This window comes from Electrona antarctica (genome assembly GCF_951216825.1).
Source record: "Electrona antarctica genome assembly, chromosome: 14".
Lineage (NCBI taxonomy): Eukaryota > Metazoa > Chordata > Actinopteri > Myctophiformes > Myctophidae > Electrona > Electrona antarctica.
The window spans coordinates 25,527,396-25,671,574 of NC_136795.1; the positions used below are offsets into that span (position 1 = coordinate 25,527,396).

Genomic DNA, 144,179 nt, shown 5'->3' on the forward strand with positions numbered 1-144,179 from the left:
CCCTGCCCTGCCCTGCCCGGACCACTCACACACTGCACAGTCCTCTGGACCTCCCTGCCCTGCCCTGCCCGGACCACTCACACACTGCACAGTCCTCTGGACCTCCCTGCCCTGCCTTGCCCGGACCACTCACACACTGCACAGTGACTACAACAGACATACAACCTGAAAGCCTTTTTTATTTGTTTATTTAGCATATAAATTGGCTCATTATTCTGAGCATGTCAGGTGAATAATTCAACTTAAAAATGCTCAAAACGCATTCACGATGGGTGGTGAGCTTGCTATTTTCACTACTTTTTCTGCACGGCGTAGGTATATTGAGCAGATGTAGATGCTGTAATACTCCAGCAGCTACCAATGCATGGACACTTGCCTGAAGTGGACCCTGGGAACCATCTTTTCAGGCATGACTGTAATAATAAGGTAATCCTATACTCCTGTGAGACATTGAGCAGGGAGGGTGGAGTTCTGTAACACTAGGCAAAGCACAGCAATCCATGGCACCTTGGAGATACTGTCTACTCACAAAGAGGTCAGTATAAGGAAATAATGTCATGACATCACAGAAAACACAGGATGTGTGCAAACACTATGGGCCCCAGCAAAACAACATGTTGCACAAGATTTCTCTACTGCACTTACCAAAAACAGTGTCGGAATCATAATTTTGTGACAACTTTGTTGTGACAACTATAGCACAGAGTCAGTGTCACATGATGTTGCATATAGGGTGGGACGGATCACTTATACCTCCCGAATCGATATGATCTCGATACCTAGGGTGCCGATTTGATTTATATTGCTTAATTATATTGTGATATGCCATTCGGCGATTGTTGCGATCCGATATTACAATTAATTGCGATTTTTATATACCATGAAAAGTTAAATCATACACTTCAATGCAGCCAGATAACGTCAGTCAGTCTTATATCATGAATCTTTTTTTTTGTTCCGAAGGTGGGCAGTGAGTGAGTCCAAATCACAACGAACAGATTATGTTGCTACCAGAACTGGTCTCCTGTTGAGCAGGGGGGGAAAGGCAATACAGGGTAGAGATAAGGGTAAAACTAACACTACTACTGTAGTGTGGTGTGGGGCACTGCAGTGCAGGCGGGGGAGAACTGATTTGGGGGAGAACAGATGTACCTCCAAACCTGTGAACAGCTAGCAGAGACAAATGGCAGAACCACCACTTTAAGCTGTGGAGAGAGATCAGACACCCTGACCTCCAGATACCATTGTTTATACTGTTTTTGTTCAGGGATGTGTGCAGGAAGCAACCCATGTCTCAGCAGCCACCCCACACCCACCCCATCCCCAGAGTGTTGAGTGATTTTCACAACACCTTTGACATTTAACCACATAAGAGTAAGACCCTATAAGTTATAACCCTATATTCCCAATTGTAAAAGGCCTAGAAAAGTCCTCAAAGCTTAGGCTAAAACATTTACTGCTCATTTACTGTTGATTATGTCTTAGTCTATAGCCAATAATAGTTTATTTGTGTGGTTGGCCACAGGGCAACCAGACAATTGTTATTGTCAGTTTATATGTTTGATTGATTGATTGAAGAATTTATTAACAGTTTGCAGAATTACAGTACATTTCAATACAAAGGCTGTTAACTGTGAGTGGACGACCCAATTAAGCATTACACTTGTTTCCAATAGGGTCCACCATGTTCAAATCATCAAAAACATTTAGAGACGTACAAATAGACACTTCTATATAGACAGAACAGTAGAGTAACTTCTGACGTCATGTGGGTCTATGGGGTTTTCCATTATTATGTCATCATGCTGATGCCACGTGTGATGTCATGAGTCCATGGGTCTATGGGTCTATTATGACATATAACATTAGCATCTTTGCTTATACCAGTAAGACGCCTGCAGGTCGCGTGCACACATCCGCCTTGGTGACAGTAGACTGCTGGACGAGTGCTGGCGCTTTGACATGGGGGGTCAGATCAACATGAATTAATTCTGTACTGGCCATATATGGAGCGTGTCTTGAGTGTACAGGGTTTGATGAGGTCAGATCAACATATGGAATGTCACAACAGGTCAGCTCCATATATGGAGATATATGGGTGGCAGTGGGGGCAGTGTCTTGAGTGTACAGGGTTTGATGAGGGCCCAGGCATGCACGTGCGCGTGACCTGTGCATGCGACCTGTGCATGCGTATGTATGAGAAAAACAAAAGCCACTGTTTTCTCTCTCCAGAAATAGTGTTTGGTGAATCAGCTGTAAGTTGGAAAAGAGAAATGTTCAAAATAACTTATCTGAGCTGTGAGCAACGTTACAGACTTATCCTGTCATGAACAGTGGCCACATCTCCACAAAACGGAAAATGAGCATATTTCCTGCTCCTTTGATGTGAACAACAACATATATAAGAGAATCATGTCATCTGGAACATGCATTCTGATTATAGCAAACCCATGACTTTGTTGCACATGATCTGAGGAGCACAGCACTGCTAAAAATACATGAGCTATCTAACACTGGTCCAGCTCCGAAAGCACTGCAAAATCCTAAGTGTTCATTCTAACTCATAAGGGTCATTCATTACACTCTCATAGTTCAATTAACACTCTGGGTTTTACAGTGAAGAGTAGGGTCTCTACTCTCTACCATGCCTCTTGCTGTCATGGATGGTCATGGACTCTCTGATTTAAAGAGGGAAGTGAAGTGATGAGCTTGTGGTTTCCCCTTCATCTCCCATTTTGTCTGAATAGGGGTGTTTTATTACAAATCCAAACTATTTGATATCCTTTTGAATAGACAACGTAGGCTACTTCTCCTCTCCTGGGAGATTTGCATAAAAACGTTGCCATTTGTGTCACGAACGACTGTTATGAGAAACATCCTGCACAGTAAAATCATCAGTGGTAATTGAACTCTTGCAGAGTGTAAAAGGGGGCCTTTACAGGTCCCTTACGGGCCTATTAGAGTTCTTAACACTGATTATTCTCCTGCGCAAGGAGCACATATCCTGTTGTGTTGTGCTCCATCCATTGTTCATGCAAGCTATATGAACTGGGTTAAAGGATCATCCAAAAGGGATGGAAAGTACCCGTCTACCATAATATGGAGCCTGAGAACAGCTAGAGTTCACTGTTAATGAGCTCCCCAGTGTGTAAGCCGGCATCTAAAAGTAGAAGCAGAGGAAATTCAGACGGGCTGCCTTCAAAGACAATTTGCCTATTTCGGTTCTTAAGCTTTAGTGCAAAGATGAGTAAGGCTCTTCAGATAACTGTGTGTTATCAGGTGTTATCAGGTCTTTACTTTCTGTTGCTGTACATATTTTCCGGCACTGAGCCCAATTCAGTTTCTCTGTCTGACTCTGTGAGAGGTTATGTCTAGTACCTGCTTACCGTATCATTTTCACAAGGGGGTAGAGCGAGGTCAGGTAACCACAGAGCGCCTGAAGAATGTGTGTTTGTATACAAAGTACTGAAGCAAAATCTCTTTGATCTACTTCTTCTTTGTGTAAAAGTTCTAATCTTCCAAATCCGTGCGGTCGGCCTTCCATGGCGAAAACCAATCGCCATGCACAGAAGCAGAACTGTGAAATAAACGCGGATACAATTCCATCAGATGTTATCAGGCCAGACAACAACTTGTGAAACAACAGCAATATCCAGGGTTCGATTTGCCTCTGCTCTTGCCTCTGCTCTGCCCTCCCTCTGGTCATCCATTTTTTATCACCGGTACTGGTGATACTGTATGTAAACCTGCTTCTGGTCAGAATAAATTAAATCCATGCATTTTTGGGAAATTTATGTCTGGTATGTTTAGGCTATGTTTGTTTAGGCTATGTTTGTGAATGTAATGCACAATCTCTGTAAAGCGCCTTGGATAAAGGCGCTATATAAATGCACCATTTACCATTTACCATTTTGATACTATCACAATTTAACAATTTAATAAAAAATGTATGTTAAGGGGCACGGTGGCACAGTTGGTAGTGCTGTCGCCTCACAGCTAGAAGGTCCTGGGTTCGATTCCCACTCGGGACGCTGCGGGTGCTGGCGGCGTGTTTCCTCCTCCGCGTCATCAGTGCCCATACCCGAGGCGGGGTTGGTGAAAGGGCCTTTCTGTGTGGAGTTTGCATGTTCTCCCCATGTCCCCTAGGGTAGGTCTCTAAACTGCCTCCCCCTGGCCAGCCGGGGCGCCTGATGGAGGGGAAAGGAACTGGTTGGAATAACGTGTTCCTTCCACGCGCTACGTCCAACCAGGGAAACTCCCCCCTGTCAGGTGCAAAGGAGCAACTTGGACACTCAGGCATGAAGGAAGCATGAGTTCAAGTCCGTTGCTCTCCCCATGTCCCCCATATATGGGGACTAGGTTGGCGGAGGGTGTGTAGAGCCCAGGATCACATTAGATAATTGACACAGGATTAAAAAAAAAAAGTATGTTAACTAGCCTACATTAAACACTCGCCTCATTATTTCAGGAAAATTTGACAAAATTTGACAAAACTGTCACTTTTTATTCAACAAAAGATACATGTGCATATCTACAAGCTCACAACGCAAGCTGCTATTTTCACTACAAAGGGGGTCTATGGAACGTCCGGTGCATCACAGGAACAAGGACACATGTTGCAGAAGGAGGAGAGGACATTTTAAGCCTTTTTATTAGGTGCTAGTATACAAAACGACTAACGTTTCGACCTATACGGTCTTCATCAGAGTCATGACTCTGACTCTTGCTCCAGTGTCCTCTCCTCCTTCTGCTGCTATTTTCACTATTTGTTGTATGAAGAAGTATATAGAGGTTTAAGTGCTTAAGAACATGTCCACCCCCACCCACGACCACCAATATCATGGCAATATCTACAGTGTTAATCTGAAGAGGTGTCACGGTGTGCACATTCACCATGCAGCCACACACCCTGGTCTTCCTGGGGGGAGGGATAAGAGAGAGGCAGCTAATAACAGCTGCCAGATGTGGGAGTCCCCTGAGCCTATGTGCATTCTCACAGACAATGGAATGCTTATGAGGAGCCCCTGCAGGAAGTGAGGTCAGGGCTCTTGACCCCTCCCCTAAACTAAGTGGGAGACACAGTGATGGGGTTCCTAAGTGGAGCGTTGCTGCTGCTGCAGACCCCTAAACACATCTCATCATAAACCCGCTGACAATGAGCAGTCGGTCCATAAAGCCTGTCTGCCTGACATCCAGATGACACACAGCATCCATTCGACACCCCCGACTGTCAAGTGATCAATGGCACACATAAGGCGGAGGAAATATAAAGGCCTGCAATGTGCATAAAAGAGAAAGAAAATACGTTTTCTCTGAGTACAAATAAAACACACACACACACACACACACACACACACACACACACGCACGCACACACACACACACACACACACACACACACACACACACGCACGCACGCACGCACACACACACACACACACACACACACACACACACAAGATTAAAATAAAATTGGTCGTGAAAACGAAACACTGCAAAGTTTTATGAGGATTTCACAATTGCTTCCTTTTTCCGAGTGAACACGTCACACATGCTTGCAGCAGATGGTATAGATAGGAGAAGGGCAGAGATGAGTACCATGGGAGGAGATTACCCAATCACTACTCCCCCAACACTGACTGGACTCCATTTACGTAGACGTGACAGAAGTCATGGTAATAGATGAGCTCTTTTGAAGAGGCTAGGTGCACCTTTGAAATGGTGTGTCAGTTTAACGGGAAGACATAACAGACGTTGTCAGATTGCATCATTGTTGTATTTGAGATTGTTCAATTGCCGCAATGCACTGACTATAAAGGTGCTGCGTCACGTGTGCTCAGGTGCTGGTACCCTGATTTTTAAAATAATATTCATGATAAAGTAAAAACGTAGCCTATACTACACATCATGTATACTTAAAGAGCAATACATGTTTATTTTGAGCTCTGGTGAGCTTATAATTCCCTAATGACTGTAAAAAGTCAAAACAACAACAACAACCTCTTGCATCACCACACTCCGTTTTCAATGCTAGTCATTCGATGACTTTCGTAGTTTACTACGAAAGTCAAACCCTGAAGTGATAGATTTAAGAATGTTTTGCCTGCTGTCATCAAAAATAAATAAATCTGCACCCCCCCATTCACAGCAAGGATAGACCCACAAAAAATCATAGCCTTATACTTAAGCCTTAGCTGACCTGCATTTTCTTTTCTTATAATAGCCATTGTATAATATTCTGTGCAAGGGATGAAAACAACCCACTTTGTCAGAAGCGATGATGTTGTTGAATGTAATTACATGTCGTCACGACAAAAAGTAACTGATATTTATCACAGTCATATTAGATCATAGCTTCGTGACTTCAAGTTTCCATGTGGTGTGGTGGCTGTCGAGTTGTTCACAACACAACCTGTCCTTTTGTAGTCTCTCAAGACAGACTGTTGCCTCGCTGTTTTCCCGAATATTTGACGATGGGATTCTCAGATTGGTCCTTTTGTATGTATATGGGTCTGTTGACAAAAATGGCATCTTGACCACCATCCAAATAATGTGAAAAGTATAGACTATAGTGTCTCTGTGTGGAGTTTGCATGTTCTCCCCGTGTCCCCTAGGGTAGGTACCCTCACAAAAAACATGCTGTAATCCTGGTCTCTAAACTACCTCCCCCTGGCCATCGCCTGATGGAGGGGAAAGGAACTGGTCGGAATAACGTGTTCCTTCCACACGCTATACGTCCGGCCGGGGAAACTCCCCCCTGTCAGGTGAAAAGAAGCAGCTTGGACTCCTCATGCATAGAAAGAAGCATGAGGTCAGTCCGCTGCCCCCCCAGGTTGGCAGAAGAAGTGTAGCGCCCAGGATTATATTAGATAATTGACACTGGGTGAAAAAAATGGGTTGCAAAATCGTGGGATAAAAATTAAAGGAAAAAAAAAAGTATATATAGACTAGAATCAATAATCACCAGAAGAAAGAAAGAAAGAAAGAAAGAAAGAAAGAAAGAAAGAAAGAAAGAAAGAAAGAAAGAAAGCTTGCATACAGTCTTGCAATATATAATAGATTTAACAGTGGTTTGAAAATCTATATAGCTGTAGAATAAAACACATGGATATTAGTTTGAGATAATTAATCTCTTAAAGAAACTGGGGAGTTTGGAATAACATATAAGGACCATCCTGGGATCTACTTAGAGTGAGAGGAAGTGAGGAGGTGGAACAGAGAGGATGAAAACATCTGGACTTAATTTCTATCCTTGAGAGCGGAAAATAGACCAGAAATATAGATATATTTTCAAATTAGACCTATCCACAAATCTAAAGAGCTGGATGAGTCCGACCATTTCGACACTTCTGACACGTCTGTGGACGGCCAAATAAACCTGGGCTCACAGCAGCGATTTCCAGTGTGGAAATGTGTTTGTGTGTGAGCGTCTCTCTCCTGTGTGTGTGTGTGTGTGTGTGTGTGTGTGTGCGTGCGTGTGTGTGTGTGTGTGTGTGTGTGTGTGTGTGCGCGCGCGCGCGTGTGTGCGTGCGTGTGAGAAAGAGAGAGAGAGGCTGTGAGCGTGCGCGTATGTGCGTGTGTGCGTGTGTGTGTGTGTGTGTGTGTGTGTGTGTGTGTGACCGCGTAATGTGCGCGCGCCCCTGACTCCCCGGACCCGTAGCCCGTGGAGCTGTTGTTCTCAGAATAGCAGCGGACAATCACAGACGGGGACGCTTGGAATAAGAAGAGAGACAAAAGAGAAAGTTCTTTAAAAGTCTCAAGTCATTGTCTTTAATGCTCTTAACGCTTCGGGAATTATCAGGTCTTTCTTTGCAAGAAGAGTCGCATTTGCTAATTCGGTGACTCCAGTACAGTATGGATTTACCAGTGACTAGGCAAGGAACATTACCCAGTCCTCTTGGAAAGTTTTGACTGTCATCATCATTGCTTATTATTGTCTTTCACTGAAGGAACGGGTATACAAGAGCCACGGTGGAACCGGTGACCACATGGTAGAACATTTAAGGACAAACCTCACACAGACGGTCTTTTCTACGATCACTCACATGGGGTAAGTTAGCCTAAAATGATAATAAACACTCGGAATGTTGCGATCATGTAAATGTTTCGGCCGCAGGTCCGAGTGACTGCAGCGAAGAAAACAAGAATGGTGATTAATGGTGTATGTCGCATAATTAAAACATATTTTTTATACAGTACAATCATTAATGCACAATTTATGCTAGCCTACGTGTAGGCTATATCTACACTTTTTGCGTCAAGGAGAGAGATAGAAGTGCATCCGGAGAGAAGTGTTCCTCAATCAAAGATCAGTTTCTCAACTCGTTGATCAATACATTCCAAGTAGATCTATTGTAGCCTAATGCCATGTAATCTAAAAAATAAATACGGACATTGTTGCTAAACACGATACTCCCCGAGTGTCATTTGGTGACACATTGTGTGAGTATCGCTGTGTGACCCGGCAGCCAACCTCAACCTGGGTTTTTGGACTCGCAGTCGCTGACTGTGACAGCTGTGTTTGTGGAACTCTGTGTCGTGTATTAATGAATTACGCTGTGTTTAAATATTAACACGCGTCCGTGTCATTTGGCCGAGGGCTCCACGGGAGCACACGGCATCATGGGAAAGTGTACTGTAATATATTAGCTCCATGGAGGGTATGCGCGTCCTCTATAGGGGGGTCTACCGCTTCTGGTGGCCCGTCGCAGTGCCTGCTGTGTCGCCCCCCTCCGATGTTTTTGGGGCTTGTTCATCCGTCACTCCAACCGAGGCATTGTGCTGAAAGGATGTATTAATAAGACAAAAGCTCCCATTATCCCATCTACTGGAGTTAATCTCTTGGTTTGGAGTTACCCTCCCCAGAGCCAGGCCGCAGACATTTAAAATTGCAAGCAATTTTAGAAAGAGAGAGAGAGAGTAAATAATTGTACTGCAACTTTGAATATTCTTTGATTGCAAAAAATCCTGTGCGATTTAGAAGGTGAAGTAATGACAAGCCCACTAATAGACCGCCTATATAATCATGCTGTAAAAACGTCCGGTTAAATCTATCAAGTATTTAGAAAACATCAGTAAAAGTAGGCATGTATGGTACATTATCCCGATTTCTTCCTAGATGAACGAGGGTGTTAGTTAGTGCACCTCGTATAATGCTTATTCCATGCTGACACAACAGCACATGGTGTCTTGTGGTCGGTTGTACATATAATTATGCAAAAAAAGAAAGAAAAACACTACCAGGAGGGATAATTGAGGTGTCAGTTAGTAAGTCCAGCCACACAGCGCCTCATTTGAAGAGTATACTGAAATCACAGTGAGATATAAGATGATAAGGTTGAGGAACCAAATGTTTATTACCCAGATAAAAAAAAACCTCAATCCATCATCCTCTCTTCTGCGGTGGGTACACGGTCGGTGTGGTGCTCATTAATGGCTTCTCTTAAAATGAGAAAAGCTCATGATGATGACATAACTCTTTTGCATTGCTGCTGCCTGGTGGTGATTGTGGAAACAGATTCCTCAAAGGCATTGACTTGAAAGCCGCGACATCCACTAGATAAACACTAGTAAAGATGTCTTTGTGATAACATCGTTGACGGTGTTTTGTGAGGAGGAAGTGTGGTCCGCAACCGTATAGGTGATGTTGTTGTGTCATCACCGTGTCATACACCGTGTGTATCTAGTGTTGAAAGAGGCCAGGAGGTTTTAATGGTGGGGATGTTGAGAGAGCATGAGGGTTGCAACTTGTTTGGGGACGTGTGGGTGCCTGGCTACAGGTTCAGGTGCTGCGTGTGTGTGTGCGTGTGTGTGTGTGTGTGTGTGTGTGTGTGTGTGTGTGTGTGTGTGTGCGCGCGCACACGCACGCTCGCGCGTGTATGTATGTATGTGCTGACCGGCTGCTGTGTGCTGGCTGCACACATAACGTGATATGGCCGGCCTGCAGGCCTGCCGTCTGCACTGGGGCCATGTGACCTCATGGCTGATTAGACCAGAACAAAAGCCCACCGCGCCACCGCCGCTGACCGCTGCCAGGCTTCTTCTCACAGTGTTTGCAGCACACTCCATCCTTGGCTCAGTGGAGAGCGACCTGGAGTGTTGCTGTTAACAGTGTCAATGGTGGCACGTCAACTTAGACGCTCCACAGGCTCTGGGGAGAATCAGGGCCTCACAGGTCTCTGGCACACACATGCTCTTGGACTTACCAGACCATATAGAGGGACTTTAAAATCCATTATGTCAGAGTGCAGGAAGAAGGACCCAGGCCAGCAGACCGTGATGACATCACACTCATAGGAGTTGCCCGCACAGCTCTCCGGTGCCCACCCAGCCAGCCAGTGCACTCAGCGTTCAGTAGCCCACCCCCTCCTCCATAGCACCCAGATGTGGCCCAGCAGCAACTGCTGTAACCCGACACTTCTTCTCTGCATCCCTCCTCGTGCGCAGAGGGGCGCACAAGGGACCAAGACAAATAGATGGGATGGATAAATAAATAGATGTATAAGTGAACTGGATGGAAAAATAAATGCGTGATAATTCAGTGGTGGGAACTGGAAGTGAGGGATTTTTTTTCTTTTCGGGACCAGGTCACGTGGGGGTAGGGGGGAGGGATGTGTCGGTGGGGTGGGGTGGGGTGTGGTGATCCCTGAAGGATGCTCGGGTTTCAGTGTAGGCCTGGGAGAGGCCCTAATAGGAAGCAGTGAGAGGTTTTCTTCCTCGGGGACAGCAACATCTCTTTTGTTGTCTACACACAGCCACTTTAGTTTAGCCATATCAGAGGGCTAAGAAACAAGGAGAGATCAGAGAAAAGGTTCCCTGCCCAAGGCGGCACGACTTTCACCTGGTTAAATGAAACCAGTCAGAATTAATAGGTCAATACATATAGGATTCGGGAAAGAATAGCTGTAAAACCCCCGGCAGATCACAGAGATCAATGTAGGACATGTGTTTAGAAAGTGCTGCTGGGCCTTTGCTCTGTGATATTAATAGTGCTTTGTGGTGCCACGGCCATGTGGGCTTCACAAGCTTGTGAGTTCTAACTGGTGTTTCCCCCTTTGCCTGAACAAAAAAAAAAAACACTTTCTTGGGTGTGGCAGCTGGAGCAAAATAAACGCCTTCTGTTCGCAAGCTGCTAGAAGTCAGAAGTGCAAGTCGCAACATACAGCATGCAGCTTCTCAGAATCACGGCCAAGAACTGGCAGTGACTCTGATGGGAGAAATAAATATGGACTACTCCTCTGTCTTCCCCCCATCCCCTGTCCGTATCCGTAAACACTTCTAGACTGTTGTAAGTCTTCACTTCTCTTAGCAGGTATATGGAAATACACCGACGCACAGGCACCACAGACGTACTGTAGTGAGAATGAAAGGAGGAGAGGGAGAAGTAGAGAGAGAATGTTGAGCTTGTACTCTCTGGATACACTATGTATGTTAATCTCTAGCGTGCAAGGCAAGGCTGTCATCGCTCTTCAGATTACTTTGCAACCGTGTGCATAAATTGATATTTGGCGAAATGTCCAATTTATGTATAAAAGGTTCTATCCATCTATTTAACGCTGAGAGTGTAAGAACAGAGTTAAATCCACACTCTGGATTTTACTGTTTGAAATATTTCCATCTATCACGAAGAGAAGGGGGAAAAAAATCCATCCGCTTTAAAAGCTCCTGTTACATGCCTTCCAAACTATTAAGACCCCCCATGGCCAGAAACGAATGCGTGTAGCAGCATGCCAGGATTTCCTGATGCTTTGTGCAGAGAGAAGGGGGTGTGTGTTCGCATGGTCTTGTGCTGATAAACGCCACTCTGCTGCTTATTATATTTTGAACATGGACCAATAATTCTAACTATATGCTGTGAGTTTAGTCCTACTGAATGAGGCTTTTGGACCTCAAAGTGGCATTTTTCATCACGTATCCATGCCCACAGACATGCACGTTACAGATCTTTCAGAAACAATGACATGGGAATTTAACATGAGGTTTTTATGGGTTTGTGCTGTGGCTTTTGGGACGGGCGCAGCAAAGCAACACTTTTCTCACTCTGCATAGGTTGCTGCTCAGCGTGATTTATGGATGGGAGCGGAACAAGCTCCCTGCTGTCTGCTACAGCGGCGCTCTTAATCAGTGCGGTCGTGTCGTGGTTTCCTGATGTCTGGTCAATCCTGAGTACTCTCCCTGCCCTGATCTTGGAACAGGTACACATGTGGAGATGCTGTGGCCTCCTTATTCTCTGTCCTGGCAGCCATTGTTATGCTCTTTGGCTTTGTTTGTGCAGCTGGAAAGCTCACCACCAGCATTACTTCAACACCCCCCTCCCCTCCTCCTTCACAGCAGAATCAGGGAGAAGAGAAGCCAGATGCAGCGGTCTTCTTGGATTTTGTCTTGCCCCATCCAGTCAGTGGGGCTTAGATCGTGTCTGAGGGGCGTGTCGAAGCAGCTTATATAGCTTGGAATTTAAGACTCGAGAGTCTGCCTGTCCTCTCAGCAAACCATTTGAGATTATCTAATGGCAGACAGGCTTGAAAAGATAGATGGATCCGTCATACATCTAAATCCTACATCTGACAGTATACGTTTGAACCCATACGGGTTACTTTATACTGTCAGACTTTAACGAACACTCTGGATTTGATTGTGTATCCTGTTTTGTCAGAAATAGCTGGTTGATCTGTTGACCTCCATTTGAGTTGTCTAAAAACATGATGGAATATCCAGCTTAAACAACGCTGGGTTCACAGTGCAGTTCAGAGTCAGACAATTTTGCTGAAACAGACAAGATAAAATGCATGTGGATGCTGTTTGCGTAAAGTAAATGTGACAACTGCTCAAACATGTCCTTTTAGAGACCGGCTCTGCCTTGGTCAATGTCAAGTAGCAGTTGCCTCGTAGTAAGATGGAGTATTTTAAGATCTGTCTGGTTGTTGGATCAGAAAATATCCCTTGACAGAGGAACCTAGCGTTGAATTAGCGTTGAACTGTCGTCAAAAGAAACTGAGCTCAGTGCTGTTGTAAGAAGTAAAACAGACACGCAATCCTGTAACTCTACAACCTCCTGAGGTACCACAGTCTTTATATGTGGCGCCTTTACAGAGTGCAGATTATTTTATTGTGGATACTTTACACTCTGGTGGTAAACCTTCTATGTATCAGAGAGGTCTGTGGATGGTGAAATCACAGTTCTTTTTCACACAATACATTTGGTTGGAAGAAAATGCAGCCGAAATGTGTCCAAAGCTCAAAGGAACAACTGTTGCGAATGTGGACACAACAATGTTTCTTCTCTAGGCAACCATGCTTTTCTCCAACAACAGATTTCCGTTAGATGGGCCTGTGTTTTCTCGAGAAGTCTGGCCTTTTCTTTTTTTTATAATTGTACAACAGCGGCAGATGGAGGAACCTCTATCAATTTATCTTCAGCATCTTATCAGTACTAGAGGCAATCAGGTTGGCATTGCACTCCTGTGTGTGTTCTATTGTTAGTTAGAGTTTTTGTTGTGCATTACGCCTAGACTACCTCTTGACCTTTTGCGGTGCGTCTGTCTGTTGGTCTACATTCTCATTCATTAAAGATTTTAGTAAACATGATATGAACCAGCTGTGTGTGTACTGTGATGATTATCTATTGTCACACAAGCGTCCTGCAACAAACACGCAGGCACGCACGCACGCACACACACACACACACACATGCTGCACACACATGCTGCACACACACGCATGACATGCTGCATATGCTGTGATGTCTTACATTCACTCAGTGACACTATGGTGCAACAAGCACCACTCACTCACTCATATGTACACTGCTCTCTCACGACACCCTCACGATATCTTTAACAAGGCAACAGAACATGAGAAGGGGTGGAGTTCAAGTTCTGGAGACAGAGCAGAATGGGAGCAGGGAGCCGGGGACAAAAGAGAAGTGAATAAGGATTGAAAGGCTTTCATTAGGGGGATACCTCATTGTATCGTATGTATAGGACATGGGAAGGTGTGAAGCGAGCACTGCAGGTCAGCCGAAACCTGAAACGGACACTCCTCAGGCCTCTCACTCAGCATGAGAATGGTCCACTCCTCCCTAGAAGTTCTAGTCTGGGTGGTTGAGGTCCAGCCCAGTGTTTGCCATGTCTGCTTATTATAGGCGACTTTGGGCTTCTTTTTCTGTAAAATTGCGTGTAAATAATTGTAGTTGCGGGTTGCGGTTTTCCGGGGCTTATTCCTAAAGTGTAGTCGCTTATTTGGGCTTGTTTCCTAATGTTGTTTAAACCAGTGATTCTCACACATTTTCATGTCAAGGACCTCCAGATGAATGTATTTGTCCAACTAAGGACCCTACATCTAGAAATATTTTGTGCCAGGGACCCCCATACAAGATTTGTGGTTGTTGTTAAAATGTTTCAAAGAATATTCCACAATTTGTCACATTTTATTTACATGATTGTTTTGAAAATAGCCTAGTCAGGCTTTTGGGCTGGTTTTCATAGTACTGGTTGCTTATTTATTGTCCAGCCCTACCAGCTGTAATCCAGCAAAGCAGAGGAGTGTCACTTTGCTGGTGCACAGGAGCCAACACCCAGTCTTGGCTCACGTGAAACAACATCAAATTTTAGTAGGTAAAACGAATGTACCTGAACACAAGCAGACCTGAAAATAGTTATACTAAGCCAGAGGCTATACTGTATAGTAAACCCAGCACATATTAGCATCCAAGTTTAGTCCTTTAAGATTGTACTCTGGACCTCTATTATTATACTTTCCCCCCATTTTCCTCTTTTTGATTTTTACAGAAACCATAGAAACCATGCCCTATACCACCAGAGAAAGTTTACACTGTCCCTATAACCATGCTTAGAGACAGTTCCTCTATCCTGTTCCCCTGTGCTGCTTTAGTGTTGTAACCATAGTAAACGGATACGAGGAAATGGGCCTAACCATAGCGTGTACTGTTTCTGCAGATATTCTATAATCCAGAATAGATCTTTTCCTACAGAATATGCCATAATGAGGTCTTTAATAGGGCATTTATAAGAGCACGACTGCCTCAGATGTGTTCTAAATAAATCCTACCCGATGTGTTTTTAATCACCTCTTTTGTGGCCATGTCTTTTGATCTCAGTAGTGATGTTTAAAATACTGCATGGGGAGGAGGGGTTGTTTGAGTAAGGAAGATGTGACTCGAGAAGCAGCATGAGAACGTACCTACGGTATTATGCAGAATAGAGGAAAATGAGAATATGAACATTTGGATTTCCCCAACAACCGTCATTGACAGGAACAGTTTGAGGTTACTTGAATATATTACATGAATTAACGCCACCATCTGAGGACAGTCCCAGCCCCCACCCTCAACCCCCCCGTGGGGAAGATTGTGGTGGTGGGGTGGGCTAATGCCTGCTGGTCATGGGTTACTTCTCCTGAGGCTCAATGGTTTCCGCCTTTTATACGGTCTTTTGTCACAGCTCCTCTCACTTTCCCTCTAACAGCTTCGCAGCACATAAACAGCTGCCGTAAATAAAGCGCAGCAAAGTCACGCAGACGGACTGGCTGGAGGTCGGAGAGCGTTGATGATCACCGACCGAAGAAGAGGGACAGACATGAAGAGCGAGAACAAGACAATGACAATGAAAAAGCTTTGCCTTTCTGACTGAACTGTGTCGACAGGCCCCCAGAAGACGCTGTGCTCAAACTGTCAGCGTCTGACGAGTGAAAGGGTAATCCCTAATTATATGATTATTAAACCCTGCGTATTGGGGACACCCACTCCCCTAAATATCCAGCGGCTTACACAAGCTTTTAATGACGCTCCGAGCATCATGGTGAAATTACCATAAAAACGGACAAAGAGCAAGGAAGATGCTGCGGCTAAAGATATGGTTACTCATTCACTAACCATATTTACACTAGTACTGTAAATACACTAAATGGTATAGGAAGCCACAAGCTGAAGAGTAAAGTGACTGCATGCTTAATAAGGAACTTCTTCTCCATCTTCCCCTATTTTTATTCTGTGAGACTATTAAGGAACACATCAGTGAAAATGCAACAGGAGAACTTCTCTTATTTTATTTTCATTTCTAAAAAGCAAAAAAAGTACGTCTCAGTATGTCTGGGACATTACTTGGCAAGTTTACACAGAGCAGGAAAGACATTTTTCAGCCGAGTTTTTTTTAATTTCATTTTCCTGTCTCTGACTCTTTCTCTCTTTCTTTTAAATGTGCCCAGTGGAATTCTCCTAAAAGCTCCACAATGTGAGATATCGCAGGCCTCCATCTCATATCTCCAGCCTGCACTGCCTCTCGAGTCTCGACGGTACGAGTCACAGAGCGACACAGAAACAACCACCCTTCACGCTCTCCGTCTCTCTCCTCTCTCTGCACTTCCCCTTGATCCCCTAAAAGAGTAAAATGGTGTGTAAAACATTGACCCAAGTGGACCCGTAGAGTGGGTCCACAATCCACACACACTCAAATTAGGGCTAAATCAGCGCTGAGGATTTCACTGTGTGTTAGCTTTTTTTTCTTCTTGTGTTTTCAACATAACAGAGCTTCCACTGTACTTTCCTCCTCCCTTGCATTTCAACTCCTCCATCCTCAGCCCACGCACACTGCTCCCCTGAGCACAGTGAGCGCCGTGCAACAGTATGTCAAGAGTGAAATCACTGCCAGCATGCGTCAGCCGCCCTCTCTTTCACTTCACTACTGGCCATTTCCCTTGTTTAGAAAAGCACTGCTAAAGAGCTGTGAAGTGAACATCCAGTCAATTGGAGAGTGCAGAGATGAGATAAGGGACTGTCTGGGAGTGATTATGTTTGTATTATTCTCTCTGCTTGGTAAATACTTGTTTACTGACGTACTCGGTAAAGAAGTATGATAATTTAAGTACAGATTGATTGTGGTTGCAGACAAAGCTGCTGTGTTTGCCATGGGAATAGCAAATCTACAAATAGTAGATCTCTAATAGCTTGTAGATCGGCTATTTTTGGAAAAGAGACACCGGCAAGCAGCAAAGTATAAATCAGGTTTTCTTTGTTTGGGTGGCGAGGGCTATCAGTTTGTCGGCACTGAGGCACATAACAGAGATAACGGTGCAGAAGGGCAGTGAAGGGCTGCCCTCTCTTCTCATTGCCTTTTCCTCTTCTCCCAGATAGAGCACCAGCGATGAGCGATCTCATGACCGAGGACAACATTTACCACCACACCCCCGTGAATGAGGCCGTTCATATGAGTCATTCCATGGTTCTCAGAAATAACGATTCGGCATTTGATTTACATACAATGTGTACACATTCTCATCGGCTTTCTGAACATGGATTTTCTGCCTCTGGGAAGTGACTGTGGGTAACAATCAATGGTGTTCCCATGCTGGTGTTAAAACAGATGGATGGAGCCCTGGATCCTAAGGCAGAAAAACACGCAGCCACATGCACATTAATGACATACAACAGCAACACGGCCTCAGCAGACAGCCTGTGTGCCACAGATTTTCATACTTTTTCGCTGTGCGTGCATGCAGTTTGGCTGCAGGGTTCGGGGCTATAGCGTAAAATGCCTTCTTCGACTATCTGATGCACAGGATGACTCACTCGTGTCATAGAAATGAAGAATATGATGAATCAAGTCGGGAGCGTACAGTACACAGACAAGGCGTGCAGTTTGTCACTTGCGAGAAATAACAATGCGGAGAATGTTTGTGGTTGTGTTGTATCTAGGCTAGACGTCTTTGTTCTTGATCTGGTAACGAGTGGCAGTGTGAAAGAACCTGTGGTAGTGAACCCTGCGTGACTCTATGGCTCTCATGTGTCCCAACACAGTTACAGCCCGACAGACAGACAATGCTTAGTACTGCCCGTCATTTATGTATAAACTACAAACAGTTGTGTAAAGTAAGTCTTTTTTTTTAGTTGTCAGTACTTTTACTTCTACTTCACTACATCTCAGAGACAGACATTTTACTTTTTACTCCACTACAATTATTTTAAAACATTAGTTACTAGTCACTTTGTAGATTATAAAACATGCATTAACCACTTCAACCCTGTATATACATTTCGGCCATTTGAAAATAGTCTATCTACAGGCTAACAATGTGTCGCCCTGCAGATAGAGAGAGACAGCTCTCTGTCCGGGGATCGCCACAGTTGAGTGGGCAGAGAGGCCGTCTGGGAATTGGATGGTTTGAACCCTCGGCATCGCCCATTCTAGGTGTCGAAATGCGTCCCTGAGCAAGACCCTTAAGCCCTAACTGCTTCCTTGGCACTGTATTAATACCCTTCCCTGATGATCTCAGGTCTACCATGACACACTTTGACATTTTGCCATGAGATGTGATTGATGCTGTTGTCGGACCATTTGGAGTAAGGGGCTTGCTAGTGTCCTCCTATCTCAGCTTCACCTCATTGCTCCTCTCTTCCTGCCTCAGTTCTGCTCTTGCCATCTCACACCACGCGTGTCAGCAGCACCTGGGGTGTCCTATAGTCTCCTCGCATAGCCAGACATTTCATAGCCTTGCCCGCTCCGCCTACTACGTTTTCTGAGTTCTCTGAAAGTCTGGCTTGTTTACCTCAGGGTAGGGCTGGGCAATATGAACTAAATCAAATAGCACGAGTCAAAGTTTTGACCAAATACGGCAATATATAATCATCAGTAATGCCTATGTAATATCCAAGTGAGAACAGCTAGCCTAGAACTAGTCACAAAATGTTATTTTAGAACATTATTGAAAGTATAAAATAAGTACAATAGAGGGTATGCGCGTGACATCATCATCATACCCGGAAGTTATGCGGGAACGCCTACTGAATGGCAAAAAACTACTTTTCTGGCCTTGATAGCCCATACATCCAAATAGAAAAGTCCTGTCTGATTGCATTAAACGACATTGAACTCACTTTGCCAAGTCACTTTGCCACTCGATTTCCCATTCACTTTATGCATGCGCAATTGTGCATATATACCCTCTAGTCTGATATAGGCTATCACACGGTATCAACATAATATTCATTTATTACCCAGCCCAACCATCAGGGGAGGGGTCAGGGTTATGCTGAATAGGGTGCAGAGCGGAGGGACTCGAGGGAGTGGCAGTACGGGATAATTAAAATGAGAGGCATAGCAGAGCACTTTCAGAGCGCAATTACACACCCACTCAGACTGCCATTAGGGGGACAAAACTGAAGAGAACAGGACAAATCACACAGTATATCCATGCTTTAGACACAGTGAAGGGTCCACTCCAGAGAAAACAAAAGTGTCCGCAACCATGAATCTAGTAGGCCCTTGATTTGGGCCTATGAGTTTTCCTCTAATTAATGGTGTTGAGTGATGATTCAGTTGAGGGGCGAGCTCAGAGAACAAGATGACACCAGGCAGTATCGCATGACATGTTCTGAAGTTGATTAAGTATATAAAGAATTGTATGGTTCACATTGAGTGACCAGAAGATAATGAGCTGAAATAGAATGGAAAGGAATAGAAATGATAAGAACAGGTACACAATAAAACATGATGGTCTACAAATGTAGATTAGTTGTCCTTCAACAGTAACATCTCTTATCATTGGGCATACAGTCTGCACTAACCATGGATCACACAAGTAGGCCTACATCTATGCTTACGTAGATGAGAGTGAATCAGTAAACAGATAAGAGCTAAGTAAGCAAGTCAAGACTAGAATATATCAGGTAGCGGACCCAGCTGGCCATGAAAGGTTGAAGACTGAACTGATGATTTGAAGTTGCTTTATTCAGAGATCAATGTAGAACTGCAAGAAACTAGGCATAAAATGCATATCAATAAACATATCCAACATCTCAATATCAGCATAACAAACAGTTCCATTAAACCATAATTACATAACCAATAAAATACAGTGCATACGCATACCTCAAAACAACAATATCAAAATACAATAAACCATAATTCCGGTAATATCCAACACAATAATAACATCAGAACCTAATCATTGCAAGTTGTTTGACAAACATTAAAGGAAATTCACCGTGTCCCCTTTCCAGCTGGGTGCTAAAGTGGCTTGAGCTTGGCATCCATTTGTTCCATGATTAGTTTGGCATTTGACCGTCCATCTGTTCCTTCAGCCTTCCTTTCCTTAAGCCTTGACCAAACCTTCCGTATCAAACACACATTTTGTGTGTAATGGTCTCATAGTGATACCACACTACCACAGTGGCTGTTTTATAGTTTGTAATGCTGTCTTCTGCAGCACCATGATGGGCGGCAGCACCACGGGTGAACTTGATTTCCTTCTAATTACTGATTTGTTCCTGTGGGTAGGAAATTCCCTTCAAATAAAAGCATTGATACCTGACTTTGGGCAGGACGCCCTTCAAAATAAAGCTTTCAGCTACAACACATTAGTGAACGTGAAAAACCTCCCTGGGGGTCCGTTACATAACATAGCAACTACAAAGATTACTTTTCAGCGTTTCTGATCAAATAGCCTGAGATCGCGCACGCACGCACGCACGCACGCACGCACGCACGCACGCACGCACGCACGCACGCACACGCACACACACACAAGGTTGTTTTGGGCACCTGTCTTTGGCAAGTCCCACTAGGTAGGAAAGTGGGTGGTAATGCATCTGGCCTGTTTGTGTACTGGTGTTGCCAATGCGCCAGCTTTTTGCAGAAAGCGTGAAGGACCGTTGACCGTTGAAAGGAAGTTCCCTAACACCATTAATTGAGTTTTCCTCTAATGAATGGTGTTGACTGAGTGACGATTCAGTTGAGAGGCAAGCTCAGAGAACAATGACACCAGTATCACATGACATGTTCTGAAGTTGATTAAGTATATAAAGAATTGTATTGTTCACATTAAGTGACCACAAGATAATGAGTTGAAACAGATATAGAAAAGAATGGAAAGGAATTGTAATGATAAGAATAAGCACACAATAAAACATGATGGTCTACACATGTAGATTAGTTGTCCTTCAACAGTTACATCTCTTATCATTGGGCATACAGTCTGCACTAATCATGGATTACACAAGTAGGCCTATCTATATGTTTACGGAGATGAGAGTGAATCAGTAAACATAAGGGCTAAGCATGTCAAGACTAGAATATATTATAACAACTAACTATAAAGATGACTTGGACTTGTTGGACACAGTTCCTGGTCAAATATAATGATATCCCACACACACAGCAGGCTGTTTTGTGCACCTGTCTTTGGCAAGTTCCACTGGGTAGGAAAGTGGGTGGTAACTGCTAATGCATCTGGCTTGTTTGCGTCCTGGTGTTGCCAATACGCCAGCTTTTGTGCAAAAGGTGTGAAGGACAGTTGAAAAAGAAGGAAGTTCCTTAGCACGGTCAGTGAATGCTCACTATATACACAGATTCATCCAGGTAAGCAAACAGTAAACACATTACAAAGCAAACAAGATAAGCTACAAATGTAAACGGTCCTTAGACAAGGTTAATCACCATGCTGCTTATCTAAGCCAAAATGTGTGTGTGTGTGTGTGTGTGTGTGTGTGTGTGTGTGTGTGTGTGTGTGTGTGTGTGTGTGTGTGTGTGTGTGTGTGTGTGTGTGTGTGTGTGTGTGTGTGTGTGTGTGTGTGTGTGTGTGTGTGTGTGTGTGTGTGTGTGTGTGTGTGTGTGCGCGCGCTCGTGTTGTGTGTATGGGGGGGCATTTGTGTGTGCATTGAAGTGTGTATCCTTGTGTCACGGCTTCTAGGCACCTTGTCCAGGTTTTAAGTGCTTTCCTCGGGAGAAAGTGGTGTGACAGGTAGCAGGTGTTGTAATAGAGTGCTGTTGTCGTGGTGTTTTGTGAGAAGCCACTCTGCTAATTGGGGCTTTTCAGGAGGTGTGTGTGGGAAATCCAAACATCACCTGGAGCCTTTGTGTAGCCGTCAGTCACATGATAGAGAGGAAGTCTTTTGAGGATTGTAAGTCAGCAATGATCAGCTTTCCTAAATGTCAGTCCTTGTATACTAGTATACAGCATCAGTACCTTTTTCTAAATATAATTCTGGAGGTTTATTTTATGCTTCACCTCAAAGTCTGATCATGATTGCATGCCTCAAGTCAAGTCAAAAAATACATAAACAGTAAACGCATGCATGATGCAGTTTCTCTATATTGATGTTGCTAATTTCCTTTCACTTTTCTCATTTGACTCCATCTGTCTTCTTACAATTTATTTTACTTATTTGCTCAGTTTCCTTTGTGTTCCTCTTCTCCCCCTCCTCTCTCTCATGTTAATGATTTGTTGTGAAGGCCGCAGCCAGTATATTGGCTGTATCAACTTCCTATAACCCTGTTATGGCTACAGCCACATACTGCATGCACTTTACACATGATACAAACATTAAATAATTGTTGTTAACTTTAGGCACTGGAACGCAATATCTGTGTGTAATCTAATACTTTGACATATTTCTCTCTTAAAATACAGTATGTTGTTCTCTTTGTTTGGATACCATAGTATTAAAGGAAATAATCTCACACTGGTGCAGCAATACCATTGTTTTGGGATTTATACTTTTTTTTGTGGCTTTGTGTTATGTCTGCCGCCTGTGACAGCATGACAGTGACGCGGGGAAGGTCGAATTCAGGGCACAGCTTTGAGGGAGGGAAGGAGGGAGGGGGGGCTTTGGAACAGGAGTTCTACTTTCTTGTCAACTAGTTGTCCGTGGAAACCATGTCGATGGCACACTGACTGACACTGCAGGGCAGGTCTGTGGCGAGACAGTCCTGTAGGGGAACCAGCCCGTCAGGTTTGGCACGCTGTCAAATCCCTTGGTGACAGACGCCACGGGCTCCTTAGTGACAGAGAGAACTCGAGCCGTCTCGCTATTTTTGCCAAAACACAGAAAAAAGATCACAGTAAAAGTGAGGAACATCAGCAGAACCGAGATGGACGTGAGACAAGATAGCAGGAAGCGCACAGTAGACATTGAAAGTGTCTTATCTGTACAAAAGAAAAAAGAGAGACTGCTTTAGACTGGCTGACTCATGATATCGTTATGCAGTAATGTAAGCAGTAATGTAAGCTAATCTAATCACGCTGCCTGGTACGCCGGGCGGGCAACACGTGCTCAGCCTCAAGCGCCCATTTGTGTGTTTTTACGATCGATGCTGACTGACCGTTGCTTGCAAGATGCTGTGCGTTGGTTGGGCCAGCAGCTACAGTGTTGCAGTAGCCAAATGGAAGTGTGCTCTGTCCCGAATTGAGGTTGAAGGGCAGCGCTCTCTCCACACTGAAGGAGACTATTGTTCTTTGTTCCTGCTTGAGGAAACAGTGTGCTGGTTATTATTGGCAACCGAGAGCAGCTGTGTGTTGAACCTGTCTGTGTGCAGCTGGACTGGACCAGTCGATGTCTTTCCTGAATGCACAATTTGGGGTTTGTAGCAGATCTGTGCACACATGTGTGCTATGCTTTTTAATGAACTTTTTTTAACTGTGTATATGTACGTCATATGTAATATGTAGTTGTATGTCTGTGTGTGTACGTGTGTGTGCGGCGCGTCTGTGCACTCAGTGTGCATGTGAGTGTGTACGTCACTGCAATGTCTCAGATTCCTGCCTTTGTGTCCAGATGCCGTTCCACATGGACGCTCTCTTTCTCTGTCTCCCACCCACACACACACACACACACACACACACACACACACACACACACACACACACACACACACACACACACACACACACACACACACACACACACACACACACACACACACACACACACACACACACACACACACTCTCTCTGTCTGTCGTCCTCTGTCAGTCTCAACCAGTCCCTCTCTGGGATTTAGGGTCACAGTCCGGCAGAACAGAGCAGTAAAGTTCTGGGCTTCTAGTTTCCAGTAAAGGTTTTAGTGGGTAGCTCTCCGGGCCAGCAGTGGAGAGAGGAGCAGTGGAGAGGCATCAGTATTGAGTTACCACTGGAGCTGACCTCCAGAAGGATCTTATTACCTGTGACAGGTTTAAGACATCAGCTCCAACTCTAATTAGATTTCCAGAAGTGCCCCTTTGCCTTCAACCCAGTAGCAACAGTCCATCTGATCTGCCTTGGGGCTTGTTTATAGATTACGGTACTATTTTAGTTCTCTATGGAAGATTGAAACTGTACCATTCCTGTCTAAGGTGTCTGTCACATTTGTAAAATCACAACTTTTAGAAACCACAGGTTTTGTGTATATTTTGCATACAGGTTAAGACTGCATTGTGATGGTCATTCAAATCCACCTCTAATTTGGATAAGCATGATAATTGCAGGTAGATTCAAAACAGAGCGGTTTTCTCCACACACTTGTAAAAGCTCCCGCCTCTTCCTCTCAGGTATCTGTTTACTTCGTTGTTAGCTTTGTGAAAGAGCCGGAACTGAGGGTTCATGATGGAGAGGTCCGGTTGATCCATGAGCTATGCTGAAGACAGAGGTGGCTCACTGGAGTGGAATGGTGTGCTCCACACAACAATACCGTGTGTTGACAGTCGAGTGCTTGGACGGGTTGGGTGGAATGTCCCCTTCGGTCTGAAACCAAGCTCCTGTCTGAGTGCTGCCTGCTACCACTTAACACATCAGAGCATTCGCTATTGTGATCTCTCTATTGATCTCAAAGAGGAAAATATTTAATCAGGCTGGTTTTTCTCAAAACTGGATTTTATGTTTTTCACAAGAAGCCATTGTGTTGAAGAGTCACCGCGTTGCTGATTTGATTTCCATCCCATTTCTTTCAAACAGCTTGAGACTGCAACTGTCTGTCTGTGTGGGCGTGTGGCTAGAGCGGTTGCAAACGGACACAGACAACGCTGTGTATTCACAACTCTGTGAACTATGTGGCCACACAATCCAGTGCATTCACTTGTTCCGTGATTCTTTTTTTAATTTTGAATCTTTCTGCATTTTTATTTTAGCAATACACACACACACAAAATAACACATCTCCAATTTGTAATGTATAAAAACAAATTAAGCATATCACCTCGATTCCTTGTGTGTAGAGGCATATTAAACTAAAGTCTTTGTTTGGTTTGCACTATATTTTTGTACCACTAGTAGACTAGAGACGCCCGAAAGGATGATGGTACCGGTTGGTCTGTCCAGCACTTTGGTCCCAAACAATGCATCTTGAAAACTACTGAATTCCAAAGGATGGACCCCTATTGATTTTGGTGCTTTGAGAATGACATTCTCTCTGAGAGCTGACGAGCCCTTTCAGTGCATGTGTTCCTGTCGCTAACCACAACTTTTCTCTCTCTTTGTGTTTGTCATTGCAGGTGACCTGCACGGGGCCCCTGAGACGTGACCGTGGGACAGGCAGTCTCCCTCCCAGCCTGCACCCTCACCTCGTCTCCCCGCTGAGAGGGAGCAATCATCAGCCCAGACATGCTCCGCTGCGCTGCTGCGTGAATGACTCTTTGCCGTAAAGCCGCTGTGCTCTGCCACGCTGTCAACATGAAGAGCAGGTATTCCCAGTACAACAATGGGAGTCTGATACGGTACTACTATGAAATCACCAAGGACTTGACCAGCCAGGAACTGGAGGATCGCATCAAGGATCGGAAAGGGCTCACCACCCTCAACATCGTCATTGTGGTCCTCTGCAGCTTCATCATCCTGGAGAACTTGCTGGTCCTAATTGCGGTCTTTCGCAACAGGAAGTTCCATACAGCGATGTTCTTCTTCATCGGCAACCTGGCCTTCTCTGACCTGTTGGCAGGCTCCGCCTACATAGCCAACATTTTCCTGTCAGGGCAGAGGACATTTGAGCTGGTGCCGGTGCAGTGGTTCATACGGGAGGGTACGGCGTTCATCGCACTGGCTGCCTCAGTCTTCAGCTTACTGGCGATCGCCATTGAACGATATATTGCCATCACCAAGGTCAAAGTGTATGGCTCCAATAAAACATGCCGCATGTTCCTCCTAATAGGAGCCTGCTGGGTCATGTCCATCCTCCTGGGAGGGCTTCCAATCATTGGCTGGAACTGCATCAACAACATCGATGAATGCTCTGCTGTGTTGCCCCTCTACTCCAAGAAATACATCCTTTTCGTGGTCACCATCTTCAGCATCATACTGCTCTCCATTGTCATCCTCTATGTGAGGATCTACCTGATTGTACGCTCCAGCTTTCAGGAGGCGACCAACTACCCGACGTACTCCCTTTTGAAAACTGTCACTATAGTCCTGGGCGTCTTCATCATGTGCTGGCTGCCGGCTTTTATCTTCCTCCTGGTGGATTCATCCTGCAAGATGAAATACTGCCCCATTCTCTCTAAGGCTGACTTATTCTTTGGCGTCGCCACCCTGAACTCAGCGCTGAACCCAGTGATCTACACACTGCGCAGCAAGGACATGAGGAAGGAGTTTCTGCGCGTGCTGTGCTGCTGGGGTATATTTAAGTGCGGACGCCCTGCTGACCGGTGTCTGGTCCCTTTAAAAAGCTCCAGCTCTCTAGAGCACTGCACCAACAAACATGAACACCACACGCCCATCATGCAAAACTGCACCACCTGCGTCTAATGAGGTGGAAACACGCACCCATGGGTCTATGTGCGTGTATATGAGAGAGAGCCTGAGTGAGAGAAAGAAGACTGTGCGTGCATGTGTGTGTAATAGAACAAGACATGTGGCTAAGAAACCGGATGAGAGAACATGTGTTAACCTCAGCCCTGACTGGAACACAGCCTTGTTTTAAAACACAACACTACAGTGTACACTTGCAATCAAAAATTGTGTGAAATCACAATCAATAGTCAATGGATCCACCCTTTGCAAGGGTGTGAGAGCTGCAAGGGTGTGAGAGCTGCAAGGGTTTGAGAGCGCAATCATTCTAGAGGGAATCGATTAAATGAACTCACAATTGAAGGTGAGATGTTTTTTTGAAATGTGAAAATGGCCTTTTGTTGGGTAATCTCACCAATTACAAATGTCATCTTAACATTGACTTGTTAAACATTTTGATGTACTTGCTTGACAGATGTTGTTTTAAGATGTATGTTGACCAGCCAAATAGCCAAATAACAAATGCATAACATCAGAGTTATGGCGACTTCTTGTGAACCTTTTCAAGGTCTGCGTTAATGCAAAGCTTGCAGATTTGCACTTTGTAGACTTGTATACAATTAGTGATTTTGTTTTTAATGGCTGTTACCCTCTGCCAGACTAACCCACAAGTATACAGTACATGTATACATCAGGCATGCCTATTCATTGCTGATAGGGGGCAATGAACTGCCCCACTCAACAATGCACTCCAGACAAGAAAAATACAAAGAAACCCCCCAAATCCAGGGCTGTATATGCCCCTTGTAACCTTGCATAGAACCCTTTGATTAACTGCAACAAACAAAAGTATTTTGCTTACATATATTGCATGAAATGTAATTTAACTCATTTGTAAGCGCTGATGTATATGGTATATTCCAGCTACAGCCTATCATGATTAACAACACCCTCACTCACTCTATTTCCTTATTGTCCCCCTTGCTTTTACTGTTGTCTTTTGTATGTTAACAGTTTCCTGAGAGGAAGGCTCAATCAGAAGGCACATTTCCTGAAGTGACTCGGCAGCACTGATAAATTTCACTCGATGACAGTCGTCCAATTGTCCGGACTTAACGGGACGGCTGTGTTGTAGCAATAGCGACAAACGTGTTCACTGGTTGCGTCTTCCTCACGGGGAAACAAGGCTGAATGTTAAATATGAAGTGTTTGGGGCTAGAGCTCCACTGTTGACAGTATTATTTATCATAATTGTGCAGCGTTAAGTTGCCGTTGACATGCAGAGAGTGGGACGAACAGGGGTTCTCACTCTCACTGTGAAGAAAAGCACCGCAAATGTAAGCAAAGTCTGTTGTGAGCATCCTGGTTTGATTTTTACAAGACCATTATGCCTTGTTGAAAATCTGTTAAGACGTGAGATCTGTTCAGAGTAAACACGGCTCATCTTTCTGAAAACCCCTCATTTCCCCTACAAATAAGGGGGGAGGTCTCTGGTTTCAAAGGGAGCAGGAGATGGGGGAGGGGGGTGGCAGGTCAACTCATGGGAGGTCAGCTTCATCCTCATTCTCTGAAGACCTACAACACACAGCTTCCTTCATCCATAGGAAGTCCTGTTTTCATTGTCCTGTTCCTGTTGTTCTGGGTTAGATGTTCTGGGTTAAACTAACCTTCCTGCACGCACGCACACACACACACACACACACACACACACACACACACAGCATGCACGCAAGCACGCACGGACACACACACACACACACACACACACACACACACACACACACACACACCGACTTGGGCTCACTATATTTCACTATAATTTACATACAAGTTTTTTTCCCCCACATTCAAGTAGAAAATGGTGCAAAGCACTTTGGCAGCTTTGATATCTGCTTTACCCCCAGGTTTTTCAGATGGAGATATGTGTTTTATTCTATGTACCTATCACTTCATTGTGTTGCCTAACTTTGTATGATTTTTTTTAATGTCATATATATGAATATTCCTGTATGTTTGTAAGTATGTATGTATCTATGTATAGTATGTATGAAATGTGTTATTATATGGAATGTCTTGTGTGCAATAGTCTTGTTTGTTCAATAGCACGCTGCCTGTGATAAATCGGTACAATCTTAAACACTAATAGAGGTACATAAGCGTATTGTTCATTGCATTCCCTTTTTTATAAAATAAATGAAATGCCAAAATAATCCAAGTTGTGATTGAAGTTGTTCTTCAAAAAGGGTGTTCAGAGAGAATGCTGTAGAATGTGTATGCGTAATCTGTGTATGGTATAACATCTGTGGAGATAAACGGCAGCTTATTATCTGCAGAGTAGGGTCTGCAGATGCCTTCGTATTGTGCCTGGATCCAAAGAGGTAATCAAAAAAGCGGTGTTCAATACAAACATGCTCTGACAAGGTCAGAAAAGTGCATGCTTCAACATGAAGACAGCGTAAAACGCTCCATGCAAAATGTGTCTCAGCCCATTAATCATGGCCCTCTCACTTTTTAAAATATTGTTCAATCGCTTTAAGGCTTGTGTGGAAAAAAGGGATTTATATGATGGGAGGGTGGGCAGAGGATTGTCAGCAGCCAGTGAGCAGGGGTAAGTAGGTAGGGGGTGTTGTCTGGGAGGAGTCTGATGCCTCATTTATGTCTGGGAGCCTGATGCCTAGCACATCTACAAGCTCACAACACTGTATCCACAGCTCGTCGTGAGTTTGTAAGTTGACTATTTTCAGCATTCGACACTGCTGTACGGCGAAGTGTAAATCAGACGTGAAAAGAGGCCCTGGGAGACGTCTTCTTGGCTTATGGGGAAGCTTGGGGTGAGGGGAAAGGCTGACAGAGTGGCCTTGGGAGAGTAGGGCCTGGTTGCTGTCAGACATCCAGGATTCCTGGGTGGGAACATTGGCTGAATCAGCCCCAGGAGGAAAGTGCTGGGAAGTCTGCCAGTTTTTCCAGTGCCCTGCAGGATGTGACATCACACTCTGAAACCTGTAGGTGAAGTTGTATACACAAAGATGTCCATAGCAGAGAACACATCATATATGCTCAGCCATATAATATATGGTAGGCTACAGGCCAGCTTAAGAAACGTCTTATGAAACCAAACACAAGCACAAGGCCCTTGGGCACATTCAGAAATAAACAGTCTTAAACACAGACAGAACAAACTTGTGGTTACATTTAAGTAGTGTAAGCATTGATATCCTTAAATGTTTAATTAACTTTTAAAGCATATAATGTCATAATCTCTGTCTGTCTCTCTCTCTCTCTCTCTCTCTCACACACACACACACACACACACACACATACACTCACACACACATGCACACTAGGGATGGGACGATAATCGTTATTATAGTTTATTGATTATCGTGATAAAAAAACACTCAATACTATATAATAATCGTATCAATCACAGTGATTTAAATGAATCGTGAAATTGTCCTCCGTCATACACTAATTATCTTTTTTTTAGCTGCAAATTCAGTACCACTTAAACCCTCTATAGGCTACTTGATAAAACTATCCTGTAAAGAGTGCATTTGATACACTTACAAAATTGATTCGCAAATAATAGCAGATCTACAAGCTAACAACGCGTTGCAATGCAACACATATTGTAATTTGTGATCTTGTAGATCTATGGTGAACACACAACAAACAAACACGCACGCACGCGTGCACGAACCCACCTCACCCACCCACCTCACCCCTGGCCACTTTGACAGGCTGGAATGGCTTAGGATTGACGAGTATAGCATCTTGCAATGGGTCTGGTCCACAAGATTCGATGCACCACCAAGATATCCATGTACCTGTCTAAATAGACGTACAAATATAAGTGTATATGGTAGTACGTCTCTAAATGTTATGATGAATTGAACATGGTGGACCCTATTGTAAACAAGTGTAATGCTTTATGGTGTCGTCCACAGTTAACATTTTTGTATTGAGTTGTGCTTTAAATGTACTGTAATTCTCCAATCTGTTAATAAATACTTCAATCAATCAATCAATCAATCAAACAAACAAACAAATAAACAAACAAACAAACACACACAGGACACAGCTACAACACAAAACATTTCCCATATGGTGAATGATGTTTGACAATGAGCTGTCCATTGCTCAGTGTGAAATCAGTTACAAATGTACAATGTAATGTGGGCCTTTGGACTGAAATGATATGGGGTCAGATTGTAGAATAGCATAGACATTATTTGCCATTTGCACAATGCATAGGACATTTTGGAACTCAGCTCCCAGGGTCATCATTGACAAAAAAGACAGAAAATACATATAAAACAGAGGAAAAACATACAATCCTACATATTGATCACAGATTGTAGCTGTGATCAGGCTAGATCTACAGATATGAAATTATCAAATGAATCAAGATTATGGCATTTCTCACTTTACTATAGGTCTTTCTTTGATGACTGACTTCAGATGTCTAATAATGAGCACATGCTGCCACCTTGTGTTGAAGATAGAAACAGCTGTAAAATACAGGGGAGCTGAACATGGAAATTGGCCTTGGTTTCTAGTTTAATTTCGTCGACAACAGTCCATGTTGTTCACTCGTTCATTATTATTAATTCACTAGTGTGGGGATCTATTGCTCTGCAAGGCATGGCTTGTCAGACATAGCAACAACAGCGAGCCAAGAACTACTACCCTTCTAAACAAAGCACACGCAACCATCCACCGAGAACACAACAGGTAGACATAGAGAAAATAAATGAAATAAACAACCACATCAATGGGTCAATTTGCTTGTAAAGAACCATTTATGTATTGGTCAAATAAACAGATTGCTTCCGCCTGGTCATTTGTCTACCACATCCGCCCAAAAAATACGGGGGGATTGTTATGGGAAATTAATTCCATAAACTTGCTATTTTTCTCGAGCTTTAACAGTTTACAAATCATGCTTGGGGAAAAAAGCACTACTGAATGATGCAAATGTGTGTTTTGGTGTAGCTAACGAAGGTGGCGATGAAATATTCCACCTCACAGTGTACACATGTCCCCTATCTATCTGTCCAGTGTGGTACATTCCAAAATACCCGGGTTTCCGCGCGAAAAGACGGCCCGCGCGCCCAGTGCTTATAGCATCTCTGATCCAACACACAGCACTGACACTGCTGTCAACACGGCCGAGATTTTAACCTTGTTTTTTACCGATTTTAAAAACACGCTTTTATCTTTTGTTCTGCCACGTTTAGATAGACATTTACAATGCAAACCAAGACCTGCGTGTCTCTGCCTGAGGATGTTAGGAAAAGGTACAGTAAAACCTGGATGCTAATAACAATAAAACACAATGTAGCATGCATGCGGCGTTGTTATTCAATGCAAATGATGAGCACTACGATGATTATCACACGCTGTGTTTAAACTTGGGTCATTTGCTCCACTGTTACGGCAAACCGATGCTTCTAAGTTGGCGGGTACAATACATGCGTTAGCCGTTTGTGGCTAACGTTAGCCTGCTCCCACTTGATAATGACATGGAGTGTTGCGACAGACTGAGAGATGACAATAACAGCGGGATCAGATCGTTCAAACTGTTATGAAGGAACGTAGCGCGTTTGGATTAAACTACGTGGGAGATTTGGCGCCACTCAGGAAGTTTGGTTCCAAGCGGTCCAGTCAGTGGCCCCGCCACGGGAAAACAAACGCCGCTAATGAACTTGACGCTCATTGATCGTTTCTTGCGACATGACTGCTACTTGGCTTTTGTTTGTCGGCGAAACTAACGGTACACGGCCATGCCAACGGTATTTAGCCTTAAAATGACTTTCTCGTTTTCACAGGCTGCAGGTGCTGGAGGAGGATGGCGTTTCAGACGAGGTGAATTCATGTGTCGATAAATGAATGACTGGGACCTGATAGCTTTAATTATTATTTATTCAATACTTGGGTCTGCCAAAAGTAAAGTTGATGGATTTGGAATGATTATCATGTTTCTCAGCCATAGGGTACAAACGGGGTTCTGTGTTAAACTGAATACTGTAACTATCTTTAACTTTAATATTGTATTGTATAATTGCTTGCCATGTATGTGTGTACTAGTCACAACATGCTATCTTTAGTTAATGAATTCAAATTTTCAGGATTGTGTGAAAGAGAAGATCAAGTTGGTTCAGGACTTCCTGCATGTGGATGCCCAGGAACAGCTGACCAGCCTGGAGGAGAAGATGAAAAGTTCAGAGATCTCATTGGTTAGTAACTGTCTGCACATTCGCATACTCTGATCCTAGCTGCAATTTGCAACTCTAGATTTTTTTTAATAATGGGATGAGTTGCAATACCCTCCATTGACTCCCTACTCATCCAAATTGATTTTGGGATCGGTTTGTATTAAACAACGTTAAACTCGCCAACATTGCCGCTGTAGAGAGCTTGAATTATCCTCTTTCAATCTGCCAAGTGTTTATTTCATAAAAATCCACCGTAGACATGTTATGAGCTACTTTCTGTCAAGAAATTCTGTGCAGGTGATTCTTTTTCTAAGTGTTGGAGTTTGGAAGCACTCGTCGAAGTCACTGAACGGCCCTGTGTACCACCTGTTTCGAATTTGCACATAATGCAGGCGGCAGCAGCGTGACCCGTTAATAAAAACGAGTGCTTCCAAACTCCAACACTTAGAAAAAGAATCACCTGCACATAATTTCTTGACAGAAAGTAGCTCATAACATGTCTATGGTGGAGTTTTATGATTCATACGCTTGGCAGATTGAAAGAGGATAATTCAAGCTTTCTCTACAGCTGCAATGTTGGTGAGTTTAACGTCGTTTAATACAAGCAGATCGCAAAAGCAATTTGTATGAGTAGGGAGGCAATGGAGGGTATTGCAACTCTAGATTCATCCCATTATTTAAAAAATTGCAAATTGCGGTTCCATCCTGTGTAGGGTTCGATTTCAGTGATCACGGTTCTTTTTTTCCCCCATAATTTATCCCACAATTTTGTAACCATTTTTCACCCCTGTATCAATTATCTAATGTGATCCTTGGCTCTACACACCCTCCGCCAACCTGGGAGAGCAACGGACTTGAACTCATGCTTCCTTCATGCATGAGTGTCACGGTTCTTTAATGATTCCCTATTAACGGTTACATTTAACAATTCCTATGGGGGGTTTCAAATGGACCCTTAAAGGTCTGTAACCTAAGTCCATTTAGTCCCATTTTTGGGAGGCGCTAGCCCCTCCTATGCCCAGCTTTGAGGGTCTGTGTAAACACAAACCTTGAAGACAAAAGTGAGGACGTGAATTGTGATTGGCCGGCATGATTGAGTGGGAGATGTGCCATTGGCCAGAATGAGATGGTGTATCATAAGAGCGCCCCTTTTTTTTTGTGATGAGGTCTAGCCCTTCCTATATTCAACTATAGTGTAGTGTAGTGTGTATCAAACATTAACAATGAATGGAGAATTTACGTCATGTATATGAGCAAATCGGTATATTTGTCCTACACAAATTCCCTTGACAATGAATGGAGGATGTCTGATAAGGGTTCCACTCACTTCATTGCCGGATCCCAACCCTCATGCTCATTGGCCCCATGCTCTGTGTGTGCACACCTGACAGGAGGGCTACCTCTCCAAAGTCAAGGCCTTACTGGGGAAAGCGCTGCCGTTGGAGAACGGTTCACATGCTGACGGCACCGAGCAGAACGGGAAGATCAATGGCTTTGCTACCAACGGCTCCCATAAGGAAGAGGACAACGGAGAGGTAACCATGGACACCCAGGAGGAAGCCGACACGATGACGTCTCCTTCGGCTCCCAAAGGGAAGGGGGGACGCAAGAGCAAGGCAGACTCGGACTCCAAAAGTAAGCTCGCCTAAACTACACCTTCCACAATGCACCTCAAATGGCATAGGATGGTGTAGAACCAAATAATGTGTGTTTCTTTTCTTTATTCTTTCTTCTAGAATCTCCTGCCAGTTCAAGAGTCACAAGAAACGGCGGGAAACAGCCCACTATCTTGTCCATGTTCTCCAAAGTGTAAGTATATCTGTTTAATAATAAGTTGACGACATTGATTTCACAGTCTGGGCATATGAACTATTGAGATCCACATTGAGCCATGTGGATCCTGAGATCCACATGACCCTTTTTTATTTATTTTACCTTTTGATATTTATCTCATTCCTTCCAGGCAAAAGCGCAAGTCGGATGAGGTGAATGGAGAAGCTACAAATGGACAAGCTACAAATGGACAAAAAGAAGTTACAGAGGCTAAAGAAGTTATTGAAGAGGTGAGGCAGTATTGGCAGTTGATACCAGGTCATTGTAAGCATTGAAAGTTAATAACGAGCTGGCTCATATTTCAGGTCACTGTAAGTGTTGATAGTTAATAAGCTGGCTCATATATTTCAGTCTGAAGAGAAACGCCTTGAAGTGGAAGATTCAGGTGATTCTCGAGAAGAGAAACGTCTTAAGGTGGAAGATTCCCGGGAAGAGAAACGTCTTAAGGTGGCTTCAGATGAAATGTAAGTGTCCTGCTCTTTGAAAATGGATGGGCTCATTATTTTCTTTGTTTTTGAGTTAACAAACGTGTTATCTGTACAGCATGGTTGTGGAAGAATCCAAGAGTGTAGCAACTAAGCCAGTCTCTGCAGCCAAGGTAATGCCCTATGCTAATATATATAAAAATGCCATATAAATTATCTGTCATTGTCAGTATGGCTTATTCTTATTCTTTTTTCCCCCCGCCCCCCAAGGCACCACCCCCTAAATGTCCAGACTGCAGACAGTACCTGGATGACTCGGACCTAAAGTTATTTCAGGGTGATCCTGATAATGCGGTGAGAAATCACATTCTACATTCATGGTCAATTATAATATATCCGAGCCCACCTGAATGCTTAAAATCATTTGTCACTTGGATGTCTTGAGTGTCTGAAGTCAAGCGGTCATGCATGCATCTGTCCAGCCTAATGAGTGAAACATTTTGTTGTAAAATTATTTCCTCTAATTAGTGTCATTTAATTGTGTATATAACGCATCTGCATCTACAGCTGGATGAACCAGAAATGTTAACTGATGAGCGCCTCTCCCTGTTTGATGCAAATGAAGATGGGTTTGAGAACTATGAAGAACTGCCACAGCACAAAATCACAAACTTCAGGTGAGTACTACTGCCTCACAACATCTTGTCGTTTTTTTCCCCGGTGACTGATGGTGCTGTGATCATTATATCTAGCATATGAACTGTTGTCTTGCAGTGTGTATGACAAGCGTGGCCATCTTTGTCCTTTTGACTCTGGGTTGATTGAGAAGAATGTGGAGCTCTACTTCAGCTGTGTAGTCAAACCGATCTATGATGACAACCCCTGCTTGGATGGTACTCTTTTTGTTTTAAATGTATCAATCAAAACCTTGTAATTGACTCAAAGTTATCTTTGGGTCAACCGCAAAAAACAAGTTTAATTGACGATACAATGCGTTTTGTGATAGGTGGAGTTCCTGCCAAGAAGCTTGGACCTATCAATGCCTGGTGGATCACTGGCTTTGATGGTGGAGAAAAGGCCTTAATTGGCTTCACTACAGGTAGTGACACATGCCAAGTTCTCTCCAGTTGTCTTAATATTTAGGTTGGCCTTTCTGTGTCTGATGTCCCATACTTTTCTTCCCCAGCCTTTGCTGACTACATCCTGATGCAATCCAGTGAGGAGTATGCCTCCATCTTTGCAGTGATGCAGGAAAAGATCTACATGAGCAAGATAGTGGTAGAATTCCTGCAGAAGAACCCTGACGTTTCTTATGAGGACCTCCTTAACAAGATCGAGGTTAGGATTGATCTTATCTTTATCGCTTGATCATTTTCAGAGCAGAATAAGAACTGTCAAACTTGATGTTGGCCCAGCCACATCACTGACCAAACTCTTGATCCCCTCTTGCCTACAGACCACAGTGCCTCCTGCAGGGCTCAACTTCAACCGCTTCACTGAAGATACGCTGCTGCGCCATGCCCAGTTTGTGGTGGAGCAGGTGGAGAGTTATGATGAGGCTGGAGACTCGGATGAGCAGCCTGTCATCGTTACCCCCTGCATGAGAGATCTCATCAAGCTGGCTGGAGTCACTCTTGGCAAGAGGTGGGGCTCATGGATAAATATGACAACTATGTGCTCATTACTCGGAAGTAATCAGGGATATAATTTGAATGTTCACATGCTTAGTTCAATTACGGTAATGAGCCCTGCCCTGGTTTACATTTACTCAAACTTTTACTCAAGAAGTTGTTGCATATGGGTTGGTGTGCATGTAAAAGCACTCCCTGTCCCGCCTAACATTGACCGCCTTGTGATTTCTCCCTTTAATGAGATGTGACCTAGTAAAGATCTAAACTCTTGATGATTAGACATTTCACCATGGGGCGCCCGCTTGCGTAGTGGTCCAGGCGCATGCCACATATAGGCTCTTGCCTGACAACGTGTCGCGTGTTTGAGTCCCGTTCATGACGACATTTGCTGCAAGTCTTTCCCTCTTTCCTACAGTCTGTCTTCACTGTAAATATCAAAGGCACAAAAGCCAAAAACGAATCTTAACGAGTCTACAGTACCAATGGCGAATTTCTTTTTTTTTTTTGTAGTCTTAGTGTAGACTGTACATAGCTGGGTTGTGCGTGGCCAAGAAAATCATACTTTGCTAAAATCACTAGTAGCGGTGTATGTAAACTTTGAAGCGGCAGTGTTGCCAAGAGTGTCGCTGAATAGAGTTTTGAATCTATGTATTTTATTTTTTGCTTTCTGTACATGTTCTCCCTAACATTCCTCTAACATTTCCTAATGCAGCATGCTGTTGCACTGGTAGGTAGGCCTCACTGCGACTGCATCCTCAACTTGTTTGTGGTTTAGTGTGACGTTTAGGTTGTCAAGTCATGTGGGAACATTTCTACAGAGTTCGTGCTAGAACTGTATAGATGTAATATGTAAATCTTTAACTGTTAACCAGAAAAAAATAACATTGCACACCAATATTGCATTAAATGTATGCAACAAAGATTATAATCGGAAACCTAATCAAAAGCTAATGTATATGAGATTGATTGTAAAGTGGGTTGTAGTGACACATGGATTAAAAAATAAATCTGCACATACTTTATCTGTTAATTTAATCTCAATTAAAAGTAAATGGGGAAAGGTAGGTAAGATTTTTCTCAAATTATAATTTACAGTTAGAGGGGCTAATCTTAAATTGTCAAATTAACTTGGGGTCTCATTGAATATATATATATATATATATATATATATATATTATCAAATGGTTCATAGACCAATAACGTATGCTCTTCATCCACTGTGGTGATACTCAACTGCTTTTTCTGTGGGTTTTCTCCGCTTTGATGTGTTTAAACCGTCAGTCGACTTCTAACACGAACTCTGCATTGGATACATCTGTACTTGTTTTGTCTGCTTGTTACTCACGTTGCATGGCCCTATAAGCTGATGTGGCTTGTTTAGGGCGAGGGTCTATAATTGGACCACCCTCTAATATTATGAGCCATATTGGCCTGTTCTCTAAAACGCCTGCTTTGTTACACTTACAGGAGAGCTGCAAGGAGACAGGCTATTCGCCACCCAACCAAGATAGAGAAGGACAGCAAAGGGCCCACTAGAGCCACTACCACTAAACTGGTCTACCAGATCTTTGACACCTTCTTCTCTGATCAGATTGATCAGATCAATAAAGAGGGCGGAGTTATTAAGAGGCATCGCTGTGGTGTCTGTGAGGTAAGTGCCATAATTGGTTCCATTTGTCAGAATAATCAATTTTTTATTTTTTTATATCAAAGAATGGACACCAAATCAAAGCCTGATTAACCACTAAAGCCCTATATTATAGTTAATTGTACAATGGTGGTATGTGAAAATACAGCAGCCCTAGGTTGTAGTCACTTTTTAAAAGGGTTGATTGACTGCTAGTTGAGAGGAAAATATCGCTTATTTTCCAATGCCGGAGTGGTTACACAAAGACCTGCCCGGCAGCACTGTTTAATGCAATTTATTTGTGCATGTAGAAGTAGTATTGTTGACAAAGTTGTAAATGTCAACAGTTTGTATATCTATAACATAAGCAAGCAGCATGCTAGCAGACAATACACAGTAGTTTTGCATTACCTGATCTTAATTAAATACACTATAGTTTATCACATGAAACTATACCATCATATGCATAAATCTGTTGCGTGAATTATCAAACCATTAGAAAGTAGCTGGCGTATCTGTACCAGATTGTGAAAATATAATAATAAAATGATTGAAAGACTGAACTAGTGAATTGTCTGCTAGCGTGTCATGAGTAATTCAACAAACTTAAAACACACATTGCATTAAACAGTGCTGCCGGGCGAGTCTTTGTGCAACCGCTCCGGGATTAGATATAGGTGAAAATGTCCTGCTCATCCCCATGTTCTGTTCCATTTGAAGGTTTGCCAAGCTCCTGACTGTGGCAAGTGTATAGATTGCAAGGACATGATCAAATTTGGAGGAGGTGGGAAAAGCAAGCAGGCTTGTAAACAGAGAAGGTTAGACAATCTCTCATACCATACCTTCTCAAGATGAGGTTGTGGCTTGGAATAAGTAAAGAATGGTTTCTTCCCCCACCCCCCCGTGTGTAGATGTCCTAATCTTGCTGTGAAGTTGGCAGAGGATGACGAGATGATTGAGGAAGAGGATGTGCCCATAAAAGCCCCAAAGAAGAAGGTGTCCCAGTCCAAGAGAAAGAAGCAGACCCAGAGCAAGCTAGCATGGATCGGAGAGCCGATTGAGGTAATGGATTGTTTCCGCAGTTTTGGTTTGCAACATATTTCCCTGCTCTGTCCTGGAAACTGGTATGATTATTTCCCCCCTCCCCTTTTTGCTCTCTTAGACTGAGGGGAAGAAGCGATATTACAACAAAGTGCGTCTGAATGATGAGGTGTTGAAGGTGGGTGACTGCGTGTCAGTCTCTTCAGAGGACCCAACCATTCCCCTCTACCTTTCACGGTATGTCAACATTTTCAGAAATATCACCGTAAATAACCACTTAAGCCGCAAGCTCAAATATAGCTGTTCTTGTAGATCAGCTATTTTTGCTAGTTTAGGACCTTTTCCCTATGTTCACCTTATGCCTATAATTGCATGAGCGAAGTATGGGCACCAGATTAAAAGTAGTTAGGCTAATTAATGTCCTGAGGTAGCGTCTGTCCATGTTTCTAACTAGTGTCTGTTGGTTGTAGAATCACTTCCCTGTGGGAGGATAATAATGGCAAGATGTTCCACGCCCACTGGTTCCACCGTGGCACTGACACTGTGCTCGGAGAGTCCTCTGATCCACTGGAGCTGATGCTCGTGGAAGAGTGTGAAGACATGCAGCTCAACTATGTGATGGGCAAAGTCAGTGTCATGTACAAGGCTCCGTCTGACAACTGGTTTATGGAGGTACGGGTGCACTGAAGGTTCTGTGCTTGTAAAGCCTACATTTATACTCTTGTACGACTGTTGCTCCTTGAAAATAACTTTCAACAACTTTTGGTGAGCATCATGGTTGCATGACAAGACATTTGTTTCAATTCATGACTTAATATAACCCATAAGAAACCCAAGGACTCTTTACAATACAGAAAAACAAACTAATTGCCAAAAGCCTGAGTAAACAAATGTCTCTTCAGTGCAGGCTTGAATGTCTGGCAAATCTCCAATGGGGGAGAGTTCCAAAGGGCAGGGCCTGCCACATAGAAAGAGGGTCCGATACACTTACTAAAGACGTGTATATATATATCAAGCCTTCATATTTAGTTTGTTTTCAACAGGGGGGAGTGGAGGAGGACCTGAAGGTGATCGAGGACGATGGCAAGAGCTTCTTCTACCAGTTCTGGTATGAGCCGGTGTGTTCCCGTTTTGAAACTCCGCCCACTTTCACGCCATCTGAAGAGTCCAAGTTCAGGTGAGCATCGGTGTTCTGTAACACAAACTGTTGAACCTATTGGTCTTTTTGGTGGCAACGTGTATGAGTTTATGTTCTTTATTTATTAGATTCTGTGCCAGCTGTACTAAAATGAGAGAAAAGGAAGAAATGGAGACTCCTCGTGCATTCGAACCCCTGGACGACAATGACAGTGACTCCAAGGCTCTGTATGCGCTGGCCCTCTTTAAAGGACATCAGTTCAGGGTGGGAGACAGTGTGTACCTGCCTCCCGAGGCCTTTAATTTCAGGTGAGTGGGGCAGATGCCGGCTATTTTGAGGGATGCTAGCCCCTCCTATATACAGGTTTAATGTTTGTCTGTTTGTCTATATAATTTAATGTTTTGTCACCTAATCATGAGTTAGACTTTAATTAATTAGCACCCCTCACTTCACACGGGTGATTTTTTTAAATGGTAGATTACAATTTAGTTCTGGGGGGGTGGGGGGGGGGGGGGGCTTTGTTAAGTTTGCAGGTTGTCCCTGTGTAAACATGCATGTTGGGGAGATATTCCTTAGAAGAAAGTCTTCTGCACACCTACAGTGGACAGGATATTCCTGCCAATAACAAAGCACTGACATTTGAGCTGGTCCTTGGGTGACAGAACCACTGCCTTCTCCTCTTAATAAGTTAGAATGGGACAAACCTTCCCATGGGTGGGGATCAGTAACGGTGTAATTTCATGTTGTGATGTGTTTTCCCAGTGTGAAAGCAGCCAGTCCAGTGAAGCGTACTCACAGGAAGGAGGATGTGGATGAAGAGTTGTATCCAGAGTACTATAGGAAGTCCTCAGACTACATAAAGGGATCCAACCAGGACGCTCCAGAGCCCTTCCGTATCGGTCGCATCAAGGAGATCTTCTGTCACAGACGCAGCAATGGCAAGTCTGACACGTCGGAGGTCAAACTGCGACTCTACAAGTTTTACAGGCAAGTTCCTCCACTTTTGTAATCTGCTCCACAATTCTTTATGAAACTATAAAATGTTACACAGTTTGCTAAAAGAATGGATTTTTTTTGGATGATCCTATGAGAATATTGTGTGAATTGAACCTTTCCGATTGTGTCGTACTTCCAGGCCTGAGAACACTCACAAAGGCGTGAAAGCCGGTTATCACACTGACGTCAACCAGCTATACTGGAGCGATGAAGAGGTGACAGTCAGCATGTCGGAGCTGCTGGGCAAATGTCAAGTCGAGTATTCAGAGGACCTCAATGAGTCTGTCCAAGACTTCTCCAATGGTGGAACTGACCGATTCTACTTCCTTGAGGTAAGGATCTGGCGCTCCAGTGATGCTTGTGATCGTGGTCTTGAGTGCTATTGCAATTTACTGTATTCAAAGTACATTTTGGTAGATGGTTTAAAATGAGTATCTACACCATATTATGAAAGTTAAATACCTGAGTGCTAGTACTTTGGCCAATTAAGTTGTCGTCACCCACAGGCTTACAATGCCAAGACCAAGAATTTTGAAGACCCACCAAACCATGCCCGCTCAGCTGTTCAAAAGGGAAAAGGGAAGGGCAAGGGAAAAGGTAAAGGGGGGGGGGAAACTATTAGTTTGTCATCAAGTGTCCTGTTAACTGTTTTGCTTCCTGGAATTAATCAAAACTTGTCTGTCAGGTAAAGGCAAAGGTAAGGCCTCTACTGCACAGGAGAAACCAGATGCTCAAGAATCACAGACACCTAAAGTACCCAAGTATCGCACACTGGATGTCTTCTCAGGCTGTGGTGGGCTGTCTGAAGGTTTCCACCAGGCTGGTGAGTGCTCTACTTCCTGGCAAATGATACTTAGGAACACACAGAGCTCTGACGCTTGTAGCATCTTTTTTTTCTTTTTTTAATGGCATGTGTAATATTGTACATGGGCCTTTTGGATGTGTAATGGTGAATGCCATCTGCCCATAGGTATCTCTGAGACTTGTTGGGCCATAGAGATGTGGGAGCCTGCAGCGCAGGCCTTCAGGCTGAACAACCCTGGCACCACAGTGTTCACTGAGGACTGCAACGTTCTGCTCAAGCTGGTCATGTCTGGGGAGAAGACTAACTCTCTGGGCCAGAGGCTGCCTCAGAAAGGCGAGGTGGAAATGCTTTGTGGCGGCCCCCCCTGCCAGGGCTTCAGTGGCATGAACCGTTTCAACTCGCGCACATACTCTATGTTCAAGAACTCCCTTGTGGTGTCCTATCTGAGGTTTGTTGCTAGAACATGGATTTAGTCACAAGTGTATATATCATCAAATGTATATCGTTGCTGTTTGGCAGAAAATGTGTAGATCAATAAGACTATTAATTAATGACTGTCACAAAGTAGCAAATGGCATAATTTGCCATTTGTTATCTAAAAGCTCACACAACATCGCAATGCGTTGTGAGCTTGCCTAACAAGTTTTATAGATGCGTAACCAATCAAGTATTAATGAGTGATGAAATGACCAAGTTGTTTTACCATTCGACCCAACAGTCACTACTTGGCATTCTGGTTTTTGCCAAATGCTTTAAGGCTTAAGTTTTTCCTCCTTTTCTTGCAGTTACTGTGACTACTACAGACCCAAGTTCTTCCTGCTTGAGAACGTGAGGAACTTTGTCTCCTTCAAAAGTTCCATGGTCTTGAAGCTCACCCTACGCTGTCTGGTGCGCATGGGTTACCAGTGTACATTTGGTGTCCTTCAGGTGGGTCTGAATTATACATCTCCTGGTGGTGACAAGTACCAACCTTCCCAAAAACAATTATAAACGAATATATGCACTTATTCTTTACTTGTCCACAAATGCCTTCAATGCATGTCGTTTGCTTATTTTGAAGTGAAGATGGTATACTACAGTTGTTGGGTTCGATGTCTGCCTAATATTCTTGTTAATTCATAGTAGATTGGTTAAGAAAACAATCAGTGCTGTCTTTTGACTAGGTTCATGCCCTTTGCATCATGCCAGGTTTTATGTTCTAGGTAGTTCTGTGTAAAATCATGCCTAAATGGTATTTCTAATATTGCAACAGGCACACTACTAGCCCATACCAATATGATTAACTATGTGGTCACCTATCAGGCTGGTCAATACGGGGTAGCCCAGACCCGCCGCAGGGCCATCTTCCTGGCTGCAGCTCCTGGGGAGAAGCTTCCTCTTTACCCTGAGCCTCTGCATGTATTTGCTCCCAGAGCCTGCTCTTTGAATGTCGTAGTGGACGACAGGAAGTACTTCAGCAACGTTACACGGTACCTGGAATTAACTATAATATACAAATGCTGTTTTGGCATAATGTTTGCCCCAGAATAGGACCGCTAGGAGTTCAAGTGGTAAATCATCTGTCCTTCTACAGTGGTAATGGAGGAATATACAGAACCATCACCGTCCGAGACGCAATGTCAGACCTGCCAGAGATCCGCAACGGATCGGCTGCCTTGGAGATCTCCTACAATGGGGAGCCACAGTCTTGGTTCCAGAGGCAAATCAGAGGAACACAGTACCAACCCATCCTCCGAGACCACATCTGCAAGGTTGGCATCCTCGCACTCCAGTTACAGGAGTTAAAGTGGTGCAAATGTGCTTTATGTAGACTGATCATGACTGCTGCTCTGTGTTCTCAGGACATGAGTGCTCTGGTTGAGGGCCGCATGCGTCACATCCCCTTGGCCCCTGGCTCTGACTGGAGGGACCTGCCCAACCTTGAGGTTCGGCTCAAAGATGGCACCATGACAAAGAAGCTTCGTTTCCCACATGCTGATAAAAAGAATGGACGCAGCAGCACTGGTGCACTGAGGGGCGTTTGCAGTTGCACCTGTGCGGGAGGTATGGAAATTAATCTCCCTGCTTGAACTATGAAATTGCAGTGACTGAATGAGTGAAAGATGGTGATGAGGTTTTTTTCTGTATCGTTTCAGGGGTGCCATGTGACCCTGCAGACAGGCAGTTCAACACCCTGATCCCATGGTGTCTGCCTCATACTGGGAACCGCCACAATCACTGGGCTGGACTTTACGGTCGTCTGGAATGGGATGGGTTCTTCAGCACCACGGTCACCAACCCTGAGCCCATGGGCAAGCAGGTGTTGTGACCTATTTAACATGTTTTTCTTACAATGCTGATGCAAAGCAATTTCTTGAATATTTGTATGTCCTTTTGCTAAAATACAATACTCTTTGCTTTTGGAAGAATTGATGGTGCCACATAAATAATAATAATAAATGTGTCCTAGTTTGTAAGCTTGTACAGTACAAGCTGATTCTCTAACCCTAGTCTGTGTTAGGGATCCCTCTGTTTGTCTGAGACCATTGAAATAAAACATGGGTTGTTGATTTCAGGGCCGTGTTCTGCATCCTGAGCAGCACAGAGTGGTCAGTGTGAGGGAGTGTGCACGCTCTCAGGGATTCCCTGATACCTACCGCTTCTTTGGAAACGTTCTTGACAAACACAGACAGGTACAGTCAGTCCACTAACCTCATTTGAATAGACTGAATATTTGTTTGGGGGGGGCATAAATGCTTTACATGGTAGTAGAGACAAAGCATTTGATAATTAAAAGCATGATTTTAAGATTGCTGGTTTTAATTTCTTTTTTTTTATGATTTGTACTTTATTAAATTTCTTTTGTATATGAAACTGACATAGACATAGACAAGACACAACAAAATAAATGCATAACAAAACAAACTCATAACAGATGCACAGAAATATCCCGCAGTCCACCCCAGCCCCAATTCCAGACATATTCCTTCAGTGTATTTTTCTAAAGTTGCAGCCCGTTCAGAGCTCACTCAGAGCCAGAAACGAATCAGAGTCCTGATACGTGCATATGGTAAAAGCCCCATTTTAAGTCAGTCGTCCATCCTATTGAGCAGCCTGTATGACAGTCGCTCGTAGGCGGCCAATAGTCCCATCGATGCATCCCAGAGGGATGGAGCAGGTGCAGATGGAGCCTTCCAGTCCTTGACCAACAGCCTCCTACCTGACATAATGGCCGTTTATATCCATTCAGCTAAAGGAGGAGCAACATGCCTCAATGTGGCAGGATCCCCCAGAATGAACAGACTGGGTGAAAAAGGAATGTGTATGCCCGTTATTCTCTCCAGTCTTTCATGTATAGCAGTCCAATATTCCTGAATTTTGGGACAGCCCCAAAGCATGTGTAAAAGTGTACCGTCTCTATCCTGACACCTCCAGCATTCAGGACCATCATTCAAGCCGACCCTAAACAATCTTGATGGTGTCCAATATATTCTATTTATCATTTTGAATTGAATCAACCTTGTAGTTCTCTTGACATTTTCCTTCCATTCCTAAGAATTCCAACCCAATCACCATCTGATATTGTAAGTCCTAAATCCCTTTCCCATGGCAACTTGGATGTGAATTTACACTGGTCAGAGGCATCCAGGAACATGGCATAGTATGTAGAAGCCTCAGTGACCCAGTCCACTGTCAATTTTTTGGTTCTTTACCAATAGGTGTCTCAGTTGTAAGTACTGCCAGAAGTGATTGTGTGGTAGGCCAAATTCTGTTCTTAATTCTTCAAATGATTTCAAATTGTTTTCTTGGTATAGATCTCCCAAAATCTTTACACCCCGTTGATGATTGCTGGTTTTAATTTCGACTGTGTACTTGTTATGGGGATGTTATGTTTTTATTTAGTAGTTTTCCACTACAGTTTGTTGCTATTCCTGTCATTCTTATATGGCTACATTTCAAAGAATCACTCATGATTGTTGGTTGCCATGCACTCGGCCACAGACAACTCATACTGTTTTTTTTTTTTGTTGAAGGTGGGAAATGCTGTGCCTCCACCGCTGTCCAGAGCCATAGGACTAGAGATCAGGAAATGCATCTTGGAGAGGATTAAAGAAGAGAGTGCCTCAGGTGAGCCCTTTAATGTTTAGCATGTTGATTACATGTTAATATATTCTAAACCTAATTCTCTTGAGTGGTTACAAGTAAACTATACATATTAATTGGTATCACCTTTCCCCAACAGAAATCGTGAAGCAGGAGATGGAGGTCATGGATTAGGCCTTGTTCACTTGACAGTAAGAATCGATTCCACAACCTGATGCTGAAGCGTTGGAACATTTTTATGATGGCTTTGAGCCTTGTTGGACATTCTGTGCAGTACCATTCCATGCTTATGTTTCTAAATGTGGTTTTAAATGTATTTGGAATTTTCACACAATGTGGAATAAATTGTATGTAGTTTTTATATGTTGTAATATTTCAAATAAAGCTCTTATCAAATGGATCCTTGCCTCAGTGCTGGTTAATCATCTCAACAAACTGTGAGGGAAGTGAAACTAAGCAGGTTATAGGGCTTGTATCCCATTCCCAAAAGTTGTGCACCATGCATAGTTGAAATGGCCTTTTACCTGTGTTGGGCTGCTGTGGTAATGAATAGGGGTGTAATGATGCAGTAAGTGGAGTGCATCAACAATTTGAGTATCTGTAAACTCTTATCGTTGTGATGCAAATAGTTTAGCATGATGCAACTTTAAGAATTGTTTAGCTTTCTATATTGCTACACTACTTTGGCTATCAAATAAACATGTGTATTGTCAGTGATGGCAAGTACAATGTCCATGTATTTGCCAAGAATCACTTAATGTTTCCCTTAAAAAAACCTGCACTATCCAGATTTAATTGTATCGTTAACGCTTGTCAATGAGTAATGACTGCACTGGCCGAAGTCTACTATAATCCTATACCCAAAGATTGGGAAAAATAGACAACCAATGCAATGAATACGGTCGTTAGTTTGGGTATGGTTTTGCTAAAACTATTAAGTGGTTCTCAGATGACAATTTAAGGACTACCAATGATCTACACGGTTCATGCTTGCAAGGCATTGTGTTCTAGTGAAACTAATGTAATGCCTAAGTGCTTGTTGGGGTGGGGTCTGTTTGGGCAGCGGTGACCAGGTCACCAGTTCGAATCCCCGGACCGGCACGTTAAAATTACCACCGCTGAAGTGCCCTTGAGCAAGGCATTGAACCCCTACCATGAAATGTTATGAGCAGGGGCTGGCTGTAAACAAGCATCTCGAGCTTAGTCCATTCACCCTGGGTAAACAAAGAACTTTGCTTTGCTTTAAGTCCTGAAAAAGTTGAGAACCAGTGCCCAATTCTGACATCTTTCCTAAATGTCTAGTACAGAGCCTCGTCACCCTGGACCCACCTGTCAATGTTTTGGATGTTGGGCAAATGTCTTTTGTACCATGACCTTATTCCACCCAGTTATATTTTACCAAAGAAATTGAACATTGTTTTTAATGTATATAGAAAGGTCACGGTCAAAAACAATACATTATCAGAACACCTGGAAATCTATTTAAAGCTAAGCAGTTATGTCAATCTTGTACATTTCTTTCAAGTCTGAAACATTAACATGCTACTTAAAATGGCTTTTCAGGTAATTTCAGACAAAAGCTTTATTTATGGGAGATAACTACATGCCAACTATCAATGTGAAGGTTACTTTCATGGTACATACAAAAAGCTGAATCATAACAACCAGTTTAGTTCTCATCACCGCTTTATTTATATAATAGCCAAATTGTACTTCAGGCATCCCCCTGGAATGGTGCTCAGTTGTTTGATGGCCTGCGAAGAAAAAGGGTTTCAAAAGGTTATGCATCAAGTATAGGCTAATTCATATGAATGACTAGTTCCTGTATTCCAAAGTAGTACTTACTTGGCCCATTCAACATTGAGAATTAGATGATCATATCCAAATCCTGACACTCCTGCAATGGCCCTCGCTGCATCCTCCCGACGGTGAAAGCTGATAAAGGCGAAGCCCTGGCAGAAACAAATGCAAACCAGAATTGTAACCTGCAGCTGAAAAAATGCTAACCTTGTATCACCAGGTTGCTGCAGTACCTGTATTCTGAATTAAGGTCTAGCGCTCACCTACTGTATCTGGTTACACACAACTACCCAGACCGGATCAACAACTTGCAATGCCTAATTTGATCCGAGTCTAACACTGACCTTGGACTGTCCAGTATTCTTGTCCTTGGCCAGGTAGATCCTGGAAATGGAGCCAAATGGCCTGAAGAGCTCCTGAAGGTCTGTCTCACGAGTGTCCTCGGAGAGATTGGTCACACGGATGGTGGCGTTGTCATCAGCTGTACCGGGAAATTGATTTATTAGATTGTATAAAGAAATGGACAACTCTGGTTTTATAATGTATAGGAAAGCTCTCTATACTAATAAGGAAAAAAACGATGGAGACTCACACCCACCTCGCCGGTTGGGCTGCATGGACTCTCCTCTACGCGTGCTGCCATCCCTCAAGCTGGGTGGAACATATTTCCCTGTCTTGCTTCCCGCTGCTGGCTGTGCAGGCTCTGGTTCTCCTGGGGAAGGGATGAAGGCAGCATTAATCCAGTGTCCATTTTTTAAGTGACACCAAAGTGCCATGGTCCTTTGAACAGAGTAATGACCGTCACTGTACCTGAGCCAGCAGTCTTGGTCGAATCTCCAGTTGTAAGCCCAAGCTGTTCAGCCAGCTCTTTCTGCATGGGACCCAGGGTGTCCTTGTAAGGGCAGCGGGTAGTCCAATGGTCACCTTTGCAGATACGACAAGACACAATCTTCTGTCCCTTGAGTTTGTTCATGGGATCTTCTTCCTGGTCTGTGGAATTCAAGTCCTGGAACAGCATAGGGAAGGATATTGACAAACCGAAGGTTTGAACTTTGGACAGAATCAGGAACAATCATCAGATGACATTGCTAGTATACTAGACATCAGTGGTTCTCAATCTTTTTAGTGCAAACCCCAGGAGAAATTTGATGTACGAGCTCCTAAAGCATCGAAATGCGACGCGTTAGGAGCTTGTAGATCGGCTATTTTCATTTTAATGACTTTCTTTTTGGTATTCAGACAGCCAGCAATGAGTAAAACACTCCCAAACATAATTTTGTCTCTGTGACACATCTAGGGGCCACAATCTGCATTCAAAGATGTTCCTAGAAACTTTGTCATTGGTTGAAAAAATTATAATCTGGTCGAAATGACCAATCAGGAAGTAGACAAAGCTTCTAGGAAAATCTTTGAATGCAGATTGCGGCACCTAGGAGGTGTCACAGAGACTATATATTTGTGGGGATTCAGATAGCCAGCAATGGGTAAAACTCTCCCCCAAAAAAATTGTCATTAAAATGTTGACATATTATTGCTTATAGCAGCTTTAAAACAATCACAGGGGAGAAGCACAATTAACCTCACCTCTTTGCTGGAGATGAAATTCATGAAGACATCATCACTGACAGTGGTGGTCGCAACATTAGGACCGGTTGCATCGTACTCGGAGTTGCCAAATTTCTTCCAATTCTGAAATCACATGAAGTGAGATATCTAAATAGGCAAAATAGGAAAATGCCACCAATAGAAAACAAAAACAAAAAACATGCAAACTCGGTGATGCTACTGTGAATGTCAGGAAGCAGACCTTTCTCCTGGCAACAGCTTTTGAAGCTTTTCTATTCTCAATCTTGAAGGTCCGGATAATCTAGAAAGCAGGAATAGGAAATCAGATACATAGACATTTTAGTGCATCACAACAAAACTGTTATTTACATTCTACTTTAATTCAGTTTGACACTAGTTTAATACACTGAAGTCCCATATGGCACCTGTGCAGATAAAAGGATAGTGATTTGTATTTTTAAGCAAAATGCCAGAGGGTTACTTGCAACTGCTCTGATGATGCAACTGAATTTTGCATCATGTCATGTATCGAAGCCCTTCTTTTGCAGAGTTGCAATTACCATTAAACACAATGCAAAAAAACACGTTTGGTGAACATAAAATGCAGAAACAAGTTGCCTTTACAGAGAGATTTTAGTCTTCATTACAAGAGCAGTGATGTAATGATGAGTATATACACAGCTTTCATTTGCTGAGACAAGAATGTGATGTGATAATTACCTTGAACTTCTTCCCATCTTCATCTATTTTATATTCAGTAATGGTTTTGATATTTCCTTTGATTGTTTCTTTTGGAGACGGTAATTGACCTGCAAAGAGAGAAGAACTCTGGTTACAATTTCAATGCCCATTGTGCTTCACATCCCTAAAATGTTTACATTACAGATTATACAACCACTCGGTATCGAGAACCATACATTATCGGTATTAAGTAACCCTGAGTACAAACGTGGCATATACCTTGTGTATGTGGTTGTATGAGTTAAATTCACATGCATTAGAGTTAGACACTAGAGGGGCTAAGTAGGTTAGCTACAGTATGAGAGACCGAGGCTCACGTCACTGTCGAAGGGCCGAAGGATCAGCAGCATATGTCAGGCAACAATTGATTATGGGAACGAGATAATCCATTACACGTCTTGATTCATATCGAGGTCCACCTCAAACAGGTAAGTAACAGATATATACATCTACAGTTTGGAGTAAAACAGCGTCCATCCACGTGGAAGAAGTGGAAGCCGCCTTGCTAGCCTCTTCCACCAGTTCTGCTGCTAACGTCAACTAGCTAACGTTAGCCACATTAGCCTTTTTACCTTCAATTCCTTCCTCTTCAACCTGGTCCGCCCAGCTGGGCTTGGAACTAGGGGCAAAGATTGATACTCCGCGTTAGACATTATTATACACATTATTAATTATGAAGCTCATAATGTTCATATAATTAGACTCACTCGTCGTATTCCACCGACGGCATTCTGTCGGCTAGTTGAGCTCCAGGGAGGTAAAAAAAAAAAGAGCGTGAGCCAGTGAGTGACTCCGGCCGCCAAACAACACTTCCGCCGGGTAACGTTCCGGGTGGTTCTCTAACTTCACAATAAAAGCGACACATAGACTAAAACAAACTTGTATCAAGAAAAAGAACATAAAGTATGAAGTAATAATTAACGCAAGGCACATCCTCGGGGAAGACTTGCTTATATTTGCTTACGATATGATTGATTGATTGAAGTATTAACAGTTTGCAGAATTACAGTACATTTCAAGCACAACTCAATACAAAACTGTTAACTGTGAGTGGACGACACCATAAAGCATTACACTTGTTTACAAGAGGGTCCACCGTTTTCAATTCATCATAGCATTTTGTATGCCCCCTGTTTACAGTATGTTCCCTTCTTTCCTAACTGTGTATTTGATGATTTTTATTTCTATTTTGCTTAGATGTGTATATTTTATAGATGTGTCTTTAAATGTCTTGATGAATTGAAAATGGAGGACCCTGATGTAATAAGTATTTTTGCTTTGCTTTTTCTGGTTTTATCCTTGCTTATATTTGCTTACTTACTATCAAGACTTGCTTATATTTGCTTACTTTCTATATTACTCTGCTTACGATATGCCCCTGTAACTCAAGTATCCAGCTAGGAACTAGCCTGGTGAGGCACCAGTCTTTCAGCTAGGAACCATTACAAAGTCAAATTCGGTTGTTGAGACACACGGACATATTATCATGTGTGACACCGTGATGAAATTCCACATGTGCTAAGGCTGCCTGCCATGCTCTGTGCTTGGTGGACGTGAACAGTTTAGCAGGAATATTATGAAAAAAAATATTGACTTTTTTGTATTTTGTACAAGAGTAATCTCTTGAGTTAGAGGTAACGGTAATTGCATTAATTTGCCAACACTGTATCTCAGAACATAATGGGGAAGACGACAAAGGTAAGGACAAGTTTCACTTTAAGGCTTAAGCTAACGCGTTAGCCAAAGTGAACCTCGTACATTTAATTGTAATGTTATGAATGTGTGTGAATACCGGACATTTGCCTCTTTATGGAATATTATGTTTATATTTACCGCCGTGTAATGCGATACGAATAAACAGTTAAATTAGGGAAAGACAACGTTCACGAGTCACGACATGTACACTGTAAAAGTTCCTATAGCCTATTTGCTATCGCTGTTTTCTTCCCTCAATGAGGAAACCACATAGGCCTAGTAATATATTTTAGTATCATGTCCAGTTGATAATCATTTGATGTCGTATTTTTCAGACCAAAAATCAGAAGAAATCCAGACTAAATGCCAACCATGTGGCTGAGGAAACCTACACGAACGTCCCCCACTCCTTCGTGTTTAACCGAGGTCAGGTTGGGAAGAATGCCGGCCAGCTGGTGCAGGACATGCGGCGAGTCATGGGGCCTTTCACCGCCGAGAACCTGAAGGTCCGCACTTTATCATTTTTAATGCATCTTTGTAATCTAAAAAAAATAGTGTACAGATTCGTCATGTATTGTTTTATAGGCTTATCTGGAATCTCCTCCAGTGTCTTGTCACACTGCTGGAGAACCGACGAGGCCTGGTAGTTTTTCATTAGTTTGACGGCTGTGCTTGTTTTCTCTACCAGGTGAGGAAAAAGAATTCGCTGAAAGATTTTGTGTCGGTAGCAGGACCACTGGGGGTGACACACTTCATGATCTTCGGCAAGACCCCCACCAATGTTAACATGGTGAGATCATTAGAGATTCAGTACCTTGCATGACTACAGTATGAAAGTAGTATTTACCTGTCATTGTTTACTTTTAGTTCCACAAATTTGCTTCATGTACATATTGTGAACTCAGGGTTTTGTCAAAATGTTTTTTGTTTTTGTACATTGGGACTTGGGAGCATAATGTTTATTCTCAAGTAATTTGATCTTTTTTTTTTTTTTACAATTAACAAGCAGTGTGGAAAAGAGATTTTTCACATGATAATCTTTATGCTAAGCAGCTAATTTATGCGACATCGCACAACAATGTTGTACACTGAAAATAGCAGACCTACAACTTACAATGCATGAGTTTACAATGCGCTGCAGATGAGGTGAGGTTGCTATGTTTGGCATGCGGCAGTCGTGTGACCAAGTGAGTTGGGATTTAAGGTTGAATGGTGACATCAGCCAAATTATAGTGGGCAGGATGTGCACGCAAATCCAAACGATTTTAACGGGTGATTGGTCTGCACACCGTAAATGCTCCCAAAATAATTTATTACCAAATATAGGTTAAAAACCCCCCACAACGTTTCGGCCTATGTGGCCTTCGTCAGGTATGCCAAATCCACATGGAGATGCTGTTCAGCTGTTGTTGACCAATAAAATATTTTTGTTTCAGAGGCTCACTCGACTTCCCAAAGGTCCAATGCTGTACTTCAAAGTGGCAAAGGTATTTCTATTGTGTTTTTTTGCAGTAGTAAAAGGTGCTCGGGCTTAGGTGATGACGCATTATTATAACGTGACTGTCAAGTGATGTCTTTCAAAGTAAACGCACTGATAATCCCTTACCATTAAAATAAAACTTGGTGTTGCTCTTTGAATTGTTTATGATGAGGACTGTTGACTCTTTTCCAGTACGCGCTTATCAAAGATGTGATTTCATCTCTGAAGAAACACCGGATGCACGACCAGCAGTTTGGACATCATCCGCTGCTCGTCCTGAATAACTTTGGCTCTGACGGCATGCATGTTAAACTGATGGCCACCATGTTCCAACACATGTTTCCCTCCATCAATGTTCACAAGGTATGTTTGAATGAAGTGGCAGCATAGCCGGATAGTATGAGTGGTTGATGACGTGTCAGAATGATGAACGTATAGTCTTCTTATATCTTCCCTGAAGAAACAAACACTTTCTGACAACTCAACTCTGGCATCTCCCTGAACTTAAAATAAAGTAACTCATTTAATAACATTACAGTTTAATCTAAAATAAGGCTTTTGTTTTCCTAGATAAGCCTTAACAGTATCAAGAGGTGTGTTCTGCTGAACTACAATCCAGAGACCCAGGAGATAGACTTCCGTCATTAGTAAGTATTGGACGTTTCCCAATACGAGCTTCCTATGCTTGTCATAACATTTTACCTTGATAAGACCGTTGGGCTCAGATGATGACGAATTATGACTTGACTGTTCAGTGATGTATGTTCAAAGTAAACGCACTGATGGGCCCTTCATCAAAAACACCCACAGCTCAATTTTCTGTTTATAATAATGTCCCACACTCACCTCCAGTACCATCTTCTTCCACCCTGCAGCAGCCTGAAGGTTGTCCCGGTTGGCATTAGTCGTGGAGTCAAGAAGCTGATGCAGGAGAGGTTCCCCAACATGAGCAAGTTTGAAGACATTAGCGAGCTGTTGATGAAGTGAGTCCCTTGTGAAAATGCAAATTCTTCTATATTATAGTGGATATTTTATAACTTTTGTAACCGCTATAATCTTGTTTAACCACTTATGCTGTCTTTTGTTAAGAAGTTTAACGACTGTTTGCGAAAATAGACGATCTACAAGCTCAAAAGGCATTGCACTGCAATGCGTTGTGTGCTTGTAGATCGACTGTAACTATTTAACCACCTAAGTTCACCATGGTCTTCTCCATTTTTCCCTCCACCAGAAGATAAAATAGCTGATTTTAGCTATTTTATCTGAATGTTCACCTATTATCACAATAGGGAAGCTAGTTTAAAGTGGTTAGTTTTTGCCTGGCTGAAAATGGTTAAAGTAAATTGTTTTTTTATGACCTAATCATAAACTGATCTAATTCCAATGACTTGTTTTAGGGGAGCTAACCTCTCTGAGAGTGAAGCGGAACAAGATGGAGATCACAACATAACTGAGCTGCCCCAGGTCTACTCTGGACGTGGCAACATGGCATCACAGCAGAGCGCTGTGCGCTTGACTGAGGTAATTGTGCCAAATGTGTTTTTGAATGCTCACATCAGTGGTACTAGATGGGGCTAGCCTATACTCAAGCGTGTTTTTCTCCTTCAGATTGGCCCTCGAATGACTCTGCAGCTGGTGAAGATACAAGAGGGCATAGGAGAGGGCAATATTTTGTATCATTCCTTCAGTGAGTATAAAAGTTATTATTTTATTTAACCTCAAGTGGTTATACTTTAACTGTTTGAAAGTAGTACAAGCTCACAACGAGATGCGATGTGTTGTGAGCTGTGGATTTGTAGAAATGGTCCCTAATGGGGTTTCTATAAATTGTTCACAGTCTCCAAGACGGAAGAGGAAATTAAGGAGATCCTGAAAAGAAAAGAGCAACAGCTGAAAGCGAAATCAGCGCGGCGGAATAAACAGGAAGAGGATATTGCTCAAAAGGAAGAGCAACGGGAAGAAAACAAGTAGGTCATCCATCAACAATGAATGATTTTGACAACTTATTATTTTTGTTTATCAGACATTTAATTTTGAATGTGTGTTTCAGGAAAAAGAGCCTGGCAGGCATGAAAAGAAAGCAACAACCGGAAGAAGAAGAAGACAGTGAAGTGGAGGACCCTGGGGCGCAGACTGACAAGGTGGTGGTCTCATCTGATGATGAGGTGGAGTACTACAGACAGGCTGTAGGGAAGGAGCCAGACGAAGGTGATTATCATTAGAGATGTACCCTCACCTGTTTAATCTCATGGCTGTTGAGAGAGAACTTAATAATTGTATTTTATTTTTGTTCAGGCATGTTCTCTGCTACCAAGAGGTTTCAATCAGGAAAACCTCCAGGAGGACCCTTTAAGAAGAGGAGGCTGTCAACTGGAGGACCTGCAGGTGACGAGAAACGCGGCAAGTCACCCGGGAGACATGGTCCAGGCGAACAAAAATTTACAAAAGCACACCAGAGACATTCTCCAGGTGGACAGCGCAGAGACAGACCAGGAGGAAATCGTGACAGGATGGGTGCAGGTGAACAGAGACGTCCAGGTGGACCCCGCAGAGACAGACCAGGAGGACATCGTGACAAGATGGGTCCAGGTGAACAAAAATATACAAAATCACCCCAGAGACATCCGGGTGGACCACGCAGAGACAGACCAGGAGGACATCGTGACAAGATGGGTCCAGGTGAACAAAAATATACAAAATCACCCCAGAGACATCCGGGTGGACCGCGCAGAGACGGACCAGGAGGAGATCGTGACAGGAAGGGGGGGAAGAGATTTGGGGACGGGGGGAAACGATTTGGGGCTAAGAAAACTGGTGATGGGGACAAGAGGTTTGGAGGCAAGAAACCTTTTCAGGGTAAGAATACATTTGGGAAGAAAAACATGGATGGGGGATTCAAATCTAAGGGTCCAAAAGGCAAACCACCTGGCAACAAGAAAAGTGGTCCCAGCGGTGGTGCGAAGCAAGGGTTCAAACAGAGGAAGGGCAAAGGCTGAATTGAGCTCTTCCATTTGGAACAGACATTGAATGCAGTCTATAATCAAACACTAGATGGCAGCACAGGTGGATACATCACCACCATGACCATAGCTGTGAATACCACTCATTTTCAACATTGAACTATGTCATTCATATACCTTAGAAATATTGTGTGGAAATAAAGACCTCCAGTTCTGTGAAGCCCAGAACTGGAGGTCTAGAACTTGGGGTCATGTGCTCAGTGATATCACGAACATGTACTTTGCAAGCCAAATCCCCTTTTTGAAACTAACTCCTCGCCACTCGCCATAAACACACTTCCACTTGGTTTGAGCAATGGTATATAAATAATGGAGATGGCACTGGATGGGAGGGGATTCCTGGTGATGTCTCTATTATTTATATATATATATATATATATATATATATGCTCAAACCAAGTGGAAGTGTGTAGTGCGAGTGGCGAGGAGCTAGTTTCAAAAAGGAGGAAAGAGTACATCTTTGTACTTTTTGGCTTGCAAAGTACATCATCATGATGTCACTGATCACATGACCCCAAGTTCCAGACCCAGATAGTAAATATTTTTCTTTCCTGATAGTGGTGGTCATAGAACAACACCAATATGGGCAAGGTGGTGATGGTCCTCGCTGGACGCTATGCCGGGCGTAAAGCCGCCATAGTGAAGAACATCGATTATTGCACGTCTGACCCCCCCCCTACAGCCAGGTGACTGCTCAATAAGGACGTCGTTAGGAACCCTGCCCTGAAGCGGAAGGCCAGGCGGGAAGCAAAGGTCAAGTTTGAGGAGAGGTACAAGACTGGCAAGAACAAGTGGTTCTTCAAGGTTCTAGGCTCCCTTGGTTCTACAAATGTATGACATCTTTGTGATGTCACTGATCACGAGCACAAGTTCTAGACCTCCAGTTCTAGGCTAAACAGATTCTTTTTTTATTTCCACACATCTCAAGGTATATTAATGACAGTTCAATGTTGAAAATGAGTGGTATGCCCCTTAAGTGCTGCTCGATTGGGGGCTTTTTTTGTGGAATATATTTATTGCTGAAAATCAGCAGAGGGAGTTCATATAACAGTGAAACTTTTTTTGTACTGTTATGTTGATTTAAATGTGCTTTATCCAATAAATTGTTAAGAAATCAAGCTATGCTACTTGCTACGTGTCCTTTATTTCCCTGGTATCTGCTCAACTGGCTCAATCGGACAGATGTTACTTAAAATTATTAATGAAAAATGTAGCTGTTTAGCTAAATTTGTAGCTGCTGGCAAAAACAGCACTTTATAATTGAAAATTATAAATTTCCGTTACTGGTATACAATATTGTGATTGTAGATAAAATGCATTAACAAGTTAGTGGGTTTATAGTATAATAAATAATAATGAATTTACCTATAATAGCGTCGTAGTCCTGCCCCCTGCGAGGGCCCCGTTAGAGTATTTCCCATTAATTTTTCCATAGACGTTTCAAGACCTTTAAGCATCGGACAAAGACGACAGCCCAGTTGACCAATCATGACAAACACATTTTTGGGGCCAAACAAATAATTAGAAGAAGAAAAGGGCAGGATACAACACTTAGAGTTTTGCTTCTTTCTAATTATATGTTCGGCCCATTTTTTTGTTTATTTTCATGATTTGTCAACTCGGCTGTTGGCCTTGGTCTTTAAATAAATACATTTTGAAATGTCTATGGGAAAAATGAATGGGAAATTCTCTTCTGGTGCCCTCGTCGTTCTGAAAGGGGGTGGGGCCATGACATTTTTGCTTAAAATGTTCAGGCCGACGTTGCTTAAGAGGAAGTGAAAGATTCATCCATTTTCACCCACCATATTGCACTCACTGCAAATTCAGTTGAGCAGCTGTGGTAATCTGTCTTCACTCTTCAGGAGTACAGTGTATAGGATTAGGATCTCTGAGTGAGTATATTTGGGTTCGCTCTAACTGATACAGCTTACATTTTTCGAAAGTATTTCTATAGACTAGAGGTATGCGCATATGACATCATCATACTCGGAATTTATGCGGGAACACCTATTGAGTGGCAAGCTTGACATCATCCAAACAGAAAAGTTGATTGTAAATTTCAATTAAAAAATAAGCCTAGTTTTTCAGTAGGTTATTAAACTGTATACCTAAATATTGTTGCACAGCCTATTCTCTCACTACTTTGAGTTTGTAGATAAAAGCTTTAGACTGATAAAGTAAATAATAAGTAATAAAGTAAATTTGTATTGTAGCATTACTAATTATTTTGTTAATTCTTATTCCATTCACAGACATTGAACAGTATACACATCCATTTTATGAAAGCTACCAGATGAACTTCAACAAATACAATGATTGACAACACATCACATTGTGAGAAATTCCAAATCGCACTGCTACCTTCAGTGTACGGTGTGGAATTTTGTGTGGCACTAGCTGGCAATCTGTTTGCACTGTGGCTCTTGGTGACCCGAGAGAGAAGAAACTGGCACACCGGAGTGGTTCTGTCCTGCAACCTGGCCATCAGTGACGTCCTCTATGTCCTCACGCTTCCGTTGCTGATAGTCTACTACAAACAACAGAAACATTGGATATTTGGGGACACTGCCTGTAAAATAGAGAGGTTTCTTTTCACATGTAACTTGTACGTGAGCATCTTCTTCATCATGGGTATAAGCGTGAACCGATGTGTGGCCATTGCATACCCCTTCTTCTCTCGCAACCATGTGCGGCCGGCGCTTGTTAAGGCAGCCAGTGCAATCATCTGGATCCTTGTTGCGGTCCTTTCCTGTCCTGTGTTGAAGTTTGCCTCCACTTGCCCTGCTGTGCATGGAAACCACACTCAGTGTGTATCAGTGTGTATCCACACTGACCAAGTCTCACACTTCACTTATAAAGTGTTCTTGGCAGTGTTTGGGTGTTTTCTTCCATTTGTGGTAACTTTCACGTCATACTGTGTGGTAATATGGGTGGTATGGAAGAATGAAAACATTACCAGACTAGAGAAACAAAAGGTAGCCCTAATGGTCATATCTGTCATTGTGCTATATGCCATTTCCTTTGTGCCTTATCATTTATTTCAGGCCTATCACCTATACCTGAGAATCTATTATCCTGATGTCTTCAACTGTTGGGTGTACACATCCTATCAAGTATCTAAGGGGTTGGCAGCTCTGAATATGTGCATCCATCCACTCCTTTATATGGCTGTGTTTGACAGTATCAGAATTATCTGCTGTGGGAGGTGTGCAGAGGACAATGACAGGGGAGATGTAAAGAATTAAGATGTTAGATTCTAACATTTTAGTGAATCATTTTAACTTAAAAATGAGGAAAGTGAGGAAAAAAGTAGGATGAAGTGAAAGATAAAGTAGGCTATAATATAGTAGGCCTACAGTGCTAAAGCACTTGGCTTAATTACTCTCGTGATACCTTTTGTATTTTATTACAGTACATTATTGAAACTAGCAGTAAAACACAATTCTATGTTCTAGTGTAGTCTATGGCTAGGTACCGTTATCTGTGTAGGCTGTTTCACCCGCTGTCATTTCCGTTATGGAAAGTTTCACAGTAGTGAATATACTGGTGCTAGTCTGACAAGAAGGAAGTAGGCTATGTCTGCTTTCATATCTGCAGAATGGTGAAATCACCCCTCAACTATATATGCCAGAAATATGTGGAGGGGATGGGGAGGGAAGCCTTGCAGATGTGCCATTGTTACCGTGGTGGTATCCTTTAAGTTTAAAAGATACAGCACCAGTTTTCAAATAAAACAGAATTGTTCTTATATTTTAGTCAATACAGTACAGTATGTGAAAGAAACAGTCCATAGTGCGGTAGTGAAGAAAGTACAGCATGTGTCTCTTGTGTATTTTGTACATGCAGACTTCTGTACCACATATAATAAAGTTATTTACTTAAAGTTATTTACACAGATTGTTACCATTTCCATTTCCAACATGATGCCATCCGACTAGTGGAGAATATTTCTATGGGATGAAATATAACCTACCGTAATATATATGATGGAGATAATGGATGCATAGGGATTTAAGATTCAGATTGAGAGACGTACAGTACAATTTCTATTTTTTCAACATTCTCTTTATTTTCACAAAGAAAACAACAATGACTCCGTTCCAGAATATTTTGATCGGATATAGTTGGTCCTCCTTGGCCTAATATTATGATAGGCCTATATATTATGGTTGGAGAATAGTGACGCTTTATAGTGTTAATAGAAAAGTTGTTAAATATGATGCTTTTTGGGCATGGAAATGGGCATGCCATGATGTGTTTGGGCTGTTTTAGGGAGAGGGCCTGGGTTAAGGCAGAGGCGTGGCATTGTGCAGAGGCTGACCTCTCTTGGAGATAGAGTCCAAAGAGAAGAACGCACATCTCAAAACAATTCCACAGGTGCTGAACAAAAGATACGTACATTGAAAAATTAAGACAGTCCGCACAATGTCTTAATGCTTTAATAATAGTAACCTGGGAGCTTCAGAACAGTGTGCGGACTGGGTTTGACCTTCCCATGAACAAGGCTTCTCTGGTTTACACAACGCTCAGCAAATCTTATACCCAATCCAACCTGGAGTGTGGGCGTGCATTAAAGACAGACACACGCTGGCAAAACCAACCTCAACTTTATAATTTGATCGTGGCCCATAAAAAACTCGTAGGTCTATTCTTTGTATTATTTTTTGCATAAAAGTCACTCTCAATATAGGCTCCATCTGCTATATTACCGTAGCAAATGGAGCATAATTTCAGTCATTGTTATTCGGTGTGCCTGCCCCAGACTGCCCATCACTTTACTCTAAAACTGGAATTGGCTTTGCACCTGGTCTCTGCAAAGGATTGACCAGCTCAGCGGCCTTGTGGTTAGAGTGTCCGCCCTGAGAAGGTCGGGGGTTCGATCCCCGGTCGGGTCATACCAAAGACTGAAAAAATGGGATCCAATGCCTCCCTGCTTGGTACTCAGCATCAAGGGTTGGGTAAGTCCCTGCGACATACTAGCGTCATGTCCAGGGGGTGTACTTGTACATCAAAGCTGCCTCACGCTACGGCTACAGAAACAGGAGATAGGCTCCTGCCTCGGCCGGGCCCCATGGCTCGGCATGGCTTATTACTTACTACTACTCTGCAGAGGATGAATCCCCCCCCCCCCCCCCAAAAGTGTACATTAAACTAGCTCTGGTCCATAGCTCTAATGCCTTCATTAGAATTCTAATGAGGGCATTAGAGCTATCTGCCGTCTCTTACAGTTGGCTATTCGTGATAAAAATAAAGTGATAAAGTCCACGCGTTTCTCAGAAAACACCATAGGATTAGGACTGGTAGGCCTCTACCTGAACACTAAACTGGACACTGGATGTTCCTTTCATATTAATGCATCAAAGTAAATAATGCTTGATGCAACACGACCATTATCCAACCAGCATTCTTCTTATCAACCTATTTGATTTGTAATATTAATGTTCTTGAATAAAATGCATATAAATTGGACAGGTGTTACTAGAATCATTTCATTGCCACATCACAGGTTTACAGGAGTAAAGTAGTGGGTGAAATTAAATGTTTTCTTTTTTGCATTCTATCATTTTCTAGTATTCTGTAAGAAGAGAGGATAGGCCTAGGCTAGAGGTAGAGTGAAAAAGGGATTCACAGGTACATATGTACCTGTAACAGGAAATGCCCAGGAAATTTGCTTTGTCATACATGATTGGATTTAAAAAAAAGCTATACTTTACAAAGGTCCACTCCCCCTGTTTTGGCCAGGATCAGGGCCCATATCTTCCTCAGAAGCCCGCTCCTGTCCAACTCCATTATTTATCAGGCACAGACCTCGGTTGATATTTCTAATCTGTTTCCTTTCTATTCTTTTCTATTTTATTCTATTGTCACTTTTAAATCTCATCTTCATAAATGAGCTTGTGGGAAGGATCTTGTAACAGCATAGCAGCTTGGTGGCAGCTAGAGGGAGGAGACAGAGTAGATTCTTGAACTCAGGGCCAGAGCAGATAGCTGGTCTTTGGGAGGCGGTGTCATTAGGCTAGTTTGTAATTAGGAGCCTCTTCTTTCAGAGATCCTGTGACAGAGATAAAGTTAAGGGGTGGTCTGGGTACTGAAAAACATGTGTCAGCATCATATCTGTGTGTCTCTCTCGCTTTGACTTCTTACGTTTTTTCGTTGTTTTTATCTGCACTTAAACTTTTGTGAGGCTCGCTGATATATAGGCTCCATTATTCTGCTTCTTAATGAGTTCATCTTTAGTTTAATTATATTTCCACCCGTGGGTCACTGGATCTATGCAGCAACAGCAGACAGAGGTCCAGCGGAGCCAGCAGCAATACTAACCTTCATTACGGTGAGTTATGGAACTTCCCTAATTTCAAGATGCAATGTTATGATGGAATGCACTTTCAGGTACACTGTAGATGACACATGTGTCAGAAACAATACAAGATGTTAAAGTTGTTGCTGTTTGCATGGTCAAGTTAAAGTGTATACTGTATACAAGTGTACAGTATCTTATATTAATACACTGCAAATGTCCAGAATCTTGTTTTCTATGTAATTCTTTATTCAAGAAACTAAATTACAGAGGTGGTCTTTCCTGCAGTAAACCTTGGCTCAGTGTTCTCTTTCTCAACAAAGTTCATATGATGTTTGACATGTTTGATGTATGGACATTTAATTAGTTTTTTGTCATACAGGAGATTTCAGTGTGAAATGTAAATATTGATCATATAGTATGGTAAGAATGGTGTTTATGGTTTTGACTGTGGCTGTTTTGTTTGGATCTGGAGGTAACCCTATGAAGACTGTTGACCATGAGATAGACGTTTTGTTGACTCTGACTGGTCTGTGTTGACTGTTGTTCCCTCGGTGTTGACCTGTGAATAAACTTCAGCCAGTAGAAGAGACCCTTTGGCACTTTCACTTTTCACAGGATGTGACAAACATCTGGTGAGGTGAACATCCAGGAGGCAAAGTGCACAATCAAATTCTCAGTGTAAAAAAAATGATGGCCACACTAAAGTAACACTGAGGGCTTTACAATGTAGCAGTTTTTTTTTAATTGAGCAGTTGAAGAGTAGGTCTCTTCAATGGAGTTACAGGCATTCTGGTGAAGGATTCATTTTATGGTCAAAGGTTATCATTTGTTATGCATTGTTATTGCTGACTGAACTCTAATCTAAATGTCTCCTCCATAGGGCTGTTTTTAAGAAGTTGTACAGATAGCCTACATGGAGAAGATACAGACACTTGCCCTGACTCTGTTTCTAACATTCTGTCTGGACATAACTGTCTCTTGGGGTCGGAAGGAGACGGCCGATGAGACGAAAGCAGGTCGATGCTCGTACACCTTCATTGTTCCGCAGCAAAAACTGAAAGGGGCGTTGTGCGTGAGCACAGAGTCTGCTGCTGCCAACCGCTCGGAGGTGGCAGGATTGCGTGCAGAGCTCAGTCGGCAACAGGAACAGATGAAGAGGCTCCAGAGTCACCTAGAGCAGGAGGCGTCCCTCGCCATGGAGGTGCGGGCCCTACGCAAAGAGAGCAATGGTATGAATGGCCGCATTGCCCAGCTCTATGCCCAGCTGCTACACGAAGTGATCCACAAGAAAGACCAGGTGTTGGAGCAGCGAAGAATTGAGAACCTTCTGCTGAATGCGACAACACAGGTGACCTATTAGGCCTCCACCATAGGTGCTGCATGATGGGGCTGAGCGATCACTTGAGACAGTTGCTGCTGTGACTGATTTGGTTCCACGCTAGTGTCATCCACAAAATAGACGACCTACAAGCTCTCACCGCGTCGCCATGCGAAACGTTCTGAGGTTGTGGATCAGCTATTTTGTGAGCGACACTGGCGCGCAACTAAGTACCAGGCTTTTGCTGTCTATTCCACCTTACAGGCACTGCAGGTGTCCAATAATTACAGGGAGCTGGAGAAGAAGTATGGTGCTCTCACCTCTGTGATGAGCTCACAGAGCCAGCTCATTGCCCTCCTACAGAAGCAATGCCAGTGCAGGGACACTACCCCAAGTACCCCATCATTACTGGTAGGGAAGAAACTATAGTGTTCATCTACCAAATGTGGTTCTCTAAATCCAAGCACTAAAGACGAGGTGTGTGTGTGTGTGTGTGTGTGTGTGTGTGTAAATGTTTTATTTCTTCCTGTTGAACTGGATAGGTGACCACTGAATCTCCAAGGGCCCAGTCTGATGGGCGACTTAATGACTCCTCTGAGGCCAACCGGATGACTAATGATGTTCAGAGGGACCAGAGTGCTCCTCCGTCACAGGAAGAGAAACCGAAGGGAGCTGATGACCAACCCGCCACAACCGCCACCATCATGACAGCCAACTCTCCTACAGATCCCCCTTTCAGTAACCCCGTTCCAAAAACCCCAGGTAAACCTAAATACTAATTGGTCCACTGTTACCGTCTCCTCACGCCTAGCTCACATCTTTTCTTTTACACTAGTTTCCTATACGTACATGTTGTTTTACATTCTACGGCTTTTAACCAATGAATTGTTTCTATTTCCACATCACTGAGTACACAACCCACATCGTCTCAGCTCATCAGTCATGCGTTAGGAGATGTTTTAGATTGTAGCAACACACACCCATCACATATTCCCTCATTAGACTCAAACAATTATTGGATACTAGAGTCTGTGTGTTTTGTTCATGTTATCTAACAGTCCAGATAAGCAGAAGACACGGAGGGAGCCAGTGACCTTGGTGGTGGGAGTGCTATCTCTCTGGGAATGCCTAAACAATGTCTACATTTCAAACTGCTAGCTGTTCCCATCGAAGCAGAGCGGGGACTTTCATAATGAGCCACAAACCCACATGCACATACGCTGATGGAAGAAGTACTCACATTCTTTACTTAAATAACAGTATCAATACCACAATGTAAAAATACTATACTAAGTAAAACGTCATATGTATTGGCATCAAAATATACTTAAAAATCTACATATGTATTGGCATCAAACTATACTTAAAAATTAACTAACTAGTATCGTAAGTTTTCAAATAGGCACATGAGAAAACACATGTCAAACCCGCAGCCTGCTGTCAGGCTGGTTCAGCAGCCTAGGTGCCCAGACGGTTGAGCTAGCCATCCAGGCCAAATAGTCTATACTTTTAATGGAGTAAAAGTACAATACAAGCACAATCGCCTCTGAGATGTAGTGGAGTATAAGTAAAAGCATTGGAAAGTTAAGTTAAAAATAAATAGTACTTAAGTACAATCCTTGAATACATGTACAGAGTTACATTCCACCACTGCACACATGCACGGCACGCACGCACGCACGCGCGCGCGCACACACACGCACACGCACACGCACACGCACACGCACACGCACACGCACACACACACACACACACACACACACACACACACACACACACACACTAATTACCACAGCCCTAGAGCATTTGGTGTTGCCTTAAATGGCTGGTTTATGCCCCTAAGATGCTACAATTGCACGAGCAAAGTGTGTGAAATTACAAAGCAGAGGGTATATGATGGACAGGCTCCACCCACAAAACAACTCCAGACAACTCTAGCTTGCAACTATGATACGCTGTTCCTCTTTATTTTTATTTTTTTTATCTCTGAACCATGTTATTTGAAGCATATTATTTCTGAGGCTATAAGTGGTAATTAATGCATGAGGGCCAAGTGAAGGATATACACACATAGGGCTCCATCTTGCGGCAGGGGACCTTTTTCCTTCATTTGGGGATTTAGTATTGTGTGAGAGGTGTGGTAAAATTTGCTATTTTGTGCCACAGCCTAAGTCCCTAAAACACCTCCATTACCCCTTACATTATGCATAGGTGTGGATTGGGCGTTACAATGATTAAACCAATCACGGTGCCACCTGCCATTGCCTTTACGAGATCCATTATCCATTTAACATTATGCCCAGTGATTTACACTATGGCCCATGGCCATGGAAGAGCGACACACGTTGCTGCCTTGAAATATAGCCTATTTATATTTGATACAGAGGCCGGGTTGTTTTGTGTCCAGTAGCTCCAACACAGCCTCACTTGTGCTGCCTTCCCCCCTACCCTCCCCTGCTGTTTGTCTTTTTTCTTTTCTTTTTTCATGAGGATGCACCCAGAACAATCATCATTTCAGTAAGTCACAACTCGTTCAGTTGTGGACCATTTTTAAAAATTCAAAGTGCTATGCAATATATGCAGTTCGGTCTATTGCCTCTCTACAAAACGGTAAGCGAAAACGAAATTTCGAAACAGACTCAACATAACATTGGAAATGACAACCGCTTTTTCCTTACCTCATTCCTTCTTTGACTAGACAATTATACACAATAAGCACAAGGAATTGACACTGCTGATTATAGTAAAATTCCAATCACAGAGATTTGTGGAGAAGGAGACCTAAGGAAGTTGACCTCTGAGCTGTGAATGTTGTGCAACATACTCAAGCCGAGGAAGCTCCAACTCTAGGTCTCACCGTCTCAGAGTCAGGAGCGCATTCTTTTATCAAACAGAATTCGCATTATGGGTGGTTTGAGGAGGCACTTTCCGTTGTCCTAAACCTGTGTGCATAAGATAGCAAATATAGGGAAAGCGCATCAACACGCCTACAGACACACCTCCACCCGCAAATATAGGAGTTGGCAAAATGAATAGTGGGTTGTGTGGCCGCAAGATAACTTTTACGCATAGTGGAAGCTCCTAAACGCGTAATTCACGGAAAATGTTTATTACTTGCGAATAAAGCATGGCATAAGATGGAGCCCACAGTCTCTGACCAACTCTGTGGTGTGTTCACTGTTCATGTTATCCATGTAACATGAGATGCTGCACATGTGTCGTGGGGGGTGGGGGGGATGGGGATTTTAGTTCCGAACAGATAAGTTGGGGCTGGCTCTATTGACATGAGAATAAACAGAATTCCAGAGCTCACCTCATAGTTATATATCTCATTGCATGTTTGCACCTCAGGGCCTTGGAGTGACTGCAAGCATGTGCTGGATTCCGGGGAGACCACCAGTGGCATCTACCTGCTCCGTCCGCAGAGTGCCAACAGACTCCTGCAGGCCTGGTGTGAGCAGACCCGTGCAGAGGGGGGCTGGACCGTCATCCAGAGGAGACAGGATGGATCGGTCAATTTCTTCAGGACATGGGACCAGTACAAGGTGAGTCCACCCAGTCTTAATGAGAACAAAATGTTGCACAGTCTGAAGCCAGAAAGGAAGCAATTATGAAAAATGTTATGCATAAGCATGAATGAATATGAATTAGTTGGCACCGGTAAGAATGAATAAAATCTGCAGTAAAAAGTGGTTCTGAAATAATTGTGGTCCATATGACCCCCAGCCAGGGTTCCTTGAGGGTCCATAGCAAAACGTGGGGGTCCTCAAATGCACCGCTTGACATGAAAATGTTTGTGAACCACTGTTTGAACCCTTGTTTGAACCCAGTTTAAAAACTGTTCCATTGTAGGAAGGCTTTGGGAACCTGGATGGAGAGTATTGGATCGGCCTGGAGCACCTCTACTGGTTGACCAAACAGGCTCACTACAAGCTGCGGGTGGCTATGGAGGACTGGCAGGGACGTCAGGTGTTTGCCGAGTATGACAGCTTCCGCATCGAGCCGGAGAGTGACGGGTACCGTTTACGACTCGGGGAGTACCACGGCAACGCTGGGGACTCCCTCACCTGGCACAACAACAAGGCATTTACCACTCTGGATCGAGACAAGGACCGCTACGCAGGTCAGACTTTCCACTCCCACCGCTCTATTTTTGATGGGCGCTAGCCACTCCTATACACAGGTTTAATGTTTGTCTTGTCTAGACAAACATTAAAAACGCCATTGACAATGGACAGAGGTTAATGTTTGTTTTGTCTCCAACACAAACATTAAATTCCATCGGCATATGCATGTCAGCCAATAAGGGACCACGATTCTTATAAACTGCTGTTTTGTGATGTCATATGTCATATCAGTGATGTTGGTAAAGCGCCCCTCACTTCACACGGGTGTGATTTTTAAAAGTCTATCTCAGGGCTTTCCAAATAAACATTTTCAGCCTGAGACCAAAAAAGAGGAATTTGGTGTTTCACCAGGACCCAAAGGTACAATATTATGAATTACACACAAATCTGTGCTTAATTTACAAACTCAATCTACAAATCTGTCTACAAATTATATCTACAAATCTACAAACTCACAATGCAATGCGCCACATCGCAACGTTGCAATGTGGCACATTGTGAGTTTGTAGATAGGCTATTTTCACTAATTTAGAAAAATAATTCTGTTTTTTTATTTACCCCATAATGGGTCATGAGTTGACCCTACATTTGGTATATATATAAATATATTTTTTATTAATATGTATGTTTGTTTTCCTGTTTGGACATCAGGCAACTGCGCTCACTACCATAAAGGAGGCTGGTGGTATAACATGTGCGCCCACTCCAATTTGAACGGTGTGTGGTATCGAGGTGGACACTACCGCACTAGCCGCTACCAGGACGGGGTCTACTGGTCAGAGTTTCACGGGGGTTCCTACTCTCTCAAGCGAGTGTCAATGATGATCAAACCCACCTAACAGACTTGGACTCCACTGTGAGTTGTTAATCTGACTGACATATCAGATCTACGCTGATAGAAGATGATTCATGCATACATTTCATTGGGAGCACCTCAAGCTGCATGGAGGCTGGCCAATGGAGGATGTTAATTAAAGAATGTTATGTTAGTGTTCAAAATCTGATGTTATAAAGAATGAGTCAGTGGATTTCAGGTTAACAAGGTTCAGTACATTTTAATTAAATTGACAAGATGATGCTGTTTGTTCATTAACATTTGCTCACAATCTACAACAGATGCCTTCTATAAAATATGGGACCTATATTTTCGTCCCTCAATTAGCTGCCACCTTGACAATAGACACCTTGACAGAAGCAATACCGCTAACCTTGATGGATAGGATCATCATTCCTTCCTACGTTTTTACAGCTTCTGCTGTGGATATTATTACTGTAACTGTCATATTTATATATGACGCGTGCGTGCGTGCGTGCGTGCGTGCGTGTGTGTGCGTCCTTTGTTTTGCAATGTGTCTGAGCTGAGCTGTCTGTGTTTGTTTTGTTTTGTCTTTGTCATAAAATGTAAAAATCAATACAATTACTGAAAGAATAATAATAGGCCTATAAAAAATAAACATTTGCTGACAATATCCTACAGGTTAATTTAACTGAGAGTATAAATTGTGAGTAGTTTTGAGTAAATAAATATTCAGGATTTTACAGTGATAGGGCATGTTTTGTAAAATGTATTTTTCAATAAAAAACAACATGATAGATAATCCTCGATTATGACTTTCTTTGACAATTTGCTGATAAATTCAGTGTGAGATTAAGGTATGGTATGAGAGAATGTATCCTCTCTTCCTCTGAACGGAACGTTTGCGGTGGTGTTTCAGTTAACAGCTTCCTGTATCGACCAGGGTATTTGAATTTGTTCTTGCTCATTCCCTTTTGCACATTCTGATGTTTTTATAGGCTGGTGGTGAGTTATAACGTGCCTATTATATTTGGTATTTTGTCTTTAATGTGTCCTGTTATTATGGAAATGACGTGGAACACATTAGCATTTATTATGTCCCAGTGTGTATGCCCAAACTGCACCAATGATTTGCTATGCAACTCCTTGCAACATACTGTACAGTAACTACTTGTAACCATTATCTAGGTTATGATATCATGTACATTTTAGAATTGCAATTTCCCTGGTTAATTGAGATAGGATATATTAATATTGTTTAATATTGAATGTACAGAATATACACCGATGAACATATTGGTGACCTAAAATCTTGCTCCACCATGTTTGATCAAAGTTCGGCACTCTAAAAGGTAACACAAAACAAAAACATTAGAAGTGATAATATAGAAATACAAGATACACAAGTAGAAAACAAATGCATTGTACAACACTTTAGTTTTAAGTGATCACATTGTTTGCATTGAGCCACTGTTTCAGATGGGTCTTAAAAGTGGAAAATGTACGGTAGGACACACACTTCCTTATGGCAAGTGGTTGGTCATTCCAAGATTTAGTGTTCCCTTTACTGAAAGCACATTCTGTCCAAATGTGATGCGCCTGCCTATACATATGGCACCTCACAGTACCCTCTATATGGCCCTGGTGCCAATGCAGTTGGCACCATCAGTCGATATGGCCACTGAGCTATACATGATCTTGCTCTAGTCTAGGCCTATACATTTCATATTTTACTGTGCTGTAACCTCCAGCTGACAGACATTTTGTCAGCAATGGGCCAAGTGATTGACATTATGTAAAGTGTGACTTATATTTCATTCATACTACATGCTGTGAAATTGGTAATTTCATTCAAAGTGGTCTGATTTATTTTTTAAATATAAAAATAAATCAGAAACCCCTTGTTTATGAGTTACTTTGACAACTTGGTGTTAAAAAAATACATTGAGATTACACAAGATATGGGAGGAGACCTTTATTCTCGCTCTCTTTGAACGGAACGTTGCTATGGTTTGATGACATATTTCCGGTTAACATCTTCCTGTTAGCAGGGCGTTTGAATTGGCCCTTGCTCATTCCCTTATGCACATTGTGTTGCACCACATCCTCCTGCTGCATGGCTCACCTCTAAAGACCACTATGTCACCCCTTAGGATGCTGGGTCTTTTCATTCTGATCATTTTACAAGCTGGTGAGTTATAACAGGTCAACTCTGATTATATTTGGCACACACAGTCAAAATGTTCTCTGTTAACTTATCTCAGAGCATTTACAAATGTAACCAAGTTGACCAAATGGGTCCATTTGGTTACATTTGTACACACAGTACACACGGTATTGGGTCCTAAACTGTTTATTATGTATATAAATGATATGTGTGATGTGTCTAATATATTGAAAATGGTAGTTTTCGCAGATGACACTAACATTTTTTGTTCCGGAAAAAATCTACATGAGCTATTGGACCTGGTCACTTCAGAATTATGCAAGTTAAAAAGGTGGTTTGATAAGAATAAATTGTCACTAAATCTGGCTAAAACAAAACTAATGATATTCAGTAATTACAAAATAGATAATCAAGTAAATATACAGATAGATGGTGTTGAAATTGAGAGAGTTTCTGAGAACAAATTTCTTGGTGTAATAATTGATGATAGAATTAACTGGAAGTCTCATATTAAATATATATATAATAAATTATCTAGAAGTCTTTCAGTTTTAAATAAAGCAAAGCACCTTTTGAACTATAAGTCACTACGTATGCTATACTGTTCCCTGGTTTTGCCGTACCTAAACTACTGTACAGAGGTTTGGGGGAATACTTATAAAACTTCACTTAATGCAATAACTATACTTCAAAAACGAGCTATAAGAATTATACATAATGCTGGATATAGAGATCACACTAATATATTATTTTTAAACTCATATCTTTTAAAATTCATGGATATAATAGAATATAAAACTGCCCTTATAATGTACAAAGCAAGGAATAATCAACTCCCTGGAAATATTCAGGTGATGTTCTCTGATAGAGAGGGGGGCTATAATTTAAGGGGGGAACTAAATCTAAAAACCAGAGTGGCTCGGACAACACTAAAATCATTTTGTATTTCAATATGTGGAGTAAAACTATGGAACAGTATGCATGTGGAACTCAAGCAATGCCCAAGTGTGAACCATTTAAAAAAAAGATATAAAGAATGCATTATTATGAGGTATAGAGATGAAGAGTTACAATGACACAGACATATAATTTAGATAATTGTACTTGTATATATATAAGAATATATATATGATGTGCCGAATGTAAGTATTATATGGAATATATAGAGTATTTTGTATTGATAATGTTATATAGAATTGAATACATATTTGATTTAGTTTATACCATGTTGGTATTTATGTAATGACGTCAATGACGCTGAATTTAAGTTATTAAGGGGTAGGGTTATATAAGTTTTCTAACTTCTCCCTACTCCTTTCCGAACATATATAAAAGAATAATAATAATTATACTTGCAGCCAGTGAGGCTTGGTTTTTTGTTGTTGTTGTTTTTTTTGGAATATTATTTTATTTGTTCTATATTGAACTTATTTTAATTCTTTGACTTTTGTCAATTTTTTTTATAATGTTCGGAATAAAGTTTTTCATTCATTCATCATTCATTCATTCATTCATTCATTCATTCATTCACAGTTACAAATTACAGGCACAGTGTGATTTGTGTGATAGTGTGAGATGTTTCCTATATTATCATTGTACTGATGTGAAAAACATTTATTAATGTTCTGTGCTAACCGCTTGTTGTCTTGGTACATTTGCAGTAGCAATACGCAAGCATCATATTAATACCACAACTCAGTGAAGTTACCACACACACACACACACACACGCACGCACGCACGCACGCACGCACGCACTGGCCTGGCTTTATAAAGAACTCTCGAAATGGAGGGAAAATTGCAAAATGAGGAACCCTAATGGTCTTGTGGTTTAGAAGGGAGTGGTAGGTGTTAAAGCTTCTGTTTTTGTTTCCATGGGCAAACTGCAATTGTTGCTTATATGCTTTTACATTGGGGTGGGAGTGGTGGGTGGCAGTTCCGTTTACACGAAAGAAGAAAAAAACAAAGAAACCCAAAGACATATCAACCACAAAACATTTTAAAGATAATCTTTAGGCAGTTTGCTTTTATATAGACATGATGGTGTACTGTAGAGGGACATCAGAGCCATGATCTTTATTCTACAATGTACTTTATAGACATGAAACTTACTAACTTGGTAGCTGCCTTCTGCCCACTACTGCAGTATTGAAATCAAACAGAGGAAGTTACTCTAATGTTGTTATTGTTACTTTCATGTTTGATATTTTATTTTGTATGTCATTGCGGTATGTTTCTCAGTCAGTAGGACCCATTTATAAAAAAAAACAACATACTTCTTTGTTTCAGCACCAAAGCCATAGTGTACAACAGTATGTCATATTCTAGTACCTTCTTGTTGTAAAAGTTATAGAGGAGAGACAAGAAAACAGCACAGCACGAGGGCAGTATAATGGCCATAGAAATACAAATAATGTTAACGTCATGACCTGACGAAGATGTAACTTACACATCAAAACGTTGTCACTTTTTACTTGCACCCTGCTATAATAAACTAAGGGCCTAAATCGTCTGAGCTGCTCCAGTGCCTTCTTGTTCGCATGTTATCTGTCCTGCTCCTGAGATGCACCAGACTGGCCTGCTAGAGGCGCGGCTGGAACTCCCTTCTACAAATAATGCTAACTTTACTGTACTTTACTGTTACTGTAGATTTGATGCAGCATAGAATAGTATCTGAAAGGAGAAGCCATTGTTAAGACCCATAAAAACACCTGTTCATGTGTATCAACAGATGCTGATAGTGACTGCCCTGCCGAGACCAACCCTCTCACCCTGCATCCTCCTGAGCTGCTGGTACAGTATGGAGACCTGGTACAAGTCAATTGCACAAGTGAAGTTAGTAATCACACGTTTATAGAATGGACCAATAAAAATAAAACTGTGGACTTGGTGACCGAGGACTTTATTGTCTGGACAGTGAACGTGTCAGACTGGGACATACAGGCTCAGTGTCGCATCCAGTTGAATGATGGTCTTCTATGCAGCAAAGATCTAAAGCTCACTGTATACCGTAAGTGACATTGCAGTGCGACCTCACTTATTTGGGAAAAAAGGGCTTCTCTATACTAAGCTATTCAAAAATAGATTTAATAAAATTGTAAAAACATTTTTTGTATTTCTTACAACACAATTGTTAAACATTTGATGAATAAATAGGGATGCCAGGGTTAATGTGATTAAGCAATGCCATAACCAAGTATTTTCCTGCCCACAGAGAACCCAGAGTACATTGATGTGTATGCCATCAATGGGTCTCATCAAGCAGACGAAGGACAAGAGTACCAGCTACAGTGTGACATCAGCGACGTTGCTCCTGTGCAAAACCTCACCGTGAGGTGGTACAAAGGCAAAAGCATCGTGAAAAATGAGACAAATAGCAGCGATATGGCCAAAACACCGGCTAGTTATTCATTTATCCTGAAGAGCATCCTCAGCAGAGATGATGATGGGGTAGAGTTCACATGTGTGGCTGAGCTAGACCTGGGACCAGAGATACCACAAAAGCCTGTTAATGCATCTGTCAGTGTTCAAGTGCATTGTGAGTCTATGATTATTACACAATAACAAAGTCACATATTCTCAGTGGTGTAAAATAACTGATTGATTGATTGATTGAAATATTTATTAACAGTTTGCAGAATTACAGTACATTTCAAGCACAACTCAATACAAAGACTGTTAACTGTGAGTGGACGACCCAATAAAGCATTACACTTGTTTACAAGAGGGTCCACCTTGTTCAATTCATCAAAACATTTAGAGACGTACAAATAGACACTTCTATATAGCCAAAGAACAGAACAGGAATTCATCATTCCTAAATGCACTAAACTAAGCGCATTTACGTAAGTACTGTACTTAAGTACACGTTTGAGATATTTGTACTTCAAATACTTTTACTTCTACTCCACTACATTTTGGATTCAGTTCAGGTGTTGAAAATGTCATGCAGCATTCTTGCAATGAGCCATTTGGACTATTTCTCCTCTCTGTCTCCAGATAAGCCTGGGGTTGTGTGTCCAACAACTTTGGTGGGTGTGGAGGGTAATTTCAGCCTGAGCACTGTGCCCTGGCCCTGCACAGTAGTGGATGGAAACCCTCCTGCTGATGTTAAATGGTTCCATAAAGGGAAGGCGATCATCAATGCCTCCTCAACCATGACCAGGAATAATTCAGGAGAGTATGTCATTGTAGCTTCCAATCGCCTTGGCAACGCCACAGCTACTGTTTTCATCTCTGTGGAATGTGAGTGCTTTGAGAAGGACATGTTTTATTTATTTAGTCTCAATTCGAATTTCAATTTCCGGTCACATAGTAGCTTTGGGCATTAATGTGAAACTTGATCTTGTTAATGTGAGAGTGATCTTAAAACTTCGACATATTTCCTTTTCAGATCCTCCTGAATTTGAGGATGTATCGAGCACAGTCAACGTAACTATGGGCAATGATGTGTCACTGGACTGTACAGCTAAAGGAAACCCATCTCCCAAGCTCCAGTGGTACCATGATGACGAAGGATCTATGGATTGGAGCATTGAGCACTCAAGTATTCTGAACATTTCAGGAATAAACAGTAGTGCAACCTACAATTGCACAGCAGCTAATATACATGGGAATATAAGTAAGCAGATCTATGTTAATGTGATAGTGATCCCTACAATGCCAACACCAAAAGAAATGACCACTCCAGCCACAAAGGAAATGACCACTCCAGCCACAAAGGAAATGACCACTCCAGCTACAAAGGAAATTACTACTCTAGCTCCAGGTACAGTAGATCCATGTCTGTCCTATTCATGCATCTGTCAGTGTTCAAGTGCATTGTGAGTCTATGATTATTACACAATAACAAAGTCACATATTCTCAGTGGTGTAAAATAACTGATTGATTGATTGATTGAAATATTTATTAACAGTTTGCAGAATTACAGTACATTTCAAGCACAACTCAATACAAAGACTGTTAACTGTGAGTGGACGACCCAATAAAGCATTACACTTGTTTACAAGAGGGTCCACCTTGTTCAATTCATCAAAACATTTAGAGACGTACAAATAGACACTTCTATATAGCCAAAGAACAGAACAGGAATTCATCATTCCTAAATGCACTAAACTAAGCGCATTTACGTAAGTACTGTACTTAAGTACACGTTTGAGATATTTGTACTTCAAATACTTTTACTTCTACTCCACTACATTTTGGATTCAGTTCAGGTGTTGAAAATGTCATGCAGCATTCTTGCAATGAGCCATTTGGACTATTTCTCCTCTCTGTCTCCAGATAAGCCTGGGGTTGTGTGTCCAACAACTTTGGTGGGTGTGGAGGGTAATTTCAGCCTGAGCACTGTGCCCTGGCCCTGCACAGTAGTAGATGGAAACCCTCCTGCTGATGTTAAATGGTTCCATAAAGGGAAGGCGATCATCAATGCCTCCTCAACCATGACCAGGAATAATTCAGGAGAGTATGTCATTGTAGCTTCCAATCGCCTTGGCAACGCCACAGCTACTGTTTTCATCTCTGTGGAATGTGAGTGCTTTGAGAAGGACATGTTTTATTTATTTAGTCTCAATTCGAATTTCAATTTCCGGTCACATAGTAGCTTTGGGCATTAATGTGAAACTTGATCTTGTTAATGTGAGAGTGATCTTAAAACTTCGACATATTTCCTTTTCAGATCCTCCTGAATTTGAGGATGTATCGAGCACAGTCAACGTAACTATGGGCAATGATGTGTCACTGGACTGTACAGCTAAAGGAAACCCATCTCCCAAGCTCCAGTGGTACCATGATGACGAAGGATCTATGGATTGGAGCATTGAGCACTCAAGTATTCTGAACATTTCAGGAATAAACAGTAGTGCAACCTACAATTGCACAGCAGCTAATATACATGGGAATATAAGTAAGCAGATCTATGTTAATGTGATAGTGATCCCTACAATGCCAACACCAAAAGAAATGCTCACTCCAGCCACAAAGGAAATGACCACTCCAGCCACAAAGGAAATGACCACTCCAGCTACAAAGGAAATTACTACTCCAGCTCCAGGTACAGTAGATCCATGTCTGTCCTATTCATGGCACAATTCACACCAGGAGAACACATATTCCGTGTAAAACAGCTCAGTCAAACAATTTATTGGATTATATCCTTTGCTTCTTGTTAGATATTCATCCTCTCGTGCTGAAGCCTGCCAGAGTGGTGGTAAGATACGGAGATTCAGTTTCAGTCAACTGCAGTACATCTTTGCCTGAGCATGATGGGATGGGTTGGGAGGCCCCGGGGGACACAGAAATGATGGAGAATGTCACTTATGTCACTTGGACCGTGGAAAACTTGACAGACTGGAAAATAGAACCCCTCTGCTACATACGGAGAAATACACAACAACATAATAAGACGCTACCTGTCACTTTGTATAGTAAGTACCATGTACATTTACACATTACATGTACTTTCAGACGCACAATATGCATGGCAGGGTTGGCTTAGATATGTGAAAGTGGTAGATTGATCAATCAGTCAATTCATCTATCTGTTGTAGCCCAAGGTTTAGACTCTTGTAGAGGTTTTTTAACCTCTACGAGGGTCTAAACCTTGGGCTATATCTGTTGTATGTACGTGTAATAAACATTTTGATATTTAACCATTTAAACCCTATACTTCATTGACCGGAGTCCCTCATGGGTCTATATTAGCCCCCATCCTTTTTTTCTTTTGACCTCTACACCAAATGTTTTTTGCCAAAAATAGCCGATACAAGCTCACTGTCTTTGTACTGGACTTGTACTACTTGTACTGTACATCTGATATGTATGCCACATGTTCGCCCCAGAATAGGGGCGCTACGGTTCATGTGATTAACTTTAAATTAATCATCATTATTATTATTATTTTCATCTATAGAGACTCCAGATGCTGTGGACATCTCTCAGGTGAATCCAACTGGGCCAATGTTAGAAGGCACAGAGTATCAGCTACAGTGTAAAATTATCAAGGTTGCTCCAGTGCAGAACCTCACTGTGAAGTGGTACCTCCAAAATAAAACCATCAAAGTACATGCGTTTGATGCAGCCGATGGTCGCCCTAAGGATGCAATTGACACGATCAGAATCATTCCTAACAGAAGTGACCATGGAGCAGAGTACCAATGTGAGGCCCAGCTCGACTTGGGACCGGATGGACCACAGCCACCTCCTACTAAGACTTCATCACCATTGACTGTTCATGTGCGCTGTAGGTTCTCCACTTACCTTATCATCGTCACCGTCACGCAATGTTTAACAGACTGACTCAGCAATATGATACATTCTTTAGAAATACTGAGTGATGGTACCATGAAATGTTATTACTTGGTTTGTTTGTAAGCCTGTGATAAGCCAACACTGTCCAAGTCATTCCAGTGGTGTTGAAGACACGTTCACTCTCAGTATGTTAAGGTTTAATTAAACAAAAACATGTTTGATATTATTGATAAATTCTTAGACCCTATGTCCATTGCTTTCCCCTAATGCCTATAAATCCCTTTCAGATGCCCCGGAGTTTAAACAGGGAAATAACACTGAGGAATTTGAACCGGGCTCTGACGTGCAACTGACTTGCATTGCTGAGGGCAACCCTCCTCCTACAGTCTGGTGGATCAACGCCACTTGGGGGAGCCAGAGCCCTACTATTACTATCAGAGGAGCCACGTCTACCCACGCTGGGGTTTATGTCTGCCTTGCCACGAATGAGGTTGGGAACGTGACCAGGACCACCACACTGAAGATGAGAGGTAACTGTTCTGCTGAGCACAACATGGAAACATAAACACCGGAGTAAGCTAATAATGGCTGATGTGACCGTAACCATAACACAGACATAGGCTACTTTGCTGTCATCAAACAAAGTCTTTAGTGCTTTTTCTGGTTTTATCCTCTTAGCAGATTTTGTATTGACCAATGAACTGTAGGACTTTTGTTGAACTGTACCCATTCTACGAACTGTTAATACAATAACAAATCAATCAATCAATCAATCAATCAATCAATCAATCAATCAATCAATCAAAAAATGTGAAACACATCCAATAATGTCATATGGTTCTCAATACAAAATAGACTATTTCTCTTTAGTATAATGCATAATTCCTATAGTCTCTGTGCGGTTTTAGGGGCATTTCTAGCCCCTAAAAAATGTTAATGTAAAAATGTAAAAAAGAATGTTAATTATTTATCTGGTGAAATAAAATAAATAGCCTAATGAACTTTTTTCTATTTTACTTACAGATAAATCCAACCATTGGTTATGGATAATTCCACCGATCATCCTTTCAATAATTATCATCTCCCTCATGTGTTACTACCACCTAAAAAACCGTGGACAATATGATTTTCAGCTCCCTCCCTCCTCTATGCCCATGCAACCACTGTTGGCCAATGGTTCCAACTCCTCCAAGGCCTAAAATGATGATATGGCGGAAAGTCTTTTATTCGTCATTTGATTTTCCTATAACTCTCTTGTGGAGCTGTTGCCCCCGCAACCCGACTACGGATATGCGGTTGAAGAAAATGGATGGATGAATGGATAACTAAAGCAGCAACAGGCCTGCCGCCTACCTAAAGTTATAAGGAAAATAAAATAAAGAATAAAAGAGTATGGTCATGATGATGAGAAGATACATTATGTGAAAAGACAAGTTTGCCTTCATGAAACCAGATAGTGGTTCATCAGTGGTCAGTAAAGTGAATAAAAAAAATAAAAAAGGTCAGACCGGTCTGAAGTGAGTGGTGCACAGTGCCCCCTGTTGGTACTCTAAACATAGGGACATAGGGACATTGCTGTTCCTTGGAGTGGAAAAAAGACAAGGCTAGTGAAAGGATGTAAGATCTGTATCATCTGTCTGGGAGAGCAGTCAACCTCTGCCTACTTCCATGGCCATCATGGCCGTATGAACTGTCCCTTTAAGAATTAGGGATTTGGGAGTGACGCGATATGAAAGCTAGTTTATCCTCCTTTCTTTGGCTATGAAAAACATATTTGGACTAACTAGACTAATACGATCGGCTCGTTGGCCGGGGTTGAACTTAATTGGTGCCAGAATGCGTCTCGCTGGTCGCCGCTAAAAAAGTAACCGGAGCAGAGGGGAAGTGATTCGGTTACGAAGAAGTCTCAGCTGGGGTGGATCAGACCAGGGCGTCCTCCTCCTCCAGTGTGTTGTTGGGATCAACTTTGAAGAACTTCTTTGTATTCAGAGGGATACAAGTTGAACATGGACTGGGGAACGGATCTGTGGGTGAGTTGAGTTTTTAGCGAGCTAGATGGATGGAAACAGATGACGTTGTTATATTATAGCCTAATAAACGGCTGTTGTTGTTTGTTAGCTGAGATAGAAAATGTGGCGCATTGTTGCGTGGTTACGGTTTGACCTAACTGTGCTGTGCTTTGAGGTGAAACAAGATGCACGGAGGAAAGCTAAGCTACTGACTGACACTGATACTGAGTGTGCTAACCCGCTAGCCGATTGATACGACAAGCAGTGCGCTGCAGACAACACAGTATACACAGCACAGGACAGCTAACTGTGTCGCTTGCCGAACAGAAGTTACAGAACAGATCGTTGTTTGCTTGCAGGTCTGTTCTGTACTACAGAGTTTATATAGCTTATAGGCTTAAATCACAACAACACCTACGTCCATGTGCGCAGAGATTCAGTCAAATCTGTAACACATCATGTTGAGTCAATCTGCACGTTGAGAGCTTATCCACTGTGGGACAACACATCTGTTTATTGATTGATCAAATAAGTATAGTTTTTTGTCTTTTTTCCCCAATGTTGTTGACATTAATGGATCAATAATATGCACTCACTGCCCCTCCGCTCACTGGTTGGATGATGAGTTGTCCTTGTCCTACCTACCTGTCAAATGAGTGGCGTGTGACAACAAGCTTGGGTACTCTAGGAGTTGTGGCTACATGAGCTTAGCTGATTGTATTTTGCTTATATTTTGTACTTCTATTGCCTAGTAGTTTCTGTACTTCTTTTAAATCGCATATATTTCTCATCTGATTCCTATTATTTGTAAATAATGTTTACTACTATGATCTATCTATCTATCTATCTATCTATCTATCTATCTATCTATCTATCTATCTATTAACAATTTGTTGTGCTTCACTGCTTGCATGTTGATAATAAAGCTGTTGAAGAGGATCGATGTTGAAGACCTTATAATTTATTCTGCATTTCCCTTACTCTATTGATTATAAAATGCTTATTTGTTGAAGCCTTCTGTTTGGGTGAGAGGAAAGCTTGCTGCTGTTTATTGACCACTCCAGGACACAAGAGCTCATGTGTTGTATTGGAGAGTGATGGTGAGGCTTGCCTTGGACTGCTGACTTGCAGACTACAAGCCAGCAGCACCTGGACAGGGTGATCATAAACAAATGTAAAAGTGTCATGATGGTATACATCGAGAATACTTTAACCCCATTAAAAGTTTTCTGAAAGCGTACGTTGTTATAGCAGTGGTTCTAAAACGTTGTCACGTCAAGGACCCCCAAAATGACATGTATTTGGCTGCCGACCCCCATCTCAAAATATTTTCTAACAGGGACCCCCAGAAGCAAAGATTTGGGTTAAAAAGGTTTGCTTTAAAAATATATACCAAAGATTTTTTCTAATATAACAGATCTATAACTTCATAGTGTGCTGCGCTATGAGCTTATATCTCTGCTATTTTTGAATAGGCAAAGAAATCTAAAATGACACGGATGCTTTAAATCAAACAGTTTTCATACCAAACACTATTGCCTTGACCACTGAAGAATCTTTTGGGTCAATAGTACAGTACATGGCTACTACACACACACTCACTGTGTATCAGAATGTAAATGGAGCATTGCAAAGAGGTTCTGACCTCATTATAGATAGTCTCCCCTAGGCCTGTTCCCTCTGTCCTCTTTCAATCCTCAGTGCCGGTGCGACAGCCTAATTAGTTTTGCCCTAATTTGATGGAGTTAGAGAGGAACCTATCCATATTCCAGTATTAATTAGGCTTCGTGCAATTGGAGGAATCTGTTTTGATCTTTGAAGTCGTTTCCTCATCTCCTTCAGGGATTCTTTTGGTCTATAGCCAGTAGCCATCCATCACTAATGTTTACCTATATTATATATATATTTACATATTCACCAACCTGATTCTGTTTTAAGTTGCCTAAACACAGATACCTATTTTAATATGAGCGTGTTACTTTGTTTATATTAGCCCCATATGTGTGTCTCACTGTCTGGAAGTTGCAGACTTGGCAAAGCCTGACTAGTGTAATTGGTCTTGTTAATGTTTGGCCAAGGAACCTCCCTTGTAGGCAAGGTTGCTCTAGTAGTCTATGGCATCTGTCCTCTTGCTCTCCTTGTCGTTAATCCAGTGGCTATTTTAAACCACAACTTTTCAGTGTTGAAGATCACTGGCGGGTTTTTAAGCCCTGATAGTGAGTGCTACTAGGCCAATGTCAAAAACTGCCGTCAGTAGTGTGGCAGGTCTGGCTGTGTGCGGCCCATGAGGTTCTGAAAGACTGGGTGACTCAGGGCACAAACGTTCACTCTAATCATGGAGAACCAGACTGGTGGCTTCTGATGGTGATTAGTTTATAAGTTATTCTGTTAATTGTCGGCACCGCTTTGTTCTCTTAAGCATTGTTTTTTTGTATTTCGGATGATGGATGTGACGTGAGAAGGGTACAACATCATTAGTCAAAACTGTTAGGTCAGTCTTTTTTGATCATTTCACCTTCATCATTGCATCCATCCTAAATAAATACCCTTTTTGCTCTCCTTTTTGTATGAAAGTTCTGTGTTATTCTACATTATGATTTGTTCTCTGTTTTGGTTTTGACACATTTAAATTAATTTGACACTTATTGTGCATCAATAAAAATGTTATTGCTGGACACACACACAAACACACGCGCGCACACACACACACACACACACACACACACACACACAAACACACACACAGATGAATGAAAAGTTTGCACTGCACAGAACCTATTATTTTGGGGCCTAACAAGTATTAACAATTTATAATGGTGCAATTGCCTTTTCAATGCTGAATCTAATCCCAAATGTTATTTTACGAAAGAGCTGATGACAGGTTTGAGTCAGCAAACTGGATATTTGAGTTCGTATTGGATGTTCTTTATGTCAAGAAATTGGGTTTATGCGCACTCACTAGTCACTACTATGGCAGTTTTCATCGCTGATATCAAATTAATGATTCAATTCAGCTGACATACAGTTTTTCCAATTCATTATTAACTACCCAGCTATTAAGTTATTTATTACTCATTAACATTTTGTGCTTTATCACTGTCAGCTTAACCTTAATTGAGGACTGTGGGGTATAAGACTCAGACTGACATATTTGAATACGTCAAAGCGTGGATGTGGAACTGATCAATTTAGGTCAATGTATTGGATACTGTTAACCATTCTCCAATATACAATAGAGTGCTAGACTAATGTTAGCTGATACCTGGCTTGTATGCTCAGTAGGGGACAGCTATATCCCTATGTTTGTTTATAAAAACAGGCTATATCATTCTATTTGATTATTGTAGTGGACACCGTACTGCACATGTTTGCATTAAAGACTTTTATTAGTCATAAATCTGCAGTACTTGTTTGAGTTGTACCTACAGAAGACCTAGACTAGAGCTTGCTTTGTTATTTCAGTGTACTCCTTTTTCATTGCATCTACTGTATTTGCAAGTCAAATGCACGGAGCACTTTGCAAGGAGAAAATATCCTTCACACCAGCACCACCACAACAAAACATTTTATTGGCAGCCTGTTACGTCCCCATTTATTTACATCGATTCAGCCATCAAAATGGTCTTCAGGTAGGCCTAACTCCACAAAAATTGCAGACCTCTATCCTAACCTTGTTCTGTAATTAGACAGAGGGTTGTCTCACTCATTTGGGCATGTCTTTTTAGGTTTTACTTAAAAGGAATTAGAGGTCAAGTCAAGCTCAACAAGCTCAACATGGCCTAACTTGTCAGGAATCCCTTTTCAGAGATACCCCCCTACGTACTGTAAATGTTATCACCAATAGAGAGTTTGTAGAGGGAGGGAGGATTTGTCTGATATCTCTCTCTCTAGCAGGCTTGTCTGAGCTTGAAGGTGTCATAAAGCAATGCTAAATAACAGACAAAAGAGAAGATGTCAACACAATACGCCCCCTTTCCTTCCCAACAAGTGTTGGAGTTTCTGCAAATGCACTAGTCCTCATTTTCAGTCAGATGTCTTATGAATTTGTGCCAAGCACAAATGCTACAATCCAGGTCACATCACTCTGAAACTGTAATGCAGGAGAGGAGAGGAGCACCTCCTATTTCCTGTCTGAGAACTGTGACCCCTCTGACCCCATTGGCTGTGGCCTTGCGTCCCCTGACTGTTCTCCCTCTCTCCGTCTCTCCTGTGATTTAATGCTAGGAGGACACATAGTCTGGCTACGGTCAAGGGTTTTGCACAAGCAGAGAGAATCTGTGGAATGCATAGGACATGCAAGGAGAAAAAAAATAAACCAATGTGTTTGAATTTATTACCCTACATCCAAATTCATCACAGAATGACATGCCCATTCATTATCCATCACTTCGTGTACCATGCTGTATGTACCACTTCCCGTGAGGGGTTATGTATGCTCAATAACATCTTGTCTTTTTCTATTTTGTTATCTCTGACATTCTGTCCAGGACCAATTTGACATCATTGAAAAGCACACACAGTCTGGCCTGGAGCTGGTGGAGAAATATGTGAAATTTGTGAAGGAGAGGACGGAGGTAGAGCAGAACTATGCCAAGCAACTGAGGTAGGTCTCATTCCTGTCATGGCTCCCTTGACGAAGTTGCATGATTAAATGAATGCTTTCAGTTGTGCGTGTGTGTGCGTGTGTTTTTGCGTGTTTGAGAGAGAGAGAGAGAGAGAGAGAGAGAGAGAGAGCGCGCTGTCTCTGTGGTTGTCTGTGTGTGTTGTTGCTCGCTGTGTGCGGTCATGCATGCGTGTCTGTCTGTTTGTTCATTTGTTTGTTAGTGTTGGTGTGTGGGCACATGCTAAGACGCTGTTTATGAAATGTATTCACTGTCTCATGACTACTTTGAGGTTACGTCCTCAAAACACTGGCCTCATTCTCCAGCTGAGCTCTTTCTATCATCCACTCTCCCTCTCTGCTCCGTCCCCGGTCGGTCCCCAGTTCACTCCCAGTCCTCAGGCCTACATCTGCTTAGTGCTGAGCTCTGCTGGATCACAGAGGAAGTGGGAGCAGACTGGCATAGTACAGACAGGATGTGGTTAGAGGAGGGTGTGTGTGTGTGTGTGTGGGGAGGGGGGGCTGCAGAAAGTTAAACAAGGAAGAGCAGAATAGTAGCTTTTGCCCCATTTATTGCCTTTTTCTTTTACATTTTTTTTTTTATTGATTTGCAGCAGTTACAGAGGTAGCCTTTGTTCAATATGGTTGTGTTGGGCTGGTATTTATGTATGTACTGTATGTGTTTATTCTTGACCCATTTTAGAAATGGTTACATAGGGGGCTGTCCATCACCTGTGTTTCTGACCCCCATTTTCAATATATGCAGGAACTTGTCAAAGAAATATAACTTCAAACGAGGAAGCAGAGAAGAACAGGAGTGCAGGTGAGCCGGTGGGGGTGTGAGTGGCCTGACCAAAACATTTATGGAAAACAAGAAACACTGAACCTTCTGGAGCGATGTAACCAACCAACCAACTCCAGTGATGACACTTTATTGTTTCATAGAAATAAATTATATTTTCTAAGCAAAACCTTGCTTACTGGCAGTTGTTGCCTAGCAACATGGACTTATTGATCTGTATCTTGATGTCTCTGGGCCTGTCTGTAACACATGAAAGAAGAAAGAAAAGAGCATCAGTATAATATTGGAGGCTGTTAGTGTTCAGAAGGGTTTTACATGCCTGGCTGTCAAATGATACTGCCTTCATTTACCAGTATCAAGACCAGTTTAAAATTGAGAGCCCACGCAAAACTGCCTAAAATCACTTTCACCTAGAAAATCCATTCACATTTTTTATAATTCAGCTGACTGTGGAGACACATGCTGGAACTTTTTACTTTGAAATGTTTTATAGTTTCTGAGTTATTTAATTTAAACGCCAAATGCATTCTCAATGGCGAAAACACAAACTTTGGCACCACGTGTTAAAAAAAAAAAAAAAAAGTGTTTTGATTTTTCTGATTTTTTTTTAATAAAAAAGAAATATATATATATATATATATATTTTTTTTTCCAAAGACGTCCACAGACGTCTTGGGCTATGCACGTGCGGTAATACCCAGGACGTCCACAGACGTTTTGGGCACAAAATGTGTTAAGCATTCAGTCTCGCTGTTACCAATACCATATTTGATTGGCGTATTATGCACCCATATGTGGAGCTCTTGTTTTGTTGTCTTCCGATAAGGAAAAATTAGTAATTACTCCTTATCTGCCCGTGTCATGTACCGAAAATGGTGTTCTGAGCTTGTAGATCTGCTATTTTCGGTGAGCAACACAATGCGCAACCAAGTATAAATGGGGCTAAGGGAAGTGATGAGCATCAATCATTGCTTATCATGCCACTGACCTGTGTTTTTAAGGTTTTATGTAAGCCGTTATCAGTGCTCTGGTCCGCCACACGCCTCTCTTATCTGTGCTCCCTCCTCCTGGACAGCAGGTTCTCCAGCTACCAGTCCTTCCTGGACGTGCTGAATGAGATGAACGACTATGCGGGGCAGCGGGAGCTGATCGCCGAGAACATGATGATGAACATCTGCATCGAGCTCACCAAGTACCTGCAGGAGCTCAAGCAGGAGCGCAAGACGGTGAGCGCTGGATGGAGGGAGGGAGGGAGGGAGGGAAGGGCAGGGCAGGGCAGGGCAGGGTTCGGGACAGAGCTTCTCAAACTCTTTCATGTTAAGGACCCCCCCAAAATTAATATGTATTTGGCCACGGACTGCCACCGGAAAATATGTTGTGCCAGGGACCCTCAGAAAAGAAGATTTGTCTTTAAGAAAATAATTAAAAAAATTCTCAAGATTCTTAAAAATCTTTCAAAAATAGTCGATCTACAAGCTCACAATGCATCTTATTTTGTAGATCGGCTATTTTTGAATGGATGAAGTATAACATAGAGTTAAAGTGGTTAAACTGAGTGTGATCAATGCTAAATTAACCAATTTAGTTGGTGACCCCCTGGGGGTCCCCTGACCCCACTTTGAGAACCACTGGGTTCGGGGGATGAGCAGAGTCTGCTTGAGTGTAATCATGGCACGCAATGCTGAGGGGGAGTGTAAACGATGGGTGGAGGGAGGTGGTGTAGCACGATGGGTGGAGGGAGGTGGTGAAAGGCGGAATGGCGACGCAGAGGTCCCACTGTTGTGGCAGGAAGGAAGCCTTCCTCTGTGCGTCTCTCGGGAGGGAGGGATGGCCGCAATAGAGGTGTGTCATTCTCTGCCGTGCACTGATTTGGCTCCTTCCCCGCTTGGAATGCAGGGAGCAGTGCGGCCGCGCACAGACTCTCGGTGCAGTCGTGATGTCTTAGACTCTCACTGCAGTCATGATGTCTTAAACACACGCACTGGCATTTGTTTTTGTTTGTTTTGTTTGTGGCTTTTGGGAGGTCATTGTTTATTCTGTTCCCGTTAACTGACCGACTCAAGTTCTGTCTGCCCCACACTCCATCGTGGGCTCTCTCAGTCTCTCTGTCATCTGACCCCCTCCCTCCTTAACTCTGTCTCTATTTTTATTCCTGTCTGCAGTATCTGTTGGAGGCCAAGAAAGCCCAGCAGAGTTTGGAGAGTACATACAAGCAGCTTGATAGTGTAAGTTTAGCCTTATTATTAGACCCTTTGGAAATTAAGATATTTCTCTACAGCATTTGTGTGTATATAAATGTTCTTTTGCACTGGGGAAAGCTGTCAGATAGCCAGAAATGTTTCATTGTGAGTTGAATGGTTGGGCATCCAGCGTCTTTGGTCAGGTGACCACATTTGTGTACAGTAAAAACAGGTGGGTGAGGGAGAAAAGGCGCCAACCATGTTCTCAGTGCTTAGAAAAATAAAATAAATATCTTGAATGCTGCCATGCTACTGCATGGTCCATGACATTGACTGCAGACTTGTATCATAAATCCAAGTCATGTTTAGTAATGATTGGAGTACTTAGAGTTCCTTAGGCTCCACACACGTCCCCTATCCATCCTTTTTAAGAATGACAGTGAAATATGCTTTGCTCAAAATAGCCAAGCCTCATCATATTTCATTCAGACAAAGGCCTCAGAGCAGTGTGGGTCGGATGTGAGCTTCCTCTTACTCGTCGTTCCCTTTTACCACCAGAGTAAAAAGCGGTTCGAGAGGGAATGGCGAGAAGCAGAGCGTGCAACGCAGAACGCAGAGAAGACCGATCAGGACATCAACGCCACGAAAGCAGACGTTGAAAAGGTAGATTGGAAGCGAATGAACGCAACCCCCCTCCCCAAAAAACACATTTATCTTTTCCTGTGTGTACGTGTCAATGGTGGAATCTGACAGAGTGCGCTTGCTGTGTGTTCATGTGTAGGCCAAGCAGCAAGCTCACATGAGGACACACATAGCAGAGGAGTGTAAGAATGACTACGCAGCACAGCTCCAGAAGTTCAACAAAGAGCAGAGCCAGTTCTATTTCAACGACATGCCAATCATTTTCAATGTAAGCCAACGGGTTGTGAGCAGCTCTTTTCCGGTGACAAAGTATAAAATTGGGCTTAATTGGTTATCTTTGGGAGTGTAGCCTATGGGGCCAGAGGGTACACATGCTAGGCTACAGGTTGTTTCCCCTTTCCTTCAACGAACCAACATTTACAGAAAGTTTCAGAAACTGAAAACGCATCTCTTCTGTAATGCAAGACACCAAATTCTCTCTTTATTATTTTATGAGATAGTCACACACATTCTATTTGTCTCAGTTGGAGCTGTATTGCATCCCTCCAAAATGTTTCCAAAAATATTAATATCAGGCCATATTGCAATGCAGGATTGATAGGATTGATGAATTGTATTCAAGTTCTCTTGTGTGTCATCACAACCTCATACATAATTGAAAGGTGTCATCAATAGATGCAGTAAAATCCTCATTTATCCATTTGTAATCTTGAGTGTGTACAAATGTAACCAACTGGACTCGATATGGATGTGTAGAGTGTGCAAATGTACAGGAGCGAGGACTTTATTGTGCTCTGTAATGAGTGGTATGGATGTGTTGTGTAGAAATTGCAGGACATGGATGAGAGGCGAGTGAGGAAGTTATCACAGGGTTACATCTTGTTCTCGGATACGGAGAAGCATGTGATGCCTATCATTGGCAAGTGCCTGGAGGGTGTTACTAAAGCCGGCAATAATGTCAATGAACGTAATGTAAGTTGGCCATTCAAATAATAATAACTTAATAAAACGCACACACACACACACACACACACACACACACACACACACCAGTGCTCAGAGGTTAGCCTGATAACAGAGAACTAGATGTATTGGTAAATATTTGTATTACTATACTTGTGAGCACATAACAATTTTAGAAATGCCATTTTTACCTGTTCTTTTGCCATTTGTAACCTTAACCTAGCTAAAGCCTGAATTACACAGAATTGCATAATACTCACTTGTGCAACTAAGTATACATCAGGCATAACCCTAACCCTTAAATGAAGCCTCTAAATGCCTAATCCTAACCCCAGTGTGGAACGTTTTATAATTGTAAACCCAACTCTAAAAAATACATTTCACCCAAAAACCTTTCATTGCTACTTTCCGTGAATCCCTCAGGATTCGTTGGCTCTAATAGAGCAGAACAAGTCTGGGTTTGAGCGTCCTGGGGACCTGGACTTTGAGGATTACAGTCAGGGAATAAACCGGACGTCCTCAGAGAGCAGTCTGGGCACCCCAAAAGGAGCCATGGACCTTCTGGGAAAGAACCGCAACAAGAACTTCTGGCTGTTCAGCAAGAAGAGTAAGGTAGGATCTTGATCGCCAACAGAGCACCATGGCTGGTTTATCCATCTGACATGGCACAGCAGTGTTTCCCAAATGTTTGGCTCACACAATTTGTTTTTTGTTGCGGATATATATCCACTTTTTATGTGTCATACATGTAAGGTTCGAAAAAAGTGTATTGTCAGAACGTCCCGTTTGTTTGCACTGGTGTGAAAGCCGTAAGCACATTCGAACCCTTATGCGGACCAAACAAATTCTGCCCCCGCCACAAATCGGGGATCTCGGTTCGCTTCCAACAGCACCAGAGTTCGGTTCACTTTAGGGGTGAACATAATCCGACCCAACATTATGATTATAATGGATATCGTCGATACAATTTGATTACAAATTGTAATCTATAGGTGTATTAGGTCAGCTTTATGAATTGATTTTGTTATGTAAATTAATTCAACATTGTGCACAATTGTCCAAGTCCTTAATTTATTATGATTATATTAAACAAATGGGAATAATTTAAACATAATACAGTTGCAGCTGCAAAATGCATGACCACTGGCTAAAAGATTGCCCCATCATTAATCCGACTATATTTACGATTATTCCATTAAATGAATGTGTTGCCTAAAGCGGAATTCCATTGTAGTACCCAGCAATTAAGGTTGTTGCTTGTTCGTTCAGGGCAGGATACGGTCGCTAAAATAAAGGTTTCTGTGTATACACATTAATTACATGATGAATTGTGAACTGTTGTATGTATATGTAGGCTATGTGCTGCAGCACACGCTATTATTTTCATACTAGGCTACACAGTGTTGGTACTACAATCAATCTGTGCTTGGCGGGTGATATGGGTATACAACAGCACAATGGCTTTGATATGTTATTGCTTTGCAGCACAGCTCAAGACGCTGACAGAGATGACTACCTCCCTCTATTATTCGATAGAGCAGGCTTGGCAACCTTTTTGACCTGAATTTCCGTGTTTTTATTTTCTTGATTGTCCGCGTGCCATATAAACGATACGTTTAATTATGACACCCATCAAAATAAGATTTATTTTACAACTGATTTTGATTGTCCATAAATATAACCATCTGTTTTGTCTTGTTTGTCTGCATGATTTCTTTCTCATCAGGATATTGTAATGATCATTATATTCAGAGCAATGACCCCACCTATCTTCCAGACCCACTCCAGTTTGAATGAATGTAGAATTATGTGCATGAGGATGTACAGTAATTTGCACATAGATGTGAGGGGACTCTCTCACTATTATGCCAGTCAGTGTGCCAGTGATTACCCTCCCCTGTGCCAATGATGGCACCTGTGCCTAAGGTTGCCTACCCTACTGCTAGTAGCAGTTTGGATTTGGAGGTAAAAGAAAACCCTTCCATAGAACAGTGGTTCCTAACCTTTTATGGATCAGTGCCCACTTTAACCTTTTTAAAACTGGGAAAGCATCCGTGTCATTTTAAAATTTAGAGTTGGTTATTCAAAAATATCAGCTGCTATTTTTTATCATTTTTGAGAAAACATGAAATGTGAAATATTTGAATGATTTCGATTTTTTTTCTTTTTAATATATATTTTTATTTCATTTTAACCCATTTAGTCCTGAGAACAGATTCTACAAATGTCTTCTAAATCCTAACAGTTTTCTGAAAAACCTATGTTTCTACTGTATGTCAGTGGTGCTCAACCTTTTTCATGTCAAGGACCCCCAGAATTATCTGTATTTGGCCGCGGACCCCCATCTGAAAATATGTTGTTCCAGGGACCCTCCCAGAAGCAAAGATTTGAGTTGAAAACGTTTCCTCTGAAAGAATATATATTCAAAGATTTGCGCCACATTTTCGCGATTTTTGAAAAATAGCAGACCTACATGCTCATAGTGTGGCACTCGGTGCCACGCTATGAGCTTGTAGATCTGCTATTTTTCAATAGCTAAAGTATAACATAATGCTTAAAACACAAAGGGGTTCCCGTTCCCGCCCAAAATGGGTTATGGGAATTTTGAATTTATTAACACAAATCTTCTCTTCTGGGGGTCTCTGGCGCAAAACGGTTTCATATGGGGGCGGGTCCACGGCAAAATACATATCATTTTGGGGACACGATACGAGCAAAAGTTTGAGAAGTACAGATTTAGAAGGCCTTTGTAGAATCGGCCTCAGGTCTGTGGAGAAAATGAAATGGATTTTTACTTCTGACTGACTCCAACGCCAGTGCCAAACAGAACACTGCTAAGCTAATCAGAGAAAGCCAAAGAGTTTTTGCCGTGAGCCACGTACCGAGCGCCACAGTAATTGAAAGAGAATGCGTACTGTACGGTAGGCTACTGTGCTGCAGATGTCATTGGTATCATATCCGCTGTGTTATCATGGTGATGTACTGCGGGATGGCAAAAAGTGAGCGACGACTTGTAAACTCTGAAACGGGGAAGGATTAACCCTGAAGTTACCTTATTATTTGCATCCAGCTTCATAGCCTACTAAGCCTAGTAGTAGTACAGTGACAGTCCCATGGAAGACAACATTAAGAAAATGTGGTGAGCAATGTGAACGCTTACCGAACCAAATTAAAAAGGCAACAATAGCTGCCCTATAAAATATATGAGAAATGTTCTTGATCAGATATTAGAAAAGAAAACACCATTCAATACACCTTAATTGCGGGAAGAAGATTTTTTTGGGAAACGCTGGTTTACAGTATGATGTCATTGTTCACCTCCTTTCTATCACTAATGACAGGATCAGATTAGAAAATCAATGGCCAATCAGTCTCATGATGTGAGGGGATTCCTAGAAGGTCACTGTGAATCAGATATGGGTCAGATTTGGTGAGCCAGGGGGCCAGCCAATCAGAGCCCAGGAAATCCCCTCTTACTGAGAGCTCTCATGATCGACCTGTGGTGGTGCGTCACGCGCACACACACACACACACACACACACACACACACACACACACACACACACACACACACACACACACACACACACACACACACACACACACACACACACACACACACACACACACCGAAAACCCTCTCCTCACTAAAGCTCATCATCGTAATGCATGAGGCTTCCTCTTTATTACCTATGCAGTGCATTGACAGACAACACACACACACACACACACACACACACACACACACACACACACACACACACACACACACACACACACCTTTCTAGAACAGGTCTTTTGCATGACTCTGTCCCAGCCTGGCTGTGAGTGAATAAGCCTTGTCCCCTCCCCTCTGCTGTGCAGTTTCCAATAGGTCAAGCGACAGGCAGCATTCTGCTGTGCTTGTGCTTTCATCAGCACGGGGCACAAACAACATTGAATGTCCCTCTGCAGGCATCCACAAACACACTGCTTCCATTCTACGGGCCGGAGAACCCTAGCATTATGACTCGCATCATCACAATAACATCTTTGTGTCAACCCGCCAGGGATGACACTAGTTCTGGGAGGTCAGAACATCTTTGTGTCAACCCGCCAGGGATGACACTAGTTCTGGGAGGTCAGATCATCTTTGTGTCAACCCGCCAGGGATGACACTAGTTCTGGGAGGTCAGATCATCTTTGTGTCAACCCGCCAGGGATGACACTAGTTCTGGGAGGTCAGATCATCTTTGTGTCAACCCGCCAGGGATGACACTAGTTCTGGGAGGTCAGATCATCTTTGTGTCAACCCGCCAGGGATGACACTAGTTCTGGGAGGTCAGATCATCTTTGTGTCAACCCGCCAGGGATGACACTAGTTCTGGGAGGTCAGATCATCTTGGTGTCAACCCGCCAGGGATGACACTAGTTCTGGGAGGTCAGATCATCTTGGTGTCAACCCGCCAGGGATGACACTAGTTCTGGGAGGTCAGATCATCTTTGTGTCAACCCGCCAGGGATGACACTAGTTCTGGGAGGTCAGATCATCTTGGTGTCAACCCGCCAGGGATGACACTAGTTCTGGGAGGTCAGATCATCTTTGTGTCAACCCGCCAGGGATGACACTAGTTCTGGGAGGTCAGATCTCGACGTCCATTCATGCAGTCAAGTTTTTAGATATTATCGTCGACTTTGCTGTACTATTTGCTCTGTGACGCCCTGTTCGGGGCCAAGAGAGCATCCACCGCCCCGGTTAAAGATCGCAGATCGTTATCTAGGGCTGCCTGAGTTAGTCCAAAATTAACCTAATGAGTTACTGACTGCTAACTAGCTTCCGTAACTGACAACTCTCCTACCCCACCATCACACCCCGCGGCCGACCCCAGCTTGATGACCCCCGTCTCTTTCCAACCTGCAGTGTTCCCTCCTTCCAGCCGCCCTTCCCCTTTCTGCATGTCTCACTGGTTGTGTGTGTGTGTGTGTGTGTGTGTGTGTGTGTGTGTGTGTGTGTGTGTGTGTGTGTGTGTGTGTGTGTGTGTGTGTGTGTGTGTGTGTGTGTGTGTGTGTGTGTGTGTGTGTGTGTGTGTGTGTGTGTGTGTGTGTGTGTGTGTGTGTGTGTGTGTGTGTGTGTGTGTGTGTGTGTGTGTGTGTGTGTGTGTGTGTGTGTGTGGCACACTGCTTTTGTGTCATCAGTCATGCTCTCCCCATTAGCTCTGTAGCTGTAGCCGGAATAGCAGACTGAACATCAGGGTTGTGTCTCGTATCTGCTTGAGTGAACCATTAGTTTACATTGACTCGTTCCTCTGAACCCCCATCTACAATCCTTTTCTAACACCCCCCCCCCCCCACACACACACACACTCCCCTCCCACTCTCCATTAACTCCAAAGCAAAGTAGAGCCTTCCCTGTAGGTGCACTGCACACATAATGACACCCCTGAGTTACCTTTTTATAGATCGCCATAACTGTCTCAGTGTTGTCAGAAGTGCGACGTGCGAGTGAGTCTGCCCGTGTAATTTAGCTAATGGCTCGCAACCCACCGCTCCTCAATTAAGTCGTTCAGCTGACACTGAAGGATCAGCCAGAGTACAGCGGTTGGTTCACTGCAGCTTGGTTTTTAATTGAAGCTTCCTCCAAGAGGTCACGGTGGGCATTCTTAATAAATTAGAAAAATATTTTGGCCAATCTATCTCCCACACCAATTAATCAATTACCATAACTGAACAAATATTCACATTGTGATGTGTTCTGTGCTTGTAGATTTATTTCACCCAAAATAGTGTGTGTGTGTGTGTGTGTGTGTGTGTGTGTGTGTGTGTGTGTGTGTGTGTGTGTGTGTGTGTGTGTGTGTGTGTGTGTGTGTGTGTGTGTGTGTGTGTGTGTGTGTGTGTGTGTGTGTGTGTGTGTGTGTGTGTGTGTGTGTGTGTGTGTGTGTGTGTGTGTGTGTGTGTGTGTGTGTGTGTGTGTGTGTGTGTGTGTGTGTGTGTAACTTTTATATTACACGGCTGGTAATTGAGACGGCTGACCAGGTTGAAACAATGGTTCGCTCTGAGCTAGAGCTCACACAGCAAAATCCAGAGTGTTTATTTTTCTCTGAGAAGTTGCTGATGTTTTCTCATGATGTTTTTGTTCCTGACTGGAAACGCCATGGTGCTCGCCTAAAAATGCTAACCTTACGGCCGGGCTCCAACGGGCGCGTCAGCGTCGCGTCTCCGTCACCGTCAGGGAATGTTCCCTTTTTAATCAATGAAGGGTGGCTCCACTGCCCGCGTTGACGGAGACGCGACGCGTGCATTAAAATTGAACCGGTGCGTTTTTTGACGCAACTCGTCCGGTGGAGCCCTGGCTTAAGTTGAAAATATTTCAGATCTCAGCAAGCAGATAAAAAAACATCACATATGAACGTGCAAGTCCAAAATAAATGCTCAGTGCCTTGTCATGCTGCTGGGGTTTATAAAAACCACTGTGCTCCCAATTCAATGGAATTATACGATTCAAAACACGCTCAGGAAAAGAGAGGACATACATGGCCCCTGAGAGTTAAAATGACACTCAGTATTTCACTGTGTGCCCTCTACCCTTTATCCTGGCTTGTGTTGGGCTAATTTATACATACCAGTGGCGTACGGACTTGACTATAGGCCCCAGTGCAAATATTTAGTTTAGGCCCCCCCCACCCGTGTGGTATGATGCGTCTCGCATCATTGTACCAAAACGCAGAAGACCGGTGACTGTACCTTCCTTGAACTGTACCTAAGCAATCTGTTAACATTTTCAATCAATCAGTGGCAGTCAATGACTCAAGTACCCACTGCTATATTATAGCACAACATAATGTTATATCATTGACCTAAATGGCGTTATATCAACAATCAATCAATCAATAGGATGATTTCAATAAAAAGGTTATGTCTGTAGGAGTGCATGGTTGCAGCCTGCAGGCTATCAGAAATTACTTTGGACAGATAGAAAAAAAACTTTAAACTTGCAGAGTGATGGATTACTTTACCTGGGTTACATCTTCTGATAGTTGTACTTGAATGTTGACATGAAATAATAATCCCGTCTAGTGTTTCATTAGCACGAACGTGACAAAATAGTCTACAGCCGAGCGTTGTTATGCTGCTGATCATGAACACACGCGTTGTAAGGCTACGGATACCAAGATACCAAGAAGGACTGGCCAGTGATGGCATTGTTATGCATCAAGGAAGTAGTACGGACTTGAAGCTGTTTATAAACCAGTCAGTCAGTGACATCACTGACGAATCCTTGGTGTTACTCTTCATGCGACCGAATAGCCTCGGTACCCAGGCTTTCTTGTCACCGTCACCTTGGCTTTTTTTCCCTTCTTCCCCCTTCATGGGCCCGCTGGTGTGTGTGTGTGTGTGTGTGTGTGTGTGTGTGTGTGTGTGTGTGTGTGTGTGTGTGTGTGTGTGTGTGTGTGTGTGTGTGTGTGTGTGTGTGTGTGTGTGTGTGTGTGTGTGTGTGTGTGTGTGTGTGTGTGTGTGTGTGTGTGTGTGTGTGTGTGTGTGTGTGTGTGTGTGTGTGTGTGTGTGTGTGTGTGTGTGTGTGTGTGTGTGTGTGTGTGTGTGTGTGTGTGTGTGTGTGTGTGTGTGTGTGTGCTCAGTTGTCTATGTGCGTGTATTGTGTTTATCATGCAGTGTTGTCTTCCTGCCTGTGTGGTCATGTGCTTCGAGGTGTTGTTGACGGTGTCTCTTTCTTTCCCATGTCACCTGTTTGTTTTTACCCCCCCCCCCCCCCTCCACATCCAACCCCCCCCCCCCCAACCCATCGCCCATGGATGTCTCGACCTTGTCTCCCCCTCCCCCAGCTCTGTCCCTACACGCTTCCCCCCTTCTCGCCCCCCCTCACCCCCACACCCGCTAACGGACCCCCCTCCCCCAAGTTTGCCCGGGACCCTCTATCATACTGTTTGAAGGAGATCAATAAGACAGTCAAACCCAGAATCTCCTCCTTCCGGACCCTTCGGAGATCGGTGAGTCACCCAGGCCAGGGGCAGTTGGGTCGGGGGCGGGGGGGGGGGGGGGGTGTCATCATCATGAGTGACCTCCGCTCTTGGTGCAACATGTCGTTTATCTCTTAAAATGTGTAGGATTCAATTAATGTTCGGGGCTGAAATGATCGCCAAACAACTATAATATAGACCCCACTGCCCAGACTCATTCTTTAACCCCTAAACCATTTTTTGGGCGATTAGAAAACAGACGTTCTAGATGCTAACAATGCATTGTGGCGTCATGTGAGCCTCTATTCTAGAGTGGCTATTTTCGAAAAATTTAGAAAATGTTTTTGAAACAGTGAAGAATTGTAAAATAATTTGAGACATTTTGTGAAGGAGAAATTGGTTAATTTCATGTTTTATAGTACATGGCAACATCGCCTGTTGGAAAAGAATTTGCCAAATGCTAAGGTTATTGTCACATGGACTACTGTACACAATTCTGTCTGTTTCTCTGCCCCCCCCCCCCCCCCCCCCCCGCAGAAATTCACACCAGAGAAGATCATGGTAATTCTTGGTGTGTGTGTGAGTGTGTGGGGTTGCAGTATGTTGTACGTAATGAACACCTCTATTTCTACAGAGCCTAACCCCAACATAATCAAATACACGCTGTTTGCCCAGAATCAGTGGTTCTCAAACCTTTTAACTTCAAGGACCTCCATAATGGTTCCATTTGTAACCATTTGGTGAGAGACACTCTCAGAGTTACAGACCTGTAAGGAGGGTCCATTTGGAACCCATTCAAGGAACCCTGAGGGTCCCCGGACCCCATTTTTGAGAACCACTGCCCAAAGTGCTCCAGATTAGCTGGGCATCAAGCTGTTGTTAGCATGTTCATGCTATGTGGCACAAGGCCTGTGTTGATGACTTTGGGTTGAAGAGGGCGCCACCTGCTGGTGAAGCAAATAATGTTTTGATGGCAAGTGCAGCATGTGAAGGCTGTTATTCTTCACCCGATCACATCAAATTTGCAGTTTCTTAGGTGTACAATCAACTGAGAGTATGATCTATTGTCGATTTATTATATGGTACTTGTGGGCTTCACGGGTGGAAAAAGGTGGCGGTTTTGGGTCCAGCTCAGTCATAAATCATTCCCATCGATTCAAAGTGTATTGATGTAGCTAATTTAGAGTGGAACACAGGCAACATTGGTACTGTATGTGAGACTGATTGTTTTGTCAGCTAAATGGTGTAGCTCGAGCTGAACCCAAACTACAGTGTGTCCCCTTGGGGTGTGTTTCTGTAATTGCAGCTCCTGGGGTTGTAAACCGGTCTTGCTTTAATGTCAGAGAGAGTTCGGTATTAACCCTCCTTCCTGTGAACCGTTTCAGCCCACAGTGACCGAAGACTTTGGCCATCTCCCCCCTGAGCAGCGCAGGAAGAGGTTACAGCAAAAATTCGATGAGATCGGCAAAGAGCTGCAGAAGGAGGTGGATCAGAGGTGTGTGTGTGTGTGTGTGTGTGTGTGTGTGTGTGTGTGTGTGTGTGTGTGTGTGTGTGTGTGTGTGTGTGTGTGTGTGTGTGTGTGTGTGTGTGTGTGTGTGTGTGTGTGTGTGTGTGTGTGTGTGTGTGTGTGTGTGTGTGTGTGTGTGTGTGTGTGTGTGTGTGTGATATTGTTTGATAACCACTGTTGTTGCCCAACAAAAGTGGTGTGAGCAACTGTGTCTGAGCAAGCTTGGGGTCTAATATGTATTGTGTGCCTATCTACAGTACGTTTACATCTCCGCTTGTCGCCATACTGTGAATGTGTGCATTTCATTTGTTTACCCAGCAATGGGCTCTCCAGGGAACTGAAATCCACCGAGAATGAATCCCACCTCCCCTCTCCTACTCTCTCTCCCGCGCCCCCTCCTCCTATTCTTCCATTTCTCCAGTGAAGCCCTGGGGAAGATGAAAGATGTTTATGAGAAGAACCCTCAAATGGGGGATCCTGCCAGTCTAGCCTCTCAGATCAACCAGACGGCACAGAACATGGAGCGGCTCAGGGGAGAACTCAACAAGTATGAGGTAACCAGCCAAACGTGTTATTAAGCCTGACTTATACTTGGTGCGCACTGTGCAGGTGTCGTGCACCGGAAATAGCCGATCTACATCGTGTCGCCACACGACACGAAACGTGAAAGCATGTAGATCGGCTTTTGTTGGTGTGCGACACCAGCACACAACCAAGTATAAATCACTGGTAGCTAACCAGCAGCTACCTCTGATGTTAAATGCAATGATGTTAAACGCAATGTGGGTAAACACCTGGTCATCATCATAAACAGTGATTTGATATATCTCATCTCTGTTTGGAGTGAATTCCGTTTGTGTCCTGCCTGTCTTGACTGTCCTCCGAGATGCAGGTTACTCCGTGGTGAGATTGAGAAATAAATAATAGGCTACAAGAGATTGACAGCTTGACACACGCGACACGAGCCTTGTAACTAACTTATACGTTTTATTTTTGTAGAAGAGGCAAACTTATTGTTTATGCCGTTTGCTTTGATACTGTTGATTATTGTGTATTAATCTAATTATTTATAGTAAACTAATACTATTACACTAAAAAGGATAAAGATGAAGGGAAAATAGACCTTTTTATAGTACAATAATGTTTCAAGTTTACACATACAAACAAATTACACAACACAAACACTTTATTTTAGAACACACCCAAATCAAATCATATTATGGCGTGCATGTTCAATCAATTATTCCATCAAAGCAAACGGCATAAACAATATTAGTTTGCTTCTTCTACAAAAATAAAACTTACAAGTTAGCGTTCTCTTGTATCATACCATACTACTATACATACTATCCCACCACCCTCGCATCAGACTATCCAGCATATCCACCTCGGAGGACAGTGTCGGTAGGCCAATCACAGGCAGGCGGGGCGTTACCATGCCTATGCTCGGACACAAACGGAATTTGCTTTGGTTTGCTTTGGTTTGCTTTATTTTTTATCATGAAATAAAATAATACGTCACTTACATACATCTGTAACAAACATCTGACCCACTGGGATAACGCAAAAAAGCTTACAGCTTCTTTACATTGCAGTCCTTTTTAATATTGTACAAAGGCTATGTTAATATTCAAACTGACGAACCGTATGATTTTCAGTAAATGTACACTCATTCTGAATTTGATGCCTGTGTAACATTTGAGATTCGAACCCGGGTCTCCCGCTTGGGAAACCAAAGATGGTCGAGATGGAATCACTGCTTGACCAGGGGAGATGGGCTAGGCTTTTGGGCTAGTTTGCAGAATTACAGTACATTTCAAGCACAACTCAATACAAAGACTGTGAGTGGACGACCCAATAAAGCATTTCACTTGTTTACAAGAGGGTCCACCTTGTTCAATTCATCAAAACATTTAGAGACGTACAAATAGACACAAATTCACCCGAGATTTGAACACTGGTCTCCCGTGTGGGAAACCAAATATGTACTGCTGGCATGGGTGACCAATTCCCCCAAGCCAGGACCACTGTGTTGCATCATGGGTGACCAATTCCCCCAAGCCAGGACCACTGTGTTGCATCATGGGTGACCAATTCCCCCAAGCCAGGACCACTGTGTTGCATGCACCAGCATCACCTTTTCTTTTAACCAGATTAGGAAACGGAAATTGTTGTAGTTTTGAAAGATAGTTCAAAGCTAAATATGAAGTATATATGGAGTTCTGTGTCAGGCATGGCCAAATATGAAGTGTTGTGTTATCAGAACAGGCCAACTCCATATATAGGGGTGATCAGGTCCAGAGCCCGGGCAGAGGCTTTTGTGCTGGTTCTGGACAACCGCTATCTGACGGACTCGACACCAGGAACTGTAATCCCTGTGGTGTTGCGGAACGTGCGTGTCGAATTTGAAGTCGGTGGAGCGAACGGTTCTCGAGTTATGTGGATTACAGACGTACACACAGAGACTTGGTGCATTTATAGATAGATGTTCATATTATTTATTTGGTGCTTGTGCCGCCCTCATCTCATGTTTTCAATGGGGGACAATCTGGAGTCTGGGCGATAGGCAGGCCAGTCTAGTACCTGCACTCCTTTACTACAAAAGCCATGCTGCTGTAACATAATGCAGAATGTGCCTTGGCATTGTCTTGCTGAAATAAGCAGTAATGCCACTGAAAAAGATTGGCTGGATGGCATCACACACAGTATGCTGGTCCAAAACCTTTCATGCACCTTTTAGCATTAATGGTGTCTTCACAGTTGTGCAAGTTGTTACCCATGCCATGGGCACTACAGCCCCATACCATCACGGCTGGCTTTTGAACTTTGTGCTGTTAACAATCTGGATAGGGCACATGTGCAATCAAAATGGTCACACACTGTAGCGCTGAATAGAATCAAGAATCACTTTATTTGTCAATTTCTCCATGCACTTAAAAACAAAGAATATAACATGCCGTTTCCACTCTGCCACTTGCCGTGTAACATAAAACATCACGCCTATCTAAGAAACATAAAAAGACCAAAATTAAAACAACATAAACAAACATTAAAAAATATATATATATATTTATGACGTGCAATTCATCTAAAGGTTACCAACACAGCACATATAGTTAAAGTGCCATGGTGCAATCCTTAAAAAAAGTTACCAGCACAGTTTTAGTAAAATGCTGTTGTGCATTTCAAAAGTGCAATTACATAATCTCCAGTCAAGTACAGTCCAATCAGTTTAGGTCAGTTGGTTTGGGGGGGGATTGGCAGGGGGTGCAGTTTATTGACAGGCCTCACTGCACTTGGGAAGAAACTTTTTCACATCCTGCTCGTTCTGGTCTTAACTCATTGACTGCCAGAATTGTTTCAGTCTGTGTCCCTTCCCTGCCAAGGTCTCCAAGCTGCATATCTTATTTTGAAGACCATTAACTCCCAGGCGAAACGTACATTTTGTACCCACTAAGTTTTGTTATGAGCCGGGAATAAAGCTTGTTTTTATAAACAATATTGTCTTTATTGTATCTATTTGTCTCTCTCCCATAGACATGGCTGGCTGAGGCAGGAGGTCGAGGTGAGACGCTGCGCTTCTCACCCCAAACCTTCAACAACAACAACGGTGCTCATGATGTTTACAGGTAAGGTTGGCCGTTTCCAACGAACAAACTCCTGACTTAACAGTCACTTTGTCACGTCTGTGATGTTATTTCACAGAAACTGCCCTTTCCTCTACAGTCCTGATGGAGCCCACTCTGACGGAAGTGCCCCTGACCCCTCCCAAGCCATCTATGCCGAATTTGATGATGACTTTGAAGAGGAGGAACTGACTGCTCCCATTGGCCAGTGCACAGCCATGTACAACTTTCCTGGTACGCCTGGGGGGGAAACAAACATCCTACTGTAGCCTTTCTCTTTTTATCTCCTTCCAAGACTATGCAGCAAACGGGTTAAGATTTACACGTTCATAGTCAAATGAATGTGTAGCACAGGCGTGTTACTAGTGGTAGTAGTAGTAGATTTATTTTGGTCATTAAAAGTAAAATTAATACAATGCCTTCATTTGTTATTATTGGAAACATAGCCTAAACAGGTGGAGGCTGAAGCCTTCACTTATTGTGCCTACCCCTTTAAATCTTTGAATAACTATAATAGCTAAGAAAATACAATAAAAAAACAACAAAATGTCCTTCTCAGGTGCCAGTGAAGGGACCATCGCTATGCAGGAGGGGGAGGAACTTTCAGTGGTGGAGGAGGATAAAGGGGACGGTTGGACCCGCGTCCGTAGGACTAACGGTGACGAAGGCTACATTCCGACCTCCTACGTCAGCATCACCCTCAGCAAGTGACGGGTTCTTGAAGACCCCGATAACCAGCGGTCATTTCGGAACACTACACAAATCTCTCCCCAATGGGACCATTCACAACAAAAACCACAGCACTAAAGGCAGGACCATTGGTGTGTTTGTGAGCGGACCATGGCTAACAAAGGGTTGCTTTGATTTCTTCATAGACACGTGCTCATGTGTTTTTGTCACCAATGTGGGGAGAGAAGCGGCGCTAACAGTTTGTTCTGCCAGGCTTACAATAGTCATTGTAATCCCATAAGCCACCTAAACCACACATTTTTATATTATCATTATTGACGAGTTCTCACTTTTTTGCATTTGTGGTTAGGAAAGGAGCTGCAGGGATTGTGAATGGATTTGAGGCACAGTTAGGTTGGAAGTGCTAGCCCTGCCACAGGCTGGTAAGTAATTTGCTTCCTAGAGAGGAGCTAGCGTGCTGCTGCCACTTCTACACTGGTGCCGAAGCCGGTTACGCTTAGGGGGAAAGTTACCTCACTTTTGTTAATATTTATGAAAAAAAAAAAAAAGGAAAAAAAAAAACACCAGACATGCACTCTGATGTGTGAATGTTCCACATCCCAAAGATTTTTGAGCACAGAATAATTTAAACCAATACAAGAAGTTTCAAATCCCAATTCTAAGAAGCATTTGGAAGACTGAGCTCTGTTACAGTGCCCTTGCTAATAGTTGGAATGAAGACCATAAGTGTTTACAGACTTCTAGGCCTGAATCATATCGCTCATTGTTTTCGGCCAGCGACACCGTCGTAGAGCGAGGTGTCAAGTAGGCGTTAAGAGTGAGCTTGTTTGTGGGAAGTCGCCTTTTTCTGAATTTCTAGCCATCTGAGGTCAAAGATGTTGACCTCACTCAACATGATGGGACCTGCATGCACATGGTGGCAGTAGTAACAACTGGTCAGATGACGATCATCAACCGTTGGCATTGAACCGTCGACAGGACCACAGCTCACATTTTCTAATGGTTTAGAATCTTATGTTTGTACTGAAAACATATAATTTATTAAGGATGTGTATGTCACTCAAGGTAAGAATTTCAAGTTTTAACAGATATTTTAGTTTGTTTCTCAAGCTCTCTCTTTCCCGTTTGCGTGGCACACAGTAGGCTGTTTTTAGCCACACAAATGAGTAGATAATACAGACATAAAATGTACAATGTTAAGACTTTATTGTATTTATGTAATAAATAATATATATTTTAGCTATCACAACACCACTATTGTCTTATTAGCTTTATAACCATTTAAATAAAGATTGTTGTTACATTGTGAGCAGATAACTGAAAGACCCTTGTGATAAGACTTATTTTTACCTTTTTTATTTGCTTCATGCTCTCTTGTATAAATCCTTGTCTTGTTTCATGTTGTCTTTGAGCCAGGCGGGAGGATCACTCTTCATCTAACTGACTCACAGGTCTTGGTGCCTTTTTCAGGTTAAAAGCATTGTGTGTATATACTGCATTTACATACAAAATGTCTTCTGTTTTCAAGACTAAAATAAATGTAAAGCACATTTCAAAGTCTTGATCATGATTTATTCGTTTTGATCTCTTTAGAAGTAGAACAGTGATTCTCACCCTTTTCAGTTTGTGACTCGTGACCCCCAAAATAATCATATTTGAACTGTGGACCCCCCCACCCTGATAAGCACTGTGGACCCCCCCCACCCTGATAAGCACTTGGAGTTGCAGCCTGCAGGAGTTGAGGCGTTAAATGTAGTTTGACTTGGTTCCACCGATAAATATTGTGAAAATGATATATAATATATATATATATATATATATATATATATATATATATATATATATATATATATAACATTTTGTACAAAAAACAACAGCCCCCCAAATCAGGTCCAACCCACAGGTTGAGAACCACTGAAGACTACCTTACCTTTCCCCTCATTTGTCCTCTAGGTTCTTGTGAAAGCTGCATCCTAGAAAGAGCTTAATCTCTTGCACATGCAGTCTATCCACAGTAGGTGGCAATGTTGCTTCAATGTTTAGGTGTTTAGGCTGCCCATTTAATCTACTACATTTTCTTCACATTTATACATCATTTTATTTGCATGATTAAAATTAACTTCAAACCCATATTGTGTATAATGGGCACTATAATGCCAATCTGGAGCACACATCTCTCTCCACCTCCTGCTGATTACAATTGAGCTGGTCAAACCTCAATCAGGCCATCAGGGATTAAAATGTCGACTATTTTTTTCAACCGCCAAGAAGGATCAGTGGATTGAGAAACATCACAGCATATTGCTGCGGTGGTCTGCTCCGCAAGTGACCACCAGCAGATTTGTTGGTTGGCATTGAGTGACTGACTGGTCATTTGATTGATGAGTGTCATTTGTATGCAAAGCCGTTAGTGCCGGGATATGTTAAAGGTCAGCGTTTCCACATGAAGGCTGCTGCTCCCGACCACTATGCTATAGTTGCGGTAAAACTGGTGGTTGCTGGGGGAAACCATGCACTGCATCACTCAGCACCACTGTCTGCCACACAGGTCTGGTGCTGAGTGATGTGGTCACTCTGATGGGGCCGAGCTGCTGTGTGTGACACAGCCCTGCCAGATGTGGATCTGAAAGGCCGTAGTACAACAGGCCTTGAGCCCCCTAAAATAATCACATTTGATTTGAACTGCAGTATATTTGCCTATATTAGCATTTTGCCAATTTCTTATATTATTTGACAATTTGGCTAATGTTCGACCAGTTTTTATAGTTTCGTTTGTTGATGACTTTTGATGCAGTAATGGAAGTTTTTCTTTCATTTTTTTTCTTTTCTTTGTTTTTGAGGTATTAAATTGTCATCTGAGGACCCCCCCCCCCCCAAACCCGGGTCCTGATCTACAGGTTGAGAACCACTGAACTAAGTGATTCTCAAAGTTTTACAATTCAAGGTTAGCATGTTCAATATGCAGGCTACACCAAGGACCGGACCCCCATTTGATACTATTTAATACAAAAATATATATATTTCTGTTATATGAACTTAGTTCCATTTGTACACTGAGTTTCAGACCCTTAAGGTCAAATGATTTGGACCCCTGGTGGTCCCCAGGCCTGATGTTGGGAAACAGGGCTACACTACTGTTGTCCGAGCTTTCCACATACAGTATAATGTAATCTACTTTTATCCACTGTAGGGTTTGGGAAAGACTTGCTCCAGTGGTTTGGAAAGTACAGGCTTAGGAATGATCCCGTGGAGATGGCTTTCCCATGAAGGTACAGATACACCACGGAATATTATGAAGTACATGACACCATCTTCTCTTACACTGTATACTATCCTTTAAAGAAAAAACTGTCAAATGGATTAATATGGGATTAAGAGATGTTTAATATGGGCAGGGTGACATTCTCCATAGATTGCAATTTGGAGTTTCTCATATCCATCGAACCAATGCAGATGAGCCAAATAATTAACAAAAGATTGATTTTTTTTAACTTCCTGCTGTTCTTCAAGGGACAAATTAGATCAACTACAGAAAATAGATCGCTCATGACTTTGACTGAATGAACTGAGATGTAGGTATTTTGTCCTTGCCTAGAGTCCACCAAATGGCTTTTTCCTAAGTCTTTAATGTGCTGGGAAACTTTAATTGGTAACTACCTATGCATTATAGATCACACTACAGGCATATGAGAGTGAAACAACATGAAATTGTGCATTAAGAGCATGGGGAAAAGGGAGGAACATCCATCTTGGTTCCATAATTCATACTTTAAGTGTGTTGATTTAATCAAATGTGCTACTAACATGAAGTAATCAGATGAGATGAATCTGTTGTTGCGTGGTGGTTGAAATGAGTGATGATGTCATGTGTAGGCCTACTGCACATCGTTGCTGTTAGGCAGAAACCTCATATCTCCATATTTCCATATTTGTTTTTTCGTAAATGAATGCCCTACTTCGTCATTCTACAGTGTCACAAAAAAACTCATCGTGAATTGGTTACGTCTGCAGGTTTTATAAATAGTGAACCAAATTAAAAGTATTAACAAGAGCTTGTGACTAGTAACCACATTGGAGCCATTGGAACACAGAATCTTATACCCCATTTCCTGAAAGATTTGGACATACAAGGTTTCCACCTGACAGCATGCTATGTACAGGAGGGTGCCATAGTTACAGAACGTGTCTGGCTGTCTGTGTGTGTGGATAATATTTTGTTCCACAATGGATGTTTTGGTGTTACTAATGGATGGGGCCCGCTCACCTCTCCATTTAGCAGTCCTCCATCATTTCATTTTATGGCTCAGACACTTCAGCCTTTTACAATGACCCCTCTCTTAAATTGCAGCAACCTGATGATCATTAATAATTCTTCCAGGTCAGATGAATGCCAGAGCAATATTGACAAAACACAGATGTTAATAATCAAGCTGTGGTAACGTATAAGGCTCTGTCACTCATAGACTGCAGTGATGTACGTCTTTTTCTGTGGTGTGTGCATCTACAAAATGAGCAAATTATTTCTGTGCCTATAGTGCACCAGAGGTAATTAAAGATTTAATGACTCGATCCTCCGATAGCATGAAAAGTGGAGGGATAGAGGGAAGCCTCACGTTTGTCTAATGGTTTATGATCCATTTTATAGATCTGTGGTTCTCAAAACATTTTCATGTCAAGGACTCCCAAATTAATTTGTATTTGTTCGCAGACCCCCATCTGAAAATGTTTTGTGTCTGCATGGACCACATACATTACAAGATTTGTCTTTAAATGGCAGATCTATGGCATGACTGGAATGTGGCATCTAGTACCGGCAGATCTACAAGCTCACGATGCAACGTGTTGAGCATATGGGGTTGTGAGATTTGCAAATAGCCAATTTGAAAATAGCTATTTTCAAATAGCCGATTTATTTAGGGTTTAGTGGTAAACTGACTTTGATGCAATATTACCCCATGGACCCCCCTCAAGGATCTCTGCGGGTCCCCGGACCCCATATTGAGAACCAGTGTTATACAGTAGATGATCCTATATCCTTAAGGGCAGAACCACACCACTAAATATAGATTATCACCTGGGCATTCATCATTGCCTGAGCTTATCAACCGAGTGCAGGGCAGGCATATCTGGTTGGATATTATTATTTTATTTTTTTGGTAACTTGTATTGATCCCAGTGGGGGAATTTGTTCTCTGCATTTGACCCAACCTATACCATTAGGAGCAGTGGGCAGCTGCGTGACGGCACTCTGGGAGCGATAGGGATTCAGTGTCCTGCTCAAGGACATTTCAACACCAAGCCAAGGGGAGCCAGGGATTGAACCGGGAACTTTCTAGTTCCCAGACGGCCACTGTTCTCCCCTTAGCTGCCACCTTTAAAACAACAGTAGTGACGATATCTGGTGGTAATTTGTTCATTGTATACCCAATTACCCATAGACTAATTTATTCATGAAAGCCAACAATAAAATGGCATTTGATAAACACATTGCATTAATAGATTAACATTACTGTCAATGAGGAACTCCTCTTGGCAAACCAAATTGTATAATCGCGCTTTGATTCCCCAATGGTGTGGGGAGAGTGTTGATTCAAAATGTAGGTGTTGCTCGTGTTCCTCACCTTTGTTCAGTGGTGTAAAGTAACTAAGTACATTTACTCAAGTACTGTACAATTTTGAAATATTTTTAACATGATTTTAATCATGTTAATTGGCCCCACCTGGAGGGGTCGTTATTGCTATTTCTTTTATCATTTATTTATACAATTTATACATTTGACAACTTGTGAATAAGTACATTTAGAATTCTGGACTTTAACTTGTAACAAGAGTATTTCTACAATATAGTATTGATACTTTTACTTAAGTAAAACATGTGAATACTTTTTCCACCACTGCCTTTGTTGGTACGCACTACACAGCCATTCTCACAGAATGTTGCTGTTGTACTGTACCTAAACTCCAGTGTCTCCTCAACCGTGAATTCTACAAAACTGCCTGCAGCTGTTTGGTTTTCTGAGTTTCATCCATGTTTGACATTGTGAGTTCATTAAACCCTGTACATAATGCTTCATTGACCGGGGTCCCCCAGTGGTCTGTACTTGCTTGGTCCTACCCTCTAGTCTACACCAAATGTCTTCAGCAAAAATAGCAGATCTACAAGCTCACAAGGAGTCACATTGCGAGAGCTTGTGAGCTTGTGGATTGGCTCTGTTCACCTATTTTGTTGGAATGACATTGCCAGAATAGGGTTCGAGAGGTTAACTGGTGCCAGTGACAAGCTCTTCTGTTGTTTGGCCTTTCTGGCACATCATGTGGCAGCGGTGGCCGAACGGATTGAGGAGCGGTCTTGATACCGGAAGGTCGCCAGTTCGAATCAGCGGTCCGACACGTTAAAATTACCACCGCTGAAGTGCCCTTGAACAAGGCATTGAACCACTACGATGAAATGTGTTCTATGAGCAGAGCCTGGCTGGAAACAAGTTATTGAGCTTAGCCCAGATACCCTGGGTAAATATAGTAATCATTTCATTTCATTTCATTTCATGTTTTTATTTTTATTTTTGTTTTTGTTCCTTTCCATATAAAAGTATTGTCCCCCACCAAAAAAGTATACAATGAAAATAAACTAAAACTGAACTAGTGCTAGTGCAGCACGGGCAATTTCATTGGTCAGCTACCTACCATATAACCCAGAGGTTATGTAACGTTAGTATTAATGATAAACACGAGGATGTTTTAATTTGAATGAGTGCCTCCATCATACTCAGTCTCATCAAGGCTACTCACAAGATTAGCTCACATGTATCACCAGATTCTCCACATCTGTCCTATTCACAATATATGTACGGTCGATTACAGATGCAGTCACAAGTTTTGGCTGTGCCCTAAATTAGAACAATTTTGGAAAAGCATACATAATGCATAGACTGGTATGATAATGCCCTCTCTTCAGTAGCCTACTGTTGAAACGAATCCCCTTGTGTGCAAGTTTAGGATTGTTCCTCTGGGAATACAATTACCTGTTGAGTGGACGTGGTTATTAATGGTTACTGCCTTTCACACTCTTTTAGCACAATGTGCTGCTGTACTTTATAGTGTGAGATGACCTGCAATTTTCGAGTCAAAATTTGACAAAATGAGCACGACCGATAGCATTGAAATATAGAAGCCTAGGGGACTATAATGTAAGATGGAAAATGTAATTCAACAATAGCATTATAATTTTCCACATAGGCTATGTAGGGTGAATATTATTAAATTGGGACACCTGGCAAATTGGGACAGTTAAGCTTCGCAATGAATACATTTCCAAGGAACACCCAAAATAACCCCAAACTAATAATACTTGCTGAAAAGGCATCTAAAAAAAAGAAAGAAAAAAAAGAAAAGAAAATGCTGAAAAGTCAGCACCAGTGTAAAATTAATGTTCTAAAAAGTAAATAAAATATTCATAACATGTGAAAGAAAAACAAAAATATTGCCAAAGAAAAATATTGACATTGGACGTACGTTTCTGCAAACGATGGATACAATGAATCTTAACGTTTGCATACCGATTAGATGAGCGTTATCTGGTGGCACAGGGCTAAATCCACCACTCTGCATCCGCCTTGGCCGAGCGTCTATACAATAAACTATCTATACTTTATAGACTCGGTAATAACACAGACAGTTGACCATGTTCAGGGAATGGAAGCCAGGTGGGGAGGGCAATCTTTGTTGCTGCGAGTTGTGCCTCACAAGCCTCACCCTGCCTTGTTGAGTTAACAAAAACAAGTCCTATGCTATCCTTGTACAAACAATATAGTCCACCGTGTAGATGCTAAGCCTGTAGTACTTGCTACTGTACTGTGCATGTGTTAAGTGCTGTTCACACTGAGCACTATAACTATATAGTTATGGATGGCAGAGTTCACACCAAGTATAAAAATAATGCAAAGGTGATCAATATAGTTATAGTTATAGTTATCGTACTCAGTGTGACTGTGAACTGCCCTTTATTCCCACGGTTAGATTTAACATGATGCAGCTGGTTCATTTACTAGAAGCCTACACTATTAGAGAATGTTTGCCTGTTATCTCTCCTATGGTACGTATGTGGTATGGTCCATTTTAGATATTTTACTTTTGGTACTTTAGTATATTTTGATGCCAATACATTTCTATTTAAGTATCATTTTTCATTTTTAACACAGGCCTTTTACTTGTAACAGTATTTTTATATTGTGGTTTACTTAAGTAAAATATCCGAGTACTTTTTCCATGCTCTTCATTGTACCTAACTTAAATCTTTACTCCAGCGTGGATAACACGCAGATGGATCTTCAGAGTACTTAACACACTGAAACTTGTGTCACACTTGTAATAGAGTTCCTTTTGTACATCTTAGACTGGTCTATAGTTCTTTAGTTCCTGGTGAGAGCAGGAGTGAACCTGGTGAGACGTAGGAGGGGCCCGGACAGGGGTCAACCCACAGAGCCTAGTCCCTCCACATGCTAGAATTGTACCTCCCAGTCCCGGCAGAGTAGTTCCGGAGTGGTTCCAATGGATTGTGTGGCCCTGGACTTTCCCTAGTGGGTCTGATCGATGGTAGCCACTGGGACGTAAGTCGGGACTTGATCACCCCGGCTGGGTATAACCCGAGTGAGGGGTATGATGTTCGCGAGACCCGAAACCCCGATGACCTTGGGATACATCACTGAGGATACGTCCCAGGTGCATCAAAGCGATGTATTTTTGTTCTGAGGTTTGCTATTTATAGTGACTCATAGGAATAGACTATGTGACAACCAGGTATAGTCTGGTGACCACCGGAGAGACGGGTGACAGCCGGAATGTAGACGGCACCCCGGGAGCAGTATGGGTTGGCGCCCCAGCATACATCCTCCGTGAGGACGAAGCCCAAAAACCTTTGATGAGGCAAAATGCCTCAACTCCCCTGCCAAGTGGTATGTTCCAATTACCTTCCCTTATTCACCTTCCTAGGCTTTCCACTTCCTGTCGATTTCATTGGATATCATTGGTCATCTGACCAGTTTCATTGGATTTCATTGGATCAAATCGACAGGAAGTGGAGAGGATCAGACCAACAGGAAGTGTTTGTTTAGCAAGGATGAGATCTGTTAAATCAATGAATGTGTATGTATACATATAAGTATGTAATGTGCAAACTGGGTCAAAAAACTCCCTGAAAACACAGTAGCATTCAAAATGTCTGACCAAGTACGTAAGTGGCTGTAACAAAAGGAAATGGTGAGATTTGTAACAAAAGCTAATGGTGAATATACTGAGACCTAAAATGGTGGTAATGATGAAAATAATAAATATGTAATCAGGAAAAACAAGTGAGGCTGAAAATATTTAAATGGAAAAGGTCATTACCACAACAAAGATGTACGTTTTCTTTCCTGTGTAATTCAGCTGGTGTGTATTTCCTTTTTTTTTACGTCTTGGTAAAGTGTTTTTGACTGTCAGATCACGGTTTGTCTGTCTCAGCTTGTTTCTGTCTGGTTACAGAAGAGCTGGTTATTTGCTGACTGGCTGCTGAGGGGAGACCTTTCCTCAGCATTTGACAGTATAGGTGTTGTGGCTCCTCTTTAGGTGTTTATGGAGGAACAGAAAGAACTGAGCCTGTGAAGATTGGGAACTTACTCCTTCCAGGAGTGGCGGTTCATCGTCAACACTTCTGCTATACATTGGACTGTGAAGGGAACGGAGTGCAGGTGTGTTGGGCTGGAAGATTTGTCATATGATCGCTCTCTGTGTTCTGTCCCTGCATGTCTGTCTCTCTCAGGACACTGTTAAAACAACATCTCTTTAATCTGTGCTCTGTGCCTTATTGCATTTGCTTAGCTATAAGGCTTCTAAAGATGGGACATTGGCCATGTCTTGAACTTACTTTGAACTGAATCCTATTATGTCCAATTCACACCTGCAGCGTCACGACATTGGCATGTTCTGAATCGAGCATTGATTTTCAACGCAAAGTCTAGGCTAGGGAGACCATGATGGGGAGCCCTGCCCCTTTAAGGATTCAATTAAAACTAGTTGTTGTAAAAAAAAAAACAGTATTGGAAAAGCTCCCGATACTGCCTAAAATGGTGGTATGTGAATATGCCATTCAAAAACCACATAAATTAAGATAATTTAAAGGTATGTCATTTACAATTATTTTGAATGTAATGCTTGACTTGATATATATTTTTTCTCAAGCCTTTTTATTTCAAGGACCCCATAACTGAGATTTACAGACCTTTTAGGGTACATCAATAACTCAATTGACCCTGAGTCCCTGTACCCCACTTTGAGATTATTAATTCGAAATTACACCGTTATCGGATCGGTACTCTGTATCGACTGATACTCAAGTTGTTGTGGGTATCCGCATCGGCATGGTGAAGGAAAAAAATGGTATCGGTACATCTCTAATTAAAACAAGACAAAGGCTGAAATATCCTTCCTGAAATTAATTCTGGTGGAAACCCATTGCTGCCTGCTGATTTACTGGCCTTTTGATCTACTGATTGCACCTTCCATTTCCTTAACTGTAAATTGTAATGTAATGGTGTCATTCTGTATCTCACACCAACATATTGCACGTTGACTGAGTTATAAGAAAACCTTGCTTTTTCATCAGTGGATGGTGGTTCGGAATAGATTTTCTTATTGTACTTGTTGTACTACTTTTTAAAATATTTCCTTCTGATCTGGCTCATGTAATAATTGGTTGGTTTGAGCGTCCCTTATTTTATGGAGTGCATTAGAGGCCTGCTGTTTACGCTGATGTCTGGCCAAGACACTAGTTGCTTCTGGACCTAATTCATAAATAATAAGTCTGATTTACAAATCTTTTTCTACATCTCCCCTGAGGATCTAAGTCAAAGTCATACGATTTGTCACACACGTTACCGCAGTGAAATTTGTTCTCCGCATTTGACCCAACTCTTGGAGCAGTGAGCCGCAGCCAAGAAGCGGTGAGCTGCAGCCGTGCCGCGCTCGGGAATCATTTGATTAGTAGATTTGACCCCCCAATCCAACCCTTTGATGCTGAGTGCCAAGCAGGGAGGCATTGGGTCCCATTTTTACAGTCTTTGGTATGACCCGGCCGGGGATCGAACCCCCGACCTCCCAGTTTCAGGGCAGACACTCTAACCACATGGCCACTGTCTGGTCCACATCTGTCTAGTCTATCTCCCCTGTTTCCTTAAATTGTTGTAATACCAACTGATCCTCTGTGTGTTTTTCATCCTGTTCTCTTTTTTGCGATCAGCTTTCCACGAATAACTGGCATTCATAGCATTCCACAGTCCACACAGTATTACATTATCATTCTATATCTGTACAATACAGATATACACACTATATTATAACTTTGTAGTCTCTTCCCTTATCTGTTATGTAACCATATTGAGCTTCCGTATAAAGTATATATATAAATCCCCCAACTATTCATGTGTATCGTCAAGCTGATACTGTGATAACATTTGCCACCCTGACTTTCACAGTACTTAATATTATAACTAGGGCGATGCCCGTAGGGAACACATGCCTTGTTGTACCCTTTAGAGATACGCGGATTGTGGTTATATCCTTGGATGCTGTGGATATTGGACGGATTTGCACATAACTGATATCTTTGCATTTCATTGCGTCTTCTCATAGTACTCATTAATAAGGTATGTCCGGTGGGTGAAGATCTAGGTGGGTGGCAGATCTATATCTATCTCTAGATCTAGGTGGGTGGCAGATCTATATCTCAGATAAATAATACATTCGGGCAGATGGAGGGCAGATGATTTATTTGTACATGTGGATTTGGGTGATGTCAGAGGCTTGCTGCGCATCTTTTTTCGGATTAATTAAAAATGGAGGACCCTTATGTAAACAAGTCTCAGTGCTTTTTCTGGTTTCATTCTCTTAGCAGATTTTGTATTGACCTGTACTTTCATTGAACTGTATCCATTCTACCTGTCTTTCTACTTAGTTGATCGGTGGGACAGTTGTGGAGATATGTGGGGGACACCTACTGTACTGTACACAGATTTTGTGCATTTATTATTAGATGGATAGACTATACCCATTGTGCCCTGTTGGGAATGCAAACCCCTTCGCTTAATATTGTTGTTGTACAGTTGTACAACAACAGTCTATGACGTCATACAGTCTATGAAGTCGCCACTATGACATCATATTGATGACATCAGGGATTTACACATTGGGATTCTTTGACTTGATTATTCATGTACGTTCTGTATATTAATGACAACTTCCAAAAAATGAAGCAATTGATGGCAAACATTATGTACATAATACTGAAGCTGAGTAGACAATGACGTATTTAGAGCGTCCTGTAATGTCTACTTTCACTCCAAATTACATCTAATCACCCTTCAATCCATGACACTATTTACCATTTTTAAAGCCACTTTTTTCTGCTGAAGCATAAATTAGCCATAACCGTGACAGCTGCACAGCCTAGGACATAAAAGTGTTGAATACTGAAGGGCGGGTTGGAGGGAGGGTAAATCAGAGCAAAGATATGCAGTTTATCTTTCTGTCGTCAGTGTGTTACAGATCGAGGGGGGATGAATGGGCTTCTTTAAATAGCTCTGATTAATTAGAGGTTTTAAATTGCACGGGGGTTGGTAGCAGCAGCAGCTCCCTAGCTCTTTTTCCCTCTGCACGTTGCCAATGTTGAAGGGACACAGTTCTGGCTGACTTAACACCATCAAGCATTCTACTCCATATGTGCTGTCGCTCAACATGACGAAAGACAGAGTAGAGCCGCCGCCACTGATCCCCTTTAGGTAATGCCTATACCGTAAATGTATACTCCATTGTTGTATACTTTGTGTGCACCCTCCACCCTGCCCTGCAGGAATGATAATGTGCACCCTCCACCCTGCCCTGCAGGAATGATAATGTGCACCCTCCACCCTGCCCTGCAGGAATGATAATGGCATGCCCCATGCCCCCCCCCCCCACACACACACACACACCATCTACACATTCACCCCATACATAGCTTTCTTATCTCCCTTCATTGCTCTTTCCATCTATCTTGTTGCATCAGCCCTCTGTGTCTTTCTGTTGTGCGACTGATTATTAGATCTTGCTACTCTCTGCCGTCACAGGTCTTCCCTTTATTGTTTCTTGCAATGCTTTGCATCACCACTCCCCTCCATTTTTAGCACCTTATTAAGGTTGTGCTCTAAGATTATTTGCCTCTATGTGAGTTATTTATTTTTTTACTTGGGAAAAAGAGCAGTGATGGGGAAGGACATGACACACAGGTCTTTCCATCCGGAATCACACTATCCGGTCATCTACTGACATACAGCCCAACAGGTCATCTACTGACATACAGCCCAGCAGGTCATCTACTGACATTCAGCCCAGCAGGTCATCTACTGACATTCAGCCCAGCAGGTCATCTACTGACATACAGCCCAGCAGGTCATCTACTGACATTCAGCCCAGCAGGTCATCTACTGACATTCAGCCCAGCAGGTCATCTACTGACATTCAGCCCAGCAGGTCATCTACTGACATACAGCCCAACAGGTCATCTACTGACATTCAGCCCAGCAGGTCATCTACTGACATACAGCCCAGCAGGTCATCTACTGACATTCAGCCCAGCAGGTCATCTACTGACATTCAGCCCAGCAGGTCATCTACTGACATTCAGCCCAGCAGGTCATCTACTGACATACAGCCCAACAGGTCATCTACTGACATACAGCCCAGCAGGTCATCTACTGACATGCAGCCCAGCAGGTCATCTACTGACATTCAGCCCAGCAGGTCATCTACTGACATTCAGCCCAGCAGGTCATCTACTGACATTCAGCCCAGCAGGTCATCTACTGACATACAGCCCACTATCCGGTCATCTACTGACATACAGCCCAGCAGGTCATCTACTGACATACAGCCCAGCAGGTCATCTACTGACATACAGCCCAGCAGGTCATCTACTGACATACAGCCCACTATCCAGTCATCTACTGACATACAGCCCAGCAGGTCATCTACTGACATACAGCCCAGCAGGTCATCTACTGACATACAGCCCAGCAGGTCATCTACTGACATACAGCCCACTATCCGGTCATCTACTGACATACAGCCCAGCAGGTATTTGTTCTTCTTTGACCAAGGCCAAGTTGCACATGTATGACGCCCCACAACAAGCCACAGCTATCATGTGATTCTGTGAATGCAGCCTCGCTGAAAATAAATGGATGGATTGATAACATTGATAGATTGATACATTGATAGATTGATACATTAATAGATTGATACATTGATAGATTGATACATTGATACATTGATAGATTGATACATTGATAGATTGATACATTGATAGATTGATACATTGATAGATTGATACATTGATAGATACTAGGTTGATAGATACCTTCATTGATCCTGCGGGGGAAATTCAGGCGCCAGAGATGGCACAGCAGTAGCCTACAAATTACAGGTACAGGGCAAAATAAATTACAATACTGTAGGTACAGAAGAGAGATAAAAGTATACAGACTATACTTTCAATCCAAATAAAAGTGATTGTATAGTATACGTCTATATTACAGACATGCTATACAATCCTCCTGACTGATGTAGAACATGAAACATAGTAGCAACGTAAGCCCATAGTTCAGCACAGATCACAGGTAACGTTACAGGTGACAACAGATTGGATGATACAACAGTCACACAATGTCATAATGCTACTTGAGTCACAGAGAAACAGTTAACCGTTTGTTTCCCTTCGCATGCCTATAGTTAATGAAACATCCTCATACCAACGGCACAAATGAGTGACTAAGCCCCTCCAGCTTCATCCTATAGGGTACATAAAACATTCATTCAACAACATTGAACATTCATTCATTAAACAAAAAAAGGCTGTTGATGAACATCCCAAAGCAAACTCAAAGATGACAAAAGAATCTCACTAATTTGTTCTGCATGAGACTTACCTTATATAAGGTATATAGGTACGTAGGTATTCTAATGTAGTACAGTATGCATTCATTTTTAATTATCAATGGATATTTAGAGGGGTTTTTTTTGCCAGCGGTTTGAATGTTTATCTTAGATTTATTGTGGCCTCCTTGAAGAAAATTAATAGGCATTTTTTTCATTAGTGGCGCAAAATATAAAATGACATTATTGAGTGGAGTGTTGTTCATTACCATTCTGGAAGTGGCAGGCTATTTGGGCTAGCGGTTGACATTGCCCAGCTTTCCCACCATCTCCAGCCTGCTTGGGTATGCAGGGCAGCCCCTGGTGATTGATGAGTAGGCAAGGGGAGAGGAAATCTATCCCTGGGCTACAGTGCGGCCCTGGTGATGGATGGCCCCTCAGAGGTCTTAGCAGAACTGATGGGTCATGGGCCTCTGAGAGCCCGGCACTCGGAGAACGGAGGTGCTGAAACAGAATACAGGAAGGAAAGAAGTACAAGAAAAAGTGAATTCTAAGGCACAAGACTTTATTTTGTATTTCTTATTTATTTTCTTGGGGATGGATGCGGCACAACAGACTACCGTGATTTGTCGAGTTTCTTGAAGGCGCCGTTTATTAACTGCACAGTGCAGGGATCGCTGTGCCTTTGCACTCCAATGCTAACAGCCTATTCATAGGGGGTCAATAATGTAAAAGCTGGAGTGATGTGTCCTTTTGTGGACTTAATGTAAGAATAAAATTGTTTGTCAGCTTGTATTGGTGTGCACTGAAGATGAATGCAGTGTGATGTCGGCAGATAGATTGCCTGCCTGGTTAAAAAGAAACATTCTTACACTGTTTGCATTCCCTCCCTTTAGCTGTACCTGCACTACAAATAAAGTGCGTTATGGGAGTGATTCTCAATGTGTTTTTCTAGAGAGCAAGAGAGCACGTGCGTCCATGCGTGCGTGACAGCTTGGCTGTCAGCAGCGCTCATGAACATGGTTTGTATGGGAGACACACGTCTCTGGCTGTAATGGGTTGGTTGCTATATCACCTTTCTGGGACCCAATGCCCGAATCATCGCCCTGTAGTGCATAAGCTGAAAATCAATTACAGTGGAGAGTGGAGAAACTGACAGAAAATTAATATCATTCTGTGTTTTTTATTATCTCAGGAGATGGAGGGGAAACTCCTGCGGCCTGGCCATGATTACGTGAAAGTATCACATCTGACAGATAATGGCCTTTTTGAAAGTTGCCATCTCCTAGGATCTGCTCCTCAATGCTAACTTCTCTCAGAAACGAATAATTAATGTGTCGACCTGGTGTGCTTAAGGCCTTGTCAGTTATTCCTCCTGTGCCGCAAATAGTCGTTGACATTTTCCGAAACTTTGTGGTGTTCTCATCATCCCAAGGCCATTTAAACACATTTATTACCATGTCTTTGTACAACATGAAACTTTGTTCTTCCATGCAACCACACACAGTCAAGTCACAAATGGTTTATTTTATTCAGATATGACAAAGCTCTTCTGCCACAGTTGCGTGTGCAGAATTGTCTGGCCTGCTCTTTTGTCAAGTGTCTCTAAGCATTATCTTCAACGCTTGTTGTCAGGGTCTACTCTTCATGGCAATTCTGAGAAGCTGGTCACCATTTTGGGTGTCTGTCAACCTAAAAGACGCTTCAACAGCTTTCCGAATTGCACTGAAGTTGCCCATTTGTAAGCATGAAACACCTTGGGACTTTGTGTCCCTCGGCATAACAAGGGTTAGAGTTTCAGAGGACTTGACTGTGGACTGCATCCAAGCGCATCACTGTGATGAATGCAATTTAGCTCAATGTTGTCAGCCCACCTCTTCCAACTTAATATACTGTAGGCCTTTTCTTGTAAGTCCATTCTGCAGAGTGTGTGTGTGTGTGTGTGTGTGTGTGTGTGTGTGTGTGTGTGTGTGTGTGTGTGTGTGTGTGTGTGTGTGTGTGTGTGTGTGTGTGTGTGTGTGTGTGTGTGTGTGTGTGTGTGTGTGTGTGTGTGTGTGTGTGTGTGTGTGTGTGTGTGTGTGTGTCCTTTAGTGTATTGATTGAAAATGTAAAAGCTAATGTTTCACGCATGTCTTTGGACTAGGCAGCTATGTAGTATTCAGAAAATAAAACTTGTCTAACTGTTTGGAACACAGAATGTTTATTTTTATTTTCTTAATTTCTAAAATGTTGCAATTCAGCTGAATCACAGGGGTAACAGAAGAGCGAGAGAGAGAGAGAGGGTGGGAATGTGATGGTGTAAATGTGTGTGCATTTCAGTGCATGTGCACATCATTGTATGTGTGAGTGTGAGAGTTACTGGAAAGCGGAGAACACTGTTTCTGTGTTTCTTGACCTGGATGGATTTCCCTTGTGAATGGCAATTAAACAACATGCTCGGGTGAAGGAATTAGATCAAAATCCAAAATTCCATGGATCTAAATGAGGCTGTGCTTTTAAAACCTCAGGCTAGTACTGTAGGTGTCTCTTTTGGAAGCCTACGCTCACCCTGGCTTTCATCCATCTCATTTCCTCACTTATTTTAATGTTTCTTACAGTTATGCTGCTTTTCCTATGTATTATAGTGACTGCCAATCACTTTGGCACCTTGTTAAAAAGGCCCTCTTCTGTGTGCATCATTTCAAAAATACCCAAAAAATAAAATTGGCTTTGCTGTTAGTATAGTATGCTCTCCAACCTCCAGTCAGCCCCCCAGACATGGTGCCATGCCAGTGATGCACTCAAGTGTTCAGGGACACATTCTACACACAAAAACGTGTCTCTCTCTGCCCAGGAGCCCAAAGCATACCATTACTGGTCTGTCCAAGACAACAGTGGAGCCAACTTCAACTTGGTATAAATGAGTGAACAGTGTGCCATCAATCATTCAACACCTTATATGGTTCCAACAGCCTCATACATAGCAGATTTTAATATCTCCAACCTTTTGTTGTTTAGTTGTGGCAGTGACAGAATCTCCCTGTGTATCTGTTGCTGGCGGCTGTGTGATGAGAGGGAAAGGAGGGCACACGCCTCGACTGATGGCAGTTGGGGGAGGACAGGAGACGAACCAGTGCATGCCTTGCTAGTTTGACTGGAAGTGAGCTGCGTTGAATGCTGGAGATATAACAGGCTGGACAAAATGGCTGGAATTGTGCTATCTTTCTCTTTGTCTGTGTCCTTCTATCTCTCTCTCTGTGGGATTCTCTGTGCTTAGACTCGGATGGACGGCAGCCCGGAACTACGTTTCTGGGCATTCGTGATTGTAGCAGGAGGGCAACACTTGTTCAAAGCAGGGTCGGCTATACTTTGTTAGAGAGGGCAATCATAGCAACACAAACTGCTTGGCAAGCTGGATGTCAAAAAGGCCACAAAGCCCATCATCACTGGGTATAGTGTGTGACAAGATTATTATAGATTTGAAAATGTAATTTTTGTTTTGACTTTGTGTTTTCAGTAAAAAAAAAATGCTTTAATTAGTTTGAAATGCAGGTGTGCTACCCTGCAGAAACGAATAACAAAACAAATGAATCTAATTAAAACCTTCAGCTCTGTCATCATGACATGATTAACCTCTCCTTAATAAGAACACACACACACACACACACACACACACACACACACACACACATTTCACAACACTATAGAAGACAAAGACACAAGATAGCCCCTTAACAGACTTTCTTTTTTTCGCAAAATGTTCAACATATCTTTTTCACCTTCTGAGTCACTTGCTCTTATCTGTGTCACAGTTGTATTCAAAGTAATCCAAAATGGGTCTCTGGAGCTCCCCCAACTTTCGTTGCCACCATGATGCCAGCTGTGAATGGATTGGCAACACATTACAAAACTGTGAGGTGCCAACAACTGCCGAACTGGCACAGCAAATATATTGGAAGATGGAGCTCATATTTACTGCAAATTATGTATGACATAAATTGACAAAGCCGCGAACATTAAGAACATTTTCTCTGTTTTTAGTTATACCTGAATTTATTTCATTGCCCCTATTTGCCATTGTTCATTGGTTTTCATTAATATATCTCTAATAACGTTGTCATGTGAGTTACCGACATGCCTGTATATCTTGCAACGTGCTGTTGTATCATCACTGGCTCACCTTCCAGTGAGGAGCGCCGACTGGGAGGATGAAGAGTCTTTGTCCTACTTCTCCCGTCCAACACTCCTTGCTGAGACAGGTGCCACCCCAGTCTGTAGGAGTACGTGCAATGGCAAATTTCACCCTACCCTCCCGGCTGCCCTCCCCCCGAACACGGGCCAATTGTGTTCGTATTATATAGCGTATTATATAGCTGTAGACGCTCGACAAAGCCGGATGCACCATAGTGGATTTGAACCCCCAGACTTTGCGGTGGTGGGCAACTACTTATTTTGTCTGCAATCATTCATGAACCCCATCCTTCTCTTCTGGAGCTTTAGACTAGTGGTTCTCAAAGTAGATTCCGGGGACCTTGAAGGAGTTCCAAGGGCTCCCCAACAAAATTGTTCAATATACAGTAGTATCACAATCAGTTTAACCACTTTAACCCTATTTTATACTTGAACTATTAAAAGAATGCACATAAAGTGCACAAAGACCCTGCACCGTCTACACTTGCAATATGAACTTTTTAGGCAACGTTTCGGTCAAAGTCTCAAAGACCCGAACCAATACCGCTGGATGTCACTGAGCAGCGTTACGCATGCGCGCGCGCGCGCACACACACACACACACACACACACACACACACACACACACACACACACACACACACACACTGGCCAGGGAGGGGTACGTATAGTTGCATTGTAGTTCACACAGGTGTGATTTTCTTTTTTATCCCTGCCTATACGCACCCGTCTCCCATCAGGTGTGCATAAGACGTTGTTGCCTATAGGACTATTCAAACATAGCAGATCTATAATGTCTATTGCTACGTTGTTGCCTATAGGACTATTCAAACATAGCAGATCTATAATGTCTATTTTTGAAATAATTTGAATAGTTTAGAATTTAGAATGCCCCTGGCACAAATTATTTTCAGATTGGTGTCAGCGGCCAAATACATATTCATTTGGGGGGTCCTTGACATGAAAATGTTTGAGTACCACTCCTATACTATAGGCAGCAACTATATCAACAGCAACGTATAGTGCCTTTATAGAACTGCTTCCTCAGCATTGTCCATTTGACTTCCATGATGTGGAGGGCATGCAGCATATTCATTTGACAGTATAAACTACTAAAGGTGCTGCAGTGGCAGACATGTGCCACTGAAGTGGCTGGTAATTGATGTATGGCTGCAGCCATGTTAGGGTGGTGTGGTGGAGAGGTGGGAAGCAATTTGTGGCACAGCTAAGAGCCCTCTCTGCAGCCTCGGTAAGCACTCCAATTTCCCTTTCATTCTGCCAAGCGCTTTTGTCCATGGAGATATGACAAGCTGTGAACATCCACTGATCACACAGTGTATTATAACACATGCACACATGAATGGATGCACACGTCACGCACATGCACGCATGCCTGCATGTGCACACACAGAGATGGGCATTTTTTTGTATATTTTTTTGTATTTTGTCATTTGTATTTGGCTAGAACGGGGAAATAATTTTATATAATTATCAAAATACTTTCAGATCTTGTAATTTAATAAAATGCATATGGGTACGTTATTACGGTATGTCATTTTATTCTCAGATTCTTCACAGGTTTATGCTGTGGAATTTATTAAAAATAAACACAATGTGAGCTGTCACTACTCTGCCTCTGATTGGCTTACACACCCTCAGAAGAACAAATTCAACTACAAATGAGAGGCAGGGCGGGTCGAGTCCTGAGACGACTTCATACCACCTTTCATCAGCTAGTGAATTAGAATGAAGCCTTGTGGAAATGTCCTTATTGCATTGATTGATTATTTAATATCTTTATTGATCATGAAATAAACATGTCACAATAAGAACACACCTGACCCACCAAAAGGATAATGGAAAAAAGCTTGCAGCTTGTTTCCATTGCGGTCCTTACTATAATTATGAGGTGTGTATGAATTAAAGAGTTTACATTAGTGATACATTACTGCATAATCCATAAATGGCCAGACAAGCCTAATATTTGATTATTTGTGATATGTGTCAGTATCCTGATGTCAGTATCCTTGTGTCAGTATCCTGGTGTCAGTCCTTAACAGTTTCCCGGTGGCAGTATCATGGTGGCACTATCCTGGTGGCAGTATCCCGATGGCAGTATCCCGATGGCAGTATCCCGATGGCAGTATCCCGATGGCAGTATCCCGATGGCAGTATCCCGATGGCAGTATCCCGATGGCAGTATCCTGATGGCAGTATCCCGATGGCAGTATCCCGATGGCAGTATCCCGGTGGTAGTATCCCGGTGGTAGTATCCTGATGGCAGTATCCTGGTGGCAGTATCCTGGTGGCAGTATCCTGGTGGTAGTATCCCGATGGCAGTATCCCGATGGCAGTATCCTGGTGGCAGTATCCTGATGGTAGTATCCCGGTGGTAGTATCCTGATGGCAGTATCCTGGTGGTAGTATCCTGATGGCAGTATCCTGGTGGCAGTATCCTGATGGCAGTATCCTGATGGCAGTATCCTGATGGCAGTATCCTGGTGGTAGTATCCTGATGGCAGTATCCCGATGGCAGTATCCCGGTGGTAGTATCCTGGTGGTAGTATCCTGGTGGTAGTATCCTGGTGGTAGCATCCTGGTGGTAGCATCCTGATGGCAGTATCCCGGTGGCAGTATCCCGATGGCAGTATCCCGATGGCAGTGTCCCGGTGGCAGTATCCCGATGGCAGTATCCCGATGGCAGTGTCCCGATGGCAGTGTCCCGATGGCAGTATCCCGGTGGCAGTATCCCGATGGCAGTGTCCCGATGGCAGTGTCCCGATGGCAGTGTCCCGATGGCAGTGTCCCGATGGCAGTGTCCCGATGGCAGTGTCCCGGTGGCAGTGTCCCGATGGCAGTGTCCCGATGGCAGTGTCCCGATGGCAGTGTCCCGATGGCAGTGTCCCGATGGCAGTGTCCCGATGGCAGTGTCCCGGTGGCAGTGTCCCGGTGGCAGTGTCCCGATGGCAGTGTCCCGATGGCAGTGTCCTGATGGCAGTATCCTGATGGCAGTATCCTGATGGCAGTATCCTGATGGCAGTATCCTGATGGCAGTATCCTGATGGCAGTATCCTGATGGCAGTATCCTGGTGGTAGTATCCTGATGGCAGTATCCCGATGGCAGTATCCTGATGGTATAGTATCCTGATGGCAGTATCCTGATGGTAGTATCCTGATGGCAGTATCCTGATGGTATAGTATCCTGATGGCAGTATCCCGATGGCAGTATCCCGATGGCAGTATCCTGGTGGCAGTATCCTGGTGGCAGTATCCTGATGGCAGTATCCCGATGGCAGTATCCCGATGGCAGTATCCCGATGGCAGTATCCCGATGGCAGTATCCCGATGGCAGTATCCTGATGGCAGTATCCTGATGGCAGTATCCTGATGGAGGTATCCTGATGGCAGTATCCTGATGGAGGTATCCTGATGGCAGTATCCTGATGGCAGTATCCTGATGGCAGTATCCTGATGGAGGTATCCTGATGGTAGTATCCTGATGGCAGTATCCTGATGGCAGTATCCTGATGGCAGTATCCTGATGGCAGTATCCTGGTGGTAGTATCCTGATGGCAGTATCCCGATGGCAGTATCCTGATGGTATAGTATCCTGATGGCAGTATCCTGATGGCAGTATCCTGATGGCAGTATCCTGATGGCAGTATCCTGATGGCATAGTATCCTGATGGCAGTATCCTGATGGCAGTATCCTGATGGCAGTATCCTGATGGCAGTATCCTGATGGCAGTATCCCGATGGCAGTATCCTGATGGTATAGTATCCTGATGGCAGTATCCTGATGGCAGTATCCTGATGGCAGTATCCTGATGGCAGTATCCCGATGGCAGTATCCTGATGGTATAGTATCCTGATGGCAGTATCCTGATGGCAGTATCCTGATGGCAGTATCCTGATGGCAGTATCCCGATGGCAGTATCCTGATGGTATAGTATCCTGATGGCAGTATCCTGATGGCAGTATCCTGATGGCAGTATCCTGATGGCAGTATCCCGATGGCAGTATCCTGATGGTATAGTATCCTGATGGCAGTATCCTGATGGCAGTATCCTGATGGCAGTATCCTGATGGCAGTATCCCGATGGCAGTATCCTGATGGTATAGTATCCTGATGGCAGTATCCTGATGGCAGTATCCTGATGGCAGTATCCTGGTGGTAGTATCCTGATGGCAGTATCCCGATGGCAGTATCCTGATGGTATAGTATCCTGATGGCAGTATCCTGATGGCAGTATCCTGATGGCAGTATCCTGATGGTATAGTATCCTGATGGCAGTATCCCGATGGCAGTATCCTGATGGCAGTATCCTGGTGGTAGTATCCTGATGGCAGTATGCTGATGGCAGTATCCCGATGGCAGTATCCCGATGGCAGTATCCCGATGGCAGTATCCCGATGGCAGTATCCCGATGGCAGTATCCTGATGGCAGTATCCTGATGGCAGTATCCTGATGGAGGTATCCTGATGGCAGTATCCTGATGGCAGTATCCTGATGGAGGTATCCTGATGGTAGTATCCTGATGGCAGTATCCTGATGGAGGTATCCTGATGGCAGTATCCCGGTGGTAGTATCCTGGTGGCAGTATCCTGATGGCAGTATCCTGATGGAGGTATCCTGATGGCAGTATCCTGATGGCAGTATCCTGGTGGCAGTATCCTGATGGCAGTATCCTGATGGCAGTATCCCGATGGCAGTATCCCGATGGCAGTATCCTGATGGCAGTATCCTGATGGAGGTATCCTGATGGCAGTATCCCGATGGCAGTATCCCGATGGCAGTATTCTGATGGTATAGTATCCCGGTGGCAGTATCCCGATGGCAGTGTCCCGATGGCAGTGTCCCGATGGCAGTGTCCTGATGGCAGTGTCCCGATGGCAGTATCCTGGTGGTAGTATCCTGGTGGTAGTATCCTGATGGCAGTATGCTGATGGCAGTATCCCGATGGCAGTATCCCGATGGCAGTATCCCGATGGCAGTATCCCGATGGCAGTATCCCGATGGCAGTATCCCGATGGCAGTATCCCGATGGCAGTATGCTGATGGCAGTATCCCGATGGCAGTATCCCGATGGCAGTATCCCGATGGCAGTATCCCGATGGCAGTATCCTGATGGCGGTATCCTGATGGCGGTATCCTGATGGAGGTATCCTGATGGCAGTATCCTGATGGCAGTATCCTGATGGCGGTATCCTGATGGAGGTATCCTGATGGTAGTATCCTGATGGCGGTATCCTGATGGAGGTATCCTGATGGCAGTATCCCGGTGGTAGTATCCCGATGGCAGTATCCTGGTGGCAGTATCCTGATGGCAGTATCCTGATGGAGGTATCCTGATGGCAGTATCCCGATGGCAGTATCCCGATGGCAGTATTCTGATGGTATAGTATCCCGGTGGCAGTATCCTGATGGCAGTATCCTGGTGGCAGTATCCTGATGGTATAGTATCCCGGTGGCAGTATCCTGATGGCAGTATCCTGGTGGCAGTATCCCGATGGTAGTATCCCGGTGGCAGTATCCTGTTGGTAGTATCCCGGTGGCAGTATCCTGATGGCAGTATCCTGGTGGCAGTATCCTGATGGCAGTATCCTGGTGGCAGTATCCTGATGGCAGTATCCTGATGGGAGTATCCTGATGGCAGTATCCTGGTGGCAGTATCCTGATGGTATAGTATCCCGGTGGCAGTATCCTGATGGCAGTATCCTGATGGCAGTATCCTGATGGCAGTATCCTAATGGCAGTATCCTGATGGCAGTATCCTGGTGGCAGTATCCTGATGGTATAGTATCCTGATGGCAGTATCCTGATGGTAGTATCCTGATGGCAGTATCCTGATGGTAGTATCCTTATGGCAGTATCCTGATGGCAGTATCCTGATGGTAGTATCCTGATGGCAGTATCCGGATGGCAGTATCCTGATGGTAGTATCCTGATGGCAGTATCCTGATGGCAGTATCCTGATGGCAGTATCCTGATGGTAGTATCCCGGTGGCAGTATCCTGATGGCAGTATCCTGGTGTAAAGTACAGGCGTAGCAATCTGCATGGGAACCCATCTGCAAAACAAAGGGAAAACTGCACAATTTTTGACGTGAGTCTCCAGAGACTACATGGTATAGGCAGCTCTGTGTGGGATTGTGCCTTCAGTCTCATGTCCTATAGTTTTTGTCTGGCTTTTGACTTTCGCTTTTCTTTGGCAATCAATCTATGAATTGATTGCATCAGTTTTTATTTAAAAAAAATGTATATATATATATATATATATATATTATATATATATATATAATATATACATATATACATTTCTCAGACCATTATTTTGTATTTGTATTATTTTTTCCCCAGTATTTGTAATTTGTACCAAAATACTTTTGATGTATTTTTCGCCCATTCCCTCCATTGCGTGTGGGTGCACAGCCACACACACGCACGCACCCACACACTCACACACACACACTTCTTTAAACGACTGCTGTCAAGGGAGAGAAGATATCAGTGGATTCTGAGGTTCTGGCGACAAGCCACCATTATTTGGTACCTACAGATGGGATGTTTTTTTAGTGTAGAATTGACCAAGTGGTTTGTTTGGAGGAAAGGAAGGAAGGAGAGACAGTTGGTTGCAATTTGGGCTTTCAGCTGCTTAGCGAAGTGGTCCCACGTGTGTCTCTGTATAAATATTCATCTTCTTCAATGTTCTGCATCAACAGCTGAAGCACTTTCATCTCTTCCCTTTTTGCTGTTTCGGAAAATAGATCTCTGAGTCTGTCTGAGCTGCTTCTGTGAACAGCATGGCAGAGCTCTGAGCTTTAAAATAGATCTCTGAGTCTGTCTGAGCTGCTTCTGTGAACAGCATGGCAGAGTTAAAATAGATCTCTGAGTCTGTCTGAGCTGCTTCTGTGAACAGCATGGCAGAGCTCTGTCTGTCTGAGCTGCTTCTGTGAACAGCATGGCAGAGTTCTGTCTGTCTGAGCTGCTTCTGTGAACAGCATGGCAGAGCTCTGAGCTTTCAATAAGATATGTTTAGATTCAATTTTGATGTGGCTTTTCATTTGAGGAGTAGTTGAAGAGATTAAAAATCTCATAAATGAAAATTGTTATGGATGTATGGCCTTGACCATGGCTGTTTCAAATGGGCCTTTTACAGATAATTTGACAGGCGTGTGTTTTCTAAGCACTGCAGGTGATGTTCACTTCACCACTACTTAATGTGCCCATCTATCATCCTTAATCTCATTTAATGTCCTAAACATTTTAAATTAAAATCAGTCATATATTAAAGTGTTTACCGGTGTGAGCGTTTATAGTGTATTATTGCGGATATGCTGTGAAAATGATGCATGAACCAGCATGCCGCAGTGGGGTTTATCTCAGCTAATGCTGTTGAAAAGCCTCATGAGGGTTCTTCCACTATTTTTCACATTTTTGGTTATTGCAAGGGAATTAAACATGCCCGTCGGTTTAATGTTTTTAATGAGGTCCATCATGTTATGAAGAATTGGATGGGACAGCTCTCTCTTTCTGTATCTCTCCCTCTCTTCTTCTGGGCTGTCTGTCATGGCTCACATTGTTGCAATTATTAAATCCCCTGTGCTTTCTTAATTCAATTCGTAACCAAACAGACTCCCTCCGGTCCATGAATCTCTGCTCGGTTTCCTCCCCTCTGGCTATTAAAGTGAGTCGAACCTTCTCGGGGAAGAATGGAACCAAAAACAGAGGACAAAAACAACAGCAGCGCTCCAAAATACCCAAACAATTTCCTGTCGGAAAGAGTAAGGGTTTGGGACTCAAAATATCTTTACTTTCTATCATATTTATTATTCCTCTGCTCTGCATAATTCTTTATTTTCTCCCATGGTACTAGATTCCCTGCTCAACTGTCAATGGTTTCCATGGAGATTCTGCTCTTTGGATATGCTCATTGGTTTAGTGAGGGGAGAGTTTAAGTCTCCACAGCCTGGGAGTCGGGCCTGCAGTCGATATCTTGCCCAAGCCAAGTCATCTGAATTATCATTGCACAACTGAAACATCTCTTGGCATTAATTAAACAACCCTCTGCTGCAAGTGACTCGATTACCCCATGAATTAGTCCACACACGCGCATGCAATTTCAAACTTTCCTTCTCCCCACAGAACTTTGCTACTGTTTCAAATGTGATTCTTTAGGTCACCAAATGGCCTCACCTGCTTCATTCATAATTCATGAGTCAGATCAAATTTTCTGTTCTGTCCTGGGCTGTTGGGAATTTCTATTTCCTTGCTTTCTTGCGCCAAGGTTCCTATTTTGTCGTCACATGACGCCTCTCCTTAGAATGGATGGGGCGTAGGTTGTGTGATGCATGAGGTCTAGCAGATAGCAGGAAATGCTATTTCATGAATGCGGTTGCCCTTTTCATTTCCTGCTATTGTGCCATTCCTCTGTGTTAAGCTTGGAAATATGAATATGAATATCAGTTGTTTTATGGCTAATAGCAATATAAATATATATATATTTTTTTTTCATGCACTACAATTTAAATTTGTGTCCAATTGTTCCATTATCAATTTTGCTATCTGTAGCTGCAGTTGTGTTGTGTTGAGTATACCAAGGTCAACCAAGCCCTAGATCTTTGTCGGGACCCTTATACACGTCGGTAACTCTGAGAGTCGGGAAATAGAACCAAATGGACCCTTCCATATATATTTCCATTTGGTGCACCTTGAAATTAAAACGTTTGATTTTGAGAACCACTACTGCTTTAGATGGTTTTAACCTAAATGAAAGCAACTTGACCTAGGATTTATTATGGCCGAGGCTCTGAAAAGGAGCTTTGGTCCAGCCGTGTGCTGGTCCAAGCCGAGGCTCTGAAAAGGAGCTTTGGTCCAGCCGTGTGCTGGTCCAAGCCGAGGCTCTGAAAAGGAGCTTTGGTTCAGCCGTGTGCTGGTCCAAGCCGAGGCTCTGAAAAGGAGCTTTGGTCCAGCCGTGTGCTGGTCCAAGCCGAGGCTCTGAAAAGGAGCTTTGGTCCAGCCGTGTGCTGGTCCAAGCCGAGGCTCTGAAAAGGAGCTTTGGTCCAGCCGTGTGCTGGTCCAAGCTGAGGCTCTGAAAAGGAGCTTTGGTCCAGCCGTGTGCTGGTCCAAGCCGAGGCTCTCGGCTGTTAGTCTTCTTAATGAGGTGTTTTCTCCAGCTCTCATTTGCGTCTTGAGATTCAGGTTCAGAGCCACTGAGTCATGGAGGTGTTGATCTCAGCTTTGCCCATGCACCGTCGGTCTAGCGGCTTGTGATAATGCCTGAGCTTTTGAATATGTAGGAGCTGTTGAGCAGACTGGTGCCCCGTGTAACCACACAGTCGAAGAGCCGCACTGGGAGCCATAAAGAACCAAGAGGGAGGAGATGTTGAATAGCAATGAATGAGCGAGTGCAGCAATGGGACCTCGCTCTTGCACGCCACGCGCGTGCACACGTGTATGAGTGTGTGTTCATCTTGTGTGTAAAGTTTGGATCTGTGAATAATAACTCTTCTTGTTCACCGTCGGCCCTGAGTGTGGGAAACTCGTTGCAAATCCTCATTTTTTGCAGACAAAGCACAATGCCAGTGGGGAAGAAATAAGAATTATTTCAACGCTCTGTCCCATTCAACAGATTACATCCCCCTCCATCTTAGGTGACTGCACACAGCTTAGTTATCTAGCCTTTCTCACGACAAGTGGAGGCTGTTGGACAATTTTACAACTTGATTTACAATGCTGTGCTTATATTCTTGTAATTCCCCCTGTGCAGAATTTGTGCTTGTATTCTTTTTGGTGCAGAACCTTCGAGCAAAGGAGTAGCATATTACATCTATGTTTTATCCATTCAGCCTTAAGCAAAGGGACTGCAATTATCTGTCTCGGTGTACAGTGATTTTATATTGTGTTTCGTTAATGTTTTTTCTTACAAAGCTAATTAAGAGATAATTATGTTTTTTGGAAATGGTGTTGGTTTGTATGTTAAATCAGGTGTAATGCATTCTATTGTGGAGGTAGCTGCACTTATGACTATTAGATGGAGGATGATAGGGAGAGATTCATCTCCTGCAGGTTCTGCTGTGATGGAACAATCACTTCCTGTGCTATTACAACTGTCTCCATAGAATACACCCAGACTATTTTCATGACAAATGATACATTCTGTCACATTCTCAGCATATTGGCTTTATTTAATATATGTATAACTTTGGAGGAGGGAGTTTTCTAAGAGGGTTACTTTATTTTCTACAGCGGCGTAATGGAAAAGTCAAGGCCTAGCAGTGCAAAACATTCAGAGGAAACCTATAGCTTAAAGTCCAGGCCTAATAGCAGTGCAAAACATTCAGAGGAAACCTATAGCTTAAAGTCCAGGCCTAATAGCAGTCCAGGCCTAATAGCAGTTAGTCCAGGCCTAATAGCAGTCCAGGCCTAATAGCAGTTAGTCCAGGCCTAATAGCAGTTAGTCCAGGCCTAATAGCAGTGCAAAACATTCAGAGGAAAGCTATAGCTGCCAACATGAACATGCACAAGCAGGGACGAATAGTTTTCATAATCCTCAAGGGGGCCCGTGCTGCCCCGCCTCCCAGCATTTCAATGCCTGATCTGCATGTGTACAAGGGACAGGCAACGCGGTCCACCCCCCACCACCCCCGCCCCGGACAGTGAGAAAAACAGACGTGTTAAGGTGCCAGACTTGGATGGTTAGAGCGGCGCGATTGTATACACAGTCAATGCAAGACGAGAATTGCGCGAATTGTAGAAAAACTAGAAATCCCCTAAAATCATCAAGGGGGCTCGAGCCCCGCAGCCCCCACGTAGTCGTCGTCACTGTGCACAAGCACTTAATTTTGATTCTTAAAAAGTGATTGTCAGTGGGCAACTTTTCCCTCTGTAGGCCTACACGAAATAGGCACTTCAAGACGTGAACAAAAGATTCTTGAAATAACAAATTACTGTAAGAAGAAGCTCAAACAGCAGTTCAATCACAGGGGGGTGCCTCGCATTCCCGCCATGTAATTGGACTCCTGTTCCGTACATGAGTCAGCAATTTAGCCTGTTCCCACAGTTAACAATTTACTGCAATCCTACTCAGCTTGCACTGCCTCACACTCTCCTCCTCTTCCTCTGTCTTTCACTACCATTTCAATACCCTTACCGCATGTCACTTGCTGAACAATACAAGACTTTCAATAAAAAAAAAAACACCCATAATGCCATGACTCATGTTTCTCCTCCCTATTGGGTAAGAGCACCTTTCAGGCAGCTTAGCTGTTTCAGCTGCAGCCAACATAGATCAATTTATTTGTAACAGATAATGTTGCAGGTTATTATGCTTACTGCACACTGGACCAGAGCCATGATTGAGTGGTTACGGACACATTTTTATGGCATCTGAAACGAATCTAGGTTTTGTGTGGTTCATGGTGCTTGCTTGGTGCATCTTTTGTCACCGGGTCCGTCAATCAGTGTAGTGGTCTCGGTTGACACTGTCCTGATAGTCTGATACGGTCAGTGTGCAAGTCTTGATCACATCAGGTCTCTGTTGGTCAGTGTCTGATTTATATTAGCCACCAGATTCATTTTATCGTATCGACTTCACTTAACCGCATCTGTGTAAAGCAACGTGTTTGCGAGATAGTACTGTAGTCTTTTTTTTGTTTTTTTTACAGTAATGTAGGTCGACGCTTGACGGTGGGCATTGTAGGAACAATTTCCTTTTCATAGACTTTAGTGAGAATGTTTTATTCATAGTTCTGGTCTTGGCTTGTTTGAGGCAGTGTAAAGAGAAATTATTCAATACCTGCGGTGGTGTTACTCTGCTTCCACCAAAGCAAACAGTTAGAAAATAATTGAATGAGTGCCCCTCCGACTGAAACAAATTACTTTCATCTGTGACTGATTGGACTTGTTGCTACCTTTCTTCTTTCCTACTTTAGTTTTCGTTCTTTTTCTCACTTGCTCCTCTCTTCTTTTATTGCCTTCCTCCAGACAACACATTTAAATTCAAATGAGGAATACCAGCGCCACACCAAAACAAAACAATATGGAGCTGCTATATATATATTTCTGCTATATATATATATTAAGAAATACTGTGGAAGTTTAAGATGCGATAAAATTGTAATTTAACATTACATCTCTTATTGGCTACATATTGCTTGTCTTATTTTGTTTTCAATACTCAGACTCTCTCTAGCCTCTTCCCTGTTACAATCACAGTTGATGCTGACACACAATGCTTTATTTAGAGCGAGACTGTGTCTCAGAACTGAACAGCGAGAAGTGAATGCTAGATTATTATGTAGATGTCAATGTAGTTTATAACTGTATATACAGTAGCTTCAATACTGAGTGAGTGTTTGTTTTCTTCTTTTGCACAACACTGGCACTTCTATGTTGTATATACATATAAATAAATACAAATTGAATTTGTACAGGTTTTCTATTAATATAATATTGATACAATATACACTAACCCTATCCACTTAAAGCCAACTTCAGTTAGTATTAGTCTATACATTTTTTGTTTTCTCCCATTGGGTTCAGTTAGGCACTAACTATCTATAGGCACTTTTGTTTCTTTTACCTTTGATAAAAAATAATTTATGCCCAGTTTCGAATGAAAGTATAGGAGGTTTTCAAAGATAGTCCCTTTATCATTACATGGGGTTGCAATTATAAAGATTAATGTTTTGCTTTAGGATTCAATTGAAATTCAAATGAGGCCTACCAGGCATGGGATCCTATAAATAGCTCTACATTAATCATATGTACCATGTATTATACATTTGTGTTAACCATATATTCCATATATTTTTCAAACCATGTAAATAATTCTATGATAAATTCAACTGTGTATGTTATATTCAGACTGTGACAGTGACACACTCTAAGAATTTCAATCTAAACATCATAATCCTGGATATCTGTATCCAGGCTCTCAGGGAAAACAACAAGTCGTCAGTTATATGGTCTGTCTCTAACATCATTCCAGTGCCAACATCTGGAGATCTCTCAAAGCCAGACAACTGCGTACTGAGGCATCAGTCTGACGTGTGTCATTGCAAAGTTATACAAGCGCATGATTGAACAGGATACAGAGCACCCTCTACCCCCACTTGAGAGAGAACCAAAGCGGCTCACGGGAGGGGAGAACCACTCTAGCCCAGATCTTGGCCTTAAGAAGGATAATTGAGGATGTGAAGAGGAACAACCTGCAGCAGTGCTGTGAATCATCGACTTCAAAAAGGCATTAGATGATGATGAAGATACTCAAGGTCTACAGTGTTCTTCCTAACCTTCTCCTGGCCATAGGAGCAATGTATACACAGGCACAAGAGCCATGTTTGTCACCCCAGATGGCAACAGCGAGGAGTCTGACATCTTGGCAGCAGGGCTGTGTCAACGGGACACTCCTTCCTCTTCATTATAGTCCTGGACTTCAGTAACCCGGAGCAGGAACTCTGCCCCACTATTACAACTACTGTCTAACAGACACCCTGCTGTAGCCCTAAACGGATCGACCTACTGTACTAACTAGACACAACCTACTAGGGGCGTGTATGTCACCTGTTTGCTATTTGATAATGTGAATTAGGCACAGGTGCTCTTGGCCAGAGTTTGCGCCAAAGTTGGTCTTGGGCTAAATGTCAGGAAAACTGATGTAATCATGCATCTATACTCTATATAACATATTGCTGAACCACATACCTCTATCAACAAAAGGAGGCACTGCGCTGAAAGAAGTCAGTGACTTCAACTACCTGTGCTCATGGGTCAACTCGACAGAGCAAGACGTTAACAGTAAAGGAAAGTGCTCGCATGGAGGGCTCTGAAGGCATTGCCAGTGTATGGAAGTCCAACTCTGCGATGGTAGTCGGTTTTCTTATATGGCCATGAATGCAGGATCCTGAAGCCTGTCCTACAGAAGTTCATGGATGGTTGCTACACTAGAATGAATGCTAGTACCCGCAGTACTAAACATTAACCAGCATGAGCATGTTACCAACAAACATCTGCACGGGGGGCTAGCTAGCATTGTGTAGAGTAGACGATAGCAGCCAGAAGACTGAGGCTGGTCAGTCACTATAGTCACTACCATAGCCCAGTCTGCAAAACCTGAATCGATCACAAGGGAGTCCTACAGTACACCGATATCTACATGGACATACTAAACTAACTAAAGGAAGACACAGCAGGGGAAAGTACGGCAAGCTATGGAGGATCAAGATGACTGGAGAAGCCACTGGAGGGCTTGTCCGAGGACGTCCTAGAGAAAGGGAGGAGCCTCTCAATAGTTCATGGAAGTGTGCAGCAAACACCAGTAGTGCAATAGTTACAGAAGAATAGACCTTTGTGATGCACGTTTAAAATGTAAGCCATTCAAAGACGTGACGTCGACCAAGCATTTTTGAACTTCCGTCACCACTGTCTCTTTACATAACGCTGGTTTGTCCTAGTGTTGGTAGTTGTTCTGTTAAGGAGAATGATGCAATAATCATACAGTACAAAAGCATGTGTGACATTGCCTTGTTTTGTTACATTGTTGCATTAAGATCGCAGGCTGAAGGGGTTTAACTTCCCTTTCTTGCTCAATGATGATTTTTGTTTATACACACTCAATTTGACTTAAATCAGGTATTGAAAGAAATGTCAAAATGATTAAGATCTTATCTGTTATTCATAAGCATTTTTTTCCCCATTTCACCTTATTCCAAGGTGGCCGTAGTGCTGCGCTGCTCACAAAGGCATAAATATAAATTACTATCATCCATAACTGTGGGTGTTATGATGATTTATGATTAAACATGTGAATAGTATCCAGCTTTTTACAGTGCCATTTATTGTAGCTATTTGTATGTGACCACAAAAGTGTGTGTGTGTGTGTGTGTGTGTGTGTGTGTGTGTGTGTGTGTGTGTGTGTGTGTGTGTGTGTGTGTGTGTGTGTGTGTGTGTGTGTGTGTGTGTGTGTGTGTGTGTGTGTGTGTGTGTGTGTGTGTGTGTGTGTGTGCGCGTGCGTGCACATTGTTATTACATAGTCATCTAGCATTTACAGTAGGCCCAGTGGGAGGCTGGGCATACCTACCCATATAAATTGGATTAAGAATAGTGACTGCAATGATATATATTATGTAGGTAGCCACTTGAGTTTCTGCAAAAGGGACTGCCATGCCCTAACTACATGGTATATATGCATACTGTATATATTTTATTATTGTGTGATGACAGGATTTGTTGGCATAGATGCCCCATTCACCTCACCTACAGCAAATTTTATTTAATTATCACCTCCGCATCAAACCGTTTCAGATCAGCCTTGACAAGGTAAGGAAAACGCACATCTTTGTAGGAAATTACAACATGTCATGCAACGTCAATGTCATTTCCCCCAGCAGGAGAGTGTGTATTATTTTTCTTGGCATCCATAAAGATGGCTGTTTTTTCAGGAACAGTCCAAGCGTAGCCAGTGTTTTCTTACAAGGAGTGTTTAGAAACAGCCGTCCATCTGTGTGTTTTGCATTTCCGGGCGGATGTGCGTGACGGGAACAGGCCAGCTGCGAGGTTAATTAAATCTACCTTATCCCACAAGGCGCAGCTCAAATATAGCACACCTGTCATCCATTACTCTCTTACTTTGGGCCTCGTTTCCCCCCTTAATATGCGTGTGTATGTACTTGCATGCATGTGTGTGCCTTTGTGCACACTGAAAAAGTGGGGCAAATACTACTATTAAAAGAGATACTGTTAATTATGGTAGGGAACGAAAGGGGATGAGGCTCAGCTATGTGAATGGTGGATGTATCAGTGCTGTGCCGAATGTAAATGACCACAGTAAGTAAGCAGATGGAGACGGAGCTCCCGCTCAAGGCTTAGTAACCCTGGGCCTCCCAACTCCCACTGGGACGGAATAGTTTGACACATACTGTAGTCTAGTACGATTTTCTGTCCCAAAAGAACCTCGTAGCTATGGCCGAGGGCTGCCACTCCATTCCTTCTGACAGAGCTGGACCAGAAGTAACTCGACCATATTCATATTACATAATAATATGCGGTGTCCAATCTGGTTCTAGAGTATGTACACATTAAATTCCTGAGTGTTAATTTAGCCCAGAGATTGTACAAATTTAACCAAAGGGTCCATTTTACACTTAGTTAAAGTATCGCTCAGGATGTGACTGTGTAGCCACAGAAAAACAGACTTGAAATAACATCAGCTAACACAAATCTTTCGTTAATGGATATTGATGGTGTGAGATAAAAATAGACTGAGACAGCATTGCCTGTTTTCTTTTCCCCCACGGCCCTGTGCCTTTATGCTCTGTTATTGTCAATGAAGCCTGTCCCAATAATGTCATCTCCTTATAGATAACTGCGGGAGACGTGATTAAATATCTGGCTTCGCTTTGAGATGAAGCAGGCATTCGAAAGACTTCCTCCGACTGTAACATAATGTAACGGAGATCAGGAGGATGCAAGATGACCTCAATCTCTCACTCAACATGAGAACGTTCTATTCAGATCTGTGTTCTCCCCTCAGTCAGATGCCACTACTTATTGTTCTTCTCTCTGTTTTATGGGCGGATAGAGAGACTAGACACCAACATGTACTTCACAGCATATACTGTCACTTTTGTTTTTCCAAGCGCAGCACAAGTCAAGTGGTCGGTTGAAATCATATCTGACATAAATGAATGCAAATTACATCTAAATGGCAGGAGCATTTTAATTATGCACGACACTCAACGACTACTGAAGTCACGCCAGTTGTAAGCCCTATTTCACGGACAGGCGAGCCCATACAAGATACATGCATAACTATAAAGCTCTCGAAAGCCATGGTACAGTATGTACGTACTGTATATGGTATACTGTATGCAGCCAGTATAATGCACCATCTCCTGCTATTGTCAAAAACGGTTTTATTTCTCATCAGAGAATGGAGAACGTGCCTAACCTGGCTAGAATATTCTTATTCTGGCCTTGTCTTTTTTTCTCTCAGACTGTCAGTCCTTCTTTGAGACTCACTGCTTCTCGCCACCACCCCATCTCTCTCGGTTGGGCCTGGAGGAGCTCTCTCTTTCACTCCTGCCTCGCTGTCTTCATCCCGTCTCCCCTTTCTCCCCCTCACCTGTCTTGTCAGACAGAAATTCAGCCTCAAAGCAGTGACCCTCGGTGCCGGTTGCACCGTCCCCGACAATATTAGTGAACAAATAAGACAGAAAGACCGGAGGGCTAACCCTGGAAGGGGTGCCGGGGAAGAACAGAACACACATAATAAGAGAGAGGGGGGCAGACAAACTAAAGCAGAGGAGAGGAAGGTGTTTGTTGCTGCTCACGGCTGAGTTGGGTTTCACAGAGCAGCTCTGCTCCATGGCTGTGCTCTGCTCCCCACAGAATTAGGTATAATGTATGCCGTACTGTATTATCACCATTGTCCGCTGTCCCACATACATATACTCCACGGTAGTGTGGTATTATTATTAAGGGCGTAGGAAGTGATTGTTTGAGGCTCGCTGAGAAATTGAACATGGACAACATCTAGCGAACCTCTGACCCTTCTGCGTCCAGGCTTGCCATCCATCTGTGCCACGTGATCCGCGTCGAATCGCTATAAACCACCGCTGGACTGGTGGTCTGCAGCCTCCCACTCTCTAGCTCATCCTGAAAATTTGCATGATCTTGTCCTACAGTGCATGGAAGCTCTCTCTGTGTGTGTGTGTGTGTGTGTGTGTGTGTGTGTGTGTGTGTACGTGCGTGCATGTCGAAATGCAGCAAAATATTGGTGAGACATCTAGAAGATAGAAATCAAAGTGCAGGTAGAGCGGCAGGTATTATGATAAACGGCTTATGGCAACTGCCTTATGCTTAGCAGTAGTGGGAAATATGCAAGAAGCAAAAGGCATACGCCGTCCTACTAATGTGTTCACTTGTCTATTGTGCAAAGTAACATTTTGAGCAGCTGCTCAGGTTTTTACATTTCTATTTAATAATTATTATTTTGTCCTTCACCTTTTTTAACCATCTCCTCATTCAGGGCTCTGATAGCCATAGGGAGGCCTGTGAGCCACCGCCAACACTTTTACATTTTGCACCACAGTACGTTACTGGAATAATGTTTGTTCTTCATATTCCTTTTTTCCGTGATGGGAGAGAGCTTCCTGTGATGCGCTCAGCCTCTCACCGCCATGGGAAGATCTATTTCCCATACCAGAGATGGCCCCTGTCGGGATGCTCTCTCATTCCACCTCTGAACTCCTTCGACTGTATCTGCCCACCAATCTTGGATCTTGGTTATATCCTTAACATTAAACTTCTATGATGTCATGTAGTCTTGTGATGTTGAGAGCCTGGTTTCTAATTACTGCTCAGTGCTCAGATCCAGTAATTTGTAAACACACACAGACACCGTTTCCTTATGGGGCAGGGCTACTGTATAGCTTAGTGGGTAGAGAGGCTGTCTCCTAAACAGATGGGTTAGTCTCCTGGCTCCGGTCTAAAGACACTTAACGCATAACTGCTTCCCCCGGGCATTCATCGTCATAACCATCTGAGCAGCCATCAGCTGGGTGTAGCTGGAACTGAAAGTCGGATTAATACGGTCTACAAATCCTCATGAAACCGAATTGCGACAGCAAAATGTGATGTGAGTAGCCTTGTGGGCCAGAAAAAATAAAATAAGTACAGTGCTAACAGGTCATTTTTGCCTGTGTATTTCTGAATAGCAGTAAATGAGCAGACGCATGATTGCACTGTATTCCAAAGGCTTTGATTTTTCAAGTCTTTGCCTTCCATTTTCCCTGACTCTAAACACTAATCATTTCATCAGTCTCTCTTCTCCTACGCAACTGCTCATCACCAACGCTTCATTGTCTCTCTCATCTCCTTGGCTCGCCATTTAATTTCAGTGCAGATTAACGTGTCAACGCAGGACCTTTCTTGTCCTTCTCTCAACCTCTGGTTCCAAAAGTCTTCACACAAAACTTCATTTAGTTTTACCTACTCAATTGGCAATGGCCTCTTGTCTGTGGAGGCTGCCAAAAAATCCTGCTAAGTATTGATTGCCTTGACCACACAAACAGCTGTATCTGCATGATTTATGAAGCCTCACACGACTACAGAAATGTCCATGTTTTTAATTTTATTTGCATCATCAATAAACTCCCAGTCACAATAGGACAATCCAGTTGATAACAATGATTCCCAAGAAAACCTGCACCCCCACCCCCACCAACTGTGAGGTAAGGGTGCTGGGGGGACTGCGTGTGCACAAGGCGCATGCACGTGCATTTTGCACCCCCTCCTAAACGTTCAGCACCTCCTACTGTAAATGTGTTGTGTGCACAAGCTCACAGAACAAAACACACAAGCTTCTAACACTATGACAAAGGCTGACGGTATGAAAGAAAATGTCCTACTGTGCTCATGTACCTTGCTTAAAATTATGATCAATCTATCTGGCTCAGAAATGCCAGCTGTGTTACATTATTTTACTGCCTGCCAGAGGAGGCATTGAAAAGCTGGACCAGTTTCCTTATCTTTTAGGGAAATTAAATGCATGAGGTATATAAAGAGAAAATTAATAGTTTTCTCATTTTGGCTCAGCATTCCCTCTGTTAACAGCGAAATTCAGAAAATGTGGTCCCAACTTAAATTTCTCGGTTTGTCTAATCAGTGCCACTGCAGATTAACATATACTGTATACGGTAAGCTTTTACTAATGCAATGTACAAATGCTACTGTACCGCCTAATCAAGACACAACCCCAGCAATGATTGGAAGGGTTGGGACGACGGTCGAGCTGGATTAAAAGGTAATGTCTGTGTGAAAATGGAGTGGATCCACAGGGGGAGTGAACACAAGTTGAGGAAAAAGTTGAGTGGTTAAAATAACGTGCCAAGACGTTGGCTGTGTTTGCTCTAAGTAGGCCAAGAGAGTTCACTTTAAATCTTTCATTTTGTTGCTGGTCGATGTGGGACCTCAGGGTTCCTGTGCTCCTCTATAGCTGCTGTGTGCCTCTATTTCACTTTTGGACATTGGAGGAACTATTTTCTGGGAGGACATGAGGGAAGGAATACTTCGCCCCTCGCATCGTAAACACAAATCATTTCAAATCTTTTTAGGTGTATATGTTACAATACATGTGGGAAAGCATTACGTGAAGGAAAAGCTAAAGGAAGAGCTCAAGCTGCGAGTCTCGCAACAGTGCTTTTTAAAAGTCTTGACATGATACATACACTTACATATGCATTTGGTACATGTACATAGATGAACCATAAAGTGCGCTGTAATATTAGATTTTTTGTAGGGAGCGCTAGAGCGTCGCAGTCCCGCCCCCTACCATGGCCCAGGAAATGATTCTCCGTTCATTTTCCTCATAGACATTTCAGAAAGTATTTATTTAAAGACGTTTACGCCGCGGACAAAGCCAACTCGAGTCGTGACAAATCATGACAACAAACACAATTTTTTGGGCCGAACAAATAATTAGAAAGAAGAAGAAAACGGCAGGTTACAACACTTTTTTTGTTGTTTTTCTTCTTTGTAATTATTTGTTTGGTCCAAAATATTGTTTGTGTTGTCATGAGTTGTCACGACTCAAGTTGGCTTTGTCCGCGGCGTAACCGTCTTTAAATAAATACTTTTTGAAATGTCTATGGGAAAAATGCATTGTGATTCATTTCCTGGGCCATGGTAGGGGGCGGGACTGCGGCGCTCTATTGAGCCATTCTGCCCCACCAATGTTGAACACCCATTACATATAGGGCTCTGTGACAGTGTGACCCCACCCTGTCACTGTCTGTTTGCTTTTACATGCCTTTCAGTAGCGCGCACTGTTTAGGTAGGGTATGGACAAACACAACTACAAGCAAACAGCTCTCACCACAGTTTCACCACAATTTCTCAAACAGTTACTAAGGGGTCCTGTCACTTTAAATAGGGGACAGAACAGCACTAATGGGCCAAGTTGGGCCAAACCAACTCCTGTCTAGAGGTAGGGAGGATTGCTTGTCGCCGAGGGACATTGGCGTCTAAAATGACGTTGGAAGAGGACTTGGGAGAACTAAGGACTTTAAGAAATAGAAGAGCTACAAGCTCATTGAAATGAATGTATATAACTGCCTTTTGACCTATACTGCAACATGTTGTGGAGCATGTTAACCCCTTTTAATTTGGTCCTGTGTTGTGGGAGGAGCCAGGGGGGTATATAGCTCTGGGAGATGGCAGTGTCAGTCAGTCTGGCCTGCTGTCTGATGCTGCCTGGAGCTGAGGAGAACTGTCTCTCTGAGGAGGTGATGTTTTGTTTATTATTTGTTACCATGGTTGAAAGGATCTAGATCTGTTGATTTATTATGATGTCTATATATATAAAATTTTGCTTTACATTAGAAAGGCCTGATTTATAAATACTTATATTATATAATAATGGTTTATTTAAAATGATTTTGATTTGCATTATTGTATATAATATAAAGTACTTGATTTTGAGTATACCTTATTTTCTATTTTCAGACATTTGGTCTCCTCTGTATTTTTGTCACTTCTTATGCACTTTGGAAAATAA

The 144,179-nt window shown here is 42.8% G+C and overlaps 8 protein-coding genes across 20 annotated transcripts; 7 read left to right on the forward strand and 1 right to left on the reverse strand.

The window, feature by feature from the left end:
* The first annotated feature begins 7,668 nt into the window (after positions 1–7,668).
* On the forward strand, positions 7,669–28,301 carry s1pr2 (sphingosine-1-phosphate receptor 2). Of its 2 annotated transcripts, none has more exons than XM_079520131.1 (2): positions 7,669–8,050; positions 25,255–28,301. In XM_079520131.1, the coding sequence occupies exon 2, from the start codon at positions 25,388–25,390 to the stop codon at positions 26,498–26,500; it is 1,113 nt and encodes a 370-aa protein (XP_079376257.1). In that variant the 5' UTR covers positions 7,669–8,050; positions 25,255–25,387; the 3' UTR covers positions 26,501–28,301. The 2 variants fall into 2 exon arrangements, with proteins under 2 accessions (XP_079376257.1, XP_079376258.1); XM_079520132.1 differs by lacking the exon at positions 7,669–8,050 and adding an exon at positions 23,254–23,368.
* A 3,320-nt stretch (positions 28,302–31,621) lies between these two features.
* Positions 31,622–46,679, forward strand: dnmt1 (DNA (cytosine-5-)-methyltransferase 1). 2 transcript variants are annotated; one of them, XM_079521331.1, is made up of 34 exons: positions 31,622–31,782; positions 32,314–32,350; positions 32,614–32,721; positions 34,092–34,335; positions 34,437–34,509; positions 34,664–34,763; positions 34,867–34,997; positions 35,077–35,131; positions 35,229–35,312; positions 35,526–35,635; positions 35,733–35,851; positions 35,965–36,057; positions 36,145–36,296; positions 36,415–36,602; positions 38,057–38,240; positions 38,937–39,034; positions 39,128–39,278; positions 39,379–39,494; positions 39,728–39,929; positions 40,301–40,434; positions 40,524–40,703; positions 41,158–41,382; positions 41,531–41,723; positions 41,898–41,988; positions 42,077–42,214; positions 42,362–42,644; positions 42,982–43,123; positions 43,499–43,665; positions 43,770–43,947; positions 44,038–44,239; positions 44,332–44,495; positions 44,752–44,868; positions 46,210–46,303; positions 46,419–46,679. In XM_079521331.1, exons 1-34 carry the CDS (start codon positions 31,736–31,738, stop codon positions 46,451–46,453), a joined length of 4,635 nt encoding a protein of 1,544 aa, XP_079377457.1. In that variant the 5' UTR covers positions 31,622–31,735; the 3' UTR covers positions 46,454–46,679. The 2 variants fall into 2 exon arrangements, with proteins under 2 accessions (XP_079377457.1, XP_079377458.1); XM_079521332.1 differs by having other exon boundaries at positions 34,885–34,997.
* Positions 46,680–47,947: 1,268 nt separating this feature from the next.
* eif3g (eukaryotic translation initiation factor 3, subunit G) lies at positions 47,948–51,239 on the reverse strand. Of its 2 annotated transcripts, none has more exons than XM_079520062.1 (10): positions 51,094–51,239; positions 50,959–51,005; positions 50,366–50,454; positions 49,887–49,946; positions 49,664–49,768; positions 48,890–49,085; positions 48,678–48,791; positions 48,424–48,560; positions 48,125–48,231; positions 47,948–48,033 (listed from the first exon to the last, which is right to left on the reverse strand). In XM_079520062.1, exons 1-10 carry the CDS (start codon positions 51,114–51,116, stop codon positions 48,018–48,020), a joined length of 894 nt encoding a protein of 297 aa, XP_079376188.1. In that variant the 5' UTR covers positions 51,117–51,239; the 3' UTR covers positions 47,948–48,017. The 2 variants fall into 2 exon arrangements, with proteins under 2 accessions (XP_079376188.1, XP_079376187.1); XM_079520061.1 differs by having other exon boundaries at positions 48,672–48,791; positions 51,094–51,237.
* A 608-nt stretch (positions 51,240–51,847) lies between these two features.
* Positions 51,848–57,703, forward strand: ppan (peter pan homolog). Its single transcript, XM_079520333.1, has 12 exons — positions 51,848–52,084; positions 52,417–52,587; positions 52,770–52,871; positions 53,518–53,568; positions 53,754–53,924; positions 54,132–54,208; positions 54,437–54,544; positions 54,959–55,082; positions 55,170–55,248; positions 55,399–55,528; positions 55,612–55,769; positions 55,857–57,703. Exons 1-12 carry the CDS (start codon positions 52,067–52,069, stop codon positions 56,555–56,557), a joined length of 1,890 nt encoding a protein of 629 aa, XP_079376459.1. The 5' UTR covers positions 51,848–52,066; the 3' UTR covers positions 56,558–57,703.
* A 1,140-nt stretch (positions 57,704–58,843) lies between these two features.
* On the forward strand, positions 58,844–60,061 carry p2ry11 (purinergic receptor P2Y11). The gene has a single exon (XM_079520424.1). The coding sequence runs from the start codon at positions 58,894–58,896 to the stop codon at positions 59,824–59,826; it is 933 nt and encodes a 310-aa protein (XP_079376550.1). The 5' UTR covers positions 58,844–58,893; the 3' UTR covers positions 59,827–60,061.
* Positions 60,062–62,631: 2,570 nt separating this feature from the next.
* Positions 62,632–69,525, forward strand: angptl6 (angiopoietin-like 6). Its single transcript, XM_079520144.1, has 7 exons — positions 62,632–62,912; positions 63,763–64,230; positions 64,465–64,611; positions 64,743–64,962; positions 67,552–67,745; positions 68,053–68,323; positions 68,979–69,525. The coding sequence occupies exons 2-7, from the start codon at positions 63,796–63,798 to the stop codon at positions 69,164–69,166; spliced, it is 1,455 nt and encodes a 484-aa protein (XP_079376270.1). The 5' UTR covers positions 62,632–62,912; positions 63,763–63,795; the 3' UTR covers positions 69,167–69,525.
* A 1,693-nt stretch (positions 69,526–71,218) lies between these two features.
* On the forward strand, positions 71,219–79,993 carry LOC306936133 (hemicentin-1). The gene is made up of 11 exons (XM_079519593.1): positions 71,219–71,314; positions 74,021–74,299; positions 74,504–74,827; positions 75,289–75,534; positions 75,683–76,057; positions 76,574–76,819; positions 76,968–77,342; positions 77,461–77,715; positions 78,201–78,530; positions 78,826–79,068; positions 79,562–79,993. Exons 1-11 carry the CDS (start codon positions 71,263–71,265, stop codon positions 79,735–79,737), a joined length of 2,901 nt encoding a protein of 966 aa, XP_079375719.1. The 5' UTR covers positions 71,219–71,262; the 3' UTR covers positions 79,738–79,993.
* Positions 79,994–80,192: 199 nt separating this feature from the next.
* On the forward strand, positions 80,193–105,066 carry trip10a (thyroid hormone receptor interactor 10a). Of its 10 annotated transcripts, none has more exons than XM_079519594.1 (16): positions 80,193–80,568; positions 85,035–85,150; positions 85,914–85,970; positions 87,025–87,175; positions 88,112–88,174; positions 88,688–88,792; positions 88,911–89,039; positions 89,597–89,743; positions 90,158–90,346; positions 97,552–97,716; positions 98,224–98,265; positions 99,072–99,181; positions 99,615–99,747; positions 102,731–102,822; positions 102,920–103,053; positions 103,379–105,066. In XM_079519594.1, the coding sequence occupies exons 1-16, from the start codon at positions 80,545–80,547 to the stop codon at positions 103,528–103,530; spliced, it is 1,809 nt and encodes a 602-aa protein (XP_079375720.1). In that variant the 5' UTR covers positions 80,193–80,544; the 3' UTR covers positions 103,531–105,066. The 10 variants fall into 10 exon arrangements, with proteins under 10 accessions (XP_079375720.1, XP_079375723.1, XP_079375722.1 ...); XM_079519597.1 differs by having other exon boundaries at positions 98,224–98,247; XM_079519596.1 differs by having other exon boundaries at positions 87,028–87,175.
* The last annotated feature ends 39,113 nt before the right edge of the window (positions 105,067–144,179 follow it).

Excerpts from the sequence above, each read along its gene's own strand:
- dnmt1 (XM_079521331.1), top strand. The coding sequence starts at position 31,736 with ATGCAAACCAAGACCTGCGTGTCTCTGCCTGAGGATGTTAGGAAAAG. Across the intron at positions 38,241-38,936 it reads ATCGCTGTGGTGTCTGTGAG|GTTTGCCAAGCTCCTGACTG; the intron begins GTAAGTGCCATA and ends TTCCATTTGAAG. Across the intron at positions 39,930-40,300 it reads CTGACAACTGGTTTATGGAG|GGGGGAGTGGAGGAGGACCT; the intron begins GTACGGGTGCAC and ends TGTTTTCAACAG.
- eif3g (XM_079520061.1), bottom strand. The coding sequence starts at position 51,116 with ATGCCGTCGGTGGAATACGACGA. Across the intron at positions 49,086-49,663 it reads ATTTCATCTCCAGCAAAGAG|GACTTGAATTCCACAGACCA; the intron begins GTGAGGTTAATT and ends ATGCTGTTCCAG. Across the intron at positions 48,792-48,889 it reads GACCAAGACTGCTGGCTCAG|GAGAACCAGAGCCTGCACAG; the intron begins GTACAGTGACGG and ends TCCCTTCCCCAG.
- s1pr2 (XM_079520131.1), top strand. The coding sequence starts at position 25,388 with ATGACTCTTTGCCGTAAAGCCGCTGTGCTCTGCCACGCTGTCAACATG.
- LOC306936133 (XM_079519593.1), top strand. The coding sequence starts at position 71,263 with ATGTCACCCCTTAGGATGCTGGGTCTTTTCATTCTGATCATTTTACAA. Across the intron at positions 74,828-75,288 it reads TGTCAGTGTTCAAGTGCATT|ATAAGCCTGGGGTTGTGTGT; the intron begins GTGAGTCTATGA and ends CTCTGTCTCCAG. Across the intron at positions 75,535-75,682 it reads TGTTTTCATCTCTGTGGAAT|ATCCTCCTGAATTTGAGGAT; the intron begins GTGAGTGCTTTG and ends TTTCCTTTTCAG.
- trip10a (XM_079519594.1), top strand. The coding sequence starts at position 80,545 with ATGGACTGGGGAACGGATCTGTGG. Across the intron at positions 89,040-89,596 it reads ACATGCCAATCATTTTCAAT|AAATTGCAGGACATGGATGA; the intron begins GTAAGCCAACGG and ends TGTGTTGTGTAG. Across the intron at positions 99,182-99,614 it reads CAGAAGGAGGTGGATCAGAG|TGAAGCCCTGGGGAAGATGA; the intron begins GTGTGTGTGTGT and ends CCATTTCTCCAG.
- ppan (XM_079520333.1), top strand. Across the intron at positions 53,569-53,753 it reads TGTACTTCAAAGTGGCAAAG|TACGCGCTTATCAAAGATGT; the intron begins GTATTTCTATTG and ends ACTCTTTTCCAG. Across the intron at positions 54,209-54,436 it reads GAGATAGACTTCCGTCATTA|CAGCCTGAAGGTTGTCCCGG; the intron begins GTAAGTATTGGA and ends TCCACCCTGCAG.
- p2ry11 (XM_079520424.1), top strand. The coding sequence starts at position 58,894 with ATGATTGACAACACATCACATTGTGAGAAATTCCAAATCGCACTGCTA.
- angptl6 (XM_079520144.1), top strand. The coding sequence starts at position 63,796 with ATGGAGAAGATACAGACACTTGCCCTGACTCTGTTTCTAACATTCTGT. Across the intron at positions 64,612-64,742 it reads CAAGTACCCCATCATTACTG|GTGACCACTGAATCTCCAAG; the intron begins GTAGGGAAGAAA and ends TGAACTGGATAG. Across the intron at positions 64,963-67,551 it reads CCCCGTTCCAAAAACCCCAG|GGCCTTGGAGTGACTGCAAG; the intron begins GTAAACCTAAAT and ends TTTGCACCTCAG.